Genomic DNA, 144,179 nt, shown 5'->3' on the forward strand with positions numbered 1-144,179 from the left:
GAAATGTTCAAAAGAGAAAACTTTTGATGAATCAGTAACAGCTGAAAACAAGGATTAACCAATTGTCTGCCAGAACAATTCCATCTTGCATGCTCTGTAGAACCTTAGCAGGTCCCATAGGGTGTGTCTCCTCTGATAAAACATTCCACCAGGACGAGACTATGATGGAAAAATCCCTCACCCCAATGGAAGCAAGAGAGAATTCCCAAGGACCAGAGCTGTCAAAAAAACTGTGCAAAGATGAATGTAAGTAGTGGGGCAGGATTGTTTACATTCATTATGGGGAACCCCCATGCTTTCATTCATCATTGCACAATTTTTGTAAGAGGCAGTCCTTCAGGTATGCTAGTTCCAGACCATTTATAGCTTTAAAGGTTATAATCAGCATCTTGAACCTAATATGGAAACAAATTTGCAACCAGGGCAGTTGCCTCAAAATTAGCTGTATATGAGCAGAACAAGATGAGCTGGTCAACAGCCTGGCAGACACGTTCTGGATCAACTGAAGTTTCCAAAGTATCCCCAAGGGCAACCCTAGACCACATAGCAGTAATCCAGTCTGGAAGTGACTATGGCTTGGATCATTGTGGCAAGATCAGGCCAGGCCAAATAGAGGACCAACTGACAGACTGGGAAAAATGCTGACCTCACCACTGTGAACATGTGTTTCCAACAGAATGGCAGAATCAAGCCACACACCCCCTGGCTCTTTACTGAGTCTACTGGATTTAATGGGACTCTATCAATAACTGGTAATTGCAATCCTACCAGAGACCCAACCTTCCTCATTCACATGATCTCCATATCTGATGGATTCAACTTCAGTCTGCTTTCCCTCAACCAACCACTGCATCCAGACATTTACTCAAGGCCTAGAGGGCTGCATCTGGCTGCTTATCCCACAGGATAAAGAGTTGAGTGTTGTCAGCATATTGATAGCAACTAGCACCAAGTCTGCTGGAGGGTGCCTAGATAAATATATAAAACATCAGGAACAGAATCCTTGCAAAACATGACAATCTAATGTATACACGGAAGTGACCTGGTCCCCAATAGCTACCCTCAGAGAGCATCCCTGGAGCAATGTTGATGAACAAAATGTTGTTGAACACGTTGATGAACAAAAGTTATTGAGGAAGACTCAGCATGGGTTCTGTAAGGGAAGATCTTGCCTCACTAACCTGTTAAGAGTTCTTTGAGGGGGTGAACAAACATGTGGACAAAGGGGACCCAATAGATATCATTTACCTTGACTTCCAGAAAACTTTTGATAAAGTTCCTCATCAAAGGCTCCTTTGTAAGCTCAAGAGTCATGGAGTAAAAGGACAAGTCCTCTTGTGGATCAAAAACTGGCTAATTAATAGAAAACAGAGAGTGAATATAAATGGGCAATTTTCGCAGTGGAAGATGGTAAGCAGTGGGGTGCCTCAGGGCTCAGTACTGGGTCCCATGCTTTTTAACTTGTTCATTAATGATTTGGAGTTGAGAGTAAGCAGTGAAGTTGCTAAGTTTGCAGATGACACTAAATTGTTCAGGGTGATGAGAACCAGAGAGGATTGTGAGGCACTCCAAAGGGATCTGTTGAGGCTGGGTGAACATGGGCATCAACGTGGCAGATGAGGGCCACGTTTGAGGGCCTCAACGTGTTTAAGGGTGTCAACATGGCAGATGAGGTTCAAAGTAATGCACATTGGGGCCAAGAATCCCAGCTATAAATACAAGTTGGTGGGGTGTGAACTGGCAGAGACTGACCAAGAGAGAGATCTTGGGGTTGTGGTAAATAACTCATTGAAAATGTCAAGACAGCGTGCAATTGCAATAAAAAAAGGCCAACACCATGATGGGAATTATTAGGAAGGGAATTGAAAACAAATCAGCCAGTATCATAATGCCCTTGTATAAATTGGTGGTATGGTCTCATTTGGAATACTGTGTACAATTCTGGTCACCACACCTCAAAAAAAATATTATAGCATTGGAAAAAGTCCAGAAAAGGGCAACTAGAATGATTAAAGGGCTGGAAAACTTTCCCTGTAAATAAAGGTTAAAACGCTTGGGGCTCTTTAGCTTGGAGACACGTCAACTGCGGGGTGACATTATAGAGGTTTACAAGATTATGCATGGGATGGAGAAAGTATAGAAAGCAGTACTTTTCTCCCTTTCTCACAATACAAGAACTCATGGGCATTCAATGAAATTGCTGAGCAGTCAGGTTAGAACAGATAAAAGGAAGTAATTCTTCACCCAAAGGGTGATTAACATGTGGAATTCATTGTCACAGGAGGTGGTGGCAGTTACAAGCCTAGCCAGCTTCAAGAGGGGATTGGATAAACATATGAAGCATTGGTCCATCAGTGGCTATTAGCCACAGCATATTGTTGGAACTCTCTGTCTGGGGCAGTGATGCTCTGTATTCTTGGAGCTTGGGGGGAGGGCAAAGTAGAAGGGCTTCTAGCCCCACTTGTGAACCTTCTGATGGCACTTTTTTTTTTTTTTTGGCCACTGTGTGGCACAGAGTATTGGACTGGATGGGCCATTGGCCTGATCCAACATGACTTCTCTTATAAGGATACACAGGCCTCAGATTCAGCAGGAGCTCACAGGAGGGCAGTTCCTGAATCTTTTTGAGGGTTCCCCCTCTTCCTCCCCACCTACCTTGCCCACTGAATAGTAAGTGCAGCTGCATAACAATCCCTAGTTTAGGAGAGCATGCAGCCAGCCAGCCCCAAGGAGCTTTCCCATGCCCTCAGCAGCCATTAACCCCTAGAGAAGCCGCACCACCCTTTCTCCACTTTTTATGACTGGGGGGGGGGGCAGAATCTAGGGAGGGGCAGAGGGGGCACTTGTCCTTGGTGCTGCCAGAGGGGGGGGGGCGCCAAATTGGGTATGATGTCTATTCTATTCTATGGGCCCATAAGATAGAATGCGCCCACAAAGGGACATCATTTTTTAATTTTGCCCCTCTCAAAAAACTTGTAGATCTGGTCCTGGGGAGGGTGGCCCAGGAGAGCCCCAAGTGAGCGAGGCCTGCTTGGGCTGGCTGAATCTCTCACTCACCCAGGGCTTTCTTTTCTTGCATCAGGTTGCTTTTGGTTGAGGGGGGGGCATTTGCTAATGAGTTATGCTAATGAGCTCCACATCTATTTTTCTACAAAACAATCCCTGAGGATACAGAAATAAGCACATATGAACATATGAAGCTGCCTTATACTGAATCAGACCCTCAGTCCATCAAAGTTAGTATTGCCTGCTCAGACTAGCAGCGGCTCTCCAGGGTCTCAAGCTGAGGTTTTTCACACCTGGACCCTTTTTAGTTGGAGATATCGGGGATTGAACCTGAGACCTTCTGCTTAACAAGCAGATGCTCTACCACTGAGCCACAGTCCCTCTTATCTCCCAAACGAATCCACATTTCTGTTCCATAGCTCTCTTGGTACACCCACAAAGAGCCTGAGAAATCTAATGATTTCTACAGAACACATTCTGTGTATGTGGAACAACCTATTGCCAACTACTACTCACTGTCTCCCATCACCAGGTCAGATTACACCTGGGGGAAAGTTCTTTCTTTCCTTCAACACAGCTCACATCATAACAGAAATTGTATAAACCAACGCCATGCTGGGAATTATTAGGAAGGGAATTGAAAACAAATCAGGTAGTATCATAATGCCCCTGTATAAATCGATGGTGCGGTCTCATTTGGAGTACTGTGTACAGTACAGTTCTGGTCGCCACACCTCAAAAAGGATATTATAGCATTGGAGAAAGTCCAGAAAAGGGCAACTAGAATGATTAAAGGGCTGGAACACTTTCCCTATGAAGAAAGGCTGAAACGCTTGCGGCTCTTTAGCTTGGAGAAATGTCGACTGCGGGGTGACATGATAGAGGTTTACAAGATAATGCGTGGGATGGAGAAAGTAGAAAAAGAAGTACTTTTCTCCCTTTCTCACAATACAAGAACTCGTGGGCATTCAATGAAATTGCTGAGCAGAAAGGTTAAAATGGATAAAAGGAAGTACTTCTTCACCCAAAGGGTGATTAACATGTGGAATTCACTGCCACAGGAGGTGGTGGCGGCCACAAGCATAGCCACCTTCAAGAGGGGTTTAGATAAAAATATGGAGCAGAGGTCCATCAGTGGCTATTAGCCACAGTGTGTGTGTGTGTGTGTGTATAAAAATTTGCCACTGTGTGACACAGAGTGTTGGACTGGATGGGCCATTGGCCTGATCTAACATGGCTTCTCTTATGTTCTTATGCTATATATCAAGATGATGTCTATGACTAGGCAGAAAGGTGGGATATAAATGTTATCAATGAAATAAATATACAAGTCCAATGTGGGGAAAGGGTGCAGTATATAAATATAATATATAAATAAATGCATTGTTTATTGAAGTACTTGTATTCTGAAGATCATTTCTGAATCATGTTCCAGTGTTCAGCTCTGCTTTCAAACAATGAAGTGCAAAGATTTATAGGTAAATTTATGGTTTGGTAAATACCTCTAACTATAAAGAAAAAGTCTGCTGTTGCATGTATGTCAGCCTCAGGGTTATGAAAAATAAATAAGCAGCAGGGGAAAGCAAACCAGGCTTGGGTGATCATCTCTGTGTCTCAGGATCAGTCTCAGAAGAACAAAGGCATCTTGCTGATGTCTCTGCAGACTGAATGAGAAAAAACACGTCAATGGAAGCAGTGGAAATTCCAACTTTGTCAGTAAAAAATGGTAAAGAGTAACTGACAGCAATTTGGAATATAACATCACACAAAATCACCACTGGATGTGAACCATGGATGAAAGGGCACATACAGACTTTTAGGGCAGAAAAGAAAATGACATGACAAGAAAATAAGTTTTTCTATTTTTCCAAATGACTCTGTTTTGTGCATTAGATTGTACAGACACTAAGGTTTTTTGTTTGATGTTTTTTAAACCTTAACCCTGATCACCAAAGTATATACAAGAGTTCAAAAGAAGGTAATCATATGCTTTCACTTCTGAAAAACACTCAATAGGAAACATAAATAATACTGAATATCAGAGTTTTTTGTAGCAGGAGCTCCTTTGCATATTAGGCCACACACCCCTGATATAGCCAATTCTCCAAGAGTTTACAGAGCCTACTGTAAACTCTTGGAGAACTGGTTACATCAGGGGGGTGTAACCTAATATGCAAAGGAGTTCTTGCTACAAAAAAAAGCCCTGCTGGATATAGATGACTTTGAGTTCTACCAGTATTCTTGATCCTCATGACTCGAGCAGTATGCAATCAATCCCTTCTTGCATTAGATTATCTTACTTATATGGTGACGCTTTCTCTTGAAAATCTGTAAGGGAATAAATTGAAAGGATGTAATGGGTGGAAGACTTCGCTTATTCTTTATTTATGGCTCAGTTGTATTTGCATGTTTTGTAAATGATGCATATTCACTATCGTACAGCTAGCATGAGCACTAACCATGTCATTACTTCCTTGTATATCTGCAGCTGAATTAATATTTGCTATGCCGATGAGTCTCATAGGACCACAATGGGTTTTTAGCATGGGTTCTGTTTTCCTAAAGATAGTTAATCTCTCCCCCCTCCTTTATTTTGGTTTGTTTTTAAGAAAAAAATGAATCATCTTGTGATTAATGGTGTAATCCTAAACAGAATTATACCTTAGACTTAGAAGGATTGTACTATAATAACAGATGCTCATGTTACCTGCATAGAAACTCTTATCATCTGTAGAAAAAGGAAGATCCAGATTTAGCTAGAATGCAGAAAGGATGATACATTTTCTATGGCTCAAACTACAAACATCATTTTGGATCTGTGATCAGATCTCCTGTATCATTTGCAAAAAGGATCAGGGGAGTGTACAGTATCCACATTGTACACCCAACAAAATTACTCCACAGGCTGCCTTTTGTCCTAGTAAGGAAAAAAGTAAGTTGTTTCCCTCTAAGTAAAAAAAAAAAAAAAAGGTAGTCCCCTGTGCAAGTACCAGTCATTTCTGACTCTGGGGTGATGTTGTTTCACGGCAGACTTTTTACAGGGTGGTTTGCCATTGCCTTCCCCAGTCATGTTTCCCTTTACAAGGGTCAAAAGCAGCCTGGGAGAAAAAGTTTAAAAACAAGAAAATTACATATAAGTGCAAGATGTGAACCTTCCATTCCCAGCATCGCAGACACAGTCCATATGATCAGCTCACTTTTGAAGTTCTTTTCACAGCATTTATGGATGAATGCACAAAATTGCTTTTAATATATCAGACCATTGGTCCGCCAAGGTCAGTGTTGCCTACAACAGAGTGGCTCTCCAGGGTCTCTTTCTGAGGCTTTGCATATCACCTGCAACCTGATCCTTTAATAGGAGATTCCAGGGAATGTATCTGGGGCCTTCTGTATGTGAAGCAGACAGTCTACTATTGAACCATGATCTCTCATAAATCCAATTATGGATTGATGATGGATCCGCAATATCATCCTGTTTTTTCAAGTCATGTAAACTGTTGCTTACAAATACTCAAATTAAGAGAATGCACACACATTGATCACACTTAGACATAATGCGGTCCTTTCCCACCCACGCCGCTGTACGGCAGCATAGGGCAGGGGCCGTGTTTGCCTCCCCGGATGGAGTCGAGGCAAACGGACCTCCGCCCATCTGTGGATGTGTGGGGGCATGGACTGGGGCTTTATCAGTCCCAGCCACGCCTCCAGTAGCGCAGTTCTCGGGCACTTTCAGCTGAGCAGGAGTGTCTTCCAGTGCTCCTGGCCGATCGGGCGGTGGCCTGCGTCCTTGGCGTCGCGGCGTTTAGGGAAAGCGGGGGCGTGCAGTTTCTTCAGCCCCTGAGCTACCGGCATGGCTTTTGAGCGGAGCGGAGGAGTGTTGCTTGGCCTGCTCTTCCCCTCCTCCCCTTTTGCCCTCCTCGTCGTCGGGAGTACCTGGGGCTGTCGGCTGGACTCGCTTTGGACAGCGTGGGCCCAAGACAGGTTTTGGGAGCGTGTGCTGTTGGCTTCTGTAGTCCCTGGGCCAGGAGGGCCTTCGTTGTTGGGCGGGGGTGGTCCTTTTTCTTTTTCTTCTTTTTTTTTAGGGAGGAAGCTAGCAGTGCTGTGATTGGCTGCCACCCCCCCCCCCTTCCTGGGTTGCACAGGGGTGGGTGAGTAGGGCTGGTAAGTGGTTTTTAAGGGTGGTGATGACTGGGCTATGCCCCCCCCCAAAAGGGTCGGTGGGTATCTAAGGGCAAGCAGCCCCTTAAGAGAATGCCTAGGAGGCACACATCTACTGAGCACCCCGGGGAGGAAGAGGAGGCACGCACCAGGCGAGCTATAATTGAAAGCTTGGTGCATTGGAACAACAGCAGGGTTTGGACCCTGGGTCAACTGGGCTCGTCAGGGGTCGTAAAGCAGCAAGGACTTCTACCAGGGCTTTCGAGCAGGAGGTTCTGTCTTGTCTTTCTACTTTACAGGATATGGTTGCTTGGGCTGGTACTTCTGGAGGGCCGAGCCAGGATCCACCGGACAACAACTCCAATTCTAATGGAGAAGGCAACACTCCAGATGGGGCAAGTCTCTTGGGGAAAGGCAGGGTTCCTGTGCCGGTGGTGGTAGCAGTTAATGTCAAAGACCCAGATGGTAAGCACTGCAGTTCAGGTAATAATAGTGGGTGGCCTTGGGGTAGTTGGGGGTCCCCCTGCATGCCATGTGCGGCTGGCTCCACGGCTATGTTCGGTCCTGGTGGTGTGTGGGGGGGTCACCTAACCTGCCTGGTGTTCTAGGGGCTTGGGTCCCTGGGGCTCAACGGCAGGTTTTTCCTTGGGGGCCTACTCAGGTTTCTTCGACTGCTGTTACTCAATCTACCTCGCAGGGGGCTCTGACACAGCAGTTGTCAGTGGGGTCTTTACCATGGGGGCAACAGCTTTATGGTCAATGGTCAGCTGGATGGCCAGCAGCCCAATGGGGTGGATGGAGTTTGGCCCCGACTCCCTATGGAGCAGTCCCTATTCAGTGTCTTCTATTTGGAGACACCACCATGCCCCTGGGGGACCATTTGACAGTTTCTACCAGGGAAAAGATTTTGCATGGGAAGTATGTGGATGTCTTTAGCCTTCTTTATAGGGAAGGTGAGAAGAAGGACAAGGACAAACTAAAGAATAAGGACAAGGAGAAACTCAAGCGGAGAAAGATTGAGAGGAATTGGGCTAACTGGTTACCGGGGTTTTTGATTTATGCAGGGGTAATAGCGCAAGCACAGCCTCTACGGGCGGCTCCGCTATTCCAATATTGTGACATTATATACAAAGCTTATATGGACTTCTCAGGTGCTGCATGGTTGCAGTACGATGAGGAGTTCCATATGAGGATGGCATTGAACCCGCAATTCCCTGGGATCAGATTAACCAGCAGCTGTGACTGAAATGTATGACTCCAGCTAAGCCTAATACTGGTGACAGGTCTGACAGCGGTCATCTTGTGAGTAAACAGGTGAGTGTAGTGGGTCCCCGCACAAGTTGGTACAACCCTGGCTGCTGTGTTGGGAGTACACGTCTCAGGGAGTATGCAACAGGAAAACGTGTAAGTATAAGCACGCTGTGTGGGGGTTCGCATGCCTTGTCAGCTTGCAATAAGTCCAAGCCCAGACCTGGGGGTAAGCGTCCAGGTGGCGGCGTGAATACCCAATCAGCAAACAAAGGGGCCAAGCCCCATCAAGCTGAGGGTACTTAAGGACCTTTTGGTGGAGTACCCTAGGGCTGATGACAGAAAGTATTTGAGGGAGGGCTTTCTTTTTGGGTTTCATATTCCATTTCAGGGCCCCAGGGGACCCTTTATGGCAATGAATTTACATACGATTCAGGGGATGGAGCAAGTGGTGAGGGACAAGATTGGGAAAAGTGTGCAGTGGGCCGTGTGTTAGGCCCTTTCGACAGCCCTCCTGTTCCAAATTTGAGGGTATTCCCTTTGGGCGTTGTTCCAATGAAGGCATGGGGGAGTTCTGTCTCATTCACCACTTGTCCTACCCGAAAGGTGGGTCGGTGAATGACACCATTCCCAACTACCTATGTTCAGTTCGGTATACCTCCTTTGACCAGGCAGTCAAAGTGGTACAGAGTTGCGAGGTGGTGGTGGAGATGGTGAAATGCGACACTAAGTCGGCATTTTGCCTTCTTCCTGTGCACCCTGATGACTTTGAACTTTTGGGCTTTATGTTCGAGGGCAAGTATTACATGGATAGGGCTTTACCCATGGTTTGCTCTATTTCCTGTTCCGCCTTTGAATGTTTTAGCACCTTTTTGGAATGGGTTCTGCGTAAACAGTCGGGCTCAGCTAATTCAGTTCATTATCTGGATGATTCTTATTTGTAGGCCCACGAGGGTAGGGCCAGTGTGCCCGGCTGCTTCAGTCTTTGTTACGACTGGCAGAGGACCTCGGGGTCCCGCTGGCCCATGAAAAGACGGAGGGCCCTTTATTGGTTCTGACTTTTCTGGGTATTGAGTTGGACACCGTACGGCAGGCTTCATAGCTGCCTGCGGAGAAAGTCAGGGGCCTGCGGCTGAAACTTGCAGCCTTGAAGGGTAGGCGGAAGATTTTGCTACTGGAGCTACAACAGATTGTGGGCCATCTTAACTTTGCATGCAAAGTGGTCGCCCCTGGTAGGGCATTTTTACGGCGACTCTGTGATGCCATGGGGGCGCTATGAATGCCCCACCATTGGATTAGAATCAGCTGTGGAATGCAACAAGATTTTGAAGTATGGGAGCAGTTTCTGTATTCATTTAATGGTGTCTCCTTTTGGCATGAGGATATGAGGATTGAGGCTGATCTTCAGATAACTTCAGATGCTGCCGGTTCCATTGATTTTGGGGTATACTTTCGCGGGCATTGGTGTGCGGAAAGTTGGCCTAGCAAGTGATTGAGCAGTGAAATATGTTGTAATTTGAGCTTTCTTGAGTTTTTTCCAATAGTGGTAGCTGTTCAGTTGTGAGGGGCTGAGTTGGCCAATCATGTTCTGCATTTTTGGTGCGACAACCTGGCAGTAGTTCACATTATCAACACTCTGACTTCCAAATCGGTCCCAGTAATGAGCCTGGTTAGGGCATTCACTTTACATTATTTATGCCTGAACATTTTATTTCTTGCCAAGCATATGCCAGGTGTTTGCAATGGTCTGGCGAATGCTCTGTCTCACCGGCAGATGGAGCGATTTTGACAGCTCGTACCAGAAGCTGACCTTCTGCCGGCACGGATGCCCTCAGAGATGTGGCAGCTTGGAGAGTTGAGGCTGACTGGGCAATGCAGTTAGCTCTGGCGCCTAGTGCTAAGAAGGCCTATAATCGCTCTGTCAAGCAGTTCCAAGCATTTAGGGAACAGGTGGGGTTGGGCAGGTTTTGGCCCATTCCAGCATCACACCTCATGCAGTTCTGTGTCCATTTGAAAGGTAAGGGGCTTGTAGTTAAGTCTATAAGGGCAAAGTTGGCAGCTTTGGCTTTTACCAGTAAAATAAAGGAATTTGCTGATGCCTCGGGTGATTTCAGGCTTCGCAAGATGTTGGAGGGTTGGGCCCAGGAGTAGGGCCCCCGGCTCGACACCTGGCAACCCTTTTCTCCTTCAGTTTTAAGGGGATTGCATGCGGTGTGGTTTGGAGTTTGTACCTCCACATTTGAGGCTTTATTGTTCCAAGCTTCGGCAATGGCAGCTTTCTTCAGGGCACTCAGGGTTAGCAAATTAGTGGTTAGCTTGTGCCACGACTGTTCTGGTCATGCCCTTCATTCGGGCAATTTAAAATTTGACGGTGACCAGGTATCTATCAATTTTTTTTTTAATTTTTATTGTTATATATTCCAACACCAATCCACCTCTGTGAGAGTCCCAGGCCATAGATACATTATAATATTCCATAAATTTATAACTATTAACATTTCATCCAAATACAACTCCATCACTCTATTTAAACATCTTATCCATTCATTTTCTTATTAACCAACCAATCGTCTTAAATTGTTTAAACTTTTCCAAATATCTCACCATCTTCCTAAACCACCCCTCCTCCTGTTCCCTAACCTTTAATCCGTTCATTCTTCGTATCTTCATCGTTAAATACTCCAAAATAATTATATAATTCATTTTATCCCTCCAGTGATTAATTGTCAATTCCTCAGCTTCTTTCCAATTCCTTGCTATCACTTGTCTTGCTGCTACTAACATCAAATTAATCCATTTACTATCCTCTTTTGATCTTAATCCCACACCATCCAAATTAATAATTGCCATTGCTTTAGATATACTTATTTTCCATCCCATAATCTTTGTCATCTCTATGCCAACCTGCAACCAGAATTTTTTCACTAAGGGACAGTCCCACCACATGTGACTGAAAGTTCCAATTTCTCCACATTTCCTCCAACAATTTTTACTCCCTGATTTAGAGATATAATACATCTTAATGGGTGTATAATACCATTTCTGTATCATCTTCAATCCCTGCTCCTGCACTAACCTAGATGTTGTAACAAAGGGAGGTAATCTAAACATCCTCTCCCAATCTTCATTTAAAATTTTATCTCCAATATCTGTTTCCCAATGTTCCTTCAAAAGTTCTCTCGGGGATTTCCCTGTACCTAATAAAATCTTATACAATTTTGAAACTATTTTTGACTTATCTTCGCTATACTCTTTCACCAAGTTTTCAAAGGGAGTATTAATTCTTTTACCAATATTTTTAAGTTTTTCCTCCTTCAGCAATGAGGAGATTTGACTTTTTAACAACCAATTAATATTATTCAAAATATTATACTCCTCTTTCTTCACCCCATCAGTACCCCAAACCTCTTTCAATTCTCGAATCGTAATCCTCTTCAGTTTATCTCCTACTTCCTTTGACAGCGATCCCCTTAATGGAGCAAATTTATCATAATACCACATTTTAGTAATAGATGATATCTCCGGAGCGAGTTCTTTTTTCCACTTCCCCCATACCCTACTGGGCCCCATAAAGGTTGATAATTTATCACCTATCTTCTTCCTCCTTTTCGTTCTCTCAAATAAACTTTCCTTTCCTCCTACTACCTCTAAATTTTCCTTTTCTATCCCGTTCAGCTCTTCTCCTAATTCTCCCTCCAACCAAATCATTAAGTGCCTTAATTGATATGCATCATAATAGTAAATTATATTGGGAATCCCCCATCCCCCATCTTTAATACCATAATATCTATACCTATTAGCTGTCCTTGGTTTCTTTGATGCAAAAACAAATCTATCTATATCTCCTTGCCATCTCTTCAGTACGTATTCTGGTATATGCCAAGGCAATACATAAAATAAATAAGTCAACCTAGGAACTAGAAACATTTTAACCATAGCATTCCTTGTACTAATTGATTCTTTCCTCTTCCTCCAGTCTCTCATTTTAACTTGAATTCCACTCCAGATTCTTTTATAATTATACTCAAATATTTTTTTAATATTCCTAGGAATATTGACCCCTAAATATTTCACCATTTTATTTGCTATGGGAATACCCAAAATTTTTGAAGCTGCTAATTGTAACCCTGGTTTTACATTAACACACATCATCGAAGATTTTGAAAAATTCACTTTTAACCCTGACACTTCCTCAAATTCCTGTAGTATCTTTTTTAAAGGTGCCACTGCGGGCTCCACATCCTTAATTGTCACCATCATGTCATCTGCATACATTGTTAAGAGATTCCCATCTATTTTCCCTTTCCCTGGAACTTCAAAGCCTATAATTCTTTTGTCCTTTTTTAATTTATTCACTAACGGTTCCAATGCTAAAATAAATAACATAGGGGATAAAGGGCATCCCTGCTTCGTACCACTCATTACCTGAACATAACCCTATACTGATCCACCAACTCCTATCAACGCCTTAGATTTAGAATATATTGCCTCAATCATATTTTGAAATTTCTCCCCAATCCTATACTTTTGAAATATGATCTTCATGTATGTCCACTCCACAGAATCAAAGGCCTTATAAATATCCAACGCCAAAAGCGTAAGCGGCAAATCCTTATTTTTAGCTAAATAAACCATACCCATCACCTTCCTAACTGCCTCTACTAAATACTTTTGAGGCATAAACCCAAATTGCTCTTTCCCTATCAATTGTGCTATACATTTTTTTAGTCTCATTGCCATAACCTTTGCAAATATTCGATAATCCATATTGGTAATTGAAATTGGCCTATAAGAATCCCTTAAAGTCTGATCTTTCCCAGGTTTCGGAATTAACACCAATCTCGACTCCAACCATGTAGGCGGTGTAGGAGATCCATCCAAAATTCCTTGAAACAATTCAGTCACATGAGGCACCAATATATCCTTAAAATGCTTATAAAATACCGCATTAAAACCATCCAGTCCAGGTGCAGATTGCATATTCATAGAATCTATAGCCACCTTAACTTCTTCTTCCGTTATATCCTTATCTAATTCTTTCCTACTATCTTCACTTAATTCTAAAAATTCCAACCCCTCACAGAATTTTTCTATATCTTCCTTTTTAATCCCTTTGTTTGCGTACAATTTATTATAAAATTCTATAAAATTCTCCAGTATCATTTTAGGTTCAGTTTCCAAAAACCCTATATCGTTCCTGATTGCCTTAATATTTTTCCTAACCTGAAAATTCTTAATTTTATTTGCTAAAATTCTTCCTCCTTTCCCTTCAAACTCATAATACTTCTGTCTGTTATACCATAATTTTAACGTAGTCCTATTAACATCCAATACATTCAACTCTTCCCTTTTCCTAACTACTTGTTCTTTATCCTCCTTCTTCTTAGATTTCCTAAATTTCTCCTCCAATACTCTAACTTCTTCTTCTACTTCTTTAATTTTCCTATCTTTACCTTTCTTCAATCTCACCAAATTCTGTATACACACACCTCTAATAGTGGCTTTCATTGCTTCCCATATTATTGTTAATGAAGTATCTGATTTCCTATTCTCCTCAAAATATCTTTCCATTGCATTTTTAATATTACACTTACTTTCTTCATCTGCCACTAACCATGGATTAAACTTCCAATTATAAGATCTATTACAATGACCTATTTGCAAAAAGGCTGAAACAGGGGCATGATCAGTAATCTTAATCATCCCAATCTCCATATCTTTAACCCAATTCCTCATTTCTTGAGAGACTAGGATTCCATCTAATCTTGAATAAGTTCCATGCACGGCAGAGTAAAAAGAATACACATCATCATTAGGAAACATTTCCATCCATAATTCTAGCAGACCAAATTTCCCGCACACTCTTTTAAATTTCTCTGCCTTTCTTTTTTTAACATTGCCTTTCCCCTGCAAATCAATATTAAAATCCCCCTGTGACGGAAAGCAATGGGTTAAGCATAAGCTGAAGATGCACAGGGCTGCGTCAGGTGACCTGAGGGTGGGGGCAAAGTGCTCTGAGCTCTCAGGGAGGGAAAAAAAGGTTAGTTTAGTGAGGGAAACTGCTGAGGCAGGAGTTCAGTCAGTTGGAGTCTGACAGAGTGGAGGCCTGTCAGAGAAGTCTGTCAGTGGGGACCTGACAGAGACTGAGAGGGTCAGTTAGTGCCGGCCAGAAGGGCTAAGAGGGCAGTTGATCCTGTGAAGAAGCTGGAGACGGAGACGAGGAAGTCTTCCAGAGACTGCCAGCTGGACAAAACCAGCCAAGAGGGCTGTGTGTGTGTGAGTCAGTTAAGACCAGAATGGTCACAGACACCGGGAAACTACTCTAAAGATCTAGTGAGGAGGTTGAGGGAGTGGATGTGGGTCTGAGACACCAAGAAGGGCTGAGAGGAGAGACTCCAGTCGAGGGGTGAGACTAGACACATCAGTCCCAAGAGGCCAGACCTTGGCTAGAGGTGGAGAGTGAGTTAAAGGGAACGGTGAACTGTGTAACTGTGAAAGATTCAAGAAAGTAAAAGTGACTGTAAGCTTGAAACAACTGAACAAAGAATAAGCCTGTGTAAATATCTCCCATATCCCCAGTTAAGACTTTTTGTTACAATAAATCTGTGGTTTAAGTTAAAGTTCTTGTGAGCCTATACATTTTGTGGGAAGAATAAACAAAGCTGCTGGGGTCCCATCAACAGAACAAGTAAAAATACCCCGAAGAGACGAAAATATAGAGATCCAGTGAGGCCGTGAGGTGGGCGCTGCTATACCCCCCCTATTATTTTAGTATAGGGTGAAAATTTTTCAAACTTCTGCAAAAATCTATACAATACATTCAATTGATGCACATTAGGGAGGTACAAAGAAGCTAAAGCCACCGGCTCACCCTCCAAATGACCCTGTACAAAAATAAACCTTCCATCCTTATCTCTCATTACCTTATCTGCAACAAAATCTATTTTAGAATTAAATACTATTCCCACCCCTCTGCTCTTCGAGGAGCCTGGAGCAATAAATTTCTTACCTTTCCCAAATCCAGGGAAATTCATCTCTCTTTCCCCCCCATTATATACCTCCTGCAAAAACAGCACATCTGCTTTTAATTCTTGAATATATCTCCCAACTCTTGCCCGTTTCACTGGATTTCCTAGCCCTCTAACATTAAGAGTTGTACATATAACATTAACATTTTTTATCATATTATACCTAACCATAGCTCTTCCCCATATCTCTTCTGTTCTCTACCAGCCTGGAATTCTAAACCCCAACAACCCTTAACCAGCCCCACCTGATGTTGCTTATCTACCCTCCACCTACCCTCCATCACCAATTCTACCCATCCAAGAGAAATGCAATATGCCAATGCTCGTGGCATATCTCTTGTATAAAAAATTCTACCCAATATGCATTCACTCACCTTCTTACTCCATTCATAATCGACCCATTCACCCCTTAGATCCCAATCATCCATCCATACCCCAATCACACCATCCAAACATACCAACATCATCCCAATCAGCCACCATCTACACATCTTCTTCCCAATCATACCACTAAACACATCAGACATCCAGCTACCACTGACATCCATATTGGGGAGGGGGGAGAAAAAAGACATCTCTCCCACACTGTAAACTCAAAAAGAGCAACAGCAACAACCCCCCCCCCCAAAAAAAAAAACTGTTCATGTTGAGCTATTCCGGTCCTTCTATCTTCTTTCCTTCTTCCTTAATCCATCTTCCCTTAATCATTTCTTAGTCTTAGTCCTTTCCCTGAAGTCCCAAGTCTTTTTTTCCTCCTTTTTTCCCCCCTTCTTCTGTTTCTGAGTGTTCCCCATTTCCTCTTCCAAACTATTTTCCCCTTCTGAGTCCCGGTCAGGGAAATGCTTGTAATCCTTAGGCAGCTGCAGTTCCACACGTTTAAATAGCTCCTCCATCTGCTTCTGATCTTCTGCAAACAACTCTACTCCTTCATGCACCATTTTCAGAGCAAAGGGTGCCATTCTCCAGCTGTATTTCATTCCTTTATCCTGCAGCACCTTGGTAAACACTCTTAACTTTTTCTTCCTGTTAATTGTTTCCTGTGATAAATCTTCAAAAACCAACACTTTTTTATCATTATACAGTAACTTATCTTGCCTATCCAAGGCCTTCATGCCTTTAAGCACCTGCTCCTTTAATATATATTTTCCAAAGCACATTACCACATCTCTCGGCCACCTCCACTCAGCTGTCTGCTTCCCAACTCGATGAATACGGTCCAAAACTTCCCTTGAAATTTCTAAGTTTGGGAGCATTTCAGCCATCCATTTAATCACATTATCCATATCCTCCGTTTCTGGAATATTTTTCAACCGCAAATTTGACCTTCTGGCCCGATTTTCCAAGTCCATCAGTTTATCTTTAAAGTATTTATTTTGCTTTTCCAACTGTCTGGACTGTTTTTGCAACAAGTTATTTTTCTTCTCATTTAGCTGCGCCATTTCCCATGCACTATTCACAGTCTCTGCCATAGCTTCAACGGCCTCAGCTAAATTAGTTATTTTTTCATCCACTATCTTCGTTATTGCTTTAATAATGCTGTGTTTGGCAGCTCCCATTGCCTTCTTAACTTCTAATTGAAAATCTTTTGGATTCATTAACTTATCTTCACTTTCAGCTTCTGAGTCCGAGGTCGCCATTGCCATTTCTCTCAACACCAATTAGTTTTAACTTTAACTTTAGCCTCTAGCCAACTTCCAGACTCCCACTTCACAACTATCACCAGCTTATATTAAAGTCTTCAAGGCTTTGTTATTTTTATCACCAGAAGAAGGAATACTTAATTCCCTTTAGCATTCTACCGGGAGCTCAAACAAAACACGTCTTCCTCTCAGCTGAGCATGCCACGCCCCCCACCAGGTATCTATCAAGGTACGGAGGTCAAAGACCGACCAGAAGCAGAAGGGTGTTGTGATCACCTTGGGTTCATGTCAAGACCAGGAAATTTGCCCAGTGCTCGCTTTGAAGAGGTACATTGCCATACAGGGTGAGGAGGCGGGTCCCTTATTTTGTCATGAAGATCGGTCACCGTTGACCAAGTTCCAGTTCTGGACGATCACCACCAGGGCATTGGAGAAGCTAGGGCTGGGTGGGGTCAGATTTGGGACCCACTCTTTTTGTATTGGGGTGGCATCTACCTATGCTGCTATGGGGTATCCTGGACCGGCCATACAATGGGTGGGCCGTTGGAGGTCTACGGCTTACAAGGGTTACGTTCGCCCATTGGACACCCAGTGAGGCCTGGATGTTGGTGATGTTGTTCTCAGTGTTGGGGGTTGTTCACTTTGTTCCTTTCTATTTTCTAGGTGCTGTGGTGTGGTGTGAGAGATGGAGGATTTTGATCGCTGGCCACAGCATGGTGTTTTGGGTGGCCCACCAGGCGTGGCATTCGCGAATTGGATCACAATTGGGGCTCAGTGGTCGAGTGGCAGGGACGTCGGGGCCTTCGGTGAGCCGGGCTCCTACCTTTCCTATTCCAAGGGAGGACGGGTCCTCCGCCGCATGTTTTGGTTATCCACCTCGGTGGCAACGATCTTGGCTTGCTGAAAGGGAGGGCCCTTTCACTGCAGGTGATTGAAGAGCTCCGGGTGATACAGAGCAGGTACCGAGGTGCTGATTTTGTGGTCCGCCATCCTTCCTCGTAGGGTGTGGAGGGCTGCCTGGGACCCTGCAGGGATTGAAAGGGCGAGGCGCAAGGCCAATAGGGCGATCAAGAAGGCGCTGTGTGGTGGCCTTGGTGTTTACCTGCCTCACCCTGCCATAAGGTCAGAGTTGGCGGACCTATATCGGCAGGACGGTGTCCACCTGTCCATGAAAGGCAACAGGGCATTTTTGCACAAACTATAGCTGGGGCTTCGGTTGTCCTTGGGCCAACCGGTGGGCGCAAGTGCCTAAGCAGAGGGTTGGCATTGTGGTGGCAGGAGTTTGATTTGGGCTATGTAGGTAACCGGTGAGCACCCAAGGTTTTCCCTGTTTCAGGGGAAGTGGCGGGATGGGACAGCAGCTGGGCTGTATGGCTCTCTGCTGTGATGCCTGCTATAGGGTTCCCTCCTCTGGCAGGCTGCTCCTGGGTGTGCGGCATGGCTACTTGATGGTATTCCTGGCCTTTGCCAGCCTGGCATTAGCCAGTGCAAACTGGCTACTGCCGGGGGTGGGGTGGCTCGCTCTGTCCGGACAGAGAAGGGTCGGGGTTTCCCTTGGCTTGTCCGGTAGTTTAAGTTGCCCCATGCCGTGGTTGTTCAATAAAGTTGCCCTGTTTGTTTATCCAATACACAGTGTTTGTCTCGTTCTTCCGACTGGGGGGCAATGCCATCCCTTCCCGCCCATGCCGCTGTATGGCGGCATAGGGCGGGGGCCGTGTTTGCCTCCCCAGATGGAGTCAAGGCAAACGGACCTCCGCCCATCCGGGGATGTGTGGGGGCGTGGACTGGGGCTTTATCAGTCCCAGCCATGCCTCCAGTGGCGCAGTTCTCCAGCGCTTTCGGCCCACCCTTCCACCCTGCAATAGTACAGGCTTCTCTAGTCGCTGTGTTTTGGGGCCAGGTAGGAATTTTTTCATTTCAACCCATTCGCTATGGTTGGGGTTTGTTTCGCCTACCTTGTACTGTTTGCATTGAGGTTGGGATTTTGGTAACTTTAAGTTGGCAGGAGTTTGATTTGGACTATATAGGTAACCAGTGAGCACCCTCAGTTTTCCCTGTTTCAAGGGAAGTAGCGGGATGGGACAGCAGCTGGGCTATACGGCTCTCTGCTGTGATGCCCGCTATAGGGTTCCCTCCTCTGGCAGGCTGCTCCCTGGTGTGTGGCATGGCCACTTGAGGGTATTCCTGGCCTTCGCCTGCCTGGCATTAGCCAGTGCGAACTGGCTACTGCCGGAGGCGGGGTGGCTTGCCCTGTCCGGACAGGGAAGGGTCAGAGGTTTCCCTTGGCCTGTCCGGTAGTTTAGGTTGCCCCATGCCATGGTTGTTCAATAAAGTTGCCCAGTTTGTTTATCCAATACACCATGTTTGTCTCGTTCTTCTGACGGGGGGGGGGGGTGTACAATTATTACCTAGCAGCAATTCCAAAATTGTTGGAATCTGCTGGCTATGAAAACATTCTGAGTGTCCTGCCATGTTGATAGTAATTGGCTTAGATAATAATAGCAGGAGAGAATCCAGGAAGGAGATATTTCTAAAAGGAAAGGAACAGGCACAACAAGTATTCCCAAAACAAAAGGTAAATTACATTGTTTTAGGTCTAGTACAAAATATTTAGGAACCATTGCTCTTAATAAATGTGGTAGTATTTCATACATGTAAGTAAAATACAGGAGTAATTTCTGCTGTTGGCAATTAAATAAAATGTAATTACCTCTCAAATATAGTGAGTTTTAAAAAGAGAGTAAATTAGATATTTGATATATTGGCCAATATTGTTTAGACTAAGATCAGATTGATCAGACAGAACAGAAGTGGAACAAGAGTGGAATTAATTAACACATTAATTCATAGTTTTTCGACTTTAAGAGCATTTCAGTCTGCATTAGACCAGTGCAGAAGCAGTTGAAGACTTCCTTCATGTTTTCCCCTTTCTGCATGAAAGTTACTCTAAGGTGGTTCTCCTTGTTGATCCACACAAGGAAGGCCTTGTTGTCATTGTGCCAGATGCCCAGTTCCATGCCATCCCAGAGGTCAAGAGCAGAGGGAAAGGACTTGTAACAGAAGAAGTGATCATCAATGAGCTGCTGCTGCTCAGCATCTGTCATGTTCTTCAAAGAATAATACTTCCTGTTGAGATATCCCTCCAGGCTAGCCAGGGCTTTCACACAAAGCTTCTCAATTACGCACCTCTCCCTTCTGCTGCAATGAGGGGACAGACAGTAGCCACAGAGGCTCCCATTCGTTCAGGAACTGAGGATATAGTTGGGGTCCAAGTCATCACCCTCTTCAAGTTATCAGGATTCAAGTGTGAAGGCTTGTATCCCTCGTGGTAGCCTCTAAACACTTTGTATGACTCTTCACTGCTGGTCACACACCCAACAGTCATAATTGTCCACCCCAGTCTGAATAACATCATTCAGGGTAAATCTGCTAGAAATCTGTTTACCCCTCAACTTGGAGTAGAGGTCAAAGGTCAGGACTTTAGCCATGTTATTGTTGTGGGTGCCCAGGTGCAGATACTCATCCTCCATGGAGTGTTTTATTGAGAATGCTATGGTAGGTACCTGACTGCAAGGAACACGAGCATCAGAGAAACTGCAAGATTAGTCCTTATTTCCTCCCTCCCCCTTAGCCTCTTGCAGCCCCACCACACTCCCAGAAAGACCTGCCCAGAGTAGAATTCATAAAGTTATTTGAGACACATTTTAAAAGTGTTTCCAAAATATATGTTATATAATACATACATTCTTTATTGTCAGCAGAATTACCCGGCTTTAAAGCCTCAGGAGTTCAAATGACAACACTATGGTTCTTTCCTATCTTAATAAAATAAAATAAAAGTCTCTTGAACAAAACACTGAATTATTTTCAAAACATCTCTCTTTAGGAGCAGGAGCCCAAATGGGCAAGACTTAGAAACCAAGTATTGACTACTCAGATAAGAAGGCATTGTAAGGTTATGCAGAAGGCCTAGGACTTTCAATTTAGAATAATCAATAGTTCTTTTAAAATACTGCTTGATGTTTACTTCCATTAGGTGCTTATATGTCCCTAGTACATTATAATCACATTGATCGCATAATCCCATTATGTCCCCAGCATATTATAATCACAAGGCTGCTGCACCAGATTCACAAGAATGTAGCATCTAACTTGACAGAATCCTTTCAAATGATAAACTGAGAATGTTTCCATGAATTTGAACAAAGAAAAAATATACAATATTATAATATTCTGGAGAGTGTAAAGAATTTGTTTCTTTAAAAAAAAATGAAATACAGGTGAAGAGCATTCTAGCCCATTCAAACTTGTACATCCTTTACAGATATACTGAGAAATGTCCCCCAAGTGTGATATGAACAAATGGCACATGGACAGAATTGAACAGGGCATAACAGATGTGCTTCTGCTGACTGATTTAACATTTTGTTTAATGCATCAGTTGCTCAGAATTTCTTAATTTGAACTCTAACAGTTCTGTTTGTAGACAACAAAGGGCAATTTATTCTGCTTCCCATTGGTACAATTTTGTTGACACAGTGCAAAGAATGCCATTTACTAGGGACACATAGGGGGATTGAAACTCATCAAATACCATATATTAAAAGTGATCTGAACTGAAAAGCAACATTTGGAAATAATCAGGAAAGGGTGTTCATCTCTGGTGATCTAGTGCTTCCCTTCAAGGCCAGTTTCAGGTTTTCTCGGGCTTGGGCAAGAGAGAGTACAACCAGTGCCCTTTCTCACTTTCAGTCTTTGCTGGAAAGAGAGACAGGGCACAATAAGTAACAGAACAAATATCACAAAAGAACCTGCTATAGGTAAACCATGTTGTAGGTAAACCAGTGCAAAGCCTGGTAATTACTGGACAGCATTTTGCTGTGACATGGGGAAAAATGTGATTGCATGGTGTGCTGTTTACACTTAGAATGTAAAAAATTGATCTCTTGGACCATGCTAATTCATGAAAAAATATAAAAATGCTCAGTTTATTAGGACAAAGTCAAAGCTAGATCTTGAATTTTATTTTAAAAATTAATTCCTTCAGGATTTGATAATAGATCTGCAATTTAAAATTACCTCAGAATGTAATCTCAGGTTTTGGTAATCAGTGTTCTGGGACTGGAATGACAAGCCCCAGAGTGGAATGGGAGTAGCAGAAGTGTCCTGGGGTGCCAGAGCAGAATGACAGCCCCTGGGGTATTCTATGGTGTCAGAGCAGAATGACAGCCCCTGGAAACAGCAGAAGAGATCTAGGATTGGAATGACAGCACCCCAAGTGGAATGACAGCCTCTGTGATTAGTAGAAGTATTCTGGGCCTAGAATAAAACCCCCAGAGTTGAATGACAGCCCATGGGAGTAGCAGAAAGGCTCTAAGGAAGTTGTTTCAGGGTGTAGCAGAAGTGGAATAACAGGCACCAGAGTGGAAAGAAGGCCCCCATGACTGAAATCAGTGCTCTGCACCTGTAATCACAAGAAAGGGGGAGAGGTAGGGTTGCTTGCTCAGGGTTGGGAAATACCTGGAGATTTTGGGGGTGGAGCCTGATGGGGGTTTGATTTGGGGATGGACTTCAATGGGGTATAATGCCATAGAGTCCAACTTCCAAAGCAGCCATTTCCTCCTGGTGAACTGATCTTGATAGTCTGGAAATCAGTTGTAATAGTGGGAAATCTCTAGCCATCACCTGGAGGTTGTCAACCCTAGGGAGAGAGGTGGGCTTGTTAGAAGAGCAGAATGAGGTGGATGATATTAAAACCAGTGCTCTGCACCTGTAATCACAAGAAAGGGGGAGAGGTAGGGTTGCTTGCTCAGGGTTGGGAAATACCTGGAGATTTTGGGGGTGGAGCCTGATGGGGGTTTGATTTGGGGATGGACTTCAATGGGGTATAATGCCATAGAGTCCAACTTCCAAAGCAGCCATTTCCTCCTGGTGAACTGATCTTGATAGTCTGGAAATCAGTTGTAATAGTGGGAAATCTCTAGCCATCACCTGGAGGTTGTCAACCCTAGGGAGAGAGGTGGGCTTGTTAGAAGAGCAGAATGAGGTGGATGATATTAAAACCATGATTTTGGAGAAATAAGAGCAACTGACAAACAGGAAAACTACTGAAGTGGAGCTGATTTGGGGATAACTACACAACTTCCAGACGTATTAAAATATAGCCTGATCTCATCAGATCTTGGAAGCTAAGCAGAGCCACCTCTGATTACTCTTTGAATGAGAGACCAACAAGGATTACCAGGGTCACTAGGCAGAGGCAGACAGTGGCAAAAACAGATGGTTCCCGGCAGGGTTTTTTATGCAGGAAAAGCCCAGCAGGAACTCATTTGCATATTAGGCCACACACCCTGACATCACCATTGTTTCACACAGGGCTTTTTGTAGGAAAAAAACCAGCAGGAACTCATTTGCATATTAGGCCACACACCCTGACACCACGTCAGTCAGAACTGCGTTCCTGTGCATTTCTGCTCAAAAAACCCCCTAGTTCCTAGGAGTAGCAAAAGTTTTAGGGCCTGAAATGACATGCTCCAAAATGGAATGACAGCTTTCTAGGAATAGAAGCAGAACTCTGGGACAGGAATGACAGCCCTGGGGAGTAGCACAATTGTACTGTGACTGGAATGATAGGTATCAGTATGGAAAGATGGTCCCAATGATTGAAATCAGTGCTCTGCACCTGTAATCACAAAGTGGAACTCTTTTTTTCCTTCACTGTCAATATGCGGTTGACTTATGATGACCCCATAGGTGCATGCATGCATTGGACCTGAGTTGAACCTGCTGCATCGTTAAAGAAGGACTGGGGAGTTTGAACTGCTATAGCCCTCTCTCTAGCAACATGCACACTAATCAAAGTGTTCCTATGTTTAAGGGGTGGGGGACTGGACTACACTTCTGTTTTGTGGCTCTACTATTGTTCTCCTCATCCCAAAATACACCTGCAGGGGGAAAAAAAAGAAAAAACTCACAAGAGAAATTTTGCTGATGACTTCCTGAGCTTAATTTCTTTGTAATTCACTTTCCAAATTTAATTTCTCTTTTGTAAAGGGGGATATAATCCTGGCCATGGTCTGCAAAGATCAATGCAAAATTAATCCAGGAGGCTGAAGAAGGTCCTTTCATTCCAGAATCCAGCTGATCTCTCTATTTCTGCATAAATATACAACAAAGACTTTTGTTAAAAATTCAGACAAAGAGAGATAATCAACATTCCTGTAAGTAGGGTGAGAACCAACATAAATCTATATTTTGTGCCTAAAACAATATATCTGTATTGATCATTTAACTTAATTTTCTCTTACTAGGATGCTTTTTTTTGAAACACAGTAATGCAAGAGTTTGTTTGATACTATTAGTTTATATTCATCCCTTCACATTGGCAAGGGACTAGACTGACTCCTCATATAAAAATGAATTCACTGTGTGCATTTTTATATTTCTATGGGCACTAAGGATGTATGAATTATTGGAAATGAAGAACTCTGCAATGTCTATTTTATCCTTTCTTTTTTAAAATACTGATTTATTAAAGAAAAAAATAAATCCAATATAGACAGAAGTCTAAAATACAGAATACACGTTATAAAGCTGTTATGAACATCAATTATACACACTCATTAACTTCTCATTCTGGACAAAAGAAGTTACATTTCCAAATCTACTGGACACTTGACCATGTAATAAACAGGTTAGTTTACGTAAATAAATGCACTCTGCTAATTTTTCTAGTCATTCATTCTTCTTTGGAATTATATTCTTCCAGTTTTCAGCAAATGCTAACCTTGCAGATGTTACAACATTAAGAAAAATTCATGAACATCTTTTGAAAGAAAATCTACATAATACAAAAAAGCACTGATAATGGTAATTCTTTCTTAATACCTTTAGAGGCAGCTGTAGCAATCATATTCCAGAATTCTACCACTCTACTACATTCCCACCAATTTTGTATAAAATTGGCATCAATAGCTCCACATACTCAACCATCTCTATTAGCTACTTGGTAAATTTTTGCCAATTTGTAGGGTGATAGGTGCCACTGATACAACATTTTTATTAAATTTTCGTTGGCAGGAAGGTTTACTGAAATATTTAAACCACTTCTTAACACTAATACCCAAATCTCTGGATTTGTGGAGGCTTTCAGTTCTTTCATCCAGAATTTTACAAAACTGTATAACTGTGCAATGTGTTTGTACAGAGCTCAGCAGTACTCCACAAAGGGCAGTAGAGCTAGAAAGCTAGATAGGTCAGTTTCCTCTGTATCTGCTGCTGTCTCTTTGTTTACCTAGATTGCTACTTTCAGGTTTCCTTCATTCCTGTTAACCTCCTTGTCTTCTTGCTTCTATGTTTAAGGCAAGGGCAAGTTGTGCTTTCACAGTCTCTCTCCATCCTAGCCTAAACAGATAGCTATAATGCTTACTCTTCCTTTCCTGTCCTAGTATGTAGTTTCTTAACAAAGGACTTTAATTTCTGAAAGCAACAATCCTTGAATGGACTGTATTCCTAAACCAGCACCCGTTGTTCTGCTGCACACAACCAAACTCTAAGCTTACGAAACAATGAATGCAGTTTTATCCAAGTTAGAAACTGGGTTTTCTAGTTAAAAGGAAACACAACATTCAGTAACATCCCTGGTGATATTGTTATATTTACAGCATAGTAGAGAAGATGATATACAAGAGATAAAAGGATAATGGACTATCTCTTCCTTCCTGTAGAATAGTAAAATGAATATAGGTAACATGATCATATACAGTCCTTAACTCACAACAGCCCATATTCACTAGTAACTAGGAAGGTTCTGCTTTCCTTTATTCCAGAGTTACCTACTTCTCTGTGGTACTTCCGCTACCAGCTTCTAGTCTTAAAAAATATCCTGCTGCTGAAGGACACACTTCAGCACTGTCTCCCCCAAGGCTCTGCCTCTTTGCCACACCTCCTGCTTCTGACTTGCCAGCTACTGCAGTGACTAGAATGCACAGTTGCAAACAGCCAGCCCCTCCTGTTACCCTAAGTGGTTGTTAGGGATTCCTAGATTTGTTGGAGGAATTAGCAAGAAGACACAGACAACGCGAGAGGGGGCAACAAGCAGAATCTCCAGCTATATATATGAGGATTTTTCCCTCAGTAGAACTCTCAAATAAACTAGGTCTTAATTAATGAAAAGGGTTTTATTATGAAAATTAAAGAAATAAAATCAAATATATTAAATTGAAGAGGATGCTATAAACACTCATACAAGTCCAGAAAATAAAAGACAGTAATTTATAGAGACAAGAAGGGAACTTATTTTATATCAGGACTATATTTACCTATTCCAGAACAGAGAACTGAGGAGAAAGGTGAGCAAAATGAACCAGCATTCCTTTCAGAGAAGAATTACCCAACTTCATGTTGGGAGTGTAATTTACTGGATATCCAGATAATGTGCACACAAACACACACATAGAGAGACAGACACACACAGTTACTCAGTCTCAAGCCAGGGAGCGTCCGGGAAGCAGCAGTCAAGTGCAGGAGCAGTGTGACAGCTCCTCCAGGGTGTGTGGCCTGTCCCTGTTCTGGCAGCGGGCTGTGCACATCTGACTGCTCCAGGGTGCTTCTCTTTCTGCTGCTTACTTCCCGGATAGGAGGCTGCCACCCCATGCCAGCCGTCTGTAGCCAGCCACACAGTCTCAACCTCTACATCTCAACAAGAGCCAGAGTGTATGAGTATACCCATTTGAGCTATGATGTGATTGTTCCTAGAAAAATGTTGTGATGGTGTGAATGAAACATGTATCTGAGCCAGGAAGCTGCATAGCTTTCCCAGAGGTTGTGAATGCAATTTAAAGTTCATGTGAAATGTCTATTGTGTTTGGTGACTTCTAATAGACAGGACAAGGAAATCATTACAAAAGAGTGTTATGGAATTAAAATGGTTTTTACTAAGTATTTACTTAGGGCAACCTGGTGAGGAAAGGCTAGGTCAGGTAGGGAATTGATTAGTCTTATGTTCTTCTCTGGAAATTAATCTTTGGCACTGATGGATTTAGAGGGAAGGGAACTGCCAATAACCAGACCTTTGCACCTTCAGGATTAGTTTTCCCAGATAACTCTGGCCAATATTTGATGACACACATTCCATATGACTGTAGTACCTATTTTGATCCTATTTGTAGACCAGGGAAGAGTATAGAATGAGTGACCCTGTGAGATGTAGAAAAGAAGGTTGCCTGTCATCACCTTTTCCAAGGTACCAACCTAGACTTTCCAGGGAGGAGGCATCTAGGAATAATACTCCCCTTATTCCCCCTGGATAAGCATACCTGAATGAGGCATGGTGTGGATTCAGAAATTAGGCAACTGGCATTCAAATGATAAAGAATTTTAATAAAACAATCTAAACAAATATCTGTTCTGTTTACACAACAAAGTGAGAAAGGATCAAAAATGAAAAGTAATATAACCTTAAATCCTCTTTTCTTGTTACTGTGTTAAGAAATCCCACATTACCTTTGCTTCCTAGGTTCAGCCACATGTGCTCAAGATGGCATCCATGGTTTAATCCTTGATGTTAACTGGACAGAGTTTAAGGCCTAAGCAGAACAGCTCTAAAATGAGAAGAGACCTTCATATCCATGTTCAGAGATTTTATAATCTCCTGTTGGGCCATCCCCTTCTGGGTTATTCCATCAATTCTTCTCCAGAAGGAAGAGACACAGTCATAGCTGTGGGTTCCCAAATCCCTCTCTCCTAGGTTTGGCTCTCTGGTCAAGATGGTTCTAGGAAAAAAGCACAAAGGAAAAAAGCCCAAAGAAAAAACCCCACGGACATAAATGCTCACAGGAAAAAAGCCGCCATGGAAACATGCCCCCTTGGAAAGAAAAAAAAAAAACATTGAAAGAAGCCCACAAGGTAAGAAACCCACATGGAATAGGGCTGCCAAGTCCAATTCAAGAAATATCTGGGAACTTTGGGGGTGGAACCAGGAGCAAGGTTGTGACTAGGGGTGTGCAAAAAAAAAAAATCAGGAAAAATCGGATTCAGAAATATACGGGGCCAAAATATTCAGAATTCCGTTTATTTCCAAATACCGGTACTTGGAATAGCCGTATATACAGGAGATGTACGGCTATTTCTGAATATACAGCCCAATTATACCCTATGGGCCATTGAAATCAATGGCAAAATAGGGTATATTGGAAGCCACCTGGAGGGGAGAAGGTTTGAGGGAGAGCCCCTAAATTTGTAGGGGATCTGCAGGGGACTGTCCCCTACAAACCCCCCAGGTCCCAAAAAGATTGGGCCAGAGAGTCCCATTCCAGGGCCACCCAAAGAGGGTGCCCCTATCCCACCATTATACCCTATGGGCCATTGAAATCAATGGCAACATAGGGCATAATTAGAGGCTACTGGGGGCAGGGGGTTTGAGGGAGAGCCTCCAAAGCTTCAGAGAACCCACAGAAGTCTCTCCCCTACAAAACCCCCAAGTCCCAAAAAGATTGGACAAGGGGGTCCCTGTCTTTAGGCTCCCCAAAAGGCACATTGCCACCAATGCTGGGGAAAGCCCAATTAGCCACTTCCTCCACTATAATTGCTGTGGGGAAAGTGGCTCTGGCCAGAGGGGAGTTTGAGGGAGAGTCCCCAAAACTGCAGGGTAGCTTCAGAGGACTCCCCCACATGCAACCACCCTGGCCCAAAAAGACTGCATCCATCTGTGGGCACCCCAAAAGGAACACTGTTCCCAATGGTGAGAAAAAAACAATTAGAGCCACTTCCCCACTGTAATTGTCATGGGAACAGTGGCTCTGGGGAGCAGGGGGTTTTGAGGAGAGTCCCCCAAACTGCTGTGCAGCTTCAGAGCACTGTCCCACACAAAACCCACAAGGCCAAAAAAAAAAGTGGACCAGGGTGTCTAATTCCTGGGGCACCCAAAGCCAAACCTAACTTCACACCAGAGAATCTCTATAGGACCCAAATGCACTACATCCATCTATCTACTCTATGAACCCTGCTGGCCTGGAACCAATATAAACCCAGTTGCCAACGTCACTGCCACACAAAACACAATCTGCAGAGCAGACTTGGCTGCAGCAAACCCAGATGCCAGCTCTCCAGCCCTGCCCCAAACCACACAAGGAGAGCTGGCCAAGCACAACAAGCATGCTAGTTCTGGGTCTCTCACCCAGATGCCAGCTTCCCTGCCACAGAACACGCAATCTACAGTTGCCAGCTCTCCAGCCCTGCCCCAAACCACACAAGGAGAGCTGGCCAAGCACAACAAGGATGCTGGTTCTGAGTCTCTCACCCAGATGCCAGCTTCCCTGCCACAGAACATGCAATTTACAGATGCCAGCTCTCCAGCCCTGCCCCAACCATTCCAGGAAGAGCTGGCCAAGCACAACAAGCATGCTGGTTCTGGGTCTCTCACCCAGATGCCAGCTTCCCTGCCACAGAACATACAATCTACAGATGCCAGCTCTCCAGCCCTGCCCCAAACAACACAACTCTTAAACAAGAGAAGCGATGGACCACACCTAGCTCCACATCATTCTGTATCTGACACAAAGCAAGAAGCATTTAGACTTACCTTGTGATGGATGGTTGGCTGGTCTTTTGCATTACCCAGGGTGCACCACGAGGAGGCGAGCCACATTTGCACCCCAAATGAGGAAGATCACTGGGAGGGCCTCAGATTGTGTGAGAGGAAGGGAACCATTCCTTCTCTCTCAGCTCAGCAGCAACACACCAGCTATCTCTGTCCCATTAGAGGTATTGGTATGGCTCCTGGCTGCCTGTCATCATCACTGGCACCTCCCTCTTTCTTCCTCCTGCCCCTGAAAAAAAAATCTGGGTTATCCTGGCTGGGTCTGTGGGTGCTGTCGGTTACAGTTGGGGGCTGCAATGGCCCTTTCAGTATTATTAGGCATGTGTGGATGGGGACTGGGGAAATTTGGATTGCTTTGCAGATTTTAAATCAGCATTCACTTTTGGTTTGGGGATGGATGAGGGGTGGGGGGGTGCACTGCCAATCAATTTGTGAGTGAGTTTTTGGACTGTCTTTGGACTTTAGTCTATGTTTAGTGGGACAGCGTTTTACAATCACCTTCCAAACGCGGGCCAAGAGAGGATGCAGGCACAAGTAGGTGCTCACTTCATTCACTCTCAAAGTCTATGTTCGGGGGGCCAAACAGAGGCAAGTTGACCTTCAGGAAGACCAACTGCTCAACTGTCCAGGGTTGCAGGCGATTGCGATGTGGGCAGACAATGTCGCCCATATGCGAAAAGACGCACTCGCTCTGCATGCTCATTGGTGGGCATGAGAGGAACGCCTTGGCCACGGAGGAGAGGGCCGGTCAGACCCCCTCCTTTGGGCTCTGAAAGATAGTCACTCACCATTGCAGCACCAGTCTCCACTCTCAGGGACCTACCGCTCCCAGAGGGGCCAATGAGCCGCCCGATGAGTGTCATCTCTGCACTCTTCTTGGCATGAGTCTGGTGGGAAACACTGCCTAGCTAGGGAGGTTGGGGATGAACAGCAGTGGAAGTGGCAAATGAGATGCTTTCACCCCCCCCCCCTCCTCCTCAGCTATCAGAACTGGGTCTGCCCTGACTCTGCAGCGCTCAGCCTTCTGGGAGAGCTCGTCTCGCCAGCGATTGAGCTCGTTGGCCCGCTCGGCAATCGTGCCCTTAAGGCAGGTTGCCATCATGTAGACCTTATTTTGGGTGAAAGTCTGAAAGTGGGCCTCAAGCCTTTCCTGCAGCCTAACAACCAGGGCACGCACCACTGGAAAAACGTCTGCACGGCCTTGAGCTGGTACAAGAAATGAGACCAGGTCCTCATGGGCCATGTGGACCATGGGGATGACCAGTGCGATGCTCGCTGTGTCAAACGAGAGCATTTCTGTGTGGGTCTTGAAGGCCCCAAGAACCTCCACAGTCTGAGAAATAACCACCCAATCCTCCTTGGTGAGACGGTTCTCATCCCGCAAGACCCTTGTCTCAGAGACAAAGGCATCCAGGGCACAGGTGGAGTTCCAGTGTGTCCTGGAGTTACCAATCAGGTGGTGCCCTGGCACGCCTGTCAGAGTCTGTTTCTCATGCAGCAGATACGAGGACGTATTGCTGCATGAGAAGTGACCTGTGATGTCCCGACACTTCTGGAGCAGAAGTTGGTACTCATGGGTCGCGGCTAGATACCGACAATCCTGGCTTTTCATCTGGCCCAATGCACCCTTAACCACAAGGTAGAGAAGATGAGCCACGCAAGGAAGGTGTTTTAGGCCTTGACACTGGACAGCCACCTTGATGTTGGAGCCACCATCAGTCACCACAAAGCCCATGACGATGTCCCTGCTGCCTACCTAGCCCTCTAACTGCAGTGAGAGGATGGCTCCAAGAGTGTCCGCCGAATGCAGCGCGTCGACTGCTTCGGCATGCAGCAAGGCCCAGCGATAGCCGACCTGGAGGCCCTGACCCTGCCTGCTGCTACTGCCACACCCACCCTGAAGCTCACTGGGTTGCCACCAATGTACAGTCAGGGAGAGATACCCCTCAAATTCATGTTGGGAGCTCCAGATATCTGAGGTGAAATGAACAATCCCCCCACCAGCACGGGACAAATGCTCCTTCATCACAGATCTGGTTGCCCTGAAAACAGATGGCACAATGGTCCTGCTAAGGGTGGTTCTAGCAGGAACTTTGTACCAGGGCACCAGATACTCGAGCAACCCTAGCACCCAAGGATTCTTGAGCGCTGAAAATGGAAGCCCATGGGCGACCGACCTGTCAAGGTTCCAGGTGATCACCCTCCTGCCGTACCTTTTTCCCCCTCTTGGCACACAGGTGCCATCCCCACCAAACATCTCAGGCATCCCTGCCCTGTCATGGAACTCTCCTGGAGAGCTTTGGAGGTAGCCGGGGTGGGACGGACCTCCTGGCTGTGTGGTGTTGGCTGCTTGGGCACCCCAGCACCAGCCTGCTTCTCCCCCTTAAAAAGCACCACCTGGTGGTGCTTCTGCAGGTGGTTCCGCATCCCCCCAGGAGGCAGGTGGGGAGGGTCCCATCCACGACTGATCTGGGCCCTGACCGACAACTTGGGTGTCCGGAGCCACCTCCTGTGAGGTGCTCGGGGCAGACACATCGTGTCTCAGAGTGACCACTGGGGGGAAGTAGGCGGAGATGGAGGCACCTCATGTGTCTCCATTTCTTGCCCCTCCACCCATGCGGCCTCCCCTCCTAGCCATCCCCGGAAGGACTGCTGATGCCCAAAGGAACCAAAGAAGGGGGCTGGTCCTCCTCAACCAGCTCCTGCATGACAGTCTGCACTATCCTTGGGGTGATCGTTTTGGACAGAAAACTGTCCCCAAAGCTCATCTCCAAGGAGGGCTGCTCTTGCTGCCCCTCCTCCGGATGCTGAGGCTGAGCGACATCAGCTGGAGGAGAGACTGCCTGAGCAGCAGACCCTTGCTCAGTGCCAGCTCTTAATGGCACCTCTGCTGGGCAGCTCGATGAAGGGCCCAAGGCGGGACTTCATCACACTCCAGCCAGAGGTCAGAGTGCTGGAAGGTGGCTGTGGAGTGGCCTTACACACAGGTGGGGGGGGGCGGAACTGGGTCCTCCCCTCCACCCCTCTAGTCTTCTCCTTGGCCTTGCCCCCAGGGCCTCTCTTCTGCTGCCTGTCACTCATGTCACCCTTGGCCAGTCTCACACAACCTGAACTGAGAGTGGTTTTTTTTTACAAACCTAATTCACTACACTGTACCCTGAACCAACAGGTGCCCTGACTTCTTTTTAAAAACCCTCCCACCAAAACTTGTTTGTTTGTTTTTTTGGTCCCTAACCTATCCTTCTTTGGGTTGGGGTAGTAGTAGTCTGGTAAAGTTTAGGAGACTAGGTGATCCTGCCTCTACCTGGCTACAGTTTTTAAAAGGCTAACTTGAGATGAAGGCAATCCTTGTTATATCCTCCTGGTTAAACTTCTCCTAACTAGATCCTGGGACAAACCTGATTTCCTTGCAAACTAGAAATCAGGTGTTTCCTATAACTAGAGAGAAGCTGTGGTTTACCCTGTAGCAATCTAAGGATACACCAGCTTTCAGTGGCTGAAAACAATATGCACTGCAACCCTAGTCTCTTTAAAAGGGAGCCTGATGTGGCCTAGTAGTCACACTGACTTTTATGAGAAACCTAAAATCTTTTTAAATCGCCCCTATCTGGCCTAGTTGAATTTTGAAAGAAGATAAAGCCCTAAACTGGATTAATCTGTTTTTAAATTTCAAAAAACATAATCCCTAAAAACACCCTTATTAGTGGAGCAGCCTATTTAGTGGTCCTAACCAAACCAAAAGCACCCTTAGACTAAAAAAAAACCCTCTATAAAAACATTAAAGTGACCCATCCCACACACCAACCCCCACACCAGCCAGAGGTAATTTTAAAAAACCAAAATGTGACAGAAAGAAACTTAACTTTCAACCCACCCACCCAAAAAACCAGAACCAGGAAAAGGGACAACAGGACAGGATGCAAAACCAACAACAACAGATCCAAACAGATCACTGAGAAAAGGCCAAGAAACACAACTGTTAAAAGGTGACCCTTTTAACAATAAAAAACCTCAGGCCAAATCAGTCAACAACACCCCCCCCCCCCCAAAAAAAAACAGAACCAGGAAAAGGGACAACAGGACAGGATGCAAAACCAACAACAACAGATCCAAATCACTGAAAAAAGGCCAAGAAACTCAACTGTTAAAAAAGTGACCTTTTTAACAAAGAAAATTAGGCCAAACATCCCCTCCCCCAAGAACCAGAAGAGAAAAGGAACAACAGCAGCACAACACAGCAGCAACAAATCAAACACAGAATCCTTTTAAAACAGAAAAAAACTTGACAGGAACTTTACCAACCCCTCCCCCCCCAAAAAACCTTTACCCTAACCCCAAGAAATCCAAGCCACCCAAATCAGGAAAAGTAAAAGGACACGGCACTTTTAGAAGTCCTATCACTAATGTAAGATATAGGCAAATTGGCAGCCCCCCCACCCCTGGTCCCCACCCCCAGCAGAACCCCCTAACCCTAACCCCAAATAAGCTACCCAGTACCCACCCACCCAAATCTGGATAAGTAAAGGGACTCTGAGTCTTTAAAAGTCCTTTTACTAACTAAAATAAAAACAAGAACCCCAAGACTGTCTTATCTTAGATGTCTTCTCTTCTCCAGGCAGGCAAGGCTGAGAGAAAGCAGCAGCAGCTGAGGCCAAAGGCCAGCGAAGCACAATCTCTCTTTCACACCAGCACCAACACAGCAGCAATGGAATGGAGTCCAGTCAGGCAGACTCCGTAAAAAGGTTCTCTGGCCCTACACAGAGCAGTTTCAAAAAATACCACTGCTCTGTGATTGGCCAGGGAACACTGTTTACTTGGATACCCAAGTAAACAAAAGAACAACAATGTTGCTGATGGCTGGGGGATTAGCCCAGCCATCAGCTACACAACAGCCCTGCAAAGCATTGGCTGCTGGGGCTCTTCTCCCCCTCCCCCCTGATCCCAGGGAGGCTATGGGAGAGGCAGGAAAGGAGGCAAGCAGCTCCCCTGAGGCTGCAGAAGCTTCTTTTCCGCCTTTTCTGTGGACTTCCGTATACTTCCGAATATTGATTCGGAAGTATATGGGGAGCCGTATACGGCTCCCGTGTAATGGCTTCCAATTGGATTTGGAAGTATACGGTGTCGTATACTTCTGAATCAGGGAGGATTCAGAGGTTTATTCGGTTCGGCCGAACTGAATGCACACCCCAAGTTGTGACAAGCACAACTGAACTCCAAAGAAAGTTCTGGCCATCACATCTAAAGGGACCATGCCCCTTTTAAATGCCTTCCCTCCATAGGAAATAATGAAGGATAGGGGCACCTTCTTTTGGGGTTCATAGAACTGGATCCCCTGGTCCAATTCTTTTGAAATATGAAGGGTATTTTGGGGAGAGGCACTGGATGCTATGCTGCAAATATGGTGCATCTACCTCAAAAAACAGCCCCCTCCCCAGAACCCAAGATACCCATGGATCAATTCTCCATTATACCATTTTTTTTTATTAATTCCAACTCTGTTAATCGATTTTTTCCTTCCAGATACTTGACAGAGTCAATCCTGCTTGGATTCTTAGATCTATGAGGCCTTAACTACTTCTGCTATTTAAGAAAGGGAAGCTATCACAGAGCAGGCAGTAATTTGCCTAGCCCCAAAACCATACATTTTGACATTCCTGAAAAGTATAGGCAACTGATACTTCACGATTCCAAGTGTGGAAAGATTCAGACAGAATTTTGGTTTTAGGCAGAGATCTTATGCTTGAATTAAGCAAAGATACCATCTATGGAGATGGCACCTTTGATAAAGTGCCAAATACGTTTTACCAACTGTACACAGGGCATGCCAAGGAGGGTAATTCATATCCACCATGTATTTGCATTTTACTTCAAAAAAAGAACATGGACACCTATAATAGAATGTTTGAAATAATGAAGCTATTGATTCCAGATCTGTCACCTCAAAAGTTTTTAGTAGATTTTGAGAAGGCTTGTATGAATGCAGTGAGGATTGCCTTTCCACACGCTGAGGTCAAAGGGTATTATTTTCACCTGTGTCAGAGTCTCATTAGCAAAGTCAACAGTGTTGGCTTGAACACTTAATATGAAACTAATATGAACATAAAAATTACACTGAAATCTCTTGCTGCATTATCCTTTCTCCCAATCAATTATGTGAGAACTATTTTTGATGAGCTTGCTGCTACATTTCCAGATGAAGAGAGCTACAATGCAGTGCTCACGTCCTTCTTTTTGACATATATTGAGGGTGCAGCAGGTAGAGATCCTCACTTTCCTATAAGAATATGGAATAAGAACATAAGAGAAGCCATGTAGGATCAGGCCGTTTCAGAGGAGATCTGGGAAATTACAGGCTGGTCAGTCTGATTTCAATATCGGGAAAGTTGGTAGAAACCATTATCAAGGACAGAATGAGTAGGCACATTGATGAACACAAGTTATTGAGAAAGACTCAGTATGCATTCTGTAAGGGGAGATCTTCCCTCACTAACCTGTTAGTTCTTTGAGGGGGTGAACAAACATGTGGACAAAGGGGACCCAATAGATGTTGTTTACCTTGACTTCCAGAAAGCTTTTGATAAAGTTCCTCATCAAAGTCTCCTTAGTAAGCTCAAGAGTCATGGAGTAAAAGGACAAGTACTCTTGTGGATCAAAACTGGCTAATTATTAGGAAACAGAGAGTGAGTATAAATGGGCAATAGGAATCATCATGATGCACCCTGGAACGGTCACCAAAGACTATAAACTGTTGTGAGGCATTTCATAATGTTCTTAATTCCTTGTTCCATTTCAGTCATCCCAGTGTGTGGTCTTTATTCAATGGGCTGCAGAGGGACCTGGCTGCTTGTCACAAACTAACGTTGGCTAATGCACAGGCAGGTCACCTAAAAGTGAAAAAGAGGAAATATGAGGCACTAAATGACATGGTTGCCTCTTCTGTGCAGCAATATGAGCAAGTGGAAGATAAACTTAGTTCTTAAAGAGATTGGCTAATTTGCAATGAAGAATTATATCTGAGTTATTATTGTTGTTAAATAATTGTTGCTTTTACTACTAGGGTTAGATAGTCTTTTGTTGTGGTCACTGGGTGTACCACAATGTATTAACATTAAAAAGTTTGACAAATTGTAAACTAATAAAGTTAAAGTATTTAATTTTATTTAAATATATTTCTATGTGCAGTTTAATTTCTGTTATTATTTTCTTTCTTAATAAAGTTCATTGATAATAAAATGGTCACTCCTTATTCCATGCGAATATAATATATTTTAATTCTAAAATAACAGTATAAAAATAACAAAGTGGTCACTTTTTGTTGCATGTGAATATGACTTATTTTAATCCCAAAATAACAACAAAATATTATTAATAGTTATCCACAATTATAAACATCTGTGGTGTTTTTCCATGGGGGCTTTTTTCTTGTGAGCATTTATGTCTGTGGGTTTTTTCCTTTGGGCTTTTTTCCTTTGGGCTTTTTTCCTTTGTGCTTTTTTTCTGGTTACCGGTCAAGATATTAGCTTCTGTTTGCCTCCTGACAGTCCTGCATATGCATGGCATTGAACTGATTAATCATTTGCCTGTACCATTCTCCTTGCCAGTTGTTAACATGTACAATAGTCCTGTGAGCATGTAAAAAATGTGACCAAATTATTCTGTGATGTGAATCCAGAGGTGAAAGGCATTTTTACTCGTGACCTGTTGGAACTCAGTGTATAAAAATGAAGCAGAGAGATGTCAAATGGGATACTATCTTGTTCAGCTGACATGTGGATTATACTCATGCTAAAAACTACCAATGAAAACCTTCTAGCTATGCTCAAGTCATTATTTGAAAATGTTGCAAACTATCTAGCTGTGAAGTTCTTTGTTAGAGCATGAAAATGAACATTTGAGTAGAAATAGTCTCCTTCCAGGGACTGTTGTTTCTATATATACAGTAAATAAAATTCCTAGATTTAACTAATGGAGGTTTTGTCCGGGGGAAAAAAAACCTCTTGGATTCAATTTCAGGAGCTAGCAAAGCTTTCTATACAAGTGCCTAAGAGTACGCTGTAGATTTTTGCTTGTTTGCCATCCCTCACCAAACCACATTGCAGGTCTGAAAGACACTGACAAACTGATAAAGTCATACATTCTGACCTGCAGCCAATCTCCCCCAAAATGATTATTCAAAGATGTACTTTCACATAAATTTTAAACTTTTTTGGTAAACGTATTGGGTCTTTCATGGATGGCAAGAAGGAAATTAGCATATAAAGCTTTCCCCATAACTTTATCTACTGAGTAGTTAAGAACTACAATCAAGAAATCAGAAAGAAACTGAGATTTTGAAGGGCCATGATGAAACTAGAAAAGAAACTGAGATTTTGAAGGGCCATGATGAAACTAGAAAATATCCTTCAGTGAAAGGAAGTGTCATTGGTGATGGAGATCAAGATAATTCATCTCATTGCATCTCCATTACTATGTATGGCAACGAAAGCTGGACAATGAAAAAACATAGTTCATTTTAAATATGGCACTATAGGAGAGTTTTTTTGGACACCATGGGCTGCCAAAAAGACAAATAAGTGGGTTCTAGATCAAATCAATCCTGAATTCTCCCTAGAAACTAAAATGACTAAACCGAGGCTGCTGTAGTTTGGTCAAGTCACTTGAAAACATGATAGCGCTAGAAAAAGTTGATGTCAATAGGAGAAGAGGAAGACTCAAGGGCTGACATAATGAAGGAAAACATGGCCTTCAGTTTGCAAGACCTAAGGCAAAGTTGATGATTTTGTAAGTAAATAATGGATAGATTCACTATAAGTTGGACACAACTTGACAGCACATAACATAAACAGTAAAGAACAGAATCTTCAATGTATTTTGCATATATAAATTCTATGTAGAAATTTATTTTTAAGTAGAGCAAATTGAATACAATAGCATGACTTTCATAAAATAAAAATAAAAAAAATGTAGTTGGGATTTTTTCCTAATTTATTTACAACACTGGCTTGAATAAAATAATCTAAATAATTTCCTTAACAGAAAGAAGCATCAAGATCTGTTCTTTGAAGGATGTGATCAGACAAGCACTTTGATCTGCTTTCGTTGCCCCTCCCAAATGAATTTAAAGTGCTCGATCAGACAGCAACATCCGGCTTCTGTCCTGCAGCCATCAGCCTCCTATGATTACCACTGAATTTCCTGATCCTGCAAAAGTCTAGTTGGCTGGATCTATTGGCTTAATAGCAGATCTGCGGATGTCTGATCAATGTCAAAAACATAGTTTTTACTTACAGGCTTATTAGACAATAAATACAAAAAAGTATTTAAAATCTATTACAGCAGCAGTGACTACCTAAAATGTACAGCTGTCATACAAACCCCAAAGGTGATCATATTTTATAGCAGTTTTAATGCATTTCTGCAATCTTTTCTGGTGCTTCTGATTGCTTGAAGTACCACCTCCTTAGCTACTTCTCTTAGATTTAGATTATAAAAGGGCAAACTAAAGCCAATTTACACAATGTTAAATTTGTAAATGGATACATTTTATGCCTCGTTAACAGCTTCAAAGCACTCTTTTCCCTCTAAGCCATAAATATTCTATAATAGCAAAAAAAAAAAAAAGAATATAAAGTAAACTCGAATGTGCTATTCAATGCTTTTTTATGGATAACACTTTCTTTTAATGGTACATTTAGCTAATGCTGAATTACAGTGGAATTCCTGTGGAAGTACATATGACATCCGCATTAATATCAAATTAATTCATTATGATCAATGCTTCTGCTGTGAACACCAAATGAATTAATTAAACTGTACAATTAAAATAAAGTGCTCTCCTTTATGCAGCCATTTCTCCTACTTTGAGTTTTAATTACTCCTCTTCCTGGATTTAACTATGTTTCTGTCTCCTTAAGTTTCTAAAGCAGATATATGAGCAGGTTGAGCAACTGGTGGCCTTGGTGTCTCTTGGTATAAGGTAGGTGAGAAATGGGTATTCATTTGAGGCTAAGACAGTTATTGAATAGTTGCAGAGATCATAAAGTTGGTAGAAGTGCTAGTGAGGACCAGCCAAGATCACAAAAGGGTATCCCAGGAAGTACTGAAATACTATGATAAAAATATTTGTTATCATCCCAAGATAAATACTCATACATGCTGCAACAAGCAGTCAGGTGTATATTTCCCTAACACTTTTAGAACCAACTGCAAACTTGAGAGAATGGAAACTTAAGCATAAGCATCCTGGAGAGAAGAACTTGAAAGCTCTCCTATCCCATTATATTTTTTTTATCAACAGCAGGTAGATAAATATATCCATGACTGAAAGGAGAACGTGCATAGCATCACAGAAAATTTGTGGACTTCTAATGCGGAGAGAGTTTGTAATGCTCTTTGTCACATTACATGACAGAAAGTCCCATAGCATTTCTACCTGGGCATGCTAGTTTGGACAGCAGTTTTAACAGAAGGATTCACAAGCATTATCTGTCTCCTAATAAAAATTACAAGGAAAGTAAACATCTGTAGCGCTTTGCTTCTAGGCTGAAATGTTTCCAAAATGTCCAAGGGATCCAGACCACAGATTTAATGGGGAAATGTGCAAGTTATTTTTATTACAACTCAGCTCTTCCTACTTCCATATATTGGGGTCACCCAGGAAATAACTATCCATCTTCTATCTTACTTTGCAACATTAATCTGTATAAAGTGTACTGATGACCTTTTTAAACAGGCAGTCTGAGTTAATTTTGGAATTACTTTTGGAAGAAAGGAAGGAAAACATAACTCAGAGTGACCTTAGGCATACCAGGAACTGTACATCAATACAACTTTGATCATTTTCACTTCACTGATTCTCACAGAGTTCTCTCTTCAGGGGATGAAATAAAGCCATTGCTTATTTTCAAGGTAAAACAAAGTCTCCCTTATAGAAAGACCCTTCAAATGGCCAAAAACAGTCAGTTGGGCTGTGACAGCATGCAGGCACTGTTGTTTCTAGTAATATTAAAGCAACTCTATTGAATAAGTTCTGGACTAGTATTTTGACAGTGCATTCCTAAACAGAAGTATACCCTTCCAAATCTATTTAAGTCAATGCATTTGGAAGGATGCAGTTCTTAGGACTGCAGTGCTACAGATTCACATATAAATGTGCATTCGTTCAAAAGAAGAAATATCTCCCTACTGACAGGTATCTCTGAACAGAAGGGCAGAACAGGAAAGGTATGTGAAAGTGCTACCTTGTTGAAAATTCTTTTGTGGGCCCAAACATTTCTTGCAGTGTTTTCAGATAGTTTTCTCCCTAAACTCTGCACAAAAACTGATTTATAAGGGCTCCTCAAAACAACACTTTTTAAAAATCAAGTATTTATTTTCAATATGCAGTGAAAGGCAGCACATGCTGTATAAATGTCTCAGATACATTATCTTCTGACAATTCCTATAATGCTATCACACCATTGAGAAGCAGCTGCTGGTACACATTCCATCATTATACACCCATCCTGTCACTGGAGTTATTTCAGAAATCAGACAAGAAATCAGGGTAGTTCTTGAAAACAGATTCCTGTTGTCAGTTTCTTTTTGTCTCATGAATGTGGGCCATAACACTTACCCATAATATGTTATTGTCATACTGGCCAAATAATTTACTACTGAGAGGTGGAGACACAATGGATGATTTCGCATTTGATGTTTGCCTCCCTTTCGCTCCGGGGTTGTTCCATGCGGGTGTGATTTCCCAATTCCGCACTAGAGGATTTCTCCCGGATACAATTCCCAATCTGTTCCGTGTGTTCTGATTCCGCATTACTGCTGCTCCAAGAGTTTTCCCCCACAATCATAGCAATTTCCCCCTCCCTCATATGTTTCCCTCTTTTTTTAACACGCGTGAGTGTTCGCGTTACAATGTGATCATCTTTGTTTGAGTTACAACATAATGCCAGAAGCATAATACTGGCAAAGTCACGTGTTTTCCTTTCACCCTGCCATTGGCAGGTTATCTAAGCCCCGGGAAATCTGAGTTGGCGATCCACCATTTTTATCCACACACACTGAATGTTAAGCACACAGTTTTCCATTAAAAGCTATAACAAATTACAAACAGATGCATGAAGGTGTGTGTGGGGGGGAGATTTATGCAGAGGGGTTAAGGGAGAAAGTTTTCCCAACCTATCAAAAATATAAACCTATAAACATAATCAATTTCCCGTTTGAGGCCATACGGGGGGGAGGGGGACGGGGTTGATAAAGGTGACAATCACGCATCTTTAAAGTAGTTCGTGTAACATCGCTATTTATTTAGTTGTGTTGTAACGATCTTATTTGAAAAAAAATTATAATAGTCAGGAGTGATTTTAATCGGAGGGGGGAAGAAAGTAACCACAATGCAATGAAACATTATCAAAATCACGTGGAATACCATAAAGAATGGGGGTGGGTGGAAGCAAGGGATGTATTCAGTAAAAGAAAATTGTGTTACATTGTTATATATTTTTGCGTTGTAATGCAAAACGTGATTTGTTTAAAAAAATTACTTTATTTCAGGAAAATATTGGATAATTTTCAAAGGGAGTAAAATTAAGGAAGTATGACGAAATAACTGGGCGGAATCATGGGCGTGGAGTTATGTGGATGTGTTCTACTGATGCGAGAAGTTTGACAGCGCATTGGCGTGACTTTTGCACATAAATTTTGAGCCCCGAAACTGCATCAAAAATAAACTTCTTGCAAAATGACGATCTTCTAGATGTGGAGTGACACCACTTTAGAGGCAGGTCAAACTGCCGCTCCAGGTCAAGAGATGTGGAAACCAAACCCCGGAGGAAACAAAGCATCAAGGCCAGAGCAAAGGCTACTGCAGAATCACCCAATGTCACACTATGGATATATGAGCATGAAATAAAAGAGAGGGGGAGCTATAAGAACATAAGAGAAGCCAATGGCCCACCCAGTCCAACACTCTGTATCACACAGTGGTCAAAAGAACTCAAGTGCCATCAAGAGGTCCACCAGTGGGGCTAGAAGCCCTTCCACTGTGCCCCCCTCCCCGCACAAGAATACAGACCATCACTCCCCCAGTTACTGCCTCAGCTACTTTTAATATTGTTACTCTGACTGCTTTAACGTGACTTTTAATATTGTTACTCTGACTGCTTTAACGTGATGATTCAGACCTTATCATTCATATTGGGTGGGTACCGTTCACATCTGTGAAAATCAAAAATTACTGTAGCAGCTACTGATAAAGGTACGGCACACTCCTCCATGCTCAGAAATCAGACAAGAGTTCTTCTGGCACCAGGACTGACCAAAGGCTGGCATGCAAATATCTGGTATCAACCCTCTCAAAAAAATAATAATTTTCAAAGACATGAAATTCGAAAGGCACTCTACAAGATCTGGATTGAAACTAAAAGAAAAATCTATACATACACCCCTTTGTGGGTATCGCCAGTTGAAGCAGCTACTCACCCGAACTTGTATGACTGGAGAATCCCCCAAAATTACGCTGTACTGCTAGATACAGACAATAACTTAAGCTTGGAAACGAATACAATCCCGGACTGGTGGGTTAGATGCCAGGTCAAGTCAATGTACCAAACTGATAAAGGTTTGGGTTTTCCCAGAGAGGTAGATGCAAATGAATTTGATACCATGATATATGAGCCCAAAAAATTGCTTTCTAAAACTTACAGCTGGTTATTAGGGTATGAGATGCAAACTGAGATGGTTAAAGAAAGTTGGGTAAGATGGCTACAAGACTTCGGCTATTCAATTGAACTGGAAGAATGGGAAAAAATTTGGAAGTACAATATTAAATTGACCAAATCGGCAGTTCTTAAAGAAAATTTGTACAAAATGATGTATAGATGGCACCTTACCACTGCAAGACTAGCCAAAATGAACCCAACTTATAATAATAAATGTTGGAAATGTAAAAAGGTTGAAGGGTCACTTTATCACATATGGTGGAAATGCGAATTTGCTAAGAAATTTTGGGCACAAATAAACATATGGATTCAAAAGGTTTTAAAGAAAAAGATTAGACATTTGCCTGAACTATATTTACTGAGTATATGTAGAGAAAACCTAGGGCGAGGGGAAAAAAATTATTGATATATATGATTACAACTGCTAGGATACTCTACGCGAAATATTGGAAATCCCCCCAGATCCCGGGTAAAGAAGAATTTTTATTTAAATTATTAGAATCTGCTGAAATGGATATTTTGACAATAAGACTGAGAGACGGAAACTGGCAAGAGTGTATAAAAACTTGGGAACCTGTATATGTATGGGCAAAAAGTATGGGATTCGAGATGAGACACTAGGATTCTTATTTCATAATACCCTCAAGGCTCCTTTTATATGTGGTAATAGGTGGTGGGTGGATATGGTGGATTTGGTGTTTATATGTATACACTGTCTTTTTGTTTTTATTTGTGGGATATTTTTGGCTTTGTTTGTATTCTTCTTGTTTGTTTGATTTCATATAATAAAACTTTATATACAGAAAAAAAAAGAGTTCTTCTGGCACCACTAGAACCTACTTTACAATCATATGTTCTGGAAATCTAATTTCGAGCACAAAGTTTTACAAATGTTTTCTGGCCTAGGCTGTGTGATACTACCATCACCAATCCTAAACAGTTGGCTAAACATACACAACATAAGGAAGAATGTGTAAGAAGACAAGTCAAAGAACAATTCTAAACAGGCTATTCAGAATTCTACCTGAGTCTATTCCATAGGGCAAACACTTAGGAAAGTGTTCATAGGATTCTACTGACAGTCACTGGGTGCAGAAAAAGCATTCTGACCCACAAACAAAATTCTCAGTCTCAAACAGGAAGATATTTACTAGAGGAAAATACATAATAATTAGAAATATATTAGATGAGAAATAAGCATAGCATTGTCTATTGCTAGAAAGTGTCTCTGGGTTTTTGCAGATGGTAGACTCGACAATGTGATCTGGCATGTCCCAATCAAATGCTATTTTGAGTTTATATATTAAAAGGATTCCTTCTGCTTGACCTTTGTGCAGCCCTGACAGACCTCTGCATCTCTGGGGCTCCTGCCAGCAAGTTCTCCTCTGCCACAGGTCTGTCAAGTCTGTTCACAATCAATCTGGAGTCAAATGCCTTTCAGAAATTCAAAACAAACTTTTCTGTACACTGACATAAAGTTTCATATTGATTAGCATGAAGTTTAAAAGTCAGTATCTTTAAACAATTGGCTACCTTGAATAGTTTGAGTACAAATTGAGGGGGAGGGTGGCTTCATTCAACCAAAGTCATCACTCAGAATAGGTATATCCTAAATCAATTTGACACCAAGGATGTCATTCTTATTAGGGAGCAATCCTGATTAAGATTGTGTAGTGAGTCTTCCAAGAAATTTTCAAGGGGGAATCCCAATATTAAAGATTATGTGCTACCAAGTTTTGTAAAATGAGCCCCCCTCCCCCATTTGTGTGCAATGAGATAGACAGACAATTATTCTAAGTACAAGTGAACAGCATCAAACAGATACACTTGGGAAATATCACTAGGTGAATTGGGCAGTAGAGCAATACCTGTCACTCAGGCGAGATTAAGGAGGCAGCAGGAAGTCATTGTGAAGCTGTCTGCATGAGAGCAGCCCATTATCTGATGAACAGCATGGGGAGAGGACTATAGGCAAGCAACACCTGGCAGTCAGCTTGTGAAGAGAGCAGCAGGAGAGCAAGCCAGGAATGGGCAGGTGCAGTTGTAGGAGCACAACTCCAAACAGTCATTAGTAGAAGGGACAGCAAATAGACTACCAAGTGATAAGCAGGTTATTATCAGAACGGTAAGAACAAAGAAGATTGTGAAGACATAGAGAAGACCTTACAGTCTTTGAGTTTTCTCCTTCCATTGCACAGGTACAATTGTTGAGTACAATACAAGAACAAATGACAGTTAAACTTTGAGTAACCCAGCTGAAATGCTTCTGGTAGAGCTAGCATGTTTTTTTTCCCCATAATGAATTTTAAGCAATAAGAAATGAAAAAGGGCAGAGAGAGGCTCCTGATAGCAGTGCCAAGAAAGCTATTTCCCTCTTCCTAAATTGTCTGTGTTTAATAAATAAAGCCAGCTCTTGAAAGGTGATGGATAGGAGAATCCCCATTTGCACTGGTGTTGCATTAACTAATCTCTGTTGGTGATTACAGAAAGCTTTATTTAGATGTAACTCTCCAGAGAACTTAATGCATTTAACTAACACACAAGACAATCAGGCTCCTACAAATCACAACTGAAGCTTTTTTGAGTCACCGTGCCTTTAAATATTAAATCCCTAGAAGGGATTTATACATATATATAATGCATTTACATACGTGTTCATGGGTGGGTGGGTGGGTGGGTGGGTGGGGGAGCAGATTGCAATACCAGGTCTGTCTCAGTATGTACCAACATAGCTTTGAAAATGTGCAGGTATTTATTTTATGCATTTCTGGAAGCGACTTTTCCTCCCTTTGTGCTTACCCCAAATCATCTTCTGTAAAATTTCTTCTGTGCCATAGACAGCCCTTAGCATAACAATATATTTCCTGGTGAATTTGGGGTGGCAAGAGCCACCATAGGCCCCCGGGCAAAGATTTTATTTGGGGATCCCCATATGATCCTGATCTAAATCAAATATTATAATGAAATTAACAAATCACTTGGCTTGGTGTTGCCATGAACAAAAGTAATAAAAGAGTTGGCTTGTCTATCCATGGTTGTTTGTTTACTTTATTTATAACCCACCTTTCTCCCCAATGAGGACCCAAAGCAGCTTGCATCATTCTTCTCTCCTCCATTTTATCTTCACAGCAACCCTGTGAGGTAGGTTAGGTGTATGACTGGCCCAAGGTCACCCAGCAAACTTCCATGACAAAGTGGGGATTTGAACCAGATGCTTGTCTGACACTTTAATCACTACACCATGCTGGCAAGCATAATTAATCAGAGAATAAAGGCCACCAGCTTCAGGATGATTGTGGGAGAGAAGCAAAGAGAAGCAAAGGTTGTTTTATCTTGCTGCAACATCCTAACTACAGCTTTGCAAGATCTGGCTGAGCTGAAAAGGAAGAGAGAAAGGCTAGACTATTGGAGAAAATGACCTTGGTTAGCAAACTGCAGGCCAACAATTAGTGTAGCAGCCATCTGCCAGGGTTGTTTGTCTTGTTCCATTGCTGGATTTAGTTGAAAGGTTTAGCATGATCTGTTAGGTAAGTTTGCTTCAGTCTTGGAGAAAAGGAAGTCTAGCAGATAGCAGAGTGCCTTTTACTGTGCTCAGACTTCCCTGTGCCCCTAGTGGCTGCAGCCAGAACTGCATTAAAATAAATGAAAATACATGCAGCTACTAGATACAGCATACACTGGCTTCAAGGGCACTCTGGCTGATGTGCCCCCCCCCCCCCCAATTTTGTCCCCTGCCCTCTCTGTCAGGGGCCCTGAGTAGATTTCCCAAGCTACTAGTCTTTACATTGCAAGGAGCAGGTGGTAACTTGCTTTCACCCTTGCTTGCTCTTAAGGGAGACAAAGTGTCGAAGTATGCAATTGTCCTGCTCATGGTGACCATTTTTAACATGGTACAATATTGGTCATGGTCTCTGTCTTGCATAACAACAAGAAGCCACAACTGTTGTGCACATCACTTTAAAAAACCTTCTAAATAAATGTTTACTAATACCATCAAAAACTTGGGCATATTCATCACAAGTAAATGAAAAGGGTGAGGACAAAAGGAAACAAGTGGTTCCCCTATCAATATCTTCAAAAATGGCTTTTAGAGTGGCCCCTGGGCATGCAAACTCATCTAACTATATTTCCTTGTGTATGTGTGTGCATGTTTTATTAAGGTTTTATACAAGAAGGAAAAAAAAGTAAAAGAGGGGGGGAAAGTAAAATATTATCATTCAAGAAAATAGAAACTAAAACAACTGAAAACAGGAAAGAAGAAATAGTATCTGATTTTTTCTGCTACAGAAATCCATACATTTACTCATTGACACCTTAGTCCATCATCAGACCAAGGGAAATATATAACTTTTTTGTATAAGCTTATTATCTTTGCCTTTTATTCTTCAAAGCCATAAGACAGTTCATTTCCCCCCCCCCCTTTTTTTCATGCAAGAAGACTGAAGGTAGAAGTTTAAGTAATGTATTGTCTTTTACCAAAAATGTAAGTTTGGCCATCTCTGCAAGCTCCATCATCTTCTATTGTGGATAATATCTAACACCGATTTCTCACAAGTGTTGCTCTGTTCCCAGGCTTCTGTTTCCCCCTGGATAAAGTAAAATTGGCTGCTTGCGCCAAAGGAAAACAGAAACCTTGGGGCAGAGCAATGCTAATGAGAAATTGGTCTAAAAGTTTTTCCTGAATGGACCATCCTTGTATCTTGCACTAAGGCAATGTGCCACACTTATTCAATTTACTCTTTGTCTAGATCAGGCCAACCTTTCAGCAGTTACATAATTTATATGCATGCCTTCAAAGGAATCTGATGTTAATCATAAAAAGTCTAAAATTTATCTTAGAAACAGATTTAGGAAGAAGAATACATGCCTCTATAGACTTTTTGAATTAATTAATCTGCTATAATTTATGGAGAAAGTACTATTGCTTGAAATACATTGTGGTTTACTGTGCTTCATGATAAATCTTTATGCATCTTCTAAAACATGGGTGTCAGAGGGCTCCTATCAGGCCCCCAAGCAACTGGCTGTCATCCACTTCCTTCTGTCTCTCTCTTGCTTCCTTCTGCATCACAGCTTGCCTTGCCAAGCTTGCTTAGTCTCACGAGAGCTACAGAGGAATGCCTCTATTTTCTCCATTAGCTGTTGCTCCTCCCTTGGGGAGGAAGGGGGAAGGGAGAGCTTACTTTGCCAGGCTCTCTCAGTTGCACAACAGAACTACTAAACCAAGCCTCCCTTCTACTGGCTGAGGCTCCCCCACACACACACTCCTGGTCCCCTGGGGAAGGAAGGAAAGAGCCAGAGCTTTCTTTACCCAGTTCCCTGGATTGCACAGAAGAGGTACAAAGAAGGCACCTTTAAGACCAACAAGTGCTAATGTTTCAAGCATATTTTATTTTAAGGGTTTTTAAAATCTTTAATTGTGTTTGTCTGTGCCCTTTATAAAGTTTATATCTCCACTACTTGACATTACATTTATGATGCTCATGGCCTGGCCCAACAAGGTCATAATTATGTTGGATCCAGCCCTCATAACAAATGAGTTCAACACCCTTGTTCTAGAATTTGCTGTTATATGTTGTCTATAGTGTTTAGCGACAATTGTGGTTCCCAGCTATTGATGTTCTGAACCAGTGCTTGGAGTCAGTAATGGGCTGGATGAAGGTGAAAAAACTGAAACTTGATCCTGAGAAGACAGAGGTATTCTGGATTAGTAGAAAGGCAGCCCAGAAACTTGAGATCCTTGCTGTCTTGGATGGGATTATACTCCCATTGAAAAGCCACGTTCACAAATTGGGAGTGCTGCTTGACCCAGCAATCACTTCAAAACAAAAAACAAAAACAGGTGGCTGCAGTGGCTCAGAATATTTTCGCCTAGCTTTGGCTGGTGTCAGATGGAGATCAGTTGTAAAAGTGGGAGATTTCCAGGCCACCATGGGGGCTGATTGAATATATGGGAGATCATGGGATGATATGGAAACATACCAAAATACAACCATGCTATAATAATTAATTATAATGCAATCTTGACAAACTACTTTAACATTTTACTTTTTACAGAAGTCTCCATGTATGACTTTCTTAAACAATACTGATTACGCCAACAAGTCTATTTAATATATAATCCAAAAGTCCTGTATTGTGGTCCATTAGTTTTTCTGTTTCCTTCCGCATGCCCATTCTAAATGGCATTTGGTTTCCATAATGGGATGGTTCAGACCCCATTTCAACAGTCTGTCAAGGCAGATCCTGCACAGAATCTATTCTCCAGTTTATATCTCCAAAATGTGCTTTAAGCATCCTACCAGCTTACTGCTGAATTCAGTCTTGCCAATTCCACCATCCAGTGTTATCAGAATTATTAAACCATCAACCTGGAGGCTGGCAACCCTAACTAGTGAACAAAGTCAGCTAAACACTTGTTGCAGCAATATTTCCATATGAATGCAATGTATCCATATTTATAGTAACCAGATGCAATAGAATATGTGCAGTATGTGTTGTGCAGCAGGTATCTCTGGTCAAAGCTGACAATGCTGAACCCCTTGTTATAATTATCTCTTCTGCATTATCTATTAAAGATGCTGAAACCTTTGTGTAATCATCTGGTCATTCTTATTTTCTGAAAAATGCTTGTCAGAGGTCCCCTTTGAAAGGGTCTCCCTAAAATAGTGCATGCAGCTACCAGTAGGAGAGAAAAGATCTTAAGTGAATAGTAAAAGTTGGGAATATAGATTGGGACGTGTGAATGCTGAAATAATCACACGACTGTTTCACCATATGCTTTGCCATATTGAGTCTTAAGTATTAATCTGTATTCTACCCTGCATGTTTACAATGAATTTAAGGTGAAGTAAACTTTTGGGTATATTTTGCATTTGTTTTTAGAGGGAGGGTCTCATTGTATAAAATGATAGCACTTTTGCTAAACATTAAATCTTCTTTTACCTTTGTTTTTCTATTGAGTATTCAATGTTACTGGCCTCAGATTTTGAGTTCCAGGTTATTCTGCAGACTTCTGAAACAGCATTGACACTAAAATAGAACTGCTCACTAAGGGGCATTCTTTTGCTAGTAGATACCCTTTCCGAGAACAAGGTGATGTTATCATAACAGACACTCAGCTGTTTCCTTCGTCTACAGGAGACAGTTCTGAACACTGACAGAAAATCAAAGGAGAGCTTTACTTTTACTTTGAGTGAAAGGTGGGACAGATTTCTTTGGTTTTGTTACATTTCATTTCTTTTTAAAAAGCACTTCAGGTTCAAGAATACTTCTGGCAAGCTGCACAAAGAAACATGCATTTTATGTGGAACCAGGGCAACACTAGAGGCACACATGTTCACATATGTGCATGCATATAACATAACACTCTTGAGCAGTATAGCTATGAGGTGATATCTAGCAAGTGTACCTCTGAGCACTCTCTTATTAGCATGTAAGCCTTCTTAGTAGTAAGAGAAAAGAGACATAATAATAGGTTTTTCATAGGAGAAGGAAGAGCATTTAGAGATGCAAAATATCATCTTGAGGTTTTTCAGGTACCAAAACGATAGTTTTTCTTATCACTGAATATTCATGATGCATCATAAAACTAATGAAAAACATAAAAACTGATGTGAACGTTTGACTAATCTGCTCTTATTTGTTTGGGAGAGCTGAAGTAATTGCCTGGTTTGTAAATTAAACATCTGCTATGGGAATAAACAAAAACATAACTGAGCATACTCAAATAAATTCAATTCATTACAGTTTCATAAATTTTATTTTATGGGATCATCAATTTTATTACACCTGAGCATTGTGAAGCCAAGAAAGGCAGTGCATAATTTCTTTAGATGTCCTGTTTGTAAAAATAAATGTTGCCTGAGTCCAATAAACCATAGTTCTTAGTTACAGTTTTTAAAAAAGTAGGTAAGTATCAAAGCAGCTAACATGAATAAATGTTGCTGAAGTATTTTCATGTACTATGTTACTCAAACATCTACAGAACAATGCCAGATTTTCAAAAAAACAGCATTCTGACATGGTTCAAATGGCCTCAAACTTTTTATAAGACAATGGCTGATTTTTAAACAACTTAAGACCATTAATTTGTTATTTGGAATAACTATCTATCTCACCATTGCAAAATACACTACGATAAAATGCACACACAGATACAGACTTTCTCTTTTGCCAGAAGGCACAATTCAATACAGAAAACATATTTGCATGTAATTCAAGCTTATTTTCTACATGACATTTGCTTTTTTGAGATTTGGGACTAAGTAGGGACATCAGTGTAACATTTGGCATTTAACATTTGAGAACAGAAGGAGACTACAGTTTCTTCAAAGCACTGAAGGTGATATGTGAGAAAAATGTCATTACCCGTGACTCATAACTCATCCCACTATCACCTCTTCTGAACAAGTTTTACAGGTTAAGGGAAGAAGTAACTTTCTGACAGGATGTGGGCAGAGAGAAATGGTATCAATTGAGGGTTATTGCTAGGAGCATTACAAGGAAGGAGACCAAACAGTAGATTGCTGATAGCAGTACTGTTTGGGTTTGACCTTTCTCAGATCAAACCACTTTGAATTTAGATTATTTTCCTTGAAGGTGAGAGCAAGAACCTTTGTGAAGGTTTGGTGGTTGAGGTTTCTTTATGCATGGGAAGGGGAAACTCCAATTTGGATAATTCCTTGGGATTTGGGGGTAATCCCCAGGGAGGGCAGACTTTGGGAGGGAAACTCAGTGGAGATCTATACAGCTATGCCCATCTAGGAACTAAACTGTATTATTTTGGTTTTATAGAATTTTTTTTTTAATAAAAAATCAGAATTTCAGGCTTCTACTGGCAATCTTGGTATATGGTAAAACAAGTGAAGCCTTTATATGGGTGTAAAAAAGCCCACAGTAACATCAAATTCATAAAGGGGGGGGGGGGAAACGTCACTTGAAATTAAAACAGCTGCTTTCAAAAATTAAAAATGTATAGTTAAATGCATAACAACTATAGACAGATAAAATAAGGAGTAAACACCATTCTCTTTCCCTTGGTCTAACACCAAAATGTACTAATTTGTGATAGTGAATATGAAGGTAGCCAAATTAGTATCTAAATTAACCAGTTTCAGTTTCCATCTTTTTGTTCTGGTTCTCCCTAGGTTATCTTTCCTTCAGTGGGCCCCAATGCCCCCCTTCATCAGGCAGATGTTAAAAAAAGTTAACGCATGGAGGAGGAAAAAAGCAAATTTCCCACATCCTTATCTCATAATCAGAGACACCAAACTGGCATCTAACACCAAGAGCCACTTGAAAGCCAGTGTAGTGATTCATAGACTCTAATCTGGGACAAGCGGGTTTGATTCCTCACTCCTCTATATGCACCTGCTGGGTGACCTTGGGTCAGTCAGAGTTTTCTTAGAGCTGTTCTCGAAAGAGAAGTTCTCAAAAGAGCAGTTCTCGAAAGAGCTCTCTCAGCCCCACCTACCTCACAGGTGTCTGTTGTGGGGAGGGGAAGGTAAGGAGATTGTAAGCCACTCTGAGACTCCAAGTGAAGGGCAGGGTATCTCTTCTTCTTCTTGCCAGCATCCAGCATCAAAGGCTGGCATCACAGGGTCTCAGGATCTAGGCTGGGAAAGCTTGCTTTTTTCATCCTTTTTTCATTTTTGTAACATCTGCCCAAGGAAGGGTTCTGTAGAACATGAAAGTTTGCACAATATTTTGGATCATTGGGCCAAAGGCAGACACTACCTTCAGCCTTTCCAAAGTCCAGCCACCCATTCAATACCCCGAAAGCTGGTACCCCTCAAGAAAGGGTATTACGGAATTTTGGGGGTTTTTTCTGGCTTTTTTATGGGCCAGTGAGGCTGTTTACAACTTTTTGCAGCTTCAGGGCCAGTTTTGGCTCAAAATCATCTTTATTTTGCCTAGTACTAGTGGCATTATCACTCAGCCAATTAGATCACTGATAATAAAGCTAATTCAAAGTGAAGCATTGCCAAAATGAGCTTCGTTTTCCCTAAATTATGTAGCCTAAATGTCATTAGCTACATAATTAGAAATAAACAGCAACTAAATAGTAAGAGGGATAAAGATTGCTAAGGGGGAATTATTTTTGAGAGACAGTTCAAGGCAACGAAACCTCCTTTTGCCTCTCAATATTTATTGCAACAGTGTGAGTAAAATCATGTTGATTTCAGTTGGAGTTATTGAATGGTAAAATTAAAATCAAAGGAAATACTTGTCTCATTTATTGCCTATGTTGGTAATGTGTTCATACTAACATTCAGAAGAGTTATTTCTTAATCTTGTGTTCAGAGAAGTGACAGCAATTAGGAATTAGAAGTTGCCATAACAATTAATGTAGTTGCTTGGGGTCAGAAGCTGCTGAAGCATGATACCAATTCTGATCACAGAGAGAGAGAGAGATTTTCCACCTCTAGAAGCAATTTCTGCCTCAATCCCAGTGATTTTATAGCATATTGAGAATTTTAAAAGGATCAGATTTCTTGCACAACATTGTGACTATATGCTGAGAGCAGATCAAGAAAGTGAAAAAACCACATAAAGAATAAAAGGTAGCCAAGTGTGTCTAAAGATGGTACCTTGACAAAAGTGGTGATAAATGACTGGCAGCCCCCAGACATAATCAAAGTTCAATCTTGGTGAGGTCAGATACTTACTTTGTGCTCCATAAAATTACAGGCTTCATATATTAATTCCTTTCACACTTACAAAAGGTAAATTAATACAACCAGGTTTTTCATTATTTGTAGCAGCAACTGGAATGAAGCTATGAGCCATGAGCATCTGGATACAACCAGGTTTTATTGGCTGATTCTTGCCAAATCTTTTGAGGGTAGGTTGCTGTGGCCTATCTCAACTACCAGCAGGGCTAATCCATCAACTAGGCACATATAGGCAATTGCATAGGGCACCAAATATATATAATTACATATTACTACTATTATCATATGACATTGTGTGTAATATAGCCTGGAGATCTAAAGATTGTCCAACAGCCTTAAGTTAGTTAGCTCTTTTAGGTGGTGAGCTAGATTTATGTATGGGGGGGGGGGCTGCGAGAGATCTTGAAGCTTTCACTGACCCAAGGCCACCCAGCTAGCTTCATGTGGAGGAGGGAGGAATAGAACCAAGTTCTCCAGGTTAGAACCCACATCTCTTAATGATGGCTCCCTGTGATATTTATAGTATAGCCAGATATTCCAGGTGCAGACAGCAGTTTCTTCCTAAACTTCTTCCTTTCCCTATTTTCTCCCTTACCTTCCTTCATGACCTCTGGCTCCCTAAAGAGATCCATGTACTCCACACATCAAATTTTAATTGCAGACAAGAAGTGATACTCCAAGGGCAATGAGCACTCCTCACAGAAGTAGTGCTTCAACAGGACTGACTGATGCCCTGTTTTTCCTATCAGGCTTGCTAACAGGCCAGGTATCCCCATATGAAGGTTGTATGGGTCCAAATGGTGTTCCAGATGTCCCCATATGACCCTTTGGAGAATATCAGTTGCTGTAGAGGCCAACAGGATTGGGTCCAAGGCAGACACAACCTGTAGCCTTTCCAAAGAACAGCCACTCATTCAATACCCCAAAAGCTGGCACCCCATCAGCGCAGTCAGTGTCTCTTGTGGGTGCAGATATAGCACTCAAGAGAGAGATTGCTCTGCTTCAATGTGATCCAATGTGAATGCACAGGCCCCAACCTTCCAGACAATGCAACAGCAGTACTACCAGATCCTACAGTTGCTGCCTCAGAGCACCCAGCCATAGGCAGAGATTACTTCAATGTTTCTGCTTATCTAGTGCAAACTGATGCTGCTATCAGGCCAGACTCCAATGCAATTACCCTAGTGAGTAATTGAGAAGTATGTTAGCCTCACTTGGAACACTTACAAGGCTTTGGAGCCATACCTGCTGTTTGGCCAGTTGTTATGTATTGGAACTGGAGTTTGGCATTAGGGCCAGCAGAAACTTGGCTAAGCTGGAGACCCTAAAACAATAGCCACCTGGATTCAGGAAGGAGGCCCATCAGGGATCATTAGGCCAGCTATTAACCTATAGTTGTTAGTAATGGGATTATGGTAATGGTATCCAGGAAAGAGGCCCATCAGGGATGGTTAGGCTAGCTATTAACCTAATGAGATGATGGTGATGGGTTTTGGGGTGGGAGGTTTGCATGCATATAAGCAAGGTTGTTGGTCCTGCCAGACAGTTCTATTCCTATCTCACTATGCTGAATCACTGAATAAAGAGCTGAACTCACTATATCTTGGGTGTCCTCATGCTTTGAACCCGCTACATTTTACTAGTGTAAACCCAAGGTTGACAGGCTGCTCAATCTGCACAATCAGATCTGTAACAAATTTGTCCTTATAAGAAGACAGCAGGCCTCTTAGGAGGTGCCCGCTTTGCCAAACCTCCCCCCCCCCTTTTTTTTGTTGGGGCTTATTTGGAGCCATGAACCTCAAAAAAAACCTCAGTTGGTCTAAAAGAGAAAACCTAGAGCACAGCTACTGTTACAAGCAACAGCCTCCCCCAAAGAATGTTCTGTACCTTTCCTTTCCTTTGCTATGGCTCAATAGACTTTTATAAGTACTGTTTAACCTAATTGAATTAATGGACAAACGCCCCCAACAGCAAACACCTCAAGATGTGCTCCTTGTCTCCTAGTAATTTTTTTCAAGAACGTTATTTGCTTAGGTGTTTCCCCCCCCCAAAAAAATTATATAAACCAAACAATAAAAAGAAAAGAGGGGGTTGGGTCCCCCCAAGTCACTACCTCTTGGGCTAGTAAGCTGTGCTCAGAGCTGTGGGTCCTCCACACAAGAAGTCATACCTTGGCAAAAAGTATAAAGGTTTATTAAATACTTCACAAAACAAAATATCACTGGGCAATTTGTATCAGAAGAAGTGTGCATGCATACAAAAGCTCATACTTTGAATAAAACTTTGTTGGTCTTAAAAGTGCCACTGGACTCAAACTTTGTTCCACTAGGCTACACAGTCTCTGCAGTCTAGTAGCAATAAAACAATAAAAGCTAACTTTCTACCTAATATTTTAATAGCTGGTATTAGATGGCACATATACTTATAATATATGAGTCCAAGTTAGAGGACCATCACAATATAGCATAACATAGAGCCACTGCCCAGTCAAATCACAAAGTTAGCATGGCCTCCCTCTTGCCTATGACTTAATTATAGTTTTTGGCCATCTGGCACCAGTGGTCTCCCAAACTCAATTAAGGAGCATGCTTGACAGAACCCTCCAGAATATGATGACATCCACTCCTGCTTCCCCCACCTCATCTAGTTACAGGACTGAGCACAGGTTCTCACAATTAACCAATTACCACATTCTTGAATCTAGCCTTGAAAAAGATAAGGATCGTGTTGGCAGAGAGACCAAACTACAGACATCTGCAAGCCAGAGCAGGCCTGCTATTATTCATGTTAATCCTTGAAAAAAAATCAGGGGGCTTTTCCTCACAGGAGGAGCTAAAAGTCATTAAACTGAAAAAGGAAGGGGGGAACCATGCCTCAAAATGGCCACCCCCATCCACAGAGCACTACTCAAAATGGCCACCGCTGCTTAAAATGGTCACAGATAGCAAGGTACAAATATGAGACCATGAGCCATGCTCTTAAGCTCTACCCAATGCGTGCTGCTCAGAACACAGCAGATAGAGAAAAAAGATGGAAAAGGATCTGGACAAACAAGGTTACTACTGCTGAAAAAACACCAGGCACCAAAATCACTTCCACCACCCTCCAAGCAACTACTCTGAATGCAGATATTTCCACAACGAATAAGCCTACTAGTGCTAAATGAGTGCTGGAACTAATTTTTAAAAAACCTGAAGAACAGGTGGTTTGGTACCACCACTAAGAAGTCTCTCTCTCTCTCTCTGTTTAACCAGAAAAGAAAGAGAAAGCAAGCAAATGAAACAAGCATTAATAGAAGAGACGTGGGAGGGAGGACACAAAATGACTTAGAAGAAACAAGTTAAATGGGTAGGGTCGCTAGGTCCTACTTGGCAGCCGGTGGGGAGGGTCATCTCCAGAATCTTCTCCTGTTTGTGTAAAGCATGCACAGGCCTCGGATTCAGTGGGAACTCACAGGAACATAGCTCCTGAACCTTTCTGAGAGTTCCACCTCCTCCTTCTGAGAGTACCACCTCCTTGTCCATTGAATAGTATGTGCAGCTGCATAATAATCTCTGGATGAGCTGCACCTGAGCATGCATAATGTGATGATATCACCTGGAAGTGATATCATTACATCACCAACATCAGGGGTGATGGTCTAATTTTGGGGCAAAACTCTATGGTTTGTAGCCAATTTTACCATAGAATTTTGCCCAATAACTAGAGTATTGTTTCATGTTGTCAACAAGATGATGTCACTTCTGGGTGTTGTCATCACTTTGCCTTTTGGACTAGTTTGGGGTGGGAAAGTCCACCACAAAAGTGGGTTTTCCCTACCCCCAGTGTGTCAGAGTATACAGTCATCAGACCACAGATAGAGCTGCAATGATCTACATGACAGTAGATGATCTAACTGACAATTGACAGCTGGCAGTCCTCCAGATTGCATCAGCTAGGATGATGTAGGGGGGAAGAGCATAATGACTCAGCACTAAGCTGATTGGATAATGAACTGTGCTGAATTGTATAAATGTAATGTAGCCCAGTGCTATGTGTGGTGGATGGATGGTGGTTGTATATGCGGAGCACTTTGTTAGTCTGTGTAAATATCTGTAAATAAATAGTGTATATAGTTTGCCTAACAGCAGCTGTGTGCAGACTTTATTCCTTCGAGTCTCAAGGGACCACACACTAAACGCCAACCCTATCTGGCAACCCTATCAATGAGGAAATGGGGGGGGGGGGATACTTTCCTCACAAATGAGTCCCTACACTCAATGCCATTCACACAGACATACCATCACTTTTATTTAAGTTTTTCAGAGGGAAGGGAAATTCCAAATACAAACAGGGGAAAAACCCACCCCTAAGGACCCACACAAGCATGCCCTCAGCATACCACTTGCACACAATCAGTTGGAAACATGCAGAAATGGATACGTCACTTTTGTAAAGGGTCAGCTCCAATGCTTGGCATGAGTGAAGGCACCAACAGTCCTCCTCAGCACCCAGCAGGAAAGCCTACATGAAAGAGGCATGGCCATAATATAAGTGACAAGATCCAGCCTCATTTTTGGCTGCTTCAAGTGTGGCTAACCAATTAAGCCTTCTGCTTTCACTGTATCCAATGATGAGGCAAGTGAAAACCTGATATTAATGCCAGGAATTCCACTTTTAGTGGGAAATGCTAATAAAGGCTTTAGTTCTTTCTAAGCCTCAAGCAATACGGTAGGAAGATTCTTTATAATAACGTATTTCTATTTAATTACTGAGAGGTACTGATTCCTGAGGTATTAATTACTGAAAGGTACTGAAGAGTATTGATCAGATGTACTGATTATAAAGGCTGAGTAAAGAGAAAGGCTAATTCCTCATTAAAACTGCCATTGTCACCAGCAGCGAGCAGGGTGTGATCAAATGGGATGATAATTGATCCTGTCCCTTCTCCTGGGTCTTGGGCCAGGAGATTACCCAATATTCATTTTCTTGACTCCTATGGTTGATAGAGGAATTATATTCTCAGTGGCCAAGATTAAGAGAAAGGGAGAAAAAGGCTAGCAAAATCTAAATTTGATAAGCCACACATCCTAAACTATCACACAAAATTTCTATGAGGATAAAATGGGGATGGAGAGAGCAATTTTAGAGTTTATTGAATAATAAAAATGCGACAGATATACATTTTATATTTGCAAATTCTAAAACATTCCTAACTCCATAGCTGCTTTGTCAACTTTATTGGAAACTAATACCTACTTAAATAGAGCAGCAATTAATATATTCACTGTAAGTTTAGTTTGGAAGCAATGTCACACTTTTTCCCTGGAAATGTTACCTTTTGATCAGCTTTTCACAAGTTTTATTTGTTAATGTTCCTGCAAGCTTTCACAAAGTTACTACCAAGTGTATGTGTACTCTGTAACGTTACAAAAATACAACACATATTTTCACACAATTTTGTTCTATAACTGGTATTTAACAGTCCAGATTACTGAGGTCTATAAACATGATGTCTGATCACATTCATAATGGAGGCTAGCTGAAAGTCTTTCAGCTTTCATTTTGCTACTCATCTAAAATATTGGTACTCCAAGGATTTGTTCATTTGCTTGCCACAGTATTATGAAGGATCACAGGCAAACAGGTTTACATTTATTTCCAATGTTTCCCAGAACTTTCATTTAGTTTTAAATTCAGTAGATTGATTCCAATACCCAAGTTGCTTGCACCATGGCTTCCAATTCCATTATGTTCCTGTGAAAACTGACTGACACCAATGCCATTACATGATGGCACTACATGATGATCATGATGGTTTGGATTGAACTTTAAACATCACATCAAAAAGGAATGTATCAACCAATTTCTGACTCTGGACAGAATTATACATGATACTGGGGGGTGGGGAGATGAGCAACTCCATGTCAAATTCTCTCTTCTCTCTCACATAATAAGTACTAATATTAACATATAACATAATGTCAACACAGTGTGCACTGCCTCATTCCACTAGGCAGGTATGGGGAACTGCATAATGTGATGACATCACACAATAAAATTTCCATTTTTTGAAAAGGTGATTAATCGGAAGCTACATCCCAGCTCCATTCAGCCACTAGGGGAAAGTTTTTCTTTTTTAATGCATTTCTGTCAGGTTTTAATCCAGGATGTCTGTCTCTCTGGGTGTTGCTTTTGCTGCTTTGATGGACAGTCTTTGTTTTGACCCTGGCAGTAGAAATATATCAATTTTTCCAGACTTTTGAGTGCTATTTGACTATGAGGCTTGTGTTTCTCATTATTAATTACAGTAATTACAAAAATGGAGTGTTTTGTGATTTTCATAATTAATTAGGGTTGCCAGGTCATGGGTGGGGGATGCGGGGTAGAGTTACCAGATCCAGACTGGGAAACTACTGGAGATTTGGGGGTGGAGCTTTGAGAGGACCAGGACTTTAGTGGGATGCAGTGCTATAGAGGCCATCCTCCAAAGCTTTCCTTTTGTCAAGGGAAATTAATCTCTATAGCCTGGAGATAAACTGTAATTGCAGGGGATTCCCAGATCCCACCTTGAGGCTGGCATCCTTATGACACAAAACAAATTCATTATCAAAACAAAAAAGCCTACAACAACACCCCCCCCCCAAAAAAAAAACCCCACCTTCTTTCTTTTTGTTCCAGTTTATTTATATTGAGAATTGTTGGTCTTAAAGGTGCCAGTAAACTCAAACTTTGTTCTAAGGTAGCCAATACTAGAACTTTAGGCTGCCAGACAATCCTAGGATCTCCTGACTATATCACTCACAATGTCACACAATTTTTTTAATGCTATCCAATCCACCCTGAATTCAGTTTTCCCTCTTCTCTCAAGACCCCCCAAATTTCAAACACATTTAACAAAGGGGCTCTGTTTTACTGGCCCTGATGTCTACATGCACTCCACACAAGATGTACTAAAACAAATTACAAGAATGTCCACTGATAACAATGGGGGCATTCCTGAAAGCCCGTTGAATCTAATAGGATCCAGGAATGACTTTCACTGGCTCCACTGAATTATGTTATAACACAAAAGTTAAAGCAACTATGGAATAGATTTTGGAGTAGCAGAAATGTTCTGGGAATGGAATGAAAGCCTTCACAGTCGAAAGATTATCCCTGGGGCTGTGAAGTGTTCTGCGACAAGTATGAAGGCCAGGGTGGAATGATGGCCCCCTGGGAGCAGATGAGCTGGAATGACTGTACCTGGGACTGGAATCAGGGCTCATGGAGTAGAATGACAGCCCTCTGAGTGGAATGATGGTCCCTGAGAGTAGTAAAGTGTTCTGTGACTGGACTTCCATGGTTCTGTAATGTCCACTGGCTTCTGTGACTAGAATGCCAGCCCCCGAAGTGGAATGACTGGAATTGGTGCTGTAACCACTGGTAGATCCCCTTGCCCATCGCTATCCCCTGCTTGGCAACCCTAACTCCTGTAGACTGTCATTCCACTGCGGAGGCTGTCATTCCAGTCCCAGCATCCCAGGGACCATCATTCTACTCAGGTTAGTTATGAAAGAATTTCTATCCTCTTCTCCTGTACTTCTTCATTCCTCTTTAGATACTTTTTAATGTGAGATTATGCTACTATTTCTAATGTAAAGAAATTCCATTTTTAGAGCTAGTAGTGTGTTGACTTGACCTAAGATCACATGACCTTACTTAGTTCTAAAGTTAGAAACTGCTGTATAAGATCTGTTCTTCATATATGAGTTATTTTAAGCCATTCCTCATTTTGGGAGCCTGTATCAGTGGGTCCAAAAACATTACATTCTCTTTGCTCATATGCCTGGAGGATGGAGGGTTCTATGATGAAAGAAGACAAAGTAGACTGTTAGGGCAGTGCTTTCTTCTTTGCGTCCTCTTTTTAATATAACTTATTTCCTCCAGAGCTTTGTATTCACCTATAGATTCAAGCTAATGTCTATGTAGGGTTACTGTATGCTGGATTACTGTAACTCCCTCTATGCAGGGTGTTATGTATTGAGACTGGAATTTGGGTTTAGGGTCAAGCAGGGACCTGGCTGAGCTTGAGGCTCCATAACAATAGCCACCTGGATTCTGGAAGGAGGCCAATCAGGGGTTGTTAGGCCAGCTGTGAACCTATAGCTGTGTGTGATGGGTTTTTGGGTGGGGTTATTTGCATGCATATAAGCAGGGCCTTTGGCCCTGCAAGTCAGTCCAGTTTCTACCTTGCTATGCTGAATCATTGAATAAAGAGCTGAATTAACTATCTCCTGAGCATCCTCATGCTTCAAGCACAGTACATTGTACATGGCTAACCTTGAGCCTGATCTGGAAACTGCAGCTAGTGCAGAATGCAGCAGCACACTTGCTGACAGTGACATCTGTGTGGACACAGCTGGTGTGCCAACTGCACTGGCTGCTGATCAAATACTGGATCCGGTTCAAGGTTATGTTTTTGACCATTCAAGCCCTATGTGACCTAGGACCATCATACCTGCAGGACTGCCTCTCTCCATATCAGCTCCAAAGAGCTCTATGCTCTTCTGACCAATATCTTCTGGTGGTTCCTGGCCCATGGGACATATGTTTAGCCTAAACCAGGGTGAGGGCTTTTTTGGCTCTTGCCTTGACCTGATGGTACATGCTCCCACTTAAGATCAGGGCCTGTTCCACCCCGCTTTTTGCTGAGGTGATGGACATACAAAATAGTTTGGCCTCCCCTTTCCAGTGCCTTGATGTCTTTTTATATTTTTAAGGCACTGGAGTTTCTGGGGTGACTTGTATATATGTTTTTTGTGACACAAGGCACGGATTTTTTTGCTGTTAATTGTTGATCCTATTTATTAATTTAATATTTTATCTTGCTGGTTTTATATGGTAAGCCACCCTGAGCTCAATTTGGGGGTAGGGAGGGATATAAATTGAATACATGAAATGAAATTAATGAAAGGGAGAAAGAGGAAGCATAATAGTACTCACCATGTACAAGTTGTGGCAACAGTGGTTGGCACCACAGAGAGGAAAACACTCTCATCTGTACTCCTTTCATTTCTGACTATCCTCCAATCTCCTTGTAAATACAGAGCATAGAAGGATCCTGCTGGATCAGAGTAAATGTCCATTTAATTCAGCATTCTGTTTGCATCTATAGCTAACAGGATATGCAAATAAAGCAAAATTGGGACTAGGGGTGTACACCAAAAAATCAGTATTTTTCAGGTTCAGATATACCAAACCCAAAAAATATCAGTATTCACCAATATTTCCAAATCCCAGTATCAGTATGATATTGGGGGTCAGGGATTATCTGTATTGCCAGATTTATTTGGCTCAGTTATATCCTCAGCAGAGCCTTAAAAAGTTTTTCTATGCTTTAGTGACACAGTGTGCCACAACTCAGAGAGTTTTTTTCTGCAGAAAGAGCCTTGGCTTTGCCCCTTCTCACAAATGAACTCTCTCACTCAGACAGAAACTACCAAACCAGTTCTGTCTCAAGGAACTAAGCTGGCAAGTTGTTCTTAGCTCCTTCCTCAGTCAATCTCCAACTGAACTGACCTTGAGGAGAGATTTTTTCCCTCTGCCAGCCTCCTTCCACTCGATACATTCATATCCATGGAATCAGCTCAGCCAATCAGAATGAGTTGTTCAACACTCACCCAGATAGACTACTTTCAGTCTATCACAACTCCCTTCATTGAACTTTGACTTCTATATGGGGATATATTTTCAGAAACTCAAATCAGATCAAAGAATCTGACTCATTTTCTGGGGAGCCCAACTAATGCCATATTAAAGGAGTGGTCAATGGTAGCTCTCCAGATGTTTTTTGCCTATAACTCCCATCAGCCCCAGCCCCATGCTGGCTGGGGCTGATGGAAGTTATAGGCAAAAAACATCTGGAGAGCTACCGTTGGCCACCCCTGCCATATTACATTCCATTCAATTAAGGTCTATGATTTGCATCTGTGGGAAAGAGCCAAACCTAGCTGCAGATAGTTTTGTTTCTTCTCTCCCTGGCCAGACTACTGCTTTAGTCATCAACTTTGCTATTGGCCTAGTGAATTGGCTATACATCACCTCCTAGGATTCCTATTGATCTTTCAGGCCTGAGACCATGAGAGCCCCTTACCCATAAGAAGTAGGTTTCTAGTCTATTCTCTAACTTGATGGTGACTGTCTGAGATCCTGACATGTAGTTATCATTTCACTCATGGTAGCCATCTTGAATGCTGCTTATGAAAGCTAGTTCCTGGCTATTCTGATTCTGGAGAGAAAGCACCACTTTGGATTACTGGAACTTTCTGATATATGGAACCAATGTATTGCTGTCTTAGTATTTGATTTTCTAACTTTATTGTTTTATCCTCACAGTTCTTGTCACTTTTGAAATATTCTTGCACTCTAATAAAAATTATTTTATTTACTTAGTGACTATTTGCCTTTAACTCACCTCAATCTAAATCCAGGGCCTCGATTGACTGACTAATTTCCTTTTGTGAGAAACTTGTTTTGCAAGCTTACTTTGCAGGATTGACTTCCTTGTTTATTCCCTGGAAGCTTGCCCTTTGGCTTCTAACCATTGGAATAGTCTAAAGGGCTGATGGCAGATTACCAGACTGGTGTGTGAGGTGTTCTGTAATTTTGTGTTCTGCAGCCCTCAAAGTTTTGGCCCAGGACTGGCCAAGGACTGAGCACATTCCTCCATGTTATTACTTGCTATTACAGTCAGTGAATAGGCCAGTTCAATCTTTGACTCGGCAAAACACTTTTATGTATAATGAGGGGTGGGCCCACACCTCAGGAATGAGTGTACCCACTTCCATGTGAACACCAATGCATGAAAACCAGGTATTCAACCATACTAGAACTCTTCTCCCTCCCCTAAATGTTGGGATAATCACAGGTGCCAGGTGAGCTTTTATTAACTATGTGGCTCATATGTCACTATTTATTTATTTGGTTGGTTGGTTGGTTGGTTACATAACATTTTTATCCCACTTTTCTCCCATCAAGTAGTAGAATAAAAATATGCTATGTAACCAACCAACCAAATAAATAAAGTGGCATTCAAAATCAGCATACAAAAACTACATTTTAAACATTTACTTAAAACACAGTATAAAAAACAAGCAAAAGACAACAACTACACAAAATTATAGGCTAGTGTCCACCAGGTTAATCCATTGGGCCAAAGCCATGAGATGCTGTAATCCAAGAGCTAAGAGACAAGGGATAAGAGTTTGTGCCCCAGCTTTGCCCACCTGCAGCAGGGGAGAGAAAACACTCAGCTTAGATTTGTTTATTTACTTCATTTATATCCTGCCCTTCTCCCCACTGGGGACCTAAAGCAGCTTACATCATTCTCTTCTCATCCATTTTATCCCCACAATAACCATGTGAGGTGTTACAAGCTGGCAGCCATCTCATCTCTGTCCCCTCCTCATGCCCAGGCTAAAATATTGGAGCAGGATTGTGAAAAACATTCGACCTTGGTGTTTCAGTTTGACTCTAACTTTATTCTGTTTCAGTCTAGCAGTCATCACTCTCCTCCATTCGTTTGTCAGTTAATGTTGCTGAAATAGGATTGCCAGCCCTGCTTTGGCAACCCTCCAAGAGTATTTGAATGGAGTGGAACTGGGGAGCAAAAACATTGCTGGCTTTATGATGCCACTTCTGGTTGCTCATATATTGTGGCATCCATGATGCTCTAGGAAGGGGGAAGTTCCTAGTGCATTGCTGACTCTCTGACATCACTTCCTGGTGTCTGCCTGAAATTCTGCACTGTCTCCCCCTCCCCATTTTTTTCTCCTGCTTCATCAAGTGAGTCCAGAGGTTGGAGCACAGGGGCAGAAGGTTACACACTGTGGGTGAGCAACTGGTAATCCTATGCCAACACTTTGACCTGTTCTCCATCATGTTCAGCATTTTCCCAGAAGGTCAAACTTCCATAATATTCCACTTCTGAACATACATAGGTGGACCATCATAGTGTTCCTATCAAGGCCTCTCCAAGGTTGAGAAAGGCCTGGCCACTTCCATTTTTTGAGGCTCTTAAAAAACAAAGAAATGCTAAACCAGGGTTACAAAAATTGTGTGCAGCACTACAGGTAATGGAACCAGTAATGGGATCCAAGTTTAAAATCGCATGATGAACATCTTTCAGTCCTGTCAGTGTATCTCTGTAACTATTTGCAAGAATAGCCTTATTTGGAGATAACATCAATCGTCTGCATTTGAGGTCCTCAGTGAATGTGAGGCCAATGCCAAATGGTCTTCCTGGCCCACCCAAGAAAGACCTTGATTCTTATTTATTTATTCAACATTTGGAAATATAATATAAACTAATGCAAATATCAACGTGTCTACCCAGCTTTTGAGCTTTACTTCATTCCAAGTCAAAGTTGAGAAGACCAAGGTTAAAGTAGGATTGTCAATCCCCAGGTTGGGGCAGGGGATTCCATGGTTTGGAGGCCTTCCCCCTGCCACTTCAGGGTCATCAGAAAGCGGGGTGGGGGGAATGTCTGCTGGACACTTCATTATCCCTGTAGAGACCGATTCCCATAGGATATAATGGATCTGTGTGTATCTGGGGCTCTGTTGGGGGGGGCTGTTTTCTGAGGTAGAGATACCAAATATGCAGCATAGCATCCGGTGCCTCTCCTCAAAACACCCTCCAAATTTTAAAAGGATAGGACCAGGGGGTCTAATTCTATGAGCCTCAAAAGAAGGCATCCATATCCTTCATTATTTCTAGTGGAGGGAAAGGTGTGCAGTCCCTTTAAATGTGATGACCAGAACTCCTTTCAAGTTAAATTATGCTTGTCACAACCTTGCTCCTGGCTCCATCCAATGTGTCTCAGCTCCACCCTCCAAAGTCTCCTGGCTCCACCCCCAAAGTCCCCAGATATTTCTTGAATTGGACCTAGCAACTCTAGGTTAAAGGAAGAGTCTACATTTCATAAGATACTAGGCGTACATTAGATGGTTCAAACGCCCTCTTTTACAAATGGCTTTCCTAAGCTATTAGTCTTAGAGTATAGTCAGGACTTTTTTTGAGCAGGAGCCCACAGGGACACAATTCCAACTGGCTTGGTGTCAGTGGGTGTGACCTAATATGCAAATGAGTTCCTGCTGGGCTTTTTCTACAAAAAGCCCTTTGTAAAATAATGGTGATATCAGGGGGTGTGGCCTAATATTTAAATAAGTTCCTGCTGGGCTTTTTCTACAAAAACACCCCTGGCAACAGTAATACTACCGATATATCTTCTGATATAAAACGTTATTAAAAGGTTTTGACTATTCTCTTTTAGCTTATTTTAGTTCATTCATAAAATAAAGATGAATACTAATCTAAATCAGCAATTGCAGACTTTTTGTTAATTCAACAAAACACAGCAAGACATTAATCTTGCAGTATAAGCACAGTTTCTGGAAGATTTTGATGACAAATTGTCATAAACAACATAGATATGAGAATAGTGGTTCTCTTTGTTAGATCATTGTTTAGGGATGTGATAAAGTTACACCTTTTAATAGCCTTGGTACTCGTCTTCACTGTGAATATAAAGGTATATGGTACATCTAAAACTTTGTTCCTGAAAGCCTTTAAAATGCCAGCAATGACTTAAAATGGCCTTTGCTTGTAAATTGGGTTATGTTGGAAGGTTTAAATCTTTTTGGCTTATGTGCTGATTTGTTTAGCAGTAAAGAAATGTAAGAGAAAGCAATGGCTCAAGGCTTTTTTAAGGGGGTAGCAAAATAAAACAAATCTTTAAAATCAACAAATATAACCTTAAATGCTTAGAGTGCATCTTAAATGCTTAGAGTGCCCTGTGTCATCAAAATACAGGTTTATCAGCTAAACAAATGGAATTGAAAACTTCTAATCAGTTAACAGACACATTCCTATTACGACAAGTATGTTCTGCTTTGCTGAAGGGAAACCGCCTCTCCAAATTATCAGTCATGTATAGCAGCATGATCCACTGCCAACATCCTTACCATCCAGCTTTTTCAGGTGCAAGTACTCAGGACACATTTTCAGCCTTCTAATACAGTTGGCACGTGTTTTCAGCTCCAAGCCACTGTGGAACACATGAAGCTGCCTTATATTGAATCAGACCATTGGGTCCTCAAGGTTAGCATTGTGTACTCAGACTGGCAACAGCTTTCCAGGATCTCAGGTCAATGTTTTTAATACCATTTTCTACGTTTTTTAACTGGAGGTGCTAAGGACTGGATCTGGGACCTTCTGCATGCCAAGCAGATGTTTTACCACTGAGCCACATACTGAAGACCCCCTTTCAGCACCCACCCATTTTCATTTTCTCCTCTTCCCTAATCCACCCAACTGTCCTATCCCTTCACCCACCCCAGTATATTCCTGCCTTTACAAACTTTTCTTACAGCAATCTTGAATTTTCAAGCATTTTCTGGAATTTGCATTCGTGCACTTGGTAGCTCCCTATGTGCTCATGACTGCTGCCACCCACATGAACACAAATTCACATAAAATACTGCAAACAGTTTAGCCTTTTGAGAGTATGTGGTGCTTGACTCACAGGTAAATAGGCAATGTGAAATGGATAGATGCAATCTTCAAGTATGTCATTCACAAGGATTGCAGTATCCTTAGTCTTGCATGTAACAACTATAGTATGACTCTAAGACCTGAACATAAAAGAATTTGTGTACCCAGGTGTGCCTCCTTAACTAGTTTCCACTCTCTTAGGCTGCGGTCCTAAGTAAACCCTATTGAATAAAATGGGACTTATAAGTAGACTTCCTTAGAATTGCTCCCTCAGTCAATTCTTGGCTACCAAGCCTAAAAGTTAGAAATGATGCATCAAACAGTATTTTACTCTAAGGGCACTATCTGAGGGACAGCTTAGATTAGGTAAATCATCAGGGGTCGTTTTGTAGAAAAATAGGTGGTAGAGCTCATTAGTATATGCCCCCCGGTCCAAAGCAACCCAATGCAAGAAAGAAAAGCCCTGGGCAGGCAAGGCCTGCTTGGGCTGGCTAGAGAGTAGGGTTGCCAAGTCCAATTAAAGAAAAATCTGGGGACTTTGGGGGTAGAGCCAGGAGACTTTGGGGGTGGAGCCAGGAGACATTGGGGTGGAGCCAAGAACAAGGATGTGACAAGCTTAATTGAACTCCAAGGGAGTTCTGGCCATCACATTTAAAGGGACAGCACACCTTTTAAAATTCCTTTCTTCCATATGAAATAATGAAGTATAGGGGCACCATCTTTTGGGGCTCATAGAATTGGACCCTCTGGTCCAATCGTTTTGAAACTTGGGGGGTATTTTGGGGAGAGGCACTAGATGTTATACTAAAAATTTGGTGCCTCTACCTCAAAAAATAGCCCCCCCAGAGCCCCCAATACCAATGGATGAATTCCCTATTATTCCCTATGGGAATCGTTCTCCATAGGGAATAATAGAATGCCCAGTAGACATTTCCCTCCCCCCCACGCTTTCTAAAAGGGGGGAGGGCCTCCAAACCAGGGAATCCCCTGCCCCCTCCCTCTCTCACACACACACACTTACCAGATCTTCTTCCGGAGAACTCTTGCTGTGAAAGTGAAAGCAAAAGAAAGGGCGGGGCTGTTCTCCCAAGCCCTTCCTGCTCCCTGCCCAGCCTTAAAGGGGCAGACATTTTACAAATGGCTCAGGAGCTCTATAATGAAGCCTACAGGCATGTTCTCCCCCCCCCCCACCCCCCGCTTCCCACTTCTTGAAGACCGGGAGATGAGGCTGCAAACCCAGGGGACTCCCGCCAGAGCGGGAGGGTTGGGAAGCCTACTAGAGAGCCATGTGTGGGTCAAAAGGCCAGCAAGCCACCCGCCACCCAAAATCACATAAGAAGTGGAGAAAGGGTGGTGTGGGCTTCTCCAGGGATTAATAAGGGCTGCTGGGGGTGTGGCAAAGCCCATGGTGGCTGGCTGGCTGCCCGCTCTCCTAATCCAGGGATTGTTATGCAGCTGCACTTACTAGTCAATGGACAAGGTAGGTGGGGAGGAAGAGGGGAAACTATCAGAAAAGTTCAGGAGCTGTGCTCCTGTGAGCACCTGCTGAATCTAAGGCCTGGAAGTCATGACTTGTTTCACTGTTAGATATTTGAGTGCTTTACAGTATTAAGTTATACTTGGAGTGCTTTAAACAAACATGTTTAACACCCAGGAAAGCCCTCTTAACTTTACGTTGGCAAAACTGCATTTACCAAATGATTCACAGTGACTGGACTTTTAAACATGCTTATCAGCTGTCATTCATATTTATTCACTTTGCTGGCCTGGGTATACATAAGCCAAACCACTGGTGGAGGGGGGGGATCCCTTTGCAGGATAAATATAGATGAAATACCTTACATTTAAACAGGCAGCTTTTAAAAACTTTGGCCCAGTCAGTCCCTCAACTTTTAATACAATCAAATTAGACTTAGAAATTCTTCTGCCAGTTAAGTCATGAAGAAAATAATTAACTAATGTTCCTGGAAAAGTGCCAACTTGACAGAATAACATTTCCTACTAATCACCATCCATGAATCTCATTTGTTCATCTGACATTACTTGTTACATACATTTCTAAATGGTTTATTCCTACTAGTTGTGAGGAAATTTATTATTTTAAATTAGCAGGATTTCTCAAGTCAGGCAACAGGCTTGCAATAATGAAGCTAGATATGATCAAGCTCCATGATGTAAGTAATCTGAATTTTGTGGAGTCTCGGGAAAAGGGGTCTAACTTGCTTTAATTAATTAACCCCTCAAAAAAATTGCAGCACTGATCAGCTAGTTGAGAGGGAGAACAATTAATGTCTGCTACAAATTATGTCAACATTCTGTTATGTTTTATTCATACACAACTTCACGTAATGTAATTAGAGATTAAAGGCTTCTAATTCTGCCATTATTTACACCCTGCATGTTACACACTTTCCTGATTAATGGGAGCAAAATAAGGCACTACACTCCTTTCTCAGAGAAATTACTTGAAGCCAGCATTCTTTTGCCTATGAGTGAACATAGCTTCAGAGAAAGAATGTGGCATGCTTCAAAAAAGTTAATTTGTCCCAAGATAGTAATGCACAGATCTAGTAAGGAGAGATTCAGTGGAGAGGAGATAAATAGTCAAAGCTCATGGCTTCTCCTGCTTAAAAGGAGAAATTATAGTCTTAGAACAATGATCTGAATAATTATAATATCTGTTATGTTTGATACTTTCTCAAATAAAATTAAAAGGCAAATGGACAGTAGACAGTGTATACACTTGATCTTTCTAGTCTCACTAAACCCAACTAATATCAGCTAAACTTCCTTCAATAAAAATGTCAGATTACTTATTTTAAAAGCAGGTTAGATGACCCATTTGCTTTGGATTTTCTTGTCCTAATTAATCTTGTTTTGACACAGACATGGATTAAATCTGCCAAGCATTTTCAGAGATTAAATATTTGAGCAAATTAGTGTTCTAGCAGAGAAATGAAGCCTGTGGAGTAAATTATAAAATTGGTATCACCAACTGAACATGTTTAACTGTTTACCATCCATATGCGCCCCCTTGCTCAGATTGCTCGAGATTTTGGGCTGGGTTGTCACCAGGGGTCATTTTGTAGAAAAATAGGTGGTGGAGCTCATCCAGGGATTGTTATGCAGCTGCACCTACTATTCAATGGACAAGGTAGGTTGGTGGGGAGGAGAAGGGGGACCCTCAGAAAGGTTTAGGAGCTGTGCTCCTGCTGAATTCAAGGCCTGATTTTCACCAATATGCAGATGGCACCCAGCTCTATCTGGTGATAGGATGTAAGTTTTGCCTCGGTCAGGGCCTTCTCAACTCTGGCCTAGTGGAATCAGCTTCCTATGGAGAACTGGGTCCTACCTGAATTACTGGGCCCTACCAACCTGAAAGGCCCTACTGGGCCTTTGGTTGAGGCAGCGGATGTCCTATTTCCAGCAACTATTCCATCAGTTGGCCTCCTTTGTTGGGACATCATGCTTTACAAAATATGGTCCTATCCTGTTTATTATCACCATCATTTTGTCTTGGGCTGAAAGCTGCTATATCCTGTGAAATGTGCCCTTCCTGCCTGACAATGCACCTTATTTGTTTTATTGTCCGATTGTTTTTATTGCTAATTTTATTGTATTGTTTTAAAATTTAAATGGTTTGTTTTTATTATTGGTGGATTTTGCATAATCTGAATAAGGTATAACCTGATGCAAACGCTACAAACAATCTTATATTGTCTATTTCAGTCTACATTTTATACTATTTCCATAATTAATTCAGAGCCAGGACTTTCTCAGCCCTGGCTCCTACCTGGTAGAACTCTCTGCCAAATGACATCCTTGCCCAGTTGGACCTGATGTAGTCCTGCAGGGCCTGTAAGGCAGAGATGTTCTGCCAGGCTTTTGGTTGAGACCAGCGTCGGGTACCATCTTGTCTGGCATCCTCCTTTTTCATACTTTCTCCCTACCTCCCCTGCAAGGTAACAACACAGTCTGAAATCCAATGCATTAGTGCCATTTGGAAAATGGTTTTAACAATGTTTTATTATGATATGTGTTTTTATTATATGTATCTTTATTGTTGTTTGTCACTCAGAGCCCTGAGTATTCAGGGATTGAATGAATCATAAATCCAAATTATAAATAAACAAAATCTATATAATTAGAAATGCCTTCTCTTCATATGAAGGCTCTGCTGTGTCCAAGGCTATTCCTCTGACTTTCACTCCTATTTTATTCTGACCACTTTGACCATTCCCTTTGAGAGACAAGTTTGGAGCAAAATGTTGGCACTGATTTATTTGAGATCGTGGATGATAAACTGCTTTGTGCGCATTAGGTCACAAAAGGCTTGCCTACAAAAAATGACTTGGTGGTAGCAGCAATACTTAAGTCTTTCAATATCAAGACTAACATAGAAAACAGAATGACTGACAATGCCAGTCACAGCTATTACAAGAACACTGGTAAATAATACTACATGTTTATTGCATGGAGGAATTAGAGCTCACAGCACATCACCAATAAAGAATAAATTTGAAATAAGGAGTTCAGTAAATCAAGCAGGAAAACTTCACTAAAAATACCCCCTAATGGAATCTAGTTTTATAAAAATTCTCCTTTATCCTATGTGTTCAATTTCTTCATTCCATCTAACAATTTAATTTTCCCTCTTCCAAATTTAATTTAGATCTCTTCCCTGCTTTCTGCTAAGCCTGATGTTGTCTTTCTAGTGACTTTCAATGTGTTTCAAAACATCAATGAGCTTTTGGGAATCCATGATAAAGAGAAGAAGAAGAAGATGAAGAAGATATTGGATTTATATCCCGCCCTCCACTCCGAAGAGTCTCAGAGCAGCTCACAATCTCCTTTACCTTCCTCCCCCACAACAAACACCCTGTGAGGTGGGTGGGGCTGGAGAGGGCTCTCACAGCAGCTGCCCTTTCAAGGACAACTTCTGCCAGAGCTATGGCTGACCCAAGGCCATTCCAGCAGGTGCAAGTGGAGAAGTGGGGAATCAAACCCGGTTCTCCCAGATAAGAGTCCGCACACTTAACCACTACACCAAACTGGCTCTAAAGAGGGGGGAGCATGGATTCTTTGAACCCTAATTTTAGGATCTGTTGCCTTTCTGTTCGCAAAATAAACACTTTCCAGTTAGCTCAACTAAATTCTCATTTCCTGTATATAAAGCTGTGAAAAAAAATACAAAATGCTGTGTCATCAGGAAATGCCATTTTTCATTTGTTGAGCATGTTGTTCTCCTTCCTAAAAAACAACAATAAAGGTTAGGAAGATATATAGATAGTAAGGGTCCATGTTTTTGGCCTACCCTCTGGCATGTCAGCATTTTGATATGCATTTAAATCTAAATCTTACCCTAGATTTGGGATACTAAGAACTGTGCAGTGAACATTTTTGGCAGGCAAGGATACTATTTTTGTAATGTCACGTGAACTTGGTGATATTTTGATCTTTGTGATCTTTACACTGCTTACTAGTTTTTTCCAAGTTCAATTTAAGATGCTGATTGTTACCTTTAAAGGCTATCTTGTCCTGGTGCTCATATAACTGAAGGATTGCCTCTACCAGAATCAACCCATGTGCCAACTAGGGGTCTTCACAGAGAAAAAAAGCATTATAATTTCAGATCTGACATTCAGGAGTAGGGACCATGATATGATTGCTGGTTTGGGGGCAGGACATTACTGGTTCAGATTTCACACACACACATACACACGCCTGCTGAGTTTGTATTTTCTGGACTATTCTTTTTAATGGGGAACATATTTGTCTGGTACAGCCAGGGCCAGATTAACAATTAGGCCAAGTAGGCACTGGCCTAGAGGCCCCCATGCCTTTAGGGGACATGGGCCAGCTTTTCCCACCAGTTTTTCCCCTGCTTGCAGCCCTTGGAGCCTGCATGCACAGCCAGCAACTGAGCCGCTTTTTGCCCAAACTGCCTGGTGCAGCTGCTGCTGGTGTTGTCTCCAAGTATGCCTCTCTCTGCCTCTCCCCTACAGTGTTGTCAAAGGGACTTTTGAGAAGGTGCCTGCAGGCTGAGTGGAGGCCATGGAGGGTTTGAAGGAAAAGGAGTGAGAATAATGGTTCTGCCATTATTCCCTATAGGGGACTGTGGGTAGGGGCCTGAAATAGTTATTTTGCAACCAGCTGGCACCAACATTGCAGGAGAGCTAGTACTGTGGCTTGACAGCAGAAAAAAGGTGTTCAGGGTATATAAATGTGGCAACAAGTTGAATAGGATGAACCTGATCTGAAGGTATATTGAACAGCATGTGAATTGTGATATTTCTGAATAGGATCTGAAATAAAAGAATGTTTATCTTGAACCTGTTCTTACAACGTGATCTAGAGCATTGCTATCAGTTCATGTCACACTGAAGAGTAAGGTGGACATTTAATACGAACTTCAAATTTTGTTATATTGTTATATATGAAGCTGTATTTCACATGCCATATTGTAGTATTAAGCTAACCAGTTTCCAACATCACCTTAATATGACATAGTTTCAATGAAAACATTCTTGATGATTATCAGATTTCCATTATATATCAAGATATATAGAAATGAACACAAAACATAAGCCATTGGCTACAATTAAATTCAGTGCATTGATTGATACAGTTGCTCTACACAATAAGAATCATGGGTTTAATGTATGAAATGATGATTAGAGAGATGGGAGGAGAGGAGCAATTTATCTGTTTTCAATCTCTCTCCCTGCCATGATTTTTACACTAAAGATTTCTCCATGGGAAAACAAAAATAGGAATATTTTTCCCTAGACTTTTACTACCTAGAAGAGTCTAAATATTTAGCCCTTAGTGTGTGTGTGTGTGTGTGTGTGTGTAAAAGTACAGATTTATTGCTAAAAATGCATTTTTCCAAATGGAAGATAATGTTCTCCTAAATGTTCAGCACTGGTTCCTGAAAAATAAGTAAAGCTATATTTTGCTTAATCATAATTGCATTAATATAGTGGTTTTCACTGTTTAACAAGAATACTATCAGAACTTCAACACGGTTGACAAGTTCCCTGAAAAGTCTGTTGATGTTCTCCTGCAATCTGTAGAAACAGAGTTGCAGGAAGCATTTTCTGGGGTACACATAGGAAAGAAGATGATAATCAATTCAGAGTTCCATTATTTATACTGATTTTCAAAGTAGCCTTCTAGCAAGACCTAGCTGTTCCACAACATGGATGCACATGATTGGCTAACTAATTATCTTATAACTAATAAGGCATCATGCAAAGTTATATACACTCAGTGTCTTCTTAAAATATATAATGCTGTGTGAGGTCATTCTTACTACCTTTAATTATAACCAGGAATATTAAAAATAGTAAACAAAAATTGGTAAATTTTCTCAAACACATAGCTATTTGCTGGATCCCAACCAACATACACCATTTTTAAATTATATTTTCATTCTGTTCTGAGATGCTTCTTGCACCTGTAGGCTAAAAAATTTTTAGATATTGTGTTAGACTGCTTCTAATCTACTAAAGGCCATATTATTGTTACTCCTTTGTTTGTTATTTGTGTCCAAGACTGTTCCATTCTGGGGTTCTGACACTTTCTATTTGGCATGTTTAGCTGTGAGACATAACCAGTCCTATTCCTGGCCTTCAGAAGCATCCTCCATGATCTTAGACAAGACTAGCAACTGCTCCCTCATATTTCTGGTTATATTGATGGCACACAGCAAAGAAGGCAAACAGGGAGGAAGATGTATGAGAAGTAAACATATCTACAGAACAACAACCCATTGTTTGGTGTTGCCATTGAACCAGTCTAATTATCTGGATTCACTTTGAGTATGACAATTTCATTTAACTGAATAAATTAATAAACCTTTGTATTTTAGGACTGATGAAGGTAATGATATTTTATTTTGACTAAATAGAAATACCAAAAGTACTGATGCATGTGGTGTGTTCTTTCAAGGTATTTGATAACTCCCACTTCCACCCCCTGTGCTGCTCCCAAAATTTCAGTATTCTCTTTTCTGTCAATTGAACCTTAATTGCGACAATGACTTTCAAAACTGCAGGATATTTTTTCTAAATGAATTTCTTTCTTACATGATAAAAATTACACTGCAGTTCTGAAACCTAATATAGGGTCTATGTGTCTTCAGGACCATAAATCTTCAGCAGGGTCTTCAAGTGAACTATGCACACCACTTTTTGCAAAATGTAACTATATAAAATTTAAGGGATTCTAACCATCTCTCCAAAACAATCAGGTTCAGGGCAGCACTTATGTTAAAAGATCCATTTTATTGGGATAATACTATAGTGTAAAACCTGAAATTCTATTAAGATTACTGATATCTGATAGTTTCTTTAGAATGACTTTATCATATATGAATCTACATTTAATATCAGTCTGTGCTATGATGTTCCTCACAAACTTCGAAGGGGAAAAGTGTGAGAAAGAAATGTTTAAAAGAGCTACAATTCATTATAGAAGCCATGGAATCTTCTTCATTTCCTTGGGGATGTTTATATATAGAAACACTCCAGTTCAAGCAGATGGTTGTATCATTAGAAATATATTGTTTCCCTTTCTCCTGAGTGTCCCTCTTTAAGTTGCATAAAGAAATGTGGGGAAATGATGAACCATCTATACACATTACTATAATTCTAACTTTGTAGTGAGGCTAAGCTTAATGTCCATGACTTGACAATCATCCCAATATAGATACACAGTCCATAAATGTACATGCCTAAAGTGGCCAACTTGAAAGGTCCTCAACAGGAAAGAGAAGATGAAAGATGGGCACTTTATCATTTGTCCAGCAAAAGGAATTTCAAGACGCTACCCCATTATGCAGAAAACTGAAAATTTATGTAGGGAGCAGAATACTCCAAAAGCTGCTTTATTGAGAACCATGAGAACACAGATTTATGAACAATTATCAGAACTGGTTGGAGAAGTTCTGCTGGACAAAATGGGCCAGTTTAATCTGTTTAGGGAATGAACATGTGAACACTTTTTACTTCCTGTGGACTATGCCAGCAAAGAGTACTGCTCTTGAGGAGAGAACAGGGAGAGGCATTGTCATGAGTTCTCTTTTAATTTGTGTGGTTAGGCATAATGTGACTTTAAATTTCTTGTTATTTCTTTCTCTCACCAGGAATTTAATTCTAATCCTATTAATTAACTTTTCCCATGATATTGTGCCCAAACTCTAAGGCTCCTTCATTGGACTATGCAGTCTTGAGGATGAAACTCTAATATTTAAATAGCATATAACTCCAGGTTAACAATAAGCACAATAAAACTTTATTTGTACAAGAAGCATATTGATTTCAAGATGTTTTGTAGCTCAACTCTTCAGTGTAGCTTAACTATTCAGGCTTTTAATCAAGTGGGTGTCCCCTGAAATCATCGCTCCTCCCAGCACCTTATGTTTATATTATGCTGAACATTACCAGTCTATGACTTGTTGCCAATGATGTGGATCATGGTTTTTGTCAATTCTGTAATTATGAGATTATCTAGTTTGGATGTAATTTATTTAATGTTTTGTAAAGTTTCTTAATGTTGTAAGCCTTCCAGAGCCCGCTTGAGGGACAGGGTGGGGTATAAATTGAAAAATTAAATTAAGCAAAAGGGGAAGAAGCTGGAAAGAAAATGCACTGGGCCACATTCATTGTGAGCTGTTAGATAATTTTCAAAATTATCTCAGGGGGGATAGCCTTCATACATGATAATTTTGCCAAAGCTCAGAACACTCAGAAATTTTGGTATGATAAAAAGGTGTGTGCACACACCTTCTAAAAAGGTGACTATTCAATACTACTGAAATTGCTTAGCTTTAATAAAATGGACCAAACAGAGGGTGAGAAAGGTTTTGGGCACCACATTTTAAAAAGGATATAGACAAGCTGGAATGGGTCCAGAGGAGGGCGATGAAGATGGTGAGTGGTCTGGAGACCAAGTCCTATGAGGAAAGGTTGAAGGAGCTGGGATGTTTAGCCTGGAGAGGAGACAGCTGAGAGGTGATATGATCACCATCTTCAAGTACTTGAAGGGCCGTCATATAGAGGATGGTGTGGAATTGTTTTCTGTGGCCCCAGAAGGTAGGACCAGAACCAATGGGTTGAAATGAAATCAAAAGAGTTTCTGGCTCAACATTAGGAAGAACTTCCTGACCGTTAGAGCGGTTCCTCAGTGGAACAGGCTTCCTTGGGAGGTGGTGGGCTCTTCTTCCTTGGAGGTTTTTTTTAAACAGAGGCTAGATGGCCATCTGACAGCAATGAAGGTCCTGTGATTTAGGGGGAGGTATTTGTGAGTTTCCTGCATTGTGCAGGGGGTTGGACTGGATGACCCTAGAGGTCCCTTCCAACTGTATGATTCTATGTCAGTAAAAGGTGGGGGGAGGAGGCCCTTTCCAGGCCTTTGAGGGAGAGCCCATTGGGTCTTGTCCTGACTAGGGTTGTCACCTCCAAGATGGGAATTTCCTGGAGATTTTGTGGTAGAGTCAATGGAAGTCAGATTTTGGGGAGGCAAGAGGCCACAGCTGAATATAATGTCATAGAGTCCACCCTCCAAAGCACATTTTCTCCAGGGGAAAAGAGACCTGTTGTCCAGATTTCAGTTATATCATCAGCCTCCACTCTTCCCCATCTGAGCTTTCAGACACCGAGGAGGCGGTGGCCTGGTGTGAGCTTGTGGAGAGGCTGGGTGTGCCTGTTAGAAGGTGGTCGCCTGTTGGAGCACCTTCGCTAGAATGATGTCTTTGTCTTCAGTGGCCAACAGCTTACGGTGCAGCTTCTCCTCTCTGACCCCCACTGCAAAATGATTAAGTAGGATTTTCTCCAGGTTCCCCGTGAAGTCGCATCACAGGGCAAGACCTTGGCGATCAGCAAAGTGCTCTGTCGCAGACTCAGCCTGCCACTGCTGCTTTGTGTAGAAAGCATGTCTGCATGCAAGGCGGGTAGGTTGCGAGGATAGGTGATCTGTCATCACCTTGATCAGGTTCTCATAGGTGGCGGCTGCGAGGGTGGTTGGTGTGATGAGTTGCTTCATCAGCTGGACGGTCTCCACTCCACATGAACTCAGGAGGAGTGCCTTCTTTTCCACCGCTTCCTCCATCTTGTGTAGCTCAATGTAGTAGCTGAGCCGGTCCACTCATGATTCCCACAAGTCGGGTCGGGTGGAGTTGGATTCAGGTAGCGGTTGTCCTGGAGCCACGGTGTGTTACTGGAGCACCTTTAAGACCAATGAAGTTTTATTCTGGGAAGAAGCTTTCATGTGCACACACACTTCTTCAGATATGAAAGCTTATACCTAAAATAAAAGTTCCTTAGCCTTAAAGGAGCCATTGGATTCAAAAATTGTTCTGCTGCTTCAGACCAACATGGATACTCATCTGAAATAATATTGGTGTTAGAATTACCATAAACTACTATAAGATATGACCCAAACTTATTCTCCTATGGATTTACTGGTAAATAAGGAATAAATGGGAGCCCCATGGTGCAGAGTGGTAAAGCTGAAGAACTGTAGTCCTAAGCTCTGCTCCCGACCTGCGTTCAGTCCTGGCAGAAGCTGGGTTCAGATAGCCAGCTCAAGGTTGACTCAGCCTTCCATCCTTTCATGGTTGGTAAAATGAGTACCCAGCTTGCTGGGGGGAGTGTAGATGACTGGGGGAGGCAATGGCAAACCACCCCGTTAAAAAGTCTGCCGTGAAAATGTCTGCCGTGAAAATGTCATGATGCGACATCACCCCAGAGTTGGAAATGACTGGTGCTTGCACAGAAGACTACCTTTACCTTTTACCTTTTAAGGAGTAAATAAGAAGTAAGATTACTTGCCCAAGATTCTGTGCAGCTTCAAAAGCTGCCTGGCATCATGAACTTTCTTTCTCTGATGGGTGTGAAATAGGAATGGGTATGAACCAGCTGGTAAACTAAAGTTTGTCATGAATTTTGGGTGGTTTGTGATTCACAAAGAACAGTTTGCAAACTGAAGAACCACCAAAAACTTCCATGAATTCCAGTTAATGAACAGCAGAGAGCAGGAGTTAATTTCTGTTTTCTGCTCTTCACGAAAAAAACCTGAGCTCCCTGTCACTCAGCTCTGAGCCATTTAAACCAAACAGCTGAGTGGTGGTTTAAAAACCTTTGATTTCTACTCCTTGCAGCTGAGTGGTGGTGGGAACTACTATGGAGGTGTGTTTAATTAAATTATAAAATAATTTTCAATACCTTTCTTAAAATGGCAATTGAGGCATTTCACCTTCTTAAACTGCCACTACCAATTCTGATAAATGCTGGGATGTCAGAAAACACATAATGAACATAAGAACATAAGAGAAGCCACGTTGGATCAGGCCAATGGCCCATCCAGTCCAACACTCTGTGTCATACAGTGGCCAATATATACAGTGTGTGTGTATATATATATATATATATATATATATATATATATATATATATATATATATATACACACACACACACACACACACTGTAGCTAATAGCCACTGATGGACCTCTGCTCCATATTTTTATCCAATCCCCTCTTGAAGCTGGCTATGCTTGTTACTTTTAAAATGGTCTACGGAAGATGAAGTAGTGAAATCTCAAATGATTAAGTGGGCAATCGGGGGGGGGGGGGTGGGGGGTGGGCTCCCTCTGGGTATCCTACCCCCCCAGGGAAAGTGTATGCGCAATACATAGCCTCTCCTCTCCCGGTGTAGTGAATGCCGCGTGGTCACTGTCTGGCTATGCCTGGCAGATGGTCACTGCAATGGCCTCTCCTGCATTACTGCATCCGTAGCAACACCTTCTTGCTGGTCCCCCCCGTTTTTCACAGAGTTTGCTACATCATGGTGCAACCGAATTGTCCAGCGGTATAACCGGATGGGCAGGCTGGGCCCACCAACCTTGCCAGCCTAAGAGAAGGAAAACTCTAACATCAAACCCGGGCAGATAGAGCTCGTTAATGTAACACCTACCACCTGGAGGACTCGCTGCCGGCGTCCCGGCTTACTGGGCCATTGCAGATGACCCCCAGGTGAAAGGGTGGAGCCAGTACCGCGCACACTGGGCTTCACCTAAAAAATTCCTCTGCGCAGGCCTGAAGGGCATATCCACATACACAACCCACAACGCATCAAGTCCTGCAGCGATGGGCAAGGGGCGAAACGGCAGGTGGAAGGTGCCACTGGAAGCCGCAGTCCCGATCCTGCATGTAGGCGGTTCAGGGTATTGGTCGCCTGATGCTAACCCGGAGACGAAAGCATTTTTCGGCAGCACCCTGAACGACCAAGCAGCCTTATCTAGGGACAGCACTGCTTGCTCCACACGGAGAGGGGCCTAGAAAAGGTGGCCTAAACAAAGCTCGTCTCCTCCATCCCAGTTGGCTAGCCGCAGTCAACGGGCATCCTTACTTGCGGTCGAAAAATAACAACAAAGAAAAGGCATGCACCTGCCTCACAAAGTGTGCAAAGACTAAAGCTTGCGTGTTGGAACATCAGAACCATGCTTGACACAGTAGACAGTGGTCGCCCTGAACGACGCTCTGCTCTAGTTGCCCACGAACTTCTCAGGTTGAATATCGACATAGCAGCTCTCAGTGAGGTCCGTTTCCCTGAGGAAGGTAGTCTTCAAGAACACGGTGCTGGCTATACCCTCTACTGGTCAGGTAAGTCAAAGGCTGAGAGCTGCCTTTCTGGCATTGGCTTCATGGTCAGGAACTCCATTACCTCCAAACTCGAAAACCTGCCAACAGATCACTCAGATCGCATCATGTCCATGCGCCTCCCACTTCAAAACAAGCAGCATGCAACACTCTTCAGTGTGTATGCCCCAACCCTTCAAGCAGATCCTGCAGAAAAGAACAAGTTCTATGCTGATCTACACAACCTCGTACGGAAGACCCCTACAGAGGACAAGGTGATCATCCTTGGCGACTTCAATGCCAGAGTAGGTAAAGACTCGGAAGCCTGGAAAGGAGTACTTGGCAAACACGGCATTGGCAACTGCAATGACAACGGGCGCCTCCTGCTAGAATTCTGCATGGAGCACCAGCTCACCATCACCAACACTATCTTCCAGCAGAAGAACAGTCTGAAGACAACCTGGATGCACCCACGGTCCAAGCACTGGCACCTTATCGACTACATTCTGGTGCGCCAGAGAGACCTTCAAGATGTCTTACACACCCGAGTAATGCCCAGTGCAGAATGTCATACGGATCATCGTCTTGTATGCTGCAATCTCCGTCTTCACTTTAAACCCACACCCAGGAGAGGAGGTATCCCTCGGAGGAAGTTTCAGGTTGGCAGTCTCCAGTCAGCCGAAGTTAAAGCTGCCTTCCAGGCAAAACTCCAGTCAAGAATTGAGGACCCCAGTTGCCCCACAGACCCTTCTCCAGAAGCACTCTGGGAACACCTAAAAACTACCGTCCTGCAGATCTCTGAAGAAGTCCTCGGGTTCTCCACAAGGAAGAACAAGGACTGGTTTGATGAGAACAATCAAGAGATCCAAGATTTACTGGCGAAAAAGAGATCTGCCTACCAAGCACATCTTGCTCAGCCCTCCTGTCCTGGGAAAAAAGCAACCTTTCGCGCTGTATGTAGCAACCTCCAGTGCAAGCTTCGAGACATTCAGAACGAGTGGTGGACCAAGCTTGCTGAGAGAACCCAGCTGTGTGCAGACACTGGTGATTTAAGAGGGTTCTACGAAGCCCTGAAGGCAGTATATGGTCCATCATATCAGACTCAGAGTCCCTTGCGTAGTGCAGACGGCCAAGTGCTCCTCACAGACAAGGCATCCATATTGAACCGGTGGTCGGAGTATTTTCAGGTTCTCTTCAGTGCCAACCGCGTAGTTCAAGATTCAGCAATTCACCTCACCCCACTTCAACCAGTGAAAACAGAGTTGGATGAGATCCCCACTCTAGAAGAGACTGTTAAAGCCATCAAGCAACTGAAAAGTGGCAAGGCAGCAGGAGTTGATGGAATTCCACCAGAGATCTGGAAGCATGGGGGCACAGTACTACATAGCTCACTTCACAAAGTACTTGTCACCTGCTGGGAACAAGGCAAATTACCACAGGACTTTCGCGATGCAATCATCATCACCCTATACAAGAACAAAGGGGAAAAGTCAGACTGCTCCAACTACCGGGGGAGCAGGCATCGCAGGCAAAATCCTTGCCAGAATACTCCTGAACAGACTGGTGCCCGCCATTGCAGAAGAACTCCTCCCAGAGAGCCAGTGCGGCTTCAGAGCTAACAGGAGCACCACCGACATGGTATTTGTTCTCAGGCAGCTCCAAGAGAAATGCAGGGAACAAAACGAAGCTCTGTATGTGACTTTTGTCGACCTTACCAAAGCTTTCAATACCGTTAGCAGGAAAGGCCTGTGGCAAATCTTGGAACGTTTAGGATGTCCCCCAAGGTTCCTCAGCATGATCATCCAGCTACACGAAGATCAACGAGGCCAAGTCAGACACTGCAACGACCTCTCGGAGCCCTTCCCAGTAGGCACAGGTGTAAAGCAAGGCTGCGTTCTCGCGCCAACTCTCTTTACGATCTTCTTTAGCATGATGCTTCAAAGAGCCGCAGTAGATCTAGATGATGACGATGGTGTCTACATCCGCTATCGCACCGATGGCAGCCTGTTCAACCTGAGGCGACTAAAGGCCCACTCCAAGACAATGGAAAAACTCATCCGAGAGCTACTGTTTGCTGATGATGCTGCACTCGTCTCCCACTCGGTATCAGCTCTGCAGCATATGACGTCCTGCTTTGCAGAGGCTGCCAAACTATTCGGCCTAGAAGTTAGTCTGAAGAAGACAGAAGTTCTCCACCAGCCTGCACCCCAGGAAGATTATCACCCTCCCTGCATCACTGTGGGTGAATCAGTTCTGAAGACAGTCCAGCAGTTCAGCTACCTGGGGTGCATCATCTCCTCAGATGCTAAGATCAACAAGGAGATCGACAACAGGCTGGCAAAGGCAAACCGTGCCTTTGGCCGACTGCACAAAAGAGTGTGGAGCAACAAGCATCTGAAAAAAGGCACAAAGATCAATGTTTACAAAGCGGTTGTGATGACAACCCTCATCTACGGCTCCGAATCGTGGGTTTTATACCGTCATCACCTGCGACTCCTTGAGCGCTTTCATCAGCGCTGCCTTCGCACCATCCTCAACATCCACTGGAGTGACTTTGTGACCAACACTGAAGTTCTCAAGCGGGCGGAGGTTACCAGCATCGAGGCACTGCTGTTGAAGACGCAGCTGCGCTGGGCAGGGCATATTTCTAGGATGGAAAACCACCGCCTTCCCAAGATTGCCCTGTATGGCGAACTCTCCACCGGCCATCGAAATAGAGGGGCACCAAAGAAGAGGTACAAGGACTCCTTGAAAAAATCCCTTGGCACCTGTCGCATCAACCATCACCAGTGGTCTGACCTAGCCTCAGATCGCAAAGCATGGAGGCACACCATCCACCAGGCTGTCTCTTCTTTTGAGAACGCACGCATAGCTGGTCTTGAGGACAAAAGGAGATTGAGGAAGAATCGCACTGCTACAGCACCAACCCTAAATCAGACTTTTCCCTGCAGCCACTGTGGCCGGACCTGCCTGTCCCACATTGGTCTTGTCAGCCACCAGCGAGCATGCAGCAGACGTGGACTATTGCACCCTTCTTAAATCTTCGTTCGCGAAGCCAAGCCGAGCAAGTGGACAATTAATGTAAATAAAGAAATACAGATGGGCACATGGGAATATTTGTGGAAGAACTCTATGAAACTCTCAACATGTCAGAGTATTAAAGAAAACTGTTTTAAGAAGATGTACAGATGGTATATGACTCCTAAAAAATTGGCAAAGATGAACAATAAAATGCCAGATAGATGTTGGAAATGTAAAAAACATGAAGGTTCTTTCTACCATATGTGGTGGAGTTGTGAAAGAGTGAAAAAGTACTGGCAGATGATTCAACAAGAGATTTCTAAGATCTTGGGATACGAATTTAACAAAGTTGCAGAGACTTTTCTGTTGGGATTACAAATGAAAAAAATTTCCAAAAGAAGATAGAACTTTAATTTGGTACTTGCTCTCAGCTGCTAGGACATTGTATGTGCAGTTGTGGAAGCAAGAAAAAATACCAGAGAAATGGGATTGGATTGTAAAAGTTATGACATGGAGTGAAATGGACTAGTTAACAAGGACCTTAAGAGACTATGATTTAGAAGTATTTAAGATGGAGTGGAAAAAGTTCAGAAGATATGTAGAAAAAGAGTGAAAAATAAAAGGACATTGGGCAATTTTTGATAATGATTAAGTACAAGAAGGAGGAGGATATTAATTTTGGTTCTTATTAATTAAGGGTACATTTAATATTAAGATTTTAAGTATATAACACCGGCAGGGGTCAAGTAACGGGGGGAGGGGTGGGTAGAAAGTAATATATGGGATAGATTAAAAAAAGTAATTATTAATGAAGTAAGAAATTGAAATTTATTACCATATGTTACTAATAAAATTGTTTGAAACAGAAGATGGCTATGCTTGTAGCCGCCACCACCTCCTGTGGCAGTGAATTCCACATGTTAATCACCCTTTGGGTGAAGAAGTACTTCCTTTTATCCGTTTTAACCTGATTGCTCAGCAATTGGTTTAAATACAATCTCCCATATGAGTCCAGCCCCCTAGAGCTGACATCATTCATACAGGTTTTATTTTGCATTTTGATGTAGAAATGAGTCTTCAAAGAAGTGAAGTATTTTTCTGTAGCATCTTCATTGTAGTACTCCTTGCCCAAAGATGAAATCCAATAAAGCTTCTTTGTTGATCATTTTGGCTAGCAAAATTTGTTAGCTTTCAGAAAGACTTTTGGAAATCTTTGCTGAATGCTCTTTTTTAAACCAATCATTATCTTTTAGTATGCCTGATGTCACTGGTTTTCTGTGTTTTATTTATTGGTCTAGTTTTATGCTGATATTACTGTATGTGTCATTTATTAAACACCAATGTTACTTAACATCTACATGTGCCTCTATGCCCAGATTATCCGGAGGTATGAGCTGGGTTGCCATCAGTATGCAGATGGCATACTGATGGATGGATGGCCGATCTGACTGTGTCACAGAAAATCTGGACCTGGTGTTACAAGCTGTGGTAGGATGGCTCAGGCTGAGTCGTCTGAAGCTGAACGCAACGAAGACAGAGGTCCTTTGCCTGAGTCGCGGTGGTCCTGGCAGGGAAATCTCCCTACCAACTGTTGATGGAATGCCACTTACAATGGCTCCCAGGGTCAGAAGATTGGGGGTGCTACTGGAAGCTACTGGAAGCCCAAATAGCAGCCACTGCCAAATCCACCTTTTACCATCTTAGGCGGGTATGGCAGTTGGTTCCCTTCCTCAAGCACAGCAACCTGGCAAATGCGATCCATGCTACGGTCTGCTCGAGACTGGACTACTGTAATGCCCTCTACATGGGGCTCCCCCTGTCCCAAATCCTGAAAATGCAGCTGGTGCAGAATGCTGCAGCCAGGCTGCTACTGGGGCTCTCCATGTGGGAGCACATATAGCCTAGACTGTGGACGCTGCACTGGCTGCTGGTGGTATACCAGATTTGCTAAAAGGTGCTGGTTACCTTTAAAGTCCTATATGGCCAAGGACCTGCCTACCTTAGGGACCGTCTCTTCCCACATGTTCCCCAGAGGATACTTAGATCAGGTACACAAAATCTATTATCGATCTCCGGGCTGAGGGAGGCAAGACTGAAAACAACTAGAGAAAGAGCCTTCTCCATCACTGCTCCCCACTGCCTGAGGAGGAACCAACTGCCTGAGGAGGTCAGAGCCTTTTGGGACCTTGCCCAGTTCCACAAGACTTGGAAGACAGTATTATTTCAACTAGCTTTTAACTGACTGATGACCATTGCCACAATATCAGATCCAATTGGATGCCTAAGAACACTGAATGCCATATTAAATCATATGGAATTAGCACCAAATTGTTTAAACTGTTTATTTTAATGTTTAATTTAATTGTTTTTATCGTTATCTATTGTGTTTGTGAGCTGCCCTGAGCCTGCTTTGGTGGGGAGGGCGGGATATAAATCAAACTAACTAACTAACTAACCTTGATGACTTCATTGGTGCAAAAAGGCAAGGTAAAATAAATAAATAGAAATATGATTTGAGCATGTAGTCTAATGTCCTTTTATATGGATGTGACCTCAATCTAAACTAACATAAAATAAACTTGAAAAGTGCAATAGGGAGCATGGATTTCTTCTATGTCCTAACCTCAATAAAGAGAAATTCTCCAGCAGTATTAATTGAACACATGTTAAGAAGCATAATCAGATCCCTTTCTAGTTGTTATTTTTCCTCCTTTCATGTCTCTTTTCCTCTCAGAAGACCAAATAAGTCCCTAATATTATTCTTGAGATTACATGCTACACAGTGAACAGATTGGTGTTGTCAGGAAATTACATCCAATCTGTGTTGAACTGTGAAGGGGAATTGTTTATGATTAGGTGATTTACACTTGAAGTGGGCAGAAGATGGCAAGGCTTGTAATTAGAAGGAGGGAAATTTATCTTCCAGCAGCATGTTCCCCCTTTTGAGCAGAACCCTGGAGTCAGTCAAGGACAGATGTGAGCACACTTCTCCTCCAAGCTGGCTGAATCTGCACCTGGGCCTGATTGAACACAGTGAACAGTTGCCAGGAACAACATTTGGCCTTTGTCCTATTTGGAAAAGGAAAACTCAGGTGTTCCTAACTTCTTCAGTTTGCTGTATTTAAAACTAGCTTTGCTGGGTGCACATTCCCATCTGCTTCATTCTCACCTGGCTGGTCTGAAGTCTTGGAATTGGCTGTAAAAGCCAAGGATTAGACTGAAGACTGTTGTCACTTTAGTGGACCATTACGCAACAACAAGGCTTGCTGCAACAAATACATTGAGCTTTATATGCAGAGGAAATGTAAATATGTTGGTTATTCCTGAGGTTTTGGGTGATATTTACTCCGGAAACTGACTATTCAATTAGAGGAAGTGAGTAGGTCTTTTAATGCATTCGCCTAATATTAATTTTACACATACACAAAAATATTCAGTTTCAGACACAACATTACAAGGAGGCAGATTCTCATTGGGCAGAAAATGTTCCCTTGTCTCTCTCTGGAGCCCACCAATGATATTAAACAGGACTCAGATTCAGTGGGAAATCACAGGAGCACAGCTCCTGAACCTTTCTGTGAGTTCCACCTCCTCCTTTCTAGAGTTCCAGCTCCTTGTCCATTGAATAGTAGGTGCAGCTGCATAACAATCCCTGGATGAGCTCCACCACCTATTTTTCTACTAAATGTCCCCTGATAGTAGACAATGGTAACTAAACACCAGAAAAAATACGCATCTGTTTTAATTTTTCATCCCACTCTGTTCTAGAGATTTATGGAGACTCAAAGCATATTTGATTGAAACAGAAAAACCTGTCTTTTAAATGATTTAGTATGGCAAAACAGACTCAAATAGGTTGGATCATTCACAAGCCATACACCAATCATACACAAAAAAGTGTAAGAGAGGAGTATATATATACACAAACACACATGCCAGGAATTCCCCTACTGGTCACTGTTCCTCCACCGAATTCTTTATTTTTCACTGCTATTGCCAGTGTTTGCCCTCCCAGCTCTCCTGTGTCAGCCCCTTCACCACTGCCTTTCTCCCCATTTCTCACTGCTACCTCTTCCTCATCCTCCCACCTCTTTACTTCCTATCTCTCCTGTCTCCTGCTTCCTTCTGCCCTGTCATCACCCTTCTCTTCTGCAACCTCCTGCCACTGTTTTTTCTTCTCTGCTGCCCATGATTCAGTCATGCTGATTCCCTCCTGTGATAGCAGGAAAAGGTAGAACCAACTGGATAGACTGAATAGAATGCTGACATGAGGGAAAAGCCTGGGGCAGATTAACTGTCAACACACACCAAAAAAGGTAGTTGGATTTGGAGGAAGGCGCTATAGGAGGTATCTTGGACTGGAAAGGGAGTCCAGTAGGGACTGCAGTACTTCATTCTGACAGGCAGTTTGGGTGCTGTTCCTAGGTAAAGACAGTGAAATATTTCAAACCGGCTAGTTACTGTCTTTACATTAACAAGTGCTGAAAAAATACAGATTGTAGCTCTGAAGTATAATGTAGCATTCAGCTCTGATATTGTGCCAGCTAGCAGGCTGGAGTGGGAAGAAATTACATGATTACCAGACAAAGAAATAAATCACTCCATGTCATCCTCAATCCAGATTACCTATTACACACACTTAGGACCCAGGGAAGTGAGGTCTGGATTTGTTGTTGATGTGTTCTCTATTTCAGGATTAAGGAATCCTGTGTAAGTGTCAAAGAAAACATTAATTAAAACAAATCCACTTCACTCTTCAGCTCACACATAGAGGACAGTGAACCTTAAAGGATGCGTGGGTGGTGAGGTGGTTAACAAATCTCCAGCCTAAGGGACTTGTTATTGGTAAAGTGGTATATAATTCACTAACAAGAGAAAAACCTGGATCAGGGGTTGTAACAGCTCCCATGTTCCTCTTCCTCCCTCCTTCACCCAAGTTGAAGTAACAGCTCCCATGTCCCATGTTCCTCCCTCCTTCTCAGAAGCAGGCTGTGGTTGTGGCAGCCTCCCTCCACAGGCCCCTTCTTTCCCCCTTTGCGACTGTATTTTTCTCCCTAACCCTTCCACTGCCACCTCCTCCTCTCCTCTATCTCCTTCCTTGCCACCTCTTTCCATCTGCTGTTTTCACTACTCTCATGCTGCAGCACTGTTTCCTAAACAGTCCCCAAAATGGTACCTGATATTTCATGAGATATTATCATGAGAACCCATTTTTCAACAGTACTTGAAGACTGTTTCTGATCTAGTGAATCACCTTGAGATTAAATAGATGTAACGTACCAGGAAACTGAGTCACCCAGAGTCACCTCTTCTTTGCCATGTATACCTTATGACACTATTAACATAAAATTGTCGAGAAGCATCACTGCAATATCAATTTCCAAAGTCATTTATAAAAGTCTTCAGTTGTGCAAAATGAGTTACATAAGCCCACCTCTCCCATCCGTCCACATAGCACAACTTGGATGTGTGAAGGGGGAAAAAAATGTCCAGTCAGTGTCTGTACTGTAGGCAGGTTACAATACCAATGCAAAACTACAGCTTGTCCTATCAAGCAGCTGATACTGGTATGCTTAATATAATGACTGTTTCCTTGCATCAAGATTCTGAGATACATTTTGGTATCTCGGATACACATTTGGTATCTATCAACTGAAGCAAACTTACCTTCTGCTGATATTAATTGACATTGCAGGCTGCAAAACAGGAAGTCAAGGTTTGTTTTTTTAAAAAGTGCTCAGTACTTATTCATGTGTTGGACAGTATAATCTCAAATGTGAATCTCAGTAGTATTATACAAAAATATATCAAAATAAATTAGTGAAATAGCAGGCTTGTTACATTTGGTCTGAATTCCTCTAGCTATTCCAGGTGGGAAATTGTTTTTACAAAGATCTAGGGCTGAACAACTCATTTAGTCATTTGAGAGTTGGCCTGAACACAGAAAACACATTTTAGATTAGCCTTTCATGAAACAATATTAAAGAATATGACTGCGTAAAACATTAACTTTTTGAAGACCTGAATGCATAATATGCCACAATTTTTTGTTTTAAAAAAATTATATGCAGTTGCATACTCTTCATAAGGAATATTTAAAATTGCCAACTCTGGCATGGGAAAATCCTGGAGATCTGGGGTGGTGCCTGGTGAGGTTGGAGAGGAGGGAGCTCAAAGGGGATATAATTCCATACAGTCTATCTTCTGTAGGGAACTCATCTCTGGAAATCAGTCATAACTGCAGAACTTCAGGCCCCACCTAGAGGTTAGCAATCTTAGAAACACTGAAATATAAAATGGCATTAAAGAAGTCCTGCATAATTGTGGTCCCCCAAACTAAAACCGACCTGTCACATATTTAGAAATGATATATCTGTACAATTGGTGATTTTGACTACTAATTAATTTTGGTAGCAAGACTAAACTAATGTCTCACGTACATTTATGTATTTTAAAAAATACCATCAAAGTTTTAAGTATGAAATGTAGCTTTTTCAATGAAGGTGCTAAATGGTTAAAGTCATACAAATACAAGCATGTTTGACCAATCGTGATTTAATGAGAACTTGTGTTGAACACTCCAGTGCCTCCCTAGAAGGAAACGGCATTGTACCGGTCTGAGATCCTATCCCTTCTCAAACCCCACTCTCTCCAGGCCCCAGCCCTAACCTGGAGTTGGCAACCCGATCTCCTTTCCTTTATCTGTCCTCTGACTTCAGCTTTCCATTGCCTTCTGTAATGTACTGAGTGACAAGACGTGTTGAAGGCAACATTCTTTATTAGCGAGTACATCACAAGGCCATGCAACGCGGGCCGGGTCCCGATTATATACATACCCCAGAACAACCCTCAGTCTGACCAGGTCCAACCCTGGCCAGTTAAACTTCCCGCCACAGATCTTGATTGGTGGAGCATATTTGTGGAGCTACATCCGGGGACCAGTGGACTTCCACTGGTCATCTCCGTAGCATCCACTGTGTTGTAATTTCGGGACTGAAATGCAAGACACAACACTCCTCCCCCCCCAGTTCAAGACACGAAGTCTTTCAAGTAGGCTGGTGCCCTGCATTCCCAGGTCGACCTCCTCGAGGTTATTTGGGGAGTTGAAGTGGCTGCTGTTGCTGGCGGGGCAGCTGGTTCCTCGTGGTGGAGTGACGCCAGAAAAGGGCTGTCAATCGTCTGTTGCTGTTCCGGAATCTGCTCTTCCGCCCGCATATTCGGTGCGGCCGGCATAGGCTAGGCAGCTTCTGGGGGGTGTTGTTTTTAGTACCCCCCCCCCCGATGGTTGGAAGTCTATGCCTGGTCCAAAATCACTCAGTCAGCTTCCATAGCAAGAACCTGGGTCTGACAGATCCCACTCTGAAGCCCTAACTCATATGTCCTCCTCAAATTCCACCACAGAATCTCCAGGAATTTCCCACTAATTTGGAAAGGTGGTGCCAGGCTCCCTGGCTATTGCAGTGGCCTTCTGAGGCTGTGCGTGCTGGGAGGCCATCTGTGTGGGCTATTGATAGGGCCTTTTGTGAGGCTGCAGGAGCTCTGCAGCCCTTTCTGTTGACAGTGAAGAACTAAGAGATGTGGCTGTCTCTGAGGTAAGACTGCTTCTGGCAGTTTGTTCAACATTCCTGCGCCTGAGTAGGTGGGGTAGGGAAGTCAACCAATAGGATGTCAGAGACACTAACTGACATGTGATGGGCCAATTGTTCTCAAAATATTAGCGAATGGCCTTTCTCGGTTAGGCCATGCGATAAGAGAATTATTACTATAGTTATGAGAGTTATAAACAAGGAACAAGCTTTTTTTTCTTGTTTGATATATTACTGTTATCTCCTCCAGGTTTCCAATAGCTTATTGTTGGAACTCTCTGTCTGGGGCAGTGATGCTCTGTATTCTTGTGCTTGGGGCAGGGGGGCACAATGGCAGAGCTTCTAATCCCACTGGTGGACCTCTTGATGGCACTTGGGTTTTTTGGCCACTGTGTGACACAGAGTGTTGCACTGGATGGGCCATTGGCCTGATCCAACATGGCTTCTCTTATGTTCTTATGGTGCAGGATGGCTCCTAAAAAGTTTCAACAGAAGAAGGATAGCCTGGCAAAGAGGCCACCCCCACCAAGGCAGATGATACCAGTTTCTTTTGATGAAGCAGAGGACTCCCCTAGTGTCCCAGATTTGATGTCAAAACTTGAAATTCTGAAGTGTGAGGCAAGGTGCCAAGGATTATGCCACAGCCACCCAAAGTGACAAGATGTTCTAATAAACATTCTTCTGATTCTTCTTTAACAGAAATAATAGCAGCATTTTAAGTAAGCTTGCTGAGTAGTGTTGCAGTGAATAACCAGCTGGTGATGGAGGCTGACAAGGGAGCTGGTGCAGTCACAATCTCAAATAATCAGAAGGTGGAAGCCACTGGCAGTGTGACCCAGGAGTGTGGGTGTCTGCCTAATGAGTATTTCCGCTGGAATTTCCCAGCAGAATCATGGAATGGTGAGATCAGACATTGGTAATGCTGGCTGGGCTCCAGCTGGGGCTGAATGGGTGGCTGAGCCTTGTTGAAGTTTGGGACTTGCCCCCTAGGCACAAAATGTTTGGTCTTTACAGCAGAGTATGCCATTGGTAGGGTGCTGCAGGGTTTGGGCCCTTTGGATGATGGGTGTTCTGTTAGACTTGCCAGCCTCCAAGTCCCAGCAGGGGATCCACCACGTGCCTTTAAATCTTTGCAGACTTAAAAGGATCCTGTGTTTTGTACTCTGAGTGTGCCTTTAAATCTGAGCAAGAGGAAAGCTGAATGGGTGGGGCAAGTAGGCAGAGTCACGTGGGTTTTCCTGGTGAATTTGTGAAGAATGAGAGAAAGGAGAAGAAATGAGCAGAGTCCCTCTGTTTAGAGGAAAACTCCACCCCCTAGGCTGCTCTACTTTCATTTTGCTGAAGAAGTTAATTGAAATACAGCAGATGGTTACATTCAAAAACTCCTGTGAGTAAAATGCGCCAGTGAGATGACAAAAGTGTGTGCATGCTAACTGTGTTTATTTTGGCTGCTTTGCGTGTGAGAGAGTGAGTGTGTGTTCACTTTCACTTAGTGGAACTGCAGCTGCTGGGGGATAAGGAAATGAAGACTATTCAGGAGAGCTGCACTACTGTAATATTTATTTATTTATTTATTTATTTATTTTAGGGAATGGGGAAGTCTCCTGGCTCCACTCCCTAAGTCCCCAGATATTTTCTGAGTTGGACCTGACAAGAATACCAGGATCATGCAGTTGGTTCATTCGTTGGTTTTGAAATGCTTAGAGCTTAGTATTTTTTTCAAGGCAAAGCACGTGCCCAAGTTAGATAATACTATTGTTGATTTGCTACCTCATTTCCAGAAGCAGCACCTGGCATGTGGCATCACAGGAGCTTGAAGTACAGCAGGCAGTAATGTCCTCATTGGCACTCAGCACAAGGATAAGCTAAGAGAGGAAGTGTAAGAAATTCCAACTATTTCACATTTAGGAAGGCATAGAACAGGTTTGGCCTTGGCCTGTGGATCATATCCAGAGATTTATGATTCACTTGTAGGGTAAGCATTTGGCATCTAGAACTATTAAGGGCTATTTGACAACGTTAGGATTTACAGCTAAGAACGAAGGACAATTCTAGGGATTTTAGGGTTAAGAGTATGTTAGAGGGCTGGTTGTGGGAGCAGCACTTGACACCACGGATTATACTTTCTTTATTGGCAGGGTATAGAGACAGTTGTATGGATGTGTATGAGGTGGCCTTCTTTACCTTGTGGCTGCAGCAGTATTTTATGCAGTGATCTGGATCAATGAGTTGCTATCCTGCTGAGATGTTTCACAGACAGCCCTGAAAGATGAGAACTTGTTGTTGGCAAAAGGTGAGGACCAGCTGCAGATGCACAAGTCCAAGCCTGAACAGCATGGGAACCTTAGGACCACAGATGACACCAGTGACCAGTGCAAGTGCTGTCTAAGTTCATGGTGTTAAGGGGCTCATGACCTGGTTGTCTTTTTTCAGCATAGCAGCTAACTGAATTCCAGTTTTGGACACTGATCAGAGGCGTATGGGCAGCAGCAGGCTTATTGGCAGCTGAGTGTAGCACTCATTTATTCTGCATAGGTGCAGCTTCTATGGCAGCCTATTTAAAGAACTAGGAGATGGAAATCAAAAGTTTACAAGATTTATTACATAAGGAGATTGATTTTGTTTTTTCAGGTCCAGAAATATTGAGGAGCCCAGTCAGAGTGATAATACTGCAACATTCTAGGCTCACAGATGGGCCACCAACAGTGGAATCAGGATACAGCTGGGATTATATGCCCTTGCCAGTGTACTATGGTACAGCAGAAGAGGGATGTTGTGGAACCAGCTCCTACTTTCTCTCCATCAGGTTTTGAGAGAGGGCAGTCATCCTGAGATGCTGGTGTTGCACTTGGGTGAGAATGGGATTCAATATTTAAATAAGGTTAGAGGAGTCATGATAGTTAGGTCAGAGCAGAGGGTTTGGAGGAGAGCAATTAAGCTCCCATAGATTGAAAGAGCATGGTGCAAATTGGATTTGACTGCCCATAGGACTGTTTTGGATGGAGTTGGGGTTTTATTTTATTTATTTATTATTTATATCCCGCCCTTCCCACCAAGGTGGCTCAGGGTGGCTTACAACAGATAAGTCAAACATAAAATATTAAATTGGTATTTAAATATATAAACATTTAAAACATTCAAAACACTTAAAACCTTAAAAACATTAAGCATTGCGGCAGTATGCATAGCAAGGATCTGATAGAGCTACATTTAATTTCCTATGTCAGTTAGGTGTAAGTTAGCCGGAAGAGGGTTGTCTTACAGGCCCTGCGGAACTGAATAAGGTCCCGCAGGGCCCTCACCTCCTCCGGCAGCTTGTTCCACCATGTATGGGCCATAACAGAGAAGGCCCTGTCCCTAGTAGATTTTAGGCGGGCTTCTTTTGGCCCAGGGAAAATGAGAAGCTTTTGGGTTCCCGATCTCAGTACTCTCTGGGGAACATGTGGGGAGAGACGGTCCTTCAGGTAGGCAGGTCCTAGGCAGGTCCTAGGTTTACATCCCACATCAAGCAATTAAATTTAATCGGCCCCCCTTTTTAGGGATGAGGGGCTCCATCTCTCTCCACAGCAATGTGACATTCTTAGCTGATCTATATCAGAGTCTGCATAAAGTTACAGTTTGCAAGTGGGGCAATGGATGTTAAGCAGAGCTAACCCCCTTGCTTGCTCACTGAGGCAGCAATAAGTGATGAGCACTCTGAGCTAGCAGGCATGATAGAGGGCATGTCCTAAAAAGGCCATCATTTGCTTGACTGTGGGAAGGGGCTTGGGAAGGAGCACATTTGCTGCTCACAACATCTTCCTGAACCTGGTAGAGGCTTAATAGTGCCTCAGGGTAGGGAGCTGGGGCCAGGCACCTCTCCTCACTCTATCTGTGGGTAAGGGTAAACAAGGCCAGCAGTAGCTGTAGGCTGAATTTGGAGCCAGGGTGGATTTGCCAGAACAAAGATAGCCAATTAATTAGCATAATTAATTGATGGTGCAGATCAGCAGATTCGAATGAATTTAAATAAAGTAGTTAAACCTACACTATTGTCTTGAGTCTTCATTTGGGTATTGGGGCAATGGATTTTTCTCAGTGTTCTCCAAAACTTTCCATTGAGAAATGTAAGAAGTCTGAGGACCTTTGTAAGGAATACATTGTGAATATTCATAACTTGCCTTAAGAAGCATTTCACAGATTCTAAAGAAAATATTTCATGAGAGTTTCTTTCCCAGTGTTCAAACAAATTCTTCAGAAAACAACTTCCCCTTCTGAGTTTCTTACAATTCCCCCACCCCGGCTCTTCACATCTCTATGCACATGCGCATGCATGTTTTGATAGAATAATGGCAAAATGAATACTTGTGCACTTAAACACATACACATGTTCTCACATCCCTGTTAAGTTCCATTCAGTACTAATTACAATGGAGAGTGCCAAAGTCATGTTTAACCTCAGGTGCCAAAAACCCTTTGGACAGCCCTGATTTTCTCAATATTTTGCAGTGTGATTTTTTTTCCAAAAGTAATGATAATTTTAGTTTCACAGCCCAACAGTGCCTTCGTAAAAAGAGTTACACTCTTCTTAGGCCATTTAAGAAGATGAAGAAGAAGATATTGGATTTATATCCCGCCCTCCACTCCGAATCTCAGAGTCTCAGAGCGGCTCACAATCTCCTTTATCTCCCTCCCCCACAACAGACACCCTGTGAGGTGGGATTTAAATCAATGGGCTTAGGGGTGTAACTTCATTTAGGACTGCACTGCAAATAAGAAGTCTGAGAAAACTACAATTTCCATCAATCCCAGTAATCAAGTGAATTCTGAATATGTGCTAACAATGCCTGGCAGCTGGCTGTCTACATTATGATGAACACTGTCAATTGCACAGATGCCAAATATGTCAAGATACTGTACATTTATTCATTTACTTAATTTATAGTCCTCTTTTCCCACTGATATTTAAGGTGGATTACATAATTTAATAAACACAATAAGAACGGCAGTACTGTTGTTGTTGGACCTATCGGCAGCGTTCAATACGGTCGACCATCGGTTGCTGGCCCGCCGCCTCGCCGACGCGGGGATTCAGGGGTTAGCCTTGCAATGGCTTTCCTCTTTCCTTGAAGGTCGGGGACAGAGGGTCGCTATTGGGGACGAGCTGTCCCGTAGGCACACGCTCGATTGCGGGGTGCCTCAGGGTGCGGTTCTTTCCCCGATGTTATTTAATATCTATATGCGTCCCCTTGCCCAGATTGCCCGAAGGTACGGGCTGGGTTGTCACCAGTATGCTGATGACACCCAGCTTTATCTGCTTATGGACGACCGGCCGGTCTGCGCCTCACAAAATCTGGACCGGGCATTACAGGCTGTGGCTGGGTGGCTCAAGCAGAGAGGGCTGAGGCTAAATCTGGCGAAGACAGAGGTCCTTTGCTTGGGCCGTCGGGGTCCGGGAAGAGAAATACCCCTTCCGGTTTTTGACGGTGCGCCGCTGAAGGTGGCGCATAGGGTCAGGAGCCTGGGGGTACTTCTGGAGCCTTCCTTAACAATGGAGGCCCAGATAGCAGCCACTGCGAAGTCCGCATTTTTCTATCTTAGGCGGGCAAGGCAGCTGGCTCCCTTCCTGGAGCGCGATGATCTAGCAATGGTGATCCATGCTACAGTCACCTCGAGGTTGGACTACTGCAATGCCCTCTACATGGGGCTGCCCCTGTGCCAAACCCGGAAATTGCAGCTGGTGCAGAACGCCACCGCCCGGTTGTTATCAGGGCTCCCAAGGTGGGAGCACATTCAGCTGGGACTTCGGGCTCTGCACTGGCTGCCAATATCTTACCGAGTTCGATACAAGGTGCTGGTCATTACCTTTAAAGCCCTATATGGCCTAGGACCTGCCTACCTGAGGGACCGTCTCTTCCCACACGTTCCCCAGCGAGCACTAAGATCAGGAACCCAAAACCTCCTGGTTGTCCCCGGGCCAAAGGAAGCCCGCTTGAAAGTTACAAGTTCTCCGTAATGGCTCCATCTTGGTGGAACCAGTTGCCGGAAGAGGTAAGGGCCCTGCGGGACCTTACCCAATTCTGCAGGGCCTGTAAGACATCCCTCTTCCGGCTGGCCCACAACTAATCGGCACTGAGCACTGAGTACTGAGTACTGAACATCGAATACTGAACATCAAATACTGAACTTGTAACCGATGAGTGTAGCTGTAGGACCACCGTTTGATTTTAAAGTGTATGTATATAACAAATGTTTAGATTTTTAACTGTAAATTATGAAATGTTAATTTTAATGCTTAATCTTAGATTTTATGTTAGTTTTATATGTTGTAAGCCGCCCTGAGCCACCTAGTGGGAAGGGCGGGATATAAATCTTAGATAAATAAATAAATAAATAAAAATAAAATAAGATTGGTTTACATTAGAAAACAATGCAAGAAGAACAAGATAATGCACGTAAGATAATAAGCATAATTAATTGATGGTGCAGATCAGCAGATTCGAATGAATTTAAATAAAGTAGTTAAACCTACACTGTTGTCTTGAGTCTTCATTTGGGTATTGCGGCAATGGATTTAAGAACATAAGAGAAGCCATGTTGGATCAGGCCAATGGCCCATCCAGTCCAACACTCTGTATCACACAGTGGCCAAAAATTTATATATATACACACTGTGGCTAATAGCCACTGATGGACCTCTGCTCCATATTTTTATCTAACCCCCTCTTGAAGCTGGCTATGCTTGTAGCCGCCACCACCTCCTGTGGCAGTGAATTCCACATGTTAATCACCCTTTGGGTGAAGAAGTACCTCCTTTTATCCATTCTAACCCGACTGCTCAGCAATTTCATTGAATGCCCACGAGTTCTTGTATTGTGAGAAAGGGAGAAAGTACTTCTTTCTCTACCGTCTCCATACCATGCATAATCTTGTAAACCTCTATCATGTCACCCCGCAGTCGACATTTCTCCAAGCTTAGGAGCCCCAAGTGTTTTAACCTTTCTTCATAGGGAAAGTGTTCCAAACCTTTAAACATTCTAGCTGCCCTTTTCTGCACTTTTTCCAGTGCTCTAATATCCTTTTTGAGGTGCGGTGACCAGAATTGCACACAGTATTCCAAATGAGACCGCACCAGCGATTTATACAGGGGCATTATGATACTGGCTAATGTGTTTTCAATTCCCTTCCTAATAATTCCCAGCATGGCGTTGGCCTTTTTTATTGCAATCGCACACTGTCTTGACATTTTCAGTGAGTTATCTACCACGACCCCAAGATCTCTCTCTTGGTCAGTCTCTGCCAGTTCACACCCCATCAACTTGTATTTGCAGCTGGGATTCTTGGCCCCAATGTGCATTAATTTGCACTTGGCCACATTGAACCACATCTGCCACGTTGACGCTCACTCACCCAGCCTCAACAGATCCCTTTGGAGTTCCTCACAATCCATCTGGTTCTTACCACCCTAAACAATTTAGTGACATCCGCAAACTTGGCCACTTCACTGCTTACTCTCAACTCCAAATCATTTATGAACCAGTTAAAGAGCATGGGACCCTGTACTGAGCCCTGTGGCACTACACTGCTTACTGTCCTCCACTGCGAAGTGCCCATTTATACTCACTCTCTGCGTTTCATTAATTGATCCACAAGAGGACCTGTCCATTTACTCCATGACTCTCGAGCTTACTAAGGAGCCTTTGATAAGGAACTTTATCAAAAGCTTTCTGGAAGTCAAGGTAAACAATATCTATCGGGTCTCCTTTGTCTACATGTTTGTTCACCCCCTCAAAGAAATGTAACAGGTTAGTAAGGCAAGATCTTCCCTTACAGAACCCATGCTGAGTCTTCCTCAATAACTTGTGTTCATCAATGTGCCTATTCATTCTGTCCTTGATAATAGTTTCTACCAACTTTCCCGGTATTGAAGTCAGACTGATTGGCCTGTAGTTACCCGGATCTCCTCTGGAACCCTTTTTAAAGATGGGGGTGACATTTGCTACCTTCCAGTCCCCAGGAACGGAGGCAGATGTCAATGAAAGATTATATATTTTTGTCAGAAGATCCACAAGTTCAACTTTGTGTTCTTTCAGAACTCTTGGATGTATGCCATCTGGACCTGGTGACTTATTAGTTTTTAATTCATCCATCAGTTGTAGGACCTCCTCTCTTGTCACCTCAATCTGGCTCAGGTCTTTCAACACCCCTTCCAATAAAAGTGGTTCCGGAGCAGGCAAACATTTCTCATCTTCCACAGTGAAGACAGAGGCAAAAAATTCATTTAGCTTCTCAGCCATTTCCCTATCCTCCTTCAGTAATCCTTTGAGCCCTTGGTCATCCAAGGGCCCCACTGCCTCCATGGCTGGTTTCCTGCTTCTAATATATTTGAAGAAATTTTTATTGTTGGTCTTTATGTTTTTTTGCAATATGCTCCTCATAGTACCTTTTTGCCTATCTGATCACAGTCTTGCATTTGATTTGCCATTGCCTGTGTTCCCTTTTATTAATTTCACTTGGACTAGCTTTTCGCTGCTTAAAGGAGTCCTTCTTACCTTTTACAGCTTCCATTACTTTGTTTGTTAACCATGCAGGTCTTCTCCTATACCTGTTTGTACCTTTCCTAACTTGTGGTATATATTTTATCTGTGCTTCTAGGATTGTAGTTTTAAATAGCCTCCAAGCTTCCCCAAGGGTTTTGACTGTATTTACCTTTCCTTTCAGTTTTCTCTTCGCATGCCTCCGCATCTCAGAGAATTTACCCCTTTTAAAGTTAAACGTGGTTGTGCTGGTCTTTTGGGGCAACTCCCTATTTATACAAATAGTGAAATCAATAACGTTATGGTCACTGCTCCCAAGCGGTGCGATCACTTTTACATCTCTCACCAGGTCTTGGGCATTACTTAGGATCAAATCCAGGATCGCCCCACCCCTGGTAGGTTCTGTGACCATCTGCTCCATAGCACAGTCATTGAGAGCATCTAGAAACTCAGTCTCTTTCTCTTGACTAGATCACATATTGACCCAATCAATCTGCAGGTAGTTAAAATCACCTATGACGACACAGTTTTTTCGTCTAGCCACCATCTTTAAGCCGTCCATCATATTATAGTCGTCCTCTGTCTTTTGATTTGGTGGGCAATAACAAACTCCCATAGTTAAATTGCCTTTTGGGCCCTCTATTTCAACCCAAAGCATTTCTATAAGGGAGTCTAATTCTCTGACCTCAGTGTTACTGGACCGTATGCCCTCTCTGACATACAGAGCCACCCCACCTACAACCCTTCCCTCCCTATCCTTCCGGTATAACTTATATCCAGGAATCACCGTGTCCCACTGATTCTCATTCCACCAAGTTTCTGAAATTCACACAATGTCTATGTTTTCTCTCAACACTAAGTATTCCAACTCACCAATTTTACTTCGAAGATTTTTCTCAGTGTTCCCCAAAACTTTCCATTGAGAAATGGAAACAGCACTGTAAGCTTTCCCTATAGCTAAATTCCCTCCCAAAGTCAGAATGACAGAAGTGTGAGCTTTCCTGATTTTTCCAGGTAGACCATTCAACAAAGTGAGAGCCACAATATGGAATGTGTGGGCAGCTGCTGATCCTACCCATTTTCAGGGTGGCAAGTTCAGCAGACTTCACTCAGCTGATTGTAGCTGTCACAGTGGGGCATATTGGAACAGGAAGTCCTTTGATATCATCATCATAATTTATGTTGGCAGATAATAGCCAAGCATACAATAAATATGCATGCTAGCCAAAGTATCTTATAGGAAATGAAAGAACCAGTTTAAGTTTCATGTGTGAAAACTGTCTTGAACATTAACAAAAACACAAGGAGCAAAAAATTAAAATGATTATGGGACTTTACGCATTCCAAATAATGAAGCTGAATGTGTTTTGCTATACCAAGGCAACACAGCTAGTTTCAAGCAAAGTATTTTGTTTCCTGTTTGTCCTTAAAAAAAACTGCAGTGTGCGCTGTACAATAGTCTCATCTGGTCCAATACCCAGGACATTGACAGTAGATTTATGATAATATAAGAGTTGATGGTGCCATTGTTCTGCCTTTTCATCTTTCAGCTCCTTGATTATACTACAGCAGTCTGGAAATTAGCTTCTCACAAGAGTGATCGGTTTTCCAAAGCTAAGAGTACTGCATAATTAAAAGAAATTAGATTCAACACCATCTAACCAAATTAATATTTGTTATGGAAAGGCAGTCCCACTTACAATGTTGCTGTGTTTTGCATTCTAAATAAAACATGTCATATTTATCTTAAATGGGTAGCAGACAGAGACAATTTTCAGTGCAGTTTACCAGAACTTTTAATAAGATTAAGAGGCTGAAGTAATGTAAAACCAAGCTCAAATCAATGTTCTGAAAAGAGTGGGAGATATGAATATGCCATTAGGACCTGTCTCTGTCGAACAATATTGGATGAGGGGTAAGTTTAACTCTAACTATGTTTCATATTTGATATAAACCAAGTACAATCTCAATGTTCTTACTTCTTTATTATCTGTATTTAAACCACACTGACTCAAACAGATACCCAAGCTAACCCATAAAGTTCTAGCCATGAATCGATTATATTTTTCCACATTTTGTTACTTGGGCCCTGGATGTTCATCTACCTCCACCATCTAAAGATGGGGCACAGTTAGATGCCCTGCTCCTGAAACTAGTAAAGACTTTTTACAATAGCAAAGAACATCAAGTTTTACTAGACAGCTTGCTGGCTGCAACTCACAGCAGAGTTATGGTCATTTATTTTAAAATAGATAAGCAAAAAAGAATTGTCTGATGACTTTTAAAAAATTAATAAATAGAATCTATGAAAAAAAATGGGAGGTACCTTTAGGCAGCTAATGATGGAGTTCATTAAATCCAGCTGTTTATTGGCTATGAGGCAGGGGGTGGGAAGGCTACTAGGTAGCATTCTATTGAATCCTAGCTGCTATAGGTCATGGAGAGATTTGGGTGGGGCTCTGCAATATTTGGCACAATTGTATGCAGAAAATAAAGCACTAAAAATGTTCTTCCAATCTCATTTGCTTAATTTTTTTTTTACTTCTTTCTGAGAGGTTTTCAGTATCCCATCACTCCTTATTAAAGGTGGGAGGGCAACCACCTCTGGACACCTCCAACCTTCTAGGAGGATGGAGGAAAAAGTTTCCAATTAGGAGGGGGCCCATGACAGGTGGAGGGCCATGACATGAGCTTCCTAAACATAATTTGTTTCAGAAATCATTGTTTGTTTGTTTTGAAGATCTGTATACCACCTCTGCAGATTGGCTCAAGTTAGCTTTTTTTTTAAAAAAAGTGCCATCAAGTTGGAGTTATGCCATCAAGGCAAGAGACGAACAGAAATTCTTTGCCATTGCCTGCCTCTGTGTAGCAACTGCAGACTTCCTTGGTGGTCTCCCATTCAAATACTAACTGTAGCTGACACTTTTTAGCTTCCGAGCTCTGGCTATCTAGACTATTCACTCTGCTAATGCCAAAAGTAAAACAATGAAAACAAATCATAAAAACAAAGTCAGTATTAATAAAATTATGCAAATGGAGGTACATAGACCAGTTCTGCCTAAAACTATGTTAATAAACTACAGTGTATTGTAATTATAATGTATGAAAAGAGAGGGGAAAAGGATTCATCAATAACCATTTCAGAAGATTTCTGGAACAAATTACATAAAGATAGTACAAAAGTTTCAGTCAGCATGAGAATAAAAGAAAAATTTTAAAAAATTGTGTAGGGGTGGTACTTTACTCCTGATAGAATAGTTAGAAATGACATCCACAGTTTCCAACAAGTGCTAGCAAAGTAATTGGAATGCAGTCACTGTTATCAGGGCTTTTTTTTGGGGGGGGGGGTGTCAAACAGGTAGAGGGGGTTTGGACTATGCTGCCTCAAACCATAGAGGAGAGGGAAGAAGAGAACAGAAAATAACTTATAATTTGAACCTTTTTGGCCTTAAGAGAATTTGGATTCTTATGGTCTGGTAGGCTTTAGATGTTCTACTGTCAAGTTGTTAATGGTACAGGTGAGACTGATCAACCTTATACATAATTAGATAATTGGCTTCTGCCAAAGCACACTTTAAAGATACAAGTTCTTACAACACTTAGGGAATGTGGATGACTAACACAAACACTTACACATTGTATACTAAGGATTAATTTCTTGACAGGGGGTTGCAGAGGGACAGAGTTCTAGAACTTCTTTATGGAAACAAAATCCCCCAAAATGGTTCATGAGGGGTACTGTGGGAGAATTACATTACTTGTAACATCACCAAAATATTAAAATATAATTTAAAAAATAAGATTTAAATAAGGGGATGCTCGGTAGCAGCTGCAGGCAAGCAGGAAAGGAGCTAGACAGTACAGGGTGAGGTACGGGCTGTGAGTCCAGGGAGAGTCTGTGGCAGGAGAGAGAAAATCAACTGGCAAGGCTACCTGACTGCCAGGCGTCCCCCCAAAAGTTGTGTCGATTTCTCTGTGATTTCTGGTGTCATGTTCTTCAGGAGGAGATGATGCAGCAGTATCTGCCAGGCCCGGTGGCCTGGCTTGCTCCAGGGTGGGGCAGAGGGCAGGCAGGTGGCCCTTGGTACTTGCTCTCCCGATAAAGAGGAAGGCCACTTCCTCTCCCCTTCTCTTCTCCAGTCAACCTGAGCCAGGCCACCTGCTGAAAAGGCCAGGATGGAGGCAGCTGGATCCTCCTCCCCAAAACCAGCAGGTCACCTTCCCGACGGGGACTGCCTGCCTCTTTCTGACAGCTCTCAAGGACTCTGGTGGCTCCAGTGGTGTCCTCTCCTGCCGGTCTCACAGACCAGCTCCCCGCACCCCATTCCTCCCCAGCCAGTGCCCTTCTGGCAAGCAGGAATCCTAGTCCACCAGCTTCCAGCCAGTCACCGCCAGAACTCTGGGGCAAGCCAGCCAGCCCTGGAGGGCTCCTGCCTTTCTTTCCAACTCCTAGCCCCATGCCTCAAGCACCTCTGCCACCAGGAGGCAGCCTTTGCTGCTGCTGCCCCCTTCGAGACTGGCATACCTTAGGGCAGCAGCAGGCAGGAGGGAGGGGGCTGACAACACTCTGGTGACAGGAACAGTGCATCTCCTGGCTGTGGCAGATGATTGCAGAGCATGGTAGTGGGTTGAATGGGACTTTGTGGAGGCCAAGGCAAGGTGATGGCAACTGGCATGGGGAAAGACTTGCCCATGGCTGGCTGCTCTGCCCACCCAGCCCCTTTGGCTCCCTCATTGGTGCAGCGGTGGCAGCAGCCACAGCGGCCAGGGGGATGTGCACCAGAGGACACCTGTCTGTCTGCCTGGTGGACAGGAGGCGGGAGGGTGCCCAGGAGCGTCCATTGGTCTTTCCACACTGTTGAAAGGGCCTCTATATTGTATGCAGGAAGGGCAGTGGCTGCTCCTGGGCATTCCACCTTTCTTGCTTACTTGCTTCCCCCTGCCACTGCCCATGCTGCCTCAGAGACAGGGGGCAGCCCCCACCCTCCCAACTTTTGCCCAGCCCCTCAGAAGGAGGAGGCAGAGGCTATCACCATGGCAGCAGCAGCAGAGGGGGGAGTAACTGTGAGCACGTGAGCAAGGAAGGGGAAGTGCCCAGGAGTAGTCACTGCCCTTCCTAGGCACAATATAAAGGCCTTGCCAATCAGCTGGTTAGTGGACCCTTTCACTGTGGTGGGAAGGGCAGTGGCTGCTCCTGGGTGCCTTCCCATATGATTTAAAGCACCGAGGAGGGAAAAAGTGGCCCTCACCCTCCCAGCTTTCACCATGGCATGGTGGCAGTGGGCACTGCAAGTCACCAAATTTGTCACCCCACCAAGGGCCACATCCTGGGTGATCACCTAAGGTCACTTAATGGGCAGATTGGCCCTGAAAGCAGCTAGGCAATTGTTAGCGCAGGCTGGGAAGCAAGAAAGATTTCCTAAGATAGATATATGGTCTCACAAAATACGTTCTATCATATTATACGGTCTCACAAAATATGCTATATTGAGGGATAACATTTATATGTATACAAAAATGCAAGAAATTGAAAATGGGGTTCAGAGAAATGTTTAAGTCAGGCACTCTTTTATTTTATATTGGAACAGAAATTTAATGAGCAGGTAAAAGTGTCCATCATTATATCTGAACAATGAATTCTTAGTTACATCATTTGGACTATCAGTATGGTATGAGTTTGGATTGATTTGTACTTAGTCACTATTCTTTTTAAATAATTATTAATTAGAATAAACCACATGATGTCAGGGAAAAACTTGTAATTGAATTGTATTTCTTTATTGTAGAAAACTTTAGTGTTTGTAAATGTCTCCTATGCATTATAGGAATTTTTTTTTTAAATTAAAGCAGTCCTCTGTAAAACCAATAAAAAAGGACAAACCTCTTAATTAAATGTTTTGGCCTGAGAGTAAAGGACATGTCAGGCAAGCCTCAAGGAGCAGGGCATGCCAAAAGGGAAGGAGTCACCAATGAAGAAGCCCTGTCTCTGGTAACTATCTATCTTACCTTTACAGCTGAAGGCTAGGAATGTGTGCCTGGTATAAACGGATCTGAAAAAATACCCGAAGAATACCTTATTGGTATTTTTTTTTTGGGGGGGGGGCTGTATTTTTCCCCCCTGCTGAATATCAGCCAGGACATTTACCTAGCTATCCAATACAGCCAATCCCCCAAAATCCTGAAAATATTTGGGATTTTTCAGTGCAGTTTGCAAAAGGCATTTAAAGGAATTGTGGTCCCTTTAAATGCCTTTTGCATGCAGCACCACGAGTGACCTTTGAAGCAGCGAGTTCACCCAGAAAGTGTTTAAACGGAAGGCCACTTGGAGAAGGTGTTCTCTTTAAACAATGTAGAAAGATGGGGGCACCTTCTTCTGGTGCCCATGAAATTGGACCCCCTGACCCTATCTTTTTCAAACTGTAGTTTTAAAGAGAGGCACCAAAAATGCAGCCATCCAGAGCCCCAGATATCCCTGGCTAAACTCTCCATTATAGACTATGGAGACCATTGACTATAATGGTTCCTATAGGATATAATGGAGCTGAAAATATTTGGTAATCCCAAATATTTCCCAACTAAAAACCATACCAGTATTGAGTTTTGAGAATATCAGGAAATACAGATTTTTTTTTCCAGGTTCAATGTACCCGAACTCAAAAAATACTGATTTTTGTTGCACACCCCTAGTGGAGGTGAAAAAAGCAGCACTTGAGAAGATATCAGCTGGCAGACTGGTCAATTTGGAAGGAGGTGATCCCAAGCTATTTAGTTATTTAAAGGTAAGAAGCAGAACTCTAAATTATGCCCAGAAACAGATGGGCAGCCAGTGCAGATCTGACAACAAAGAAGTAATATGATCCCTGTATCCATCCCCTGACAATAATCTGGCTGGGACATTCTGGACCAACTGAAATTTCTGAACAGTTTTCCAAAGCAGCTTCATATATAATGCATTGCAGTAATCTAACCTGGGTATAATCAGAGCACAGATCACTGTGGCCAGATCACAATTTTCAAGAAAAGGCCATAGCTGTTATATCAGCTGAAGCTAGTACCACATTCTGGAATTGGTCAGTCAAGAAAGAGTAAAACTGCCAAAGCATGATTTTCCCCAAACCCAGTTCAGCCAGCCTCTCCAGAAGGATACTGTGGTCAATTGTATGAAAAGCCACTGACAGATCCATGAAAATCAACAGGGATGCAACTCTCTCAATGAATATCTTTAATCAGGGCAAACATGGCAGTATATGTCCCTAACTCAGGCCTGAAACCAGACTGAAATGGGCCAAAATAATCTATCTTCTCCCAAACGACTTAAAGGTGTGTAGTAGGGGTTTAAAAAAAAATACGGAATTACACGGATTCAGAAATACACGGGGCCAAAAAAAAATGGAATGCCGTGTATTTCCTATTACCGTACTCAAAATAGCCGCATATATGGTAGATGCGCGGCTATTTCCGAATATACGGCCCCATTATACCCTATGGCCATTGAAATCAATGGCAAAGTAGGGTATATTGGAAGCCACCTGGAGGGGAGAAGGTTTGAGGGAGAGCCCCCAACTTTGCAGAGGACCTGCAGGGGACTCTCCCCTACCAACCCCTCAAGTCCCAAAAATATTGGGCCAGGGGGTCCTATCCCACCATTATACCCTATGGGCCATTGAAATCAACGGCAACATAGAGCATAATTAGAGGCTACTGGGGGGCAGGGGGTTTGAGGGAGAGCCCCAAAAACTGCAGGGCAGCTTCAGGGGACTCCCCAGCATGAAACCCCCCTGGCCCAAAAAGACTTGCACCCATCTATGGACACCCCAAAAGGAACACTGCTCCCAATGGTGAGAAAAAACCAATTAGAGCCACTTCCTCACTGTAATTGTCGTGGGAAAAGTGACTCTGGGGAGCAGGAGGTTTTGAGGAGAGCCCCCCCCCCTGTGCAGCTTCAGGGTACTGTCCCACACAAAACCCACAAGGCCCAAAAAAAAATTGGACCAGGGGGTCCAATTCCTGGGGCATCCAAAGCCAAACCTAACTTCACACCAGAGAATCTCTATAGGACCCAAATGCACTACATCCCTCTATCTACTCTATGAACCCTGCAGGCCTGGAACCAATATAAACCCAGTTGCCAACATCACTGCCACACAAAACACAATCTGCTCAAGGTCTGCTCTGCAGACCTGGCTGCAGCAAACCCAGATGCCAGCTCTCCAGCCCTGCCCCGAACAACATGGGGAGAGCTGGCCAAGCACAACAAGCATGCTGGCTCTGGGTCTCTCACCCAGGTGCCAGCTTCCCTGCCACAGAACACACAATATACAGATGCCAGCTCTCCAGCCCTGCCCCAAACAACACAGGGAGAGCTGGCCAAGCACAACAAGCCTGCTGGTTCTGGGTCTCTCACCCAGGTGCCAGCTTCCCACCCACCCCACCTCCCATCCCAAAAAACAGAACCAGGACAAGGGACAACAGGAGAAGGCCAAGAAACTCAACTGTTAAAAAGTGGGCTTTTCACCAGTAAGAAACCTCAGGCCAAATCAGTCAACAACACCCCACCCCCTAAAACCAGAACCAGGAAAAGGGACAACAGGACAGGAAGATGCAAAACCTGCAGCAATAGAGAATAGATCCAAACAGAAGGCCAACAAATTTAACTGTTAAAAAAGTGGCTTTTTAAACAATGAAAATTAGGCCCCCCACAAGAACCAGAACCAGAAGAGAAAAGGAACAACAGCACAACACAGCAGCAACAAATCAAACACAGGCTGCAGTCACACACCCTAAATAATGCACTTTCAATCCACTTTCAATGCACTTTCCAACTGGATTTTACTGTCTGAACTGGCAAAATCCAGTTGGAAAGTGCATTGAAAGTGGGTTGAAAGTGCATTATTTAGGGTGTGTGACTGCAGCCACAGAATCCTTTTAAAACAGTAAAAAACTTAACTTTTAACAATACAGGAACTTTACCAACCCCTCCCCCCACAAAAAACCTTCACCCTAACCCCAAGAAATCTAAGCCACCCAAATAAAGAAAAGTAAAAGGACACATCACTTTTAAAAGTCCTCTCACTAAAGTAAGATATGGGCAAATTGGCAACCACCCCAGGCCCCCACCCCCAGCAGAACCCCCTAACCCCAAATAAGCTACCCAGTACTCACCCACCCAAATCTGGATAAGTAAAGGGACTCTGAGTCTTAAAAAGTCCTTTTACTAACTAAAATAAAAACAAGAACCCCAAGACTGTCTTACATTAGACGTCTTCTCTTCTCAAGGCAGGTCAGGAAAGGCTGAGAGAGAGCAGCAGCAGCTGAGGCCAAGGGCCAGCGCAGCACAATCTCTCTCTCACACCAACACAACAGCAATGGAATGGAGTCCAGGCAGGCAGACTTTGACCCTACACAGAGCAGTTTCAAAAAATAGCACTACTCTGTGATTGGCCAGAGAACACTGTTTACTTGGATACCCAAGTAAACAAAAGAACAACAATGTAGCTGATGGCTGAGGGATTAGCCCAGCCATCAGCTACACAAAAGCCCTGAAGAGCATGTATTTGCAATGTATTTTGCAAATGCATGCTTTGGATTAGCTGCTGGGGCTCCTCTCCCCCTCCTCCTCCCTCCCTGATCCCAGGGAGGCTATGGGAGAGGTGGGGAAAGGCTTCCAAAGGTGGGAAAGGAAGCAAGCAGCTCCTCTGAGGCTGCAGAAGCTCCTTTCCTGCCTTTTCCACTGACTTCCGTATACTTCCGAATATCTATACGGAATTATACGGGGAGCCATATACTGGCCTGAAAATGGAATCGGAAGTATACAGTGCCGTATACTTCCAAATCAGCGGTGATTCGGTGATCTATGCGGTTCGGCCGAGCCAAATGCACACCCCTAGTGTGTAGCCACCATCTGCTCAGCAGGCTTTAGTTATTTAGGCTATTTGGATCCAGGGAAGCCTTCAGGAGAGTTCTCACAACCAACACTTTCAAAGCAGGTGGACCAACACCCTCCCAATGAGAGATGTTTTTTACTTCCTGATCCTATTCAGCTATACCAGCCCAGATCAGTACTGTCAGTGCCAAGGGCCAGACATGACAGGCAGCTTGTCCACTTCATCATGCCTCACCATCTTCAAGTCATCCATGCAACTAGGACCAGATGGTGTTCCAGAGCTTCTGAAATTTAACTAAATTAATCGTGGTAGCTAAATAGCTAGAAACAGATGTGAGCTATTTTATCTGCAAAATTCACCACACACACACACAAACAAACAAAAAGACATAGCAGGCTTGCATATTTTCTGGGTCAACATCCTCAGGGGCCTGTGAGACCCCTCACAATCCAGAGCAGTGGCTCCTACTGAGAATCATGAGGTTTGTATTTCCCCCCTTTGTCTCTGAACTGAATTGGAAAGCAGAGACAGTCTAATTCCATCCTTTCCACCTTCATTTCCTGCCATGAAGTACATAATTGCAGTTTTGCAGAAAGAGAGTTCTCTGTTTCTCAGTTTTTGGGGACTCTGAAGCTCATTATTCACTAGACCCTTTTGGATAATCTAATTCCATTGGTTTTCAGCACTCAGTGACTTAAAATGCCACTGAATATGACCTCTGAAACTTATACAAAAAATATGTCTACCGTTTACCTCTTATATCCTGAAGAGAATACAGTGCATGTTATAGCTTGTTGCGTATTAATTTGGTTGTTCATTTGCTTGCTCCTTTATAGCAATTTCATTACAATCAGTTCTAATGTAATACTACACTGGATTCCCTTATGTCATCATACACTAAAAGCTGATTTTTATTTTTGTGAACCTGTCCAGAATCTCTCTACTATATTTGCTTAGATTTCCTAAATACAATCTCTACCAGTAAATCATTAATCTCCTCTATTCCTGGAAACTCGCATATAGACATAACCATTAGGAATGGGCAAAAACCAATTCATGAACTGAAATTCAGCCCAAGCTTGAGCCTGTTCAGTGTTTGTGAACCAACATTCAAGGAAGGTGCCTGTTCTGAACATTTACCAGACTTGTGGTCAGTTCAGCTGTTTGGGGCTAGCTATTTAAACCTGATAGCTGAGCACCACAAGATCTACTGGTCAGCTGTTAGGTTTAAATGGCTAGATGCCAACCATTAAACCTCTCGGTTTTGCTCTCCCCCACTTTGATACACAGAAAAGCAAAATCAATGGGTTAAATCACTGGAACTCGTTTGACACTTCCCGGGGTTTTCCCCTCCTTTCTCCTGGCCCTGATGAGCCATGGCCAGGAGAAAGGGAACCAAACTCATTGGTGAGGCCCCTTTGAGTTGGTTCAGGCCAGGGTTTGGTTTGGGAGCCACCCCTAAACCCAAACAGAACCAAACCACGTTTTTGGGAGGAGAGACTTTGTGCCTATTCTTAATAGCCATTGTGCCAGGAGCAGTAATTGTTTGTAAATATTCATTGTACCAGTGAATGTTATTTCCAACATAGCAGTGAGCTGATGAGTCAAGTGACCAGATGGAGAATGAGTTACTGTTAGTCTTCTGAACAAGTAGAAACCCTCTTAGGTACTGGGGTGCATTTACTTTGAAGAACCAAATGATTTTATCCTCATCATTTACAGTAAGCCAGTCACTTCCAGATTTACAGAGTGCTGACTTTTTTTTGTCCTTAGCAATAGGATTTTATTGGCGCAGATCTAATTTCCTACTTGTCTCAAAAAAAAACCCCACCCTGACATAGTCATCAAATCTTTTTAAAAAAAGAAATCAGGAGGAAGAATTTATGAGACGTCAAGCATCCTTTTAATGCATTCAAAACTGTAACACCACATGCAGAAAACTGAATATATGTTATTTAGAAGAACTTCATCAATCACAGAAATGAGCAGTCTGTAGGTCCAGGTCAATACCTTACAGCCCATTAAACAGAAGGAAGGAAAGCAAGTTTGCTTATGTTCAATATGACAGATGGAAAGAATGAAGAATAATAATATATGTATGTAGTCTTAATTTGCCAATATTAGAATGAAAAATTATCAATCATTAATCCATCAAAGACTGTTAACTTTTCCATTTTTGATTATCATCTGTCTTCTTCATTAACAGGAATGGAGGGAGGAGTTAATGAAATCACTTTAATGGTTTGGTCTATTGGTTCATTTTACTAGTCTGTTATATCAAAATGCTTTCTACTTATCAGTAAGTTGAATATTTTAAAAAGAATATTTCATCAGTCAGAAAAGTAGAAAAGTGCATACTAAAGCTGTAAATAGGATTATTAATCTACTCCATTCCATATTCATTTAGTCATATGCAGACTGAATCATTTTATTTTTCTGAGTGTATGATTAACGTATCCTAATTAACATAATGTACTTCCCAGATTAAATTAATAACAAAACTATTCCAGTCCCCTTTCTCCAAAATAATCATGATGTCCTACTAATATCTTGCACATTTATACTACTGTATCATCGCTTAATATTTTAGGAAAGATGCAACTGTACATACTAATAGGATGCTAAATAATGGGTTGAACTAGGAGAATAAAAATTCTGACTTTAATAATGTAATTACAACATTACAAATAAATCTCCCTTAGTAGCAGCCACTAATATCTCAGTATTTTGTGCTAGCAGCAAAATATTAATAAAATTATTTTATATGAACAACAGATTAAGAGGCACAAGTACTCCAAAAGCAGCTCCGCAAAAGCTAAAGTACTTTGTATTAGTAACAAGATGTTAATAAAATGGTTTGATAAAACAATTCATTCATTCCTTTCAAATAGCATCTCCAAATATTTCAAAGAGCTTTGTGCTAACACCAGACTAATAATAAATTGTTTTGATTTGAATATCATATAGATTAATTGTCTTCAGTGGCAGCCTCACATATTCCAGAGTGTTATGTGCTAGCAGCAGGATATAAATAAAAACCTGGGATTAAACAAACTGTCCTCAACAACAACTTTGTGTGTTCCAAAGGATTTTGTATAATGGTTTCTGTGTTATACCTTATGAGTGCCTTACACTTGTAATCTCTGCACTGTGCTAGAACCTTCTTGTGCAGGATCTCCAGTATTCCACTGAGGAGGAGTCAAAGAGCAATTTATAATGCAGGCCACTGTGCTCATTCTTCCAGCACACAGATCATGGTCATTTCTAGAAACAATGGTAGTTCTTATGTCAGGAATACAGAAGTGGTCTTCTGTATGCTGTTTAGAATTATCGGGCACTCAGCTGCCCTACTTATGTATGAGTACTAAAAACTCCCAGTACCAATGGGATAATGTTAGCCCTAGCAGCAAGAATATTCCATTCTCATTGCTGGCCCTGAGTGCCAATATAATAATGTTCAGGAGTGGTTGAGATGTGTCTGATGTCAAATAAATAGACTTTCTCCAACCTCCTTTTGTAGTCATAAACTGAAGAAAAAAACTCTTGAAGCAAAACTGAAGCCAATGCATAGGTCTTCTTTCTCTTTTCAAAGAACACCCTGTCAGGATTTTGTTTTTTTTAATTCCCTGCAAGTCCAGAAGGTGAAGAGCTTAGGTGTAATCCTAGGTGCCTTGCTCTCTATGGAGGCCCTGGGCATCACTGTTGCCAGGTCTGCCTTTTACTATCCCTAACAGATCATGTAGCGGGTACCGTATCTCCTCCCAGGACCCAGCTACAGTGGTCTATGCAATTAGAGGTGACCTATGCAATTAGGGGTGCTAATCCCCAGGTGGGGGCATGGGATCCCCCAGTTTGGATGCCCTCTCCCCGCTTCAGGGTCATCAGAAAGCGGGGGTGGGGGGAAAGGTCTTCTGGGCACTCCATTATTTGCTATGGAGACTGATTCCCATAGGGTAAAATGGAAAATTGATCTGCAGTTATCTGGGGTTCTGGCATGTCTGAGTTTCTTAGATAGAAACATAGCATCTAATACCGCTCCTCAATCAGTTTCGTCAAAACACACTCCAAGTTTCAAAAGGATTGGACCAGGGAGTCCAATTTTATGAGCCCAAAAGAAGGTGCCCCTATCCTTCACTATTTCCAATGGCAGGAAGGCATTTAAATGGTGTGCAGTCCCTTTAAATGTGATGGCCAGAACTCCCTTTGGAGTTCAATTGTGCTTGTCACAACCATGTTCACCCTCAATATCTCCTGGCTCCACCCTCAAAGTCCCCAGATATTTCTTTAATTGGACTTGGCAACCCTATACACAATGGTCACTTCCAGGCTTGACTACAGTAACTCACTGTATGTGAGCTTGCTCTTGGAACTGATCTGGAAACTCCAGCTGGTGCAGAATGCAATGGCATGTCTGCTGACTGTATTGCCTGTGCAGGCTTGCATTTGACTGGTGCTTTGCCAGCTGCACTGGTTACCAATTGATTACCGGATCCATTTCAAGGTGCTGGTATTAGCCTTCAAAGCCTTGCATGGCCTGGAACCGACATATCTGAAGGACTTCTCTCTCCATACGTGCCCCATATGTGTCCAATTAGCCTCAACCAGGGCCTGGGCATTTTCCACCCTAGCTCCGGCCTGGTGGAACATGTTCCTCCTTGAGATCAGGGCCCTGATGGAATTTTACCATTCTGCAAGGCTCACAAAATGGCGCTGTTCCACTAGGCCTTTGGTTGAGGTGACAGGCATCCAATTAAATTATCCTCCTTGCCACAGTCCTCTCTGCATGGGCCCTGTTCTTTAGAAGTTTCTGTAACTCAGCAGCTCCAGTCTCTGACTGTGTATTCCTGACTGATGGCTGTTTGTTTTAATTCTTATTTTAGCTTTTTAAATATATATATATATATATATATACACACACTTATATATGTTTTAACTGAGTGTTATTTTATATGTTATAATCCGCCCTGAGCCTGCCTACAGGGAGGGCAGAATATAAATTTGAATGAATGAATGAATGAATTGGGGCATTTTTGCTGATTCCCCCATTCTGATATACAGCTCCTTCCTCATGTTGTCTCTGGCCCACTGGGGGATTATTTTGAACTACAGCAGACGCATGGAGTTAAGCAAGCGCTGTTACGAAGGGTCATTTTGTAGAAAAAGAGGTGCTGGTGCTCATCTGCATACCTCATTTGTTTATGCCACACCCTCGACATAACATCCTTGCTAGTAGATATGAGAACCACATCTGAGTGCACCAATGGCAATACTACCTACCAAGCTCCAAAAACTGTAGCAAATTTTGAAATCAACAACAAACATACAGCAGCAATTAAACAGGAATAATCAAAAACCCACAGCAGGCACTTAAAATCACATTAAAGCTAACAGTAGAGAACGAAAAGTCAGCAAACCAAGCATCAATTCATTAAGTAAAATCAAGCCATTTCTTTAAAAAAAAAAACTGGCTGCAAAATAGATTCCAAAGATGCTAAATGCAGAGGGCTTCCTGCCCTTTAAGGCAAACAGAGCAGCAGGTCTACCTGTCAGCTGTTTGCCTTAAAGGACAGGCAGCCATTTCAGGGCTCCATATCCCCCTGCTCACTGCCAAGCCTGTGAAAGGGAAAGGGAGCCCTGCAGTAGCTTCCTGCCCTTTGAGGCAAACAGCTTGGCAGGTCCACTGTCAGTTGTTTGCCTTAAAAGGTAGGCAGCCATTTGAGGGTGGGGGGAAGGATGCGGGGGCGGGGTTGCTAGAGCTTCTGGAGTGGCAGTCTGGGGCCTGGCTGTTACACTGATGGAACTGCCCTGTATTAGTGGAGATTTACCATGGATCCAATCCCAACAGATTTAGAGTCTAACTAGATGTTATAATAAACTGCATAGGTTTTCCATGGCAACTCATAAGTAAATGAACACTGGGACAAATTTGATATTTGATATTTTTTGATGTGGGTGTGTGTACGCAAGAACACCTGGAAGCCATTGTGACCTCTGGTGACTGACTCCTACTGGGGGCCTGGAGAATATTCAGAGTGGTTGCTGAATAAAGCCTCTCCCAACTGCTGGTATTCCAAGGAGGTCTCCCATTGAAGTACTTGCCAGAGACAACTCTGCTTAGCTTCTGAGATCTGATGAGGTCGGGTATGTCTGGGCTATCCAGTTCAGGGCAGACAAATTTTGTTTGGAACCACTATGTAGGAGATGAAGGGATTCCTCCCTTCTCCCCATGCTGTTTTCAGTTTACAACCCAGGGAGCACTGAAGGGTGTTATTTGCTCTGTGGAAAGTCAGCACATGCAAGCATTCAGTGCACATTCTAGCTCCCAATAAGAAACAAATAATGCTGTCCCCGGTGCCCCAAGCCCCCACCCCGTTTCAACTACTGAAAACAGCGCAAGGAAGAAAACAGAAATTCTTCCTTCATCTATGATCCAAATTGGGCCCTGTGGCGGAATTTATTTTGGGTTGGCCCTCGTTATGATCCTAACCATATTCTTTATGGTCTTAAACATATTCCTAAATATACTCTTTGTGAAATTGGCTACAAGAACTCTTTATGAAAGTAGCCATGCTCTTATGAAGTAGACACTAAGCTCTTCAAACACTTTAGAAGCCTCTATATGAGGGGTGGCCAATGGTAGCTCTTCAGATTTTTTTTTGCCTACAACTCCCATCAGCTCCAGCCATTGGCCATACTGGCTGGGGCTGATGGGAGTTGTAGGGAAAAAACATCTGGAGAGCTACTGTTGGCCACCCCTGCTCTATATTTTTCTTTGATGCAGTTATAGCATTTGGCCACCAGAGGTTTCAGTCTCTCAGTATCATGGAGCCTCTATGGAGGGCCAGATGGGGTAATTGAGTACAAGGTCAACCACTTTGGCAGCCATTGGCATAAACCCAGAAACTAGGAGTAGGGAACTGGTTGCCTGAGGCGTTCCCAGCCATTATTGTTTATTGTTGATAGTTGGTCGTAAAATTATTTACTGCTGAATGACACAAGTACCTGTGTATATGAGGTATGAGGTCACAAGAAGCCTTTATAAACCCTCAACTTCTGAGCAAAAGCTGCAAGCTGTATCAGAGGCAGGGACCTCTTTGTCAGTCTAGCCCAGAAATTAACATTCCTTGATAATGTCTGTTTGAGGCCTCAAACATTGAACACAGAGCATAGCTCTGATAGAATGGGATTGGGACTCAGATTTTAAATGGAAAAATGTAGACTAATAAGGCTAAATCCTATTGGGACGTATATTTTTTCATTATTGCTTTATTATATTGTATGCTTTATGCTCTAACTGTGTAAACTGTTTTCTGATCTGCCTTTCTGACCATATATTTTAAGCCTTCTAAAGGAGTGTTCTTAAATCTAAAGGAACTGTAAGAGCAACTGTACTAATGTAATCTCTGTTTTGTCTTTCTATCCATATATCTGAAGCCTTCTGTTTAAGGAGAAACTTGGAGTCTAATAAACTGTTTTTGTTCTGAGAAACCTGGAGTCAGAATAAAGTTTATCTATGAGGTCTTAAAACTTATTAGTGGATATGTATTAGCCTTCTGATAACTGCAGGTTGTTTTAGTTCCTGCAGAGTTTTGATTTTGGTGTTTATATTGTTGGGGGTACAATAGAAATGTCCGCTTGCAGAGAGGACGGGATAGAAATTTAAAGTAATAATGATAATAAAATCCCCCACAGGCCCACTGTTCATTTACTCACAAGTTGCCACTGGGAACTAAAAGCTACAGTGTAGCTGCAAATCCCTGTGGTATACTCATGCAGTTTAATTCGTACTGCCTAGTCAGGGTGTAGGGTTGTCAAGTCCAATTCAAGAAATATCTGGGGACTTCGGGGGTGGAGCCAGGAGACTTTGGGGTGGAGCCAGGAGACATTAGGAGTGGAGCCAAGATCAAGGCTGTGCCAAGCATAATTGAACTCCAAAGGGAGTTCTGGCCGTCACATTTAAAGGGACGGCACACCTTTTCAATAACTTCCTTCCATAGGAAATAATGAAGGATAGGGGCACCTTCTTTTGGGGCTCATAGAATTGGACCCCCTGGTCCAATCTTTTTGAAACTTGGGGGGGTATTTTGGAGAGAGGCACTAGATGCTATACTGAAAATTTGGTGCCTCTACCCCCAAAAAGAGCCCCAGATACCCGCAGATCAATTCTCCATGATTTTCTATGGGAATAAATCTCCATAGGGAATAACAGAGTTCCCAGCAGACATTTCCCTCCCCTCTCCCCCCCCCCCCGCTTTCTGACGACCCTGAAGCAGGGGGAGGGCCTCCAAACCGGGGGATCCCCTGCCCCCACCTGGGGATTGGCAACCCTATCAGGGTGTGATATTTTGAAGGCCCAAGAAACAAAACTGATGAATTCAGGGGGATATTTTCTCCCCTAAGAATTTTTTTTCAGTAGTTTTGATGGAAAATTGAAAATTTTGGGAAGCACTGAAAAAAGATAAATATTTTATTTTTCAGAAGGGACGAATGTTTTAATACAAGGTTTTACTCAGTTGGGATTTGTAAGATGCAGACAATCTGCCCCATTAGATAATAATAATTCCTATGCATACTGTAGAAACAAAATATTTTCAAGCATATATTTACTGTTTAAATGTTACTGTATTTTCAAGGCAACAGAGTGGGTAGCTGCTGTGACCTTTGGTTCCTCTTAGAATACATAGTTTGCTTTACCTGTTTTGTTGTTTGTTTCTTATTTTAACCATTTTATTGCATTTATGCAAAACTTCATGCTTATTTTTGGACCTTTTATCATAAAGTGCCAATAGAAAAAAACACCTTATTGATAATAACTTCGTAACACAGAGCAGAAAAACATTGCCTCTAAAGAGTATTCAAGGTTGAAAAGCATATTAGAGTAATAGTCATTAGTCTACAGCACATGTATTTGTTTTGATAAAAGCCTCTGAAGTACATTATTATATTTGATTACTCAACTAGAACACAGTCATCCATTAACCCCTGGGAACTAGGTCTCCTCAACACACCTTAAGGCCACATCACTTTGAGTGTCCCTATTATTTTCAATGATACAGCAAGAGCAATGGGGCATCCAGTAACACCATGAAGTCACCCTATTATCATTTCTAGAAGGTATTCAATATATTACCTCAAGTATGAGCTGAGTTAACTTGAAACAGTGGATGAGGTCACAAAGTGAAGAAAATAAATTCAAGCGCATTCCAGACCAACCAAAATAATCTTTTTTTTTCATCTGATGCTTAAAAGATTTCTTTGCATTGTCTATCTTTGAAAATAGGATTTAAAAGCTAATATAAAAACACTTTTTTGTCTCTTACGTTAACTTCTACATAGAAATGTTCTTAGTATCCATTAAGAGCGGCTTGTGGGAAGGTTCCTGAGAAGATTATGAGTACTGCACCAGGGTCGTAGCCAGCGGTGGGGGGGGGGAGGCGCACAGGGGCAGTGCCCTGTATAGAATCTGTAGCACTCCCATCCAATCTTCCCTAGTCTTCCCTTTCAGTGAAAATTTTGGGAGAAATTTGGTGGGGGTAATGCAGATTCTATGGAGGCACAACTTCTGTGTCCCCTGCTGGCTATGGCCCTGTACTGCACTATGCAGTACATTTGCCACTAAAGGGGAAAAAGGAATTTTATTCCTTTACCACAAGGCATCAGGAGGCAGCAATGGAGGCACCAGAGCACTGCTGTCTCAGTTGGCTGTTGAGTGGATAGTAGTACCTGGCATGGGAGTAAGTGATGTCAGTCACCTAACAGACAATCAACTCTTTAAGTTTTGACAAAAATGATTATTGAGCAGCACAGGACCTTATCTTTCTGTCCTGAACAATGTAGCAGGATTGAGTTGAACTGTGTCTCCATGTAGGCAGTCCTGAATTAGATGGACTAGTGGTTGGGAATGTGACCTGAGTGCAAGCTTTAGAAATCAAGTACTTAGAACTAGAGCTTGGCACCCATCGTATGGGCTTGTTACAGATTCAGAATCACACACAGAATCAGCAAGCTACTCCATGAAATATTTCACATTCAAATATAGGCCAGGACATAATTAGAATGTGACAATCCAGAAAAGCAATACATTAGTATCCTAATCCTTACATAAGAGCCCCGTGGCGCAGAGTGGTAAAGCCGCAGTACTGCAGTCAGAGCCCTCTGCTCACAACCTGAGTTCGATCCCAGCGGAAGCTGGTTCAGATAGCCGACTCGAGGTTGACTCAATCTTCTATCTGTTCCAAGGTCGGTAAAATGAGCACCCAGCTTGCTGGGGGGGAAATATAGATGACTGGGGAAGGCAATGGCAAACCACCCCGTAAAAAATCTGCCGTGAAAACGTTGTGAAAGCAACGTCACCCCAGAGTCGAAAACGACTGGTGCTTGCACAGGGGACTACCATTACCTTTTTAATCCTTACATAAGTTCTTAGTAGGGCAGCAACATAGAACATTCCAAGGGCTATGTTTTTTCAAAAAACTTCACTGGATGTGGTTTATTTCTCATTTTGGTAGTTGTTTCCTAAGCATCTTAAGCTTCAAATGTTACTTTTTGATTGATATCTTCAACTGCGAAATAGCTTAAAAGACCAAACAAATGAGTCTGTGATACTCAGTCTATTTGCCACTCATGAGATGAACATGCACAAAACAAAACCAGTGGAATGGATTTAATATTGTATCACAATTTTACAACTGTTGACATTTACATAAGGTGAAAGAAATTTAGTATTGGTATACTGTTCATAAAAAGGGTGAGTTTACAAAAATGGAGTCAGACCTCAATCTCCTGCCCTTTTTGTTTGTTTGTTTGTTCATCGCATGCATATTAAAAATGGGTAACATTTCTGCATTGTCACATATGACACTTGAGTGGTTGCTTACACTTTACATATACATAAACACACATATATTTATGTATATATATTCTGTGTATATATTCTGGGAGTAGGGTTGCCAGGTCCTACCTTCGTTTCAATGGGGGACTATGGGGGGCATTCCGGGGGTGGGTGGGGATATTGCACAACCTCCCTGATGCAATAGTATCACCTGGAAGTGATGTCATCACATCAGGGATGTTGTGTGGCGGATGCTCTGGTTTGTGTGCCAAATTCTATGGGGTTTTGGCCCCAAAACCATAGAGTTTGCCCAAATACCAGAGCACCCTCCACACAACATCCCTGCTGTGATGACATCACTTCTGGGTGATGTCGTCATGTTGGGGACATGGCACAGTGATGCCCAGGTTAGGGGAGTTGCTTCCCTGCCTACCAGCTAGTCCATGCTGGAGAGAAGCCACTGAAATTGGAGGATCCCCAGCCTGGATCTGGGGGGTGGCAAGCCTATTTGGAAGGTATAAAGGTGGCTAATATATTTATTTATTTATTTATTTATTTTTAAACTTATATTCCACCCTTTCCCATGGATGGGCTCAGAGCAGATAACAACAAAGGTTAAAACAATTAAAACTTACAAACTAAAACCATAACAATTCAATAAAACAAAGCTATATATGTACCATAGGAGGTGGTTTCCATTGGGCACATTCTGCAAAACTATAGGCCCAAGGATGTAATAATAAAACAAGATAACATTATAAATATAAAGCAAATTATAAATATATAGTAAAAGTTGCATTGCCTTGTCCAGTGTACATTCAAGAACAAATTGGTTGCTTTGCATCCAAAAAACGAAAAAAAAGAGAAAGGGGAAAATTTGACCCAAATTAAATTGAATTATAGTTTAAGAATATCAGAGTGTGTAGGCCCAATAATATACAACAAATGCACATGAATTTATTACTGTGGCAGAATGTGCCTGCTCTGGCCTACAATTCTTGTTCTGCCCTGCCCTCCTTGGGGTTCCCAACTCCCTGGAGAGGCTTTTCCTTCTCTCTCAGGGTAGACCACTGCCATCACTTGATCACTGTAGATATTTCCCACTGGACGGAACAGGATCCCCAGCTTCCCTTCCAAGTTATGAGGCCTTGTCTCTGTGTCTCCCACTGTTGTGCACCTGGCTATCACAGGGACAGATTCATCCTTGGGTAACCTTGGAGGAATAGCTGCTTGCCAACCCCCAGCTCTCCTCTTCAGATAACATGTTTGAAATGGTGGAGGTCTATGTGTACAGAGAACCACTACCAGCATCCAAAGTTATAAAGTATTTATTAAAAGAAAATGTTTATAAACATACTTTTAGCACAACGCCAGATTTAGAGCAAGGAATAGAAAAGAAACTGGTAAAAAATCAAATCTTCTATCCTTCTCTCTATATATACCCTAACAGCTGTTAAAATAGGTCAGGTTCTCTACCTTTAAGAAATTCTAGCTCTACGTTCCATTAACTTGGAGTTCCATTACCTTGAAGCTCCTTTCAGCTCTCCAGGCATATACGTGTTCAAAATGGCTGCCTGTTTGCAAAGCCAAGCTCAATGCAGCATGCTAAAGAAAGAGAGCTATTTCCTGTTGCAAGAAAGTTATCAAATCCCTGTATCCTCCCACTTGACCCTGGCCAGCACAGGTCAAGGTGGCTTTTCCTGTAGTCTCTCTACTTCCTCAGCCTCTCTAGAATATGCCAACTCCAAATCTCTGTTCCCTGTCTGAAGAAGGAGAAGGGAGAGGCTTGAACATCCCTTTGTCTAGATCTATTAGCATTTGTATGAAGGCAGGGTGAGATGCAATGAAACTGACTTCCTCTGCTGTCAACAAAACCAACAACCCTTTCAAAATACCAAGTGGAGGCTTGCTGTTTGCCACCCTCCCAGGAGAAAATGCATTCAGAATTACAAGGAAAATTAAAAACAGATATCTGCCCTGGTGATAGCCTCAATTACTAATCAAATTCTACAGTGACAACAGAAAATAACAATAATTGACGCTGACCATACACATTTTGGCCCATTGGCCTTTCTCAGTGGTCAAAAAATGATATTACAGAATGGTTCCTGGAATTATAATTTTAAAGTTGATGTAGCGAGGAGCCAACAGTGATGTAACAGGTGGTGTGGACAAACGCCATTTTAGGCTAGTGTTATCTGTGAGTTGGCAGGAAGAGGCTGTCAGACTCAAAGAGGGTTTTGGGCCTGGTCTCTTCCTCCTTTCCCGTCCGCTCCTGTCTGGAACCAGCAATTCTGAGGAGGCCTCCTAGGGAGACAGGAAGTCTTTCAGGCTGGTTTCCCAGAAGGCTGCAGCAGGGTAAACCAGTTCCTGGGCAGGAACTGTGTTTTATATTGGAGATTTGAGGCAGGAAGCCTGCAGTTTGCGTTTGAGTTCAGTCAGTTCAGTTGTGTTGGTGAGTCTATCTGTTCTGGAAGGTATGGTCAGGGCAAGTATTAGAATAGGGAGAGAAGGAGTGTTTTATTCCCTACTATGGTTTGTTGTTTCTGTTCACTTTTTAAAAATGCCTGTAAATAGTTGTATGTTGTAAATAAATGTTATGCTTGTTTAAAGGAGTCCCTATGTACCACATAGTTTCTCCAACCGCCTTAGACCACGGTACTGTAAGAGGGGAGTCCAAGGAAGGGGGAAGGCATGCAGTAGGCAAGGGGGCCAATCCTCCAAGGGTCTCCCAAAGAAGGACTTTGGTATCTGTGATAACCAGGTGCTGGATTGGCAGCGGACCTTGAGGCCAGACCTCAGAACTGGAAAGGAGGCGGATTGAGAGTCCTGTTCCTCTCAGTCAGGAACCCCTAAATTGAGCAGGTGGCGGCAGTGCGCCCAAGTGGCAGGAAGATTAGCTCCCTCCAGGAGTTGGCAACCCAAAAGGGAGTTGATAGGACTAGGTCCGAAAGTCGAATCGGGCTGGTTCCGCCACAGGTACTATTACATCACTTTTGGCTCCTGGCTGCATTGAATTTTTATGACCAAGCAAAAAAAGTACACCATTGAACCATTACCATAGGAAAGTACACCTGACCATGGCAGCAAATGATCAAGAATGAGGCCTCCGATTAATATCTTTGCCTTTGGCACAGACAATAATTACTAAAAAAAACCCTCATCTTGGCTCAATTTATATGAATATGTTGATATGAATATATTTATATAATATGTTGTATTATGCCAGGAGTCATTCTGTTATATCATTTGTTCCTTTCCGTTTATTCTATAGCTCATGTTCACAAACCAATGGGTCATAAGCAGACAAATTCAGTCATTCAAAGAGTAATATCATTTGTTTGACTATTGAGGAAGGTCAGTGGGTCAAAATACGTATGGTCAGGGTCAATAATTGTTACTTTCTGTTGTCACTGTACAATTTGATTCATAAATGAAGCTATCACCAGGGCTTATATATGTTTTTAATTTACTTTGTAATAAATACATTTATTTTATGTATTTTTCAAAATTTTATGTTTTTAATTTGTTTTGCACCCAACATTTGTGTGTATGTATGTATGTATTAACTGCATAAAGAAAACCAAAAATGATTTAGGTGTCATGTATGAAAATGCTGTGACTTTCTAATTTCAGGTGCATGAAGAACAAAATAATAAGAACATAAGAGAAGCCATATTGGATCAGGCCAATGGCCCATCCAGTTCAACACTCTGTGTCACACAGTGGCCAATATATTTGTGTGTGCATATATATATATATACACATATACACAAACACACGCACACTCCCAACATATACATACATACAAATACACACATATATATACACACACACACATATATATATCTACGGTATATATATATATATATATATATATATATATATACCGTGGCCAATAGCCACTGATGGACCTCTGCTCCATATTTTTTCCAATCCCCTCTTAAAGCTGGCTATGCTTGCAACCACCACCACCACTTGCGGCAGTGAATTCCACATGTTAATCACCCTTTGGGTGAAGAAGTACTTCCTTTTATCCGTTTTAACCTGACTGCTCAGCAATTTCATTGAATGCCCACGAGTTCTTCTATTGTGAGAAAGGGAGAAAAGTACTTCTTTCTCTACTTTCTCCATCCCGTGCATAATCTTGTAAACCTCTATCATGTCACCCCGCAGTCGACGTATCTCCAAGCTAAAGAGCCTCAAGCGTTTTAACCTTTCTTCATAGGGAAAGTGTTCCAAACCTTTAATCATTCTAGTTGCCCTTTTCTGCGCTTTTTCCAATGCTATAATATCCTTTTTGAGGTGTGGTGACCAGAATTGTACACAGTATTCCAAATGAGACCGCACCATCGATTTATACAGGGGCATTATGATACTGGCTGATTTGTTTTCAATTCCCTTCCTAATAATTCCCAGCATGGCGTTGGCCTTTTTTATTGCAATCGCACACTGTCTTGACATTTTCAGTGAGTTATCTACCACGACCCCAAGATCTCTCTCTTGGTCAGTCTCTGCCAGTTCACAACCCATCAACTTGTATTTGTAGCTGGGATTCTTGGCCCCAATGTGCGTTACTTTGCACTTGGCCACATTGAGCCTCATCTGCCACGTTGACGCCCACTCACCCAGCCTCAACAAATCCCTTTGGAGTGCCTCACAATCCTCTCTGGTTCTCACCACCCTGAACAATTTAGTGTCATCTGCAAACTTGGCCACTTCACTGCTTACTCCCAACTCCAGATCATTAATGAACAAGTTAAAAAGCACGGGACCCAGTACTGAGCCCTGCGGCACCCCACTGCTTACCGTCCTCCACTGTGAAGACGGCCCATTTATATTCACTCTCTGCTTCCTATTAATTAGCCAGTTTTTGATCCACAAGAGGACCTGTCCTTTTACTCCATGACTCTCGAACTTACTAAGGACCTTTGATGAGGAACTTTATCAAAAGCTTTCTGGAAGTCAAGGTAAACAACATGTATTGGGTCCTTTGTCCACATGTTTGTTTACCCCCTCAAAGAACTGTAACAGGTTAGTGAGGCAAGATTTTGAGTTCAATTTTGAGTTCTTTCAGAGCTCTTGGATGTATGCCATCCAGACCTGGTGACTTATTAGTTTTTAATTTGTCAATCAGTTGTAGGACCTCCTCTCTTGTCACCTCAATTTGACTCAGGTCTTTCAACACCCCTTACAGAACCCATGCTGAGTCTTCCTCAATAACTTGTGTTCATCAATGTGCCTACTCATTCTGTCCTTGATAATGCTTTCTACCAACTTTCCCGGTATTGAAGTCAGACTGACTAGCCTGTAATTTCCTGGATCTCCTCAGGAATCCTTTTTAAAGATGGACATTTGCTACCTTCCAGTCCTCAGGAACGGAGGCAGATTTCAATGAAAGATTACAGATTTTTGTCAGGAGATCCACAAGTTCAATTTTGAGTTCTTTCAGAACTCTTGGATGTATGCCATCCAGACCTGGTGACTTATTAGTTTTTAATTTGTCAATCAGTTGTAGGACCTCCTCTCTTGTCACCTCAATTTGACTCAGGTCTTTCAACACCCCTTTCAAAATTAGTGGTTCTGGAGCAGGCAAACACTTCTCATCTTCCACAGTGAAGACAGGCAAAAATCGCATTCAGCTTCTCAGCCATTTCCCTATCCTCCTTCAATAATTCTTTTACCCCTTGGTCCTCCAAGGGCCCCACTGCCTCCTTGGCTGGTTTCCTGCTTCTAATATATTTGAAGAAATTTTTATTGTTGGTCTTTATGTTTTTTTGCAATATGCTCTTCATAGTCCCTTTTTGCCTGCCTAATCACAATCTTGCATTTGATTTGTCACGGCCTGTGTTCCCTTTTATTAATCTCACTTGGACTAGCTTTCTACCGCTTAAAGGAGTCCTTCTTATCTTTTACAGCTTCCATTACTTTGTTTGTTAACCATGCAGGCCTTTTCTTTTACCTGTTTGTGCCTTTCCTAACTTGTGGTATATATTTTATCTGAGCTTCTAGGATTGTCGTTTTAAATAGCCTCCAAGCTTCCCCAAGGGACTGTATTTACCTTTCCTTTCAGTTTCCTTTTCACATGCCTCCTCATCTCAGAGAATTTACCCCTTTTAAAGTTAAACGTGGTTGTGCTGGTCTTTTGGGGCAACTCCCTATTTATACAAATGGTGAAATCAATAATGTTGTGGTCACTGCTCCCAAGCGGTGCAATCACTTTTACATCTCTCACCAAGTCTTGGGCATTACTTAGGACCAAATCCAGGATCGCCCCACCCCTGGTAGGTTCTTTGACCATCTGCTCTATAGCACAGTCATTGAAAGCATCTAGAAACTCAATCTCTTTCTCTCGACCAGAACACATATTGACCCAATCAATCTGCAGGTAGTTAAAATCACCTATTACGACACAGTTTTTATGTTTAGCCGCTATCTTTAATCCTTCCATCATATTATAATCATCCTCTATCTTTTGATTTGGTGGGCGTTAAACTCCCATAGTTAAATTGCCTTTTGGGCCCTCTATTTAGACCCAAAGCATTTCTAGAAGGGAATCTAATTCTTTGACCTCAGTCTTACTGGACTGTATACCCTCTCTGACATACAGAGCCACCCCACCTCCAACCCTTCCCTCCCTATCCTTCCGATATAACTTATATCTGGGAATCACCGTGTCCCACTGATTCTCCTCATTCCACCAAGTTTCTGAAATTCCCACAATGTCTATGTTTTCCTCCAACACTATGCATTCCAAGTCACCAATTTTACTTCGAACACTTCTAGCATTTGTATACAAACTTCTATAATTTCCCAGGCAAGTTAGCCCCGCAACCTTCCTCCTGCTGCCTTGAGACTTTGGCAGACGCTCCATACTGTTTGTCACCATCTCAGTGGACAACTCTGATCCATTACCCGGTAGAAAAGTAACAGCTAACCCTTCATCTCTTTGAGATGAGTCCTCCCAAACCAGAGACATTTCATCTCCTGTCGGCTTTCCCCCAAGATTTAGTTTAAAATATAAACTTGACTTACTAGAAGTCAATGGAAATAAGGCTATTGCCTTCTATAAAATCAGGATTGAACATTCTGAGATCCTTTGGTGAAAGAAGGTATGAAAGGGCAGAGTTCTACTATTGTTTACAGTTTATGATTCAGGTGTAGGTGTCAAAATATATCTGAGTAAAGGAGCAGCCATTTCCCCAGCTGTTTTTTTTTTAAAAAAAATAAAATAAAATCAATATTAAATTCACACTAAAAGAAAATGGACTCTCATGGGTAAATCAGGGCAGTTGGTTATACTCTGACATGAAAGCCCATTGGCATGCAGTCTCTCCATTCAACCATATAATGCAACACTTTGCTATCGCCATTAAAAGACTTACTCTCTACCATATCATGCATTTCATAATATTTCCATCTAAATGCAGATTTCAGTGTTCCATGTGTACCATCTAGTCAGGTTTTCCATAAAAATACCAGCAGGAGACAACATTGAAATTCATTTTGCATATTAAAGAAATCTCTCAGAGATTCCTTCCTTTATTTGTTTTATCAACTCAAGTAATAACCAAGGAAGTTAGGGTTTCTGAAATGATAGGAAACCCATTTATGATTTTATCAGGGTTGACTTTTTTTCCTTCTGCTTAGACAATTTACAAACTATTAAGTTTCAGAAATTTTACAATACTCTATTGCAAAATGAATAAATTCCTATGTATCATTCAGCTCAAATACTGAGGTAACAGATGTACCCTAAAGAAAACTGCACCTTGAGTAACATGGAAGCAAATACCTTTCCTTCCAATATTCATGCCACATTTATTATAAGTCTTATGGGAATTCATTGCTCTTGAAAGCATCGTTGTACATGTCATAATATTTTCTATCATTGCTTTTTGCTGTGCACAGGTGAAAAATAGATGCGGAAGAAAAAAGACAAAAAGTAGTCTTTACAAAACCCTTTCTTGCATGCAAATATTTGGAATGGCTCTGAGTAGCCATTCTTCCTGGAACACTGATTATTTGGAATCCATTGCAACAATAGTCTTTCATTGAATATTTTATTCTAAATTGTAAAATCACACAGAATTTCTCTCTCTCTCTCAAACACACACATATGTATCTTATGCATAGTTATGCATGTGTAAATCATATATGTAAAACAGATACAATGATAAGAAACAATAATAAGCAACAAAACAAGATAAGAACCAAGCACAATATTTACAAAATGATACCTTGCCGCATTGGACAAACTTGTAGTTTCAGTAGACATTTGACTACACTGATATATGCACAAGCAATCTCTATGCCTGCTTCACAATTCTGGATATATTTTTCCTATACAGTTATCAGTTTTTTATACATAGAAAATGAAAACTGTCTTTCACCTGTTTGTATGCCCTCTCTAACAATTATTTGACTAACGGTGATGCTATGGAATGTACACAGGTGTTCTAACATCCGGAGTTTACAGAATATTTAGAGATAGTACTAAATTTACCAGAGCACTTGACTCTCACAGAGATTCAGTCACAGGCTAATCACATAAGAATTTGCTTATGATTTTCCACTTGCAGACTTCATCCAGCTGTCAGGTTCTGTTCATATACAATATTGCTAAACGCTGTTACTAACCATATTGATCAATGCCTAGAAACACTCACTAACACAGAGACCGGGATAGTAACGAGGGAGGGGAAAAAGTAGCTTCCCAGGAATATCAAAGGTTGCCAAGGTCTCTTTGAAGTAGACAGTATGTGCCAGATTCTCACCTCCTCCTCAGAGGCAGCGAGGACATTGCCTCCGGGAAATGTAACCACCAACTGAAAAGATAAGAGGGGAGCGTTGGGAAAATTCTCATATGCAAAAGCAACCTTTTGTTTTGGGAAATGAGGGGTAGAAGCAATCGCTTTGATGTAGAATGTTAAATGCCAGTGATTCGAACTGATCTCCATCAGTTCCAATGCCTGCCAAGCCTGGAGTAACTCTGAAGTAGCCAATAAATGCAACTTTGTTTCAAAATACCAAGTCTGCTTACTTGTGAGCTTCAATGAACCCCCGCCTGACACCAGCAAGAATGGCAATCTAGCCATCCCATTGCAGTTACTTAGGCTATGGCCACAGTGCCTTTTAAGTTTCAGGGTACTCAAAACCTGCCTATATAAGTCACATCTTAATGCACAAACCTCTTCTCTTCTGCAAAAGCCAGTTCTGCAACGCCAGTTCTTATCTCTATTCTCCATAAAATACACAAACTTCAGGCTGAGCTGGAGGGAAATTCCTGTATATATTAGAAGGGGGGAAAATGGAATCCACATAGCCATTTACAACAACCACTTTGAGGTAAGATACTTAAGAACATAAGAACATAAGAGAAGCCATGTTGGATCAGGCCAATGGCCCATCCAGTCCAGCACTCTGTGTCACACAGTGGCAACCCCCCCCCCAAAAAAAAACCTCAAGTGCCATCAGGAGGCTCACAAGTGGATCAAGAAGCCCATCCACTTTGCCCCCCCCCAGCACCAAGAATACAGAGCATCACTGCCCCAGGCAGTTCCAGTAATATACTGTGGCTAATAGCCACTGATGGACCTCATCTCCATATTTTTATACAAGTTGTATATACAGTGTAAGCTGTTCAAACTCACTTTTAAATGATGGCTAAAAAACACAGAGGATCAGTCATTTCATGAAATGGATAAGAGTATATTGCAACAACCTTCACTCAAAACACTCCATAAAAGGAGCTTTCTGGTTATCATTGAGTGGAACATACAAATGAACAGGACTGATAGTCTTAGTTTGCTAATAAAATTTAGATCCCTTGAGAAATTAAATCTCAAAAGGTTTCAGGAATAAGGCTTTCTCAACACAGATATATCCCCCTCCATGTTTTACTTGCAGATTTTTAGAGCTTCTTGATTCATTTTATTGCCACTAGACTTGTATGTATTCTTCATTATATAATAGTTACAAAATGGGTTTTTTTGTAATTATAATTAACATGGAAATGAAACAAATCCCCCAACTAAACAGCCTATTATGAAAAACTTTATTATTATCTTTCATTTTGCTCTGGTTTCTTTTATTATTGCAGTCTCTGCCTTTATCAGTTTCACTTTTACAAGGTAACTAGAATTTCCTAATAAAAGGCATAGAAAGATTATAGAGTTTGTGAAGGCTTGTAAATCGATTCATGTCCAGACAGACTGTTTCCACTCAAACAAGATGTTTACCAAACTTCAAAGTTTCCCTTCCCATTTTTTTGCACAGAGCTTGCAAAATTCCTCTCTCCCTTGCTTAGATGTGTTGTGACACTGTGGTTTAAGATCAGTCCTTTTAAACTTGTAGTGCCATAGTTGCACTGGGTTCTGCCGGGCATTCTGTAAATAGAACTAGTTGTGCTGGGCTTGAAAAAAAATTCCCCTTCAGCTTGTACTGCAGGGGTTCTCTGGTTTGACATATGTACTCTTTTACTTGCACTTTTGCAGTGACACTGGGTTCTGTTGAGCATTCTGTATGTCAGAACTTGTGCTTTTCATGCTTGCTTAGCTGGGCAATGTTAGCCTAACTGACTCCATCTTGTAAGTTGATACTAACCCTATGTACTCATAGCTAGGCCACTAATCAAAGCGCTTTGCATTTCAAACAAACTGTAACCATGGAAGGAATGACAGATAGCCTCTGGGAGTCGTTTGCAGGTGTCCTTTGAAGACAGCCGCTCAGGACATCACAGCAGGACTCCTTCCTCCCTTTTCTGATAACAGACTCTGGGAACAGACCAGTGTCTCTGGAAGTGTGAGAACCGGCTTTATTGTTTCTGTAACAACCGCATAAAGTTGTAACCACTGCTAACCCCGTTATCAGAGTTATTCTGTGCCTTTATGAACCTAGTTCTCAATAAACACCTATACTTTGTAACGAAGTACTGGGCCTCGTTTGAAGTTCTTCAAGTTCTGACATTATAACTCTGATCCTAATTTTGGAGCTTATCCGATCTGGCAACTTAGCTGGATGGCAGCAAAGGCTCCAGATAATGGAGAGGCCAGCACCCCGCCGAAAGAGCGACCGATAGAGCCAGGGGTGACGGCGGTGAGGCGCAAGGTGAAAGACCCGACGCACTTCTCCATGCTTGTATTCACCCCGCAGAGCTGGAGTCCGTGAAAGTCCACCACGCTGATGGACGCCGCGGACGAGAGATACAAGGCGTTGGTGACCGGCGCCGGGGCGGACGACCTGGATCCGGAGAGGGGAGAGGGCCTGATCCCGCGAGAGGACGACCCAACCCAGGCGCTACGCAATGAACTGTTCCAGTGGGTGAGAGAGATCCACGATGAGGTCCATGAGACCTGCATACAACTGGCCGACGAGATGCACTGGCAAATGGATGCGATCCAGGACCAGATCTGAGCGCTACAGGGAGCCGGCCCGGGAGTACCGACGGGGATGCGGAGGAAGTGGAGTACTTCACCATCCAATGCAACAACTTCATGACCCACTGGGGAGCGAGCTTCCCGTCGGAGGCCAGCCGAGTGGACCACATTGCGTCCAAGCTCAAAGGGGCCGCGAGAAAATGGTATGTGGGGCTCTACGCCGGGAGGAAACCCGAGCTTGCGACGGTAGCGGAATTCCTCCAGGCCATGCTACGGCAATACGGTGACCCCCTGAGAGAAGAGAAGGCCATAGAAGCGCTCCAGAGGATCGAGCAGGGGAACCGCTCCATCCGAGAGTACACCACGGAATTCATGGCGCACTGCGCGGTGGTGAGGGGCTGGAGCGAACTGATGAGGTACTCGGCGTTCAAGAACGGCCTAAACGCCAACATCGTCGACCGGTGCTATCACCAGGGGAGGCCCGACACCCTAGTGGTCTGGATCCAACTGGCCGGGGAAGTGGAAACGAACCTCCAGCATGTGGGAATGTGCCGCCAGCAGCAATTGGGGAAGAAAGGAGCGAAGCCGGGCCCCTCCACCACCAAGTACGAGGGAAAGAAGACACCAGCGACCTCGACCCCTGCTGGACCCTCGGGCCAGAGGAGATGCTTCAGATGCGGCAACCCGGGGCACCTGGCCGCCAACTGCCCAGAGAAACTGCGCCTAGCAATGCCGCCACCCAAGCCGTTCGCGCCCACCCCAAAGAAGGGAGGCGGATGAGCTAAGGAACCCAGTCAGGCGCCGTCGCCACGTCCATGGCGATTGACGAGGATGTTATAACCATCGAGGAGTCAAGTGAGGAGTCCTGGGATCCCGAGCCGGTGGGAAACGACAGCGACCTGCTTTAATTGGTGCCGCAAAGCAGGTCCACAAATCAACGGCACCGATGACGGTGAGAATAACCGGGGAACTCTTGTTTATGGCAGTGACCCTATTGAACCCCAATCTAAAACGATTTATGCACGCCCGGGCCCTGATAGACTCAGGTTGCACCCGGGACATCATCACCCCCCGCCTTGTAGAGGCGCTCGGGTTAGCCAGGTCCCCCCTGCCCCACCCAATCCAATTCGAGCAAATGGACGGGACAGTTATGAAAGGGGAACCCTGCACAGAAGAGACTCAAGCGGTGCCGGTGGGCACGGAAGAGCACTGGGGGATAGAGACGTTTGTAATAGCTCCCTCCTCCTCATTCGATGTGGTGGTGGGTGCGGGGTGGTTAGCGAGGCACCAGCCGGACATCCAGTGGGAAGCGCAAATTGTCAACTTCCCGGACTGGAGGTGCAAGCATCACCACTGGCGGAGGGAGTGGGGACCCAAACCCCCGCCGCAGAATGAGAGGTTGTGTCTAACTATAGAGGAGGTGAGGTCGATCCCCAGAGAATACCGAGACCTGAAACGAGCATTCAGCGAGGAGGAGGCTAATGAGCTCCCCCCGCACAGCCCCACAGACTGTACTATCGAATTGATCCCAGGGCAAGAGCTGCCGAAAGCCAAACTCTACTCGATGGGGTGGGCGGAAAAGGCGGAGCTGAATAAGTTTATAGACAAGAACTTAAAGAGGGGGTTTATCTGCCCCGCCACGGCCCCCCACGCAGCCCCGGTCCTATTCCGGAAGAAGAAGGACAGGAGCCTGAGACTTTGTACTGATTTTCGCAGGATAAAAGGGATTTCTATGTCCAACGCCTACCCGATCCCGCTAATAAAAGACCTACTTAGCACAGTAGCAGAAGGGAAGGTGTTCATGAAACTCGACCTCCGGGACGCTTACTTCAGGGTACGGATTAAGGAGGGGGACGAGTGGAAAACGGCGTTCAACACGCCGATGGGACAGTTCGAGTACCTAGTAATGCCATTTGGGCTCCAAGGGGCACCGGGGGTGTTTATGAACTTCATAAATGAAGTGCTAAGAGAGTACCTGTACAAGGGGGTGGTGGTGTACCTGGATGACATCATTATTTATTCCAAGGACCTGGAGTCCCATGTACCGCTGGTCAGAAGAGTGTTAACCACCTTGTACCAAAACAAACTGTACGCTAAGCTGTCCAAGTGCGAGTTCCACCAAACGGAACTAGATTACCTAGGGTTTCGTGTGTCGGGGGAGGGATTAGCGATGGACCCAGCCAAAATCCAAGCCGTGCTAGACTGGGAACCACCCCGAACCCGACGGCAGCTACAATCTTTCCTGGGGTTCACAAACTTTTACCGCGGGTTCATAAAGGGGTTCACCCGGGTCATGCTACCCCTCACGGAACTCCTCAAAACCAAGGGGAAGGGGGAGGAGGTCAAAAAACCCGGGGCCCGCTTAGAGTGGTCGCCTGAGTGCCAAGGCGCGTTCGATGAACTGAAGCGGCTGTTCACCAGCGAACCCGTGCTAGCCCTCCCCAATGAACTTAAGCCGTTCGTGGTACAATGCGACGCTTCCGACGTCGCTGTAGGAGCCATATTGATGCAAAAAGACGAGGAGGGTGGGCTAAGGCCCTGCGCGTACATCTCCCGCAAATTCTCGAACAAGCAGCGGACCTGGTCAATGTGGGATAAGGAGGCGTTCGTGGTCACATTCGCCCTAAAAACCTGGCGATCGTGGCTGGAGGGGGCTCGGGTCCCTTTTGAAATATGGACAGACCATAAGAACCTTGAAGCGCTAACAGGCCGGCATAAACTCACCGCCAAACAAATTCGATGGGCGGGATTTTTCGCCAAATTTGACTTTGTGTTCAGGCACATCCCCGGCACCAAGAATTTTTTAGCCGATGTGCTCTCCCACATGCCCCAGCACGACAGCCAAAGAGAGGAAGTGATTGATTCACTCATTCCCCCCTCCCAGGTAGCGGGTGGAGTCACCACTCGAACCGGGAAAAAGACCGAGCCCCCAGAGCCAGAGGAGAAGGAACGATTTGTGCGGGAGGCGGAAGCCGAAGGGGGGGAGAGGCCCGAGGGTCTAGAGAAAGGGGAGGGGGACTCTGGTATTATAACGGGAAGACCTATGTGCCGAAGAGCCTGAGGGGAGAGGTACTGGCGCGATGCCACTCCAGCCGCCTAGCGGGGCATTTCGGCTATGTGAAAACACTGCACTTGTTAACTAGGCAGTTTTGGTGGCCACAGCTGAAGAGAGATGTGTCAGAATTTGTGAGCTCATGCCCCACTTGCGTCATGGCCAAACGGAGGGGGGGGGGGAAACCGCCTGGGCTCTTGCACCCGCTACCCACCGCGACGAGGCCCTGGGCGGTGGTATCGATGGACTTTATAGTGGAACTGCCACCCTCCCAGGGGAAAACAGTAATCCTGGTGGTGGTAGACACCTCCAAGCTGGCCCACTTTATCCCGTGTAAAAAACTACCCACCGCTAAGAAATTGGCCCATTTATTCTTCCACCACGTGGTCCGCCTCCACTCATTCCCTGATAAGGTGATTAGCGACCGCGGGCCGCAATTCGTTGCCAACTTCTGGCGGCAGTTTTGCAAAATCACTGGCATGGAACAGGGGCTCAGCTCTGCTTACCACCCGCAGACGGACGGACAGACAGAGAGGGTGAACGGGCTACTGGAACAGTACCTTAGGTGCTATGTCAACTACCAACAGACCAATTGGGTCGAGCTCCTGCCCTTCGCAGAGTATGGGTACAATAATAGCCTCCATAGCTCCACCAAGTCCTCCCCTTTCCAGATAGTCAATGGGTATGAGGGCAAGCCCTTCCCGCTATTAACCATGCCAGCAGGAGCACCCGAACCAACTTCGTGCCAACAATGGTGGGAGGGGATTCGCAAGGGATGGAAAGTGATACAGGACAACCTGGAGAGTGCCAAAAAGGAGTACAAAAAACACTTTGATCGGAAACACTCCCCCCAATGGACGTTCAAAGAGGGGGAGAAGGTATTCCTCTCAACTAAAAACCTCCCATTACCCCAGACTTGCCGAAAGCTAGTGTACAAATACATAGGCCCGTTCAAGATCAAATGAGTGATCAATGAGGTGACAGTGGAACTGGAGCTGCCCAAACTGTTTAGTAAGATCCACCCTGTTTTTCATTGCAGCCTTCTTCGCAAAGATCCTGGAGCTACGTCTTGGCACCCTCGCCCTCCAGAGCCACCTCCTATTCAAGTGAAGGGCCAGAGCCACCATGAGGTGCAGGAAATCCTGGACTCCAGGGTCCAGCATGGGGTACTGTACTACCTGATCAAGTTGCGATGAGTGGGTCCCCCAAGTTGCGATGAGTGGGTCAAAGCCAGTGACGTGTCGGCCCCGCAATTGCTTAAGAAATTCCACCTACTGTACCCACACAAGCCCCGGGCGAGAGCTTAGGGAGGGCAGTATGTCAGAACTTGTGCTTTTCATGCTTGCTTAGCTGGGCAATGTTAGCCTAACTGACTCCATCTTGTAAGTTGATACTAACCCTATGTACTCATAGCTAGGCCACTAATCAAAGCGCTTTGCATTTCAAACAAACTGTAACCATGGAAGGAATGACAGATAGCCTCTGGGAGTCGTTTGCAGGTGTCCTTTGAAGACAGCCGCTCAGGACATCACAGCAGGACTCCTTCCTCCCTTTTCTGATAACAGACTCTGGGAACAGACCAGTGTCTCTGGAAGTGTGAGAACCGGCTTTATTGTTTCTGTAACAACCGCATAAAGTTGTAACCACTGCTAACCCCGTTATCAGAGTTATTCTGTGCCTTCATGAACCTAGTTCTCAGTAAACACCTATACTTTGTAACGAAGTACTGGGCCTCGTTTGAAGTTCTTCAAGTTCTGACACTGTACACTGAACTGGTTGTGCTGATCTTGCAAAAAAAAAAAACTCTCCCAACACACACACTTGGATCATGGATCTGCGCTTCACATCAGTCCTGTTGAACTGGCATTGCCACAATGGCACTGGGTTCTGCTGGGCACTAGTATATTGCATTGGTTCTGCTGGCCTTGCAATCCCCTCCCTCTTTGTTTGGAGTGTGACTTTGTCTGCCTTTGTCTGCCTGAATGAAGTTTCCCTGTGAGTTTGGTGTCACTGGCTTGTTCTTGAGCTGTTCCATAGACTCTCCTGTAACTGCAACTGCCTTTTCCAGAGCAAGCACTGTGGAGACCTTTTTTTTTTGGAGGGGGGGTGGTAATCTGCCCCAACATGGAGAGATTGTAGAGGAGTGGGTGGCAAGATGAGATTCCCTGTGTGCTTGGTGTGTGCAGCTTGCAAAGGGTCCATTCTATACACTTTTGAACCTGTGCCTGATATTTTCCCGAAAAGCATTTCCTATGACATTGTAAGCCAAAATGCCCTCAAATCGAGGTTGGGGAATTAGTTTGATGGACACCCGGCTTTAATAGGAATCTTTTTACCAATGTATACCAGGCTCAACCATTCAGAGAGTGAATGCTCAATTAACTGGACTCTAATTTAATAAAATCAATTGTAATTTATTTGGAATAATAGTTCTTTCATACAAGATAAAAATACAAAACAATCACAGATTCACACAGGTCTAAAGAAATATAGATAGATCGATAGGGGTACATATAAGGATAAACATACAGGGTGATACTACCTCTCGCAGACTCCAAGGAAGACTCCGATGGCGACGAATGAGGGAATGGGGGAGGACCCGAAACTGATCAGGAATCGGGGATGTATCTATACAGCGGGATATGGGGGTTGCTGAATAGAGAGCACACCTGTGGGTAGCTAGTCCACAGGTTATATAGAGTCACCTCAGTCCCGAGGGGATGGGAGGTGACTGGGAGGGGAGATGGGAGGTCCCGCTGATGACCGCGAAGGCTGGACATTGGCTGGACCAATGGTGAGTCTTTGGCGACACCTGATTGGGTGTATACTTTAGCCAATGAACTTCACCTTCATCCTGGGCATCCTGGAAACTTCCAAGTTGCGACAGGGCCTGGGGCGGCTCCAGTGATATCAGTATGGAAATGGCTGGGTGATTGGGATGAGATGGGATTATCTGGGAATGTGACAATAGGGAATCAGATATGGACCTAAGTATCCCCGGTGTAGACAAAAGGCTTGGATGTGACAGGAGAGATCCTTCCTCTTTTCTCCTCGTCTCCTATACCAGAGTTACAGTCAGGATATTACCGAGCAATTAGGATCAACAGTCGAGCTATTAATCCATTCATAAAACGGATGGGTTGCTTGCGGGTTAGGAATGACTCAAGGTGTGTACGTGAGGTTCCCACTAAGAAGGAATGAAGCCCAACCAGGCAGGAAGATGGCTACAAGTGGTGTTAGCGAAACACAGTGGCTTCCATGCTTAGCGCTTCAACACCGTTCGCCTGGACAGCTCCGTGGCGGCGTAGTTTCTTCCCCACCATGGCGGACTCCACGCAGTAGCGGGGAAACGTCCGTGCATATTGGCAAGCACTCTGTGCCTGTTTAGAACACTTATACACTTAGGCTGCTTGTACACGTGAGTCCCGTTTAGTTCCTGGATAGCTTTGCTCGCACTCTCTGGCCAGACGGGTGCAAGCTCACTTCTCCAGGCACCCTGGCAACCATGTCTGTGACTATAATATTGGGGAAAGAGGGGTCATTTCCTCACAACATCTTCTTTGGGGGCTATAACTTGGATCCACAAATCCAATCTTCACATAACTTGGCAGGCATGTAGAGGAGCATCAGGGGAAGGTTTCCTGTGAGTTTGATGTCTCTAGCTTGCACAGGGTCTGTTTTATACATTCCCAAACTTCCTGGACCTTCACCCGTCATTTCCCCAGAAAGCACTTTCCTCGGGGCACCTTCTTGAGTGAGGCATAATTCAGATCCCATAACTCCAATCCTCACTGAATTTAGGTGGCATGTACAGAATAGTCAGCCAGGGATCCCTGCAAGTTTGATGTCTTTAACACACCATGGGGGGGGGGGGGGGGAGGGTCTATGGCATCACGAACTTCACAAATGGAACTGGTTTGTTTATTGCCTAAAAGTTCATGATGGTTGTGGCTCAGGAACTGAGTACATCATGAACCATGGAACTTCATTTTCCCGGTTCATGCTTATCCCTATTGAATACAGTAAAATCACCAGAGTCCTATTAATTTCAGAAAGGTTCTACTTTAAAATTGAACGGAGTTGGTTTTAATAATGCAGGAACTGATCATTGTTCTGCCTTTATTTCACTGTATAAAACAGTTGTGCATAACTTAGTTCTCCTTACTTTAAAAGGCAATACCTAAAGCCAACATTGGGCATGAGTTCATTTTCTCTCTCTAAGAGCTAGTCAGGGTCTCCAGAGCTAAGATCTCAGGATGAGGGCCAAGCTACCATGGATTATAATGCAATTATGGATATTACTATGATCATCGTCTTTTTCAGTGATGTTTGTAGACAGAAACAGCTATTCAAAATGAAATATTCCTCAGCATTAAAGTATTTTCCCCCCTCTCACATTTTCCCATTTTATGGATTTGTTCCTATTGAGTAGATATATCAAATACAATTCAGGGGCCCATAGCATTAATGCAGTCTTGTTCCATAAACTCCAGGCCTGAATACAGATTGCACTGGCCTGAGGATATTTACTGCAGTAGGAGCCCATTCTTGTCTTTGATTTACTGCCACTGACATAACAACATCACAAAAGGAACCAGAAACTCTGTCCCTCTGCACTTTTACCGCTGTCACCAAAATCTTCAGATCAATACAAGTTGCAGTTAGGGCCAAGCGTGTGATGTTCTCCTTTTTATTATTTTGAGATTTGTCAAAATATTATATATGTAACAGAAAACCAGGAGAATGAGACTTTAATATTGTCCAGCAACAGGACATTATATAGAAAAGTTTTCATTGGCAGAAATCTGCTTGTTAGATGAGGTAAAGGAAAATGAAATGTCTGCCCAAAACACCTAGCCAATATGCAACGCAAAACCATTTGTTTTGAACAATATCAGTTTTAAAGACCATGCAAGGCAGGGACTGAAAGGCAGAGACCAAGTCTAGAGATTAAATTGGAACTTTTCAGAAAAGTATATAGTATCCTCTAGTCAGCCAAGTTTAACTATTAGGCCTGTTTTTTCAACATTGTATGTTTTTGCACATGGAACCATTTGACTGGTCAAAATCAGTTGTATGCAGTTGCATGTGAGCATAGCAAAAATTAATGTTGGATTTCTTTTTATTTTCAATGAAAACCTGCTTTGGGGGGGGGGGGGGGCGTTGAATCCAAGACCAATTTCTCACGATCAGTTGCTCCACTCCAGGGCTTCTGCTTTCCTCAGAGCAAGGGATCATTTCCCCACCAGTTGCTGCGTTGGGCAAATTTTGATCCACAGCTTCTCCAGTTTTCCTTGCAGCTTCCCGCTCTGGTTCTTTTGGACATCTGGAAGCTGTGAGCGAAATTGGAGGGAGCCGCAAGTCAAAATACAGTTGTGCAGTGACTAGTGGGGAATTGACCACTCACTCCAAGGAATGCAGAATTCTGAGGCTGGAGCAAGTGCTAGTGATGAATCAGTCCAAGACTAATTGTGAAAAACTCCAGGATGATCTCTCCAAAATAAGTGAGTGAGAAATAATGAGGCAATTTGAATTCAATGATAGTAAGGGTAAGGTGATGTGCAATGGAACAAAAAATCCTTACTTTAAATATATGCTGATTGGATCTGAACTGACTGAGACTGAGAGGGAAAGGGATATTTGGATTCTTGCAGATAGCTCAACTCATGTAGCCCCTCAAGAAGGCAAACTGCATGCTTAGAATTAGCAAAGTACTGAAAATAAAACTGCCAATTTTGTAGTTTCCCTGTGTAACTGAGAAGGGGAAATACATTTTGCTTATTTCCATCTCCACACCAGAACCCTTGGTGTTGTTGCCAAGCAATAATACATTTTTTAGACTTGCAGAGCAGCTGGGACAAGGAGAATGTAGAGAAGATCTGCATTAGTGAGTTTCTTGAAATTGCATTCCATAGATTGGGACCCATCATGTTTATCAAACTTATTAGAGAACAGTATTATAACACAGTACCAAAGAGTACGGTATTAGCTCATGTTAAAATTCCAGTTCATTGTAGGGGCAAAAAAATGTGGAATGAACCCAGTGCACTTGAAATCAGTACAAAGAATAACCATTTTAATTGTGCCCTACACAAGCTAGTGGCTCCAGGTAGAAGTATATATAGGGATGGGCATGAGCCAGCTCATCATGAATTTTGGCCAATTCATGGTTCATGAAACAATGCTTGCAAACTGAAGAACCATCACAAACTCACAAATTTTGATGCATTTCAGGGATCAATTTTTTTTTTATTTTGCAATATATTGAAAAGTATTCTACTATCAAAATTTAAATATAATTATTCAATACATTATATAATTTCCCTCCCATCCCACCCTCCAATTTATGACCTCTGCCTGTATGCAAAACAAATTAAAAACCTTTTAAAAGTAAAATTTCACATATATAGAATCTTAACTAAAAATTATCATTCACTTAACTTTATCTTAACTCCAATATAACTACTATTCTTGTTCCTTAACTTAATTCTTAATTCTTATTCATCAGTATTACATATTTAATCATATAACCATAATAAATTCTTCTTTTCACTTTAAGAGTTCAATTAATACTTATTAAACTTTAAACATAAAATTCCTAGTCTTGGAGTCATCACTAAAAATTATTCAAATCTTGATCTTAACTTAACTCACATAAACTTACTATATTAACTCAGCTATTTATATTTCACTACTAGAACAGTACTCAATAATCACAATCCTTCTTTCTCTTTTAGAGTTCAATTAATGTTATAAAAAACCACTAAATGACTCTTCACCTTCCATCGTATCTCCACATAATTTTGGAATTTATTCCAGTCTTCTTTAAATTTCTCCAGATTACAGTCTTTTAAGATTCTAGTAAATTTGTCCATTTCACTCCAATTAAGAACCTTTAAGATCCAATCCCACAACAATGTCCTGTCTTGTTTCAGAAAGCTTTCTATTTGTAATCCAACCAAGAAAACATCTGGAGCTCTCTAAATATTATATCCCAAGATTTTCGAAATCTCTTGTATTTCTTTGTTAAAGTTTATTGCCCATTTAATCATTTGAGGTTTCACAACCTCCTCTTCTGTAGACCTCTTTCTTTTGCATCCGTCAGGATTTTCATCTTAATTCTTGGTTTCTTGCCCGCCCATATAAACTCTGAGATCTTTCTTTGTCAAAGATTGAATTGTTTCTTATCTCTCACAATTGGAATGGTTTGAAAAAGAAACATAATTCTTGGTGGAACATTCATTTTAACTGCAGATATCCTCCCCAACATAGATAAGTTCAATTTGTTCCATTTTAGCATATCTTCTTCAATTTTATGCCAAAGCTTTTCATAATTATTCTTATATAAATCAATATTTCTCATCGTAATCTCCACACCTAAATATTTCACTTTTGAAGCAACTTCACAACCTGTAACATTTTGTAGCTCTTTCTGTTTGCCTAATGACAAGTTCTTAGTAAGGATTTTCGATTTTTCTTTATTAATATAAAAGCCTGCTAACTCACCATACTCTTTAATTTTCTTTAACAACAAGGGTGTCACTTGTAATGGATTTTCATTAATAAACATCACATCATCCACAAAGGCCCTATATTTATATGAAAAACCTTTCAACTTCAAACCCTCAATCTCTTTTTAGATATCTTTCTTTACTTCTTCAGCACTAGAATTTATTTCTTTAGTTA

General features: G+C 42.8%; 1 non-coding gene and 1 pseudogene across 1 annotated transcript; both read right to left on the minus strand.

The window, feature by feature from the left end:
• Positions 1 to 3,315: 3,315 nt before the first annotated feature.
• Positions 3,316 to 3,397, minus strand: TRNAN-GUU (transfer RNA asparagine (anticodon GUU)). The gene has a single exon. It is a non-coding gene; the product is annotated as a tRNA-Asn (tRNA).
• A 16,514-nt stretch (positions 3,398 to 19,911) lies between these two features.
• On the minus strand, positions 19,912 to 79,693 carry LOC132569529 (creatine kinase B-type-like; annotated as a pseudogene).
• Between the last annotated feature and the right edge of the window lie 64,486 nt (positions 79,694 to 144,179).

This window comes from Heteronotia binoei, chromosome 1, assembly GCF_032191835.1.
Source record: "Heteronotia binoei isolate CCM8104 ecotype False Entrance Well chromosome 1, APGP_CSIRO_Hbin_v1, whole genome shotgun sequence".
NCBI lineage: Eukaryota > Metazoa > Chordata > Lepidosauria > Squamata > Gekkonidae > Heteronotia > Heteronotia binoei.